Here is a 142,015-nt window from a genome sequence, read left to right on the forward strand (position 1 = left end):
GTGTTTGATTTTTTGGGTGTATTGATAACTTAAACATTCACAAGCAGGTCTTGCTTCAGTGCACATTTCACTGATAGCAACATCCTGGTATTGTGAATATTCAGATACACTTAAAGACTCACACAAACTCAGAGAATTAGGCATATTATATTCAACTAGTAAGCACTGCAGTTTTCCTCTGGGTTAACATTAGGATATACTGGCAAATACATGCTGACTCTTCTTTGCTTCGCACAATCCCTTTTTAACTTGGAGTTGTGGCCAGGTTCTAAAAAAAGGGTGTGCTGAATTCAGCCTGTTCTTTCATTTCATTTCATGAGTGAAAGGTTTTGTACCTTAGCCACAGAGTGTTTTCTTGTTTATTAAGCTTCTCTCCCTTCTCTTTTTGTTCTCAACACACATGCACACCTTACCCTGTATGACTAGGGTGCTAATATTACTTGTCCCATACTCCTCCAAAGGTGAGTGCACATTGCTATCTCCAGAATTAAATTACTTTTCATTTATCTTCTCTACTTTGAAGTCTCACAATGGAGACATTACTGGTACCTGCTCAAGCAAATCGATGAGCAACGGGATAACAATGGCAGTGACAGTAAATTTGTGACCTGAAGTGCTAGTGTGGCATGTAGAACACTTCCTTGGTGTGGATAACAGGAAGTTTTAGAGACTGAGTGCTCTATCTGAATGTGACATATCTGCACTTGCATTGCTTCTCAGCCATTGAAAATTGTTCATCTTTTCTCGTAGGGAGCATCATGGGGTACACCATCTGTGCTTTGTGACAGTGAGTCCTCTGAACAACTTAGGTGGACAACTATATGACAAAGTATACTTTGACAGGCTACTGTCACCATTGGCAGAATTTCAGCATGTGTTGCTTCTGTGCAAGATTTGTGATGGATTTCCACTTTCACATAGATGTGAACTGAGTCCTTCTGCCTAAGTTTCTTTTGGGCCCTGCAGACTAGTGTGCATTCACCTATGGTATGGATTTTCCACACTTGCTTATGCACAGTGGCGTGCTATACTTTGTTTCCAGGTACAGTCCAAGTGCACTTGTCTTACTGTACTCTACTGGGACTTCATTAGCAGTTGCAGCCATGCCAGGGTTTTGGAATATCTGCTACTGCATTCATCCTGAATGATGGTCAAATCTTACTGGACAGCTTCCAGGAGTACGCCTTAATGAGTGACTTTGCAAGTTCTCTCACTTTTCCTGTGCCTTAATAAATGAGCCAGTATGGAAGGCCTAAGGGGAGTGAAGGAGAGGCAAGAAGTGCAGTGAACTGGGGGACATGGGAGGCCCATGTTCTCAGGGCATTAACTGATCCCTAAGGACATGTATTCGTCATGACATTCTGTGAGATAGACATGTCATAAATTATTGCTCCTAATATCCACTGTCAGTAAGAACTGGTGGGATGCCTTTAGTTCTTTTCTCATTTTACCCTGTGTCTTCTCTTGTCAACTTTTAGTGAAACCAGACACTTCGGGTAGATTCCTCTGCAAGTTATGTGTGTATGGTCAAGTCTATGGTCTGTGGCTGGACATTTCAATCCCTGTTGCTCTGGTTGGCATTCCAGTAACTCAGGAACACCACTGGTGAGTCAATGGAGGAGTGTTAGCTGGGTTCCTGTTGTGACCTCAGGACTGCCTGTGGACATTCGCATGTCTCATGATGCTGGCTATTGACTTGTATTCTGGACCTTATTGGAGAAGCTGGACTTTATTCCTGCTTTGTGTGATTGTTTCAACATCTCTCGGTGTGGGGTGCTGTTGTAGTGCCACTTACCACTATCAGATGGTGTCAGGTGTCTTTTCAAGTTTTCTTTACAGGTTGACTGTGGTAGCTCAACTGAGCTGGGACCACCCATTCCCCATTGCCAGGTGTGTTTCAAGAAGGCTAATAAAAGACTACAAAACTTGAAAACCTGTGCCTGTATCTTTTTATTAATTCACTTATTTTCTTTTTGTAGTGTTTGTTTGTGCTATTGCCCCTGTGCTGATCCCACATATTTATGTGATGTGTTTGTTTATGCTTCATGGTGCCGCTTCTTTTGCTGTTATGTTTTACATCATTGCTGAGGTGACCATGATTTAGTGTTTCTGAACATTGGTATGGTTACTTTAGACTAATATTACAGTGGTTACATGGGTATGTTAAGATTGTTGTTACTGCTACTTAAAAAACTCACTAAAACTGGGATCACAGGATATAGGTGAATACAGATGGTCTCAATAACTCATTGCTCACATAATAAGATACATTTTCAGAAGTCACCTTTTATCCAGCCAGCTGTTGAAAACAAGATTCAAGTTAATAGTCATTCTTGAACTTGTTCTTACTTCAGTAAGCTGTTGCTTAACATGTAGTGCTAACCATTTTCTTAAATTCTCTATGTTCCCTATTTCTTTTACCTGTATGTTTCATATATCTTGTTATGCCTGTGTGTTCCACATTTCTTGTATACCTATATTTTCTGTACTTCTTGTCCCATAGTTCTGTGTCACACATGTGATTTACTACCCATGATTTACCACATGCTCACACAACACATACAGACAAGAAGTTTTTTCTTATGCCTTATATGTAGGTATGGGCTGGCAAGTAAGCCTGCATAGCTCACCACCTAGGTACAATTGCCATTGCTTTATTTCCTGATCCTGAGCAGACACAGGAATGCATGTTCATTCATATGCCTATGGAATCCCATCCATGTGTGTGCACATTCACTTAATGTTCTCTTTAATCAGTCATGCTCTCTGGAAGTAACTGGCAGATGCAAAATTCAGTCAGCCAAATCTCTGCCTACTATCTCTCTCTTGCATGGGCACACACACACACATGCACACACACTTACATTCACAAACATGCTCAGATCATGGCTATTTATTCTTTGCTTATGAAACAGAATTTTTTTGCTAAGCTTATCAGGCCTGGACATACTAACATGCACCTGTTTGTGTTACCTTAGTGTTCACTTGAGTGTGCAAATTTGCTTTACCCTTCAGTTCTATGACATGCTTAAATTTGATTCTAAGTACTGTGTTAGATTTTTTAGTGCGCTGACAGCTTAAGCTTTCACGAGCAGCTCTTGCTTCAGTGCACATTGTACCGTTTTCAGGATAGTCTGGTTTACAGCACTTTGCCCTACTTCTCAGGATGCTGCTGCTGTGTGCTTCTGGCACCTCACACTTATGTTTGACATTTGACGGGAATCATATATTCTGTTGTCAAACATCTCTATTTTGAGATTGACATCATTATAATTTCATGGCATGAATATCAAAGCTGTGTTTTATCCCTTGGTCACACATGTCCAGCATTAGTATTAGCCACACAGTCGAAGCATGCACATTTCAACTAGTTTGTCATACCAATTCTAAAATCAAGATCATGTTTTTGTTGGTGCAATCCAATGTATGCACTCTTCTTTGGGAATCCTTTCCTTGACTACTGTGTACACCCTTGTGTGCATTCTTGTAATATTTGTGTGAGCAAAATTACTTCCTCATTGTACAAAACATTGGGTTGCTCCCTTTCTCACATAGTCACATGCGAGCATTTGTTCTATTTTGCCACCCCAGCATGCAATGGCTTATTTTCTTGTTTGCTAAGCAGACACCTGCTGTTGCTGTTGCTTCATTTATTTCATGATATTTGCTGTAGCAGACACACGTCTCTGTGTTTATGTGTGTGCATGTGCGTTTTCATTCCACAATATTTAGGGGTCCACAATATTTTTCCAAGTTTTACATGCAGGCTGACACCAGGACACATAATATCAGTTCATTATTTCCCTCCCTCCCTTTTCCGCACTCTCTGCCAGTCTCAGACGCAGATATGCACACAATTACACACACACAAATACACAGACTTTGACATAACCCATTAAATTTTATTGGAATAAATTTTATTGACTGATTTTATTCATCAGCCAACCATTCATGGGCATACTAACATGCACTTGCTTGTGTTACTTCTCACTTGGATGTGAAATTTGATTTATATTTCAGTTTGTCACAAGCTTGAAATTGATCATTGGTACTGCATTTGATTTGTGGGGTGTGCTGATAGCTTTAACTTTCACAAGTATGTTAAGCTTCAGTGCACATTTTAATGGTTTCACCATAGTCTGGCTTACAGCACTTTACACTGCAGTCAGTGGTAACAAGTAAGCAGTGCACTTTCCCTGAAGGTTAACACCTGAACACTGTCACTGTCATTGTCATCCCGTTGTTCATTGACTTACTCGAGTGGGCACCAGTAATGTCTCCATTTGTTCCAGCCCTGAGATTTTAGCAGCCTCTCCTTACTCATCTTTCCCAATGATTGGAGGCTTCTTTCAGGGTCCCTGTGGCATATTTGATATGCCAAAAAGAGTAACAATATAGCAGGTCTCATTCCCCAACCTTGAAAACACCTGAACATAGGGGGAAATATCTGACTACTCTTCTTGACTTCTCACAATATTTTCCTAAGTGGCATTTATGACTAGATTTGAAAACAGGGTGTGCTTCAGCCAATTATTTCATTGAGAAAAGATCTTGCACTTCAGAACACACCATTTTGTTTTGCTACCTAAGCTACTCTCTTTCTGACTTATCCTGTAACACTGTGGCACTAATACAACTTGTCTCCTACTCATACTAATGATGGTGCTATTTTCAGTATAAAAAACTATATACGTGTATATATATGTGTGTGTATATATATATATATATATATTCCTACTTTGTGGTGTGAAGTGACAGTGCAGAATGTAGAGCAATTCCTTGCACTTGACCAGCTGGGGTTCAACCCATGGGCTCCCATTCTGACTCATCACTGCAAGAAGTTATTACTTAACACAAAGCCATGAGTAAACCCTGAGTATTGCTGCAGATGGCCCCAGTAACATTTAAAAGGCCCTTTTTTTGTTGCCTGGTCTGAGTGGCTGTTCCGAGTACCCTCATTCCTATGGTCACAGTTATGCATGCAGGCACACTCTCATTTCTGTTCATGGCATGCACTAAATGCATTCTTTATGGACATTCAGTTTGAGTCCTATTTCTTCTTTTGCTTCAGTTTATAGTTACATTATGTAATTTGGGTGTCATGCGATGCCAGGTAAGTCTGCCTCGGTGACATAATATAGGTGCCTTTTGATTGCAGGTGCATCACGTACCACCCAGTGGCTGAACAGTAAGTTGCAGGTAGATGACTGGGTGGTTAGGTGTTTGGGTAGATGGTTATGTAGGAGTTCGAGTTAGGGTTAGAGAGTTAGGGTTGGGAATTAAGGTAAGGGTTAGGATTGGGGATGGGGTTAGGGTCAAGGTCAGGGTCAGGATTAGGGGTTAGGGTCAGGGTCAGAGGTTAGGGTCAAGGGTTAGGGCTAGGGTTGGGGGATAGGGTTAGGATTTGGGGGTTAGGGTAAAATTATTTAAAATTCAGAATGTTCGTCTCCTTTTACTTTTTTTTGTTTTTAGAAAAGTAAAGTGCTTTTATTCTAAAGTAAGTCACTGTCACTGTCATCCTGTTGTTCATCAATTTACTCGAGTGGGCACCAGTAATGTCTCCATTTGTTCCAGCCCTGAGATTTTAGCAGCCTCTCCTTACTCATCTTTCCCAATGATTGGAAGCTTCTTTCAAGGTCAGGGGAATGTGACCTGCTATTGTTACTGTTTTTGGCATATCGAATACGCTACGGTGAACTTGTCAGGCTCTGCCATGCGTGTGGGATACTCTAGGTAGCTTGCCGGGTTCTCCGAGAAGCATATATATTTATTTCCCTCTATGATGATGTGTTGTGTGGCGGCGAAATATATTCACTCATGTGTGAGGCTCGGCCTGAGCATGTGGAAAGCAGCCTGGAGCATGGCGACAGTTGGGTAGTGGAAGTCGGCTGCTGGTGCTGGGTCCCTTGGGGCGGGCAGGGCTCTCACCTGCCTCCCCTCTGGGGTGCCCTGAGTGAAAACAGCAGGGCGCAGAGTCCGGTGGCATGGTTATGGGGGCCTCATTTTATGCTCCCTTCCAGGAGAAGCAGCTGTGAGTTCTGGAGGGTGGCTGATGAGGAGATTATCTGGCACCGGCAGGAGGTGGCTTATGGGTGTGACCCCCTGATCACTGGAGACTGGGGGAAGCAGACAGAGGATCTCTGCTCTGGGGTCCTGTTGAGCCCAGAGTCCAAGATCACACAATCCCACATTACCTGGGTTCCATGGGACTTCGCTCATGTGTGAGGCTCGATCCGAGCCTGTGGAAAGCGGCCTGGAGTGTGGCAGTGGTTGGGTAGTGGAGGTCGGCTGTCGGGGCTGGCTCCCTTGTGGGTGGAGTCAGTAGATATCTAAAATTCTAAAATTTACAAGAGCAGACCGAGGTGCAGTACAGTCAGGCCGGGAAGAGGTGATTAAAGGCAGAGAATAATGGGCAACAGGAGTTCTGGGTGCTATAAGCGAGGAATTCTCGAGTATCTGATTCTTCCCTCCTTGTTGTAAGGGCTTTTCTCAAGCTGACATGAAAGGAACCTTCCACTTCTGACACTCTAGCCCACTCCATCACTTTGGCAGGAGGTGGCTTATGGGTGTGACCCCCGGGTAGCCAGAGATTGGGGGAAGCAAGGCAGAGGACCTCTGCTCCCAGGTCCCAAAGAAGCATCCACATCTTGTTCTCCCTAGGCCACAGACCTGGCCTCTGTTCTTCCCAGGGTTAAATGAGGATATGTGCGTCCCCACCTACTCCAAGACCCCATCTTTCCTAGGGCGCAGATGGGCGGGTCTCCCAGGATGGGGTGCCCCCACCCCACCTAGCACTTCCACTAAACCCTCCCCACGGACAAGATGTGATCTGCAGCCAGCCACTAAGGATGAGAGGGCGATGCCGATGACCCACTTTCCCCAGCTCGCACCCCTGACCCTCTCCCTGGAATCTGCACCAGGTGGTCCCTGGAGCCGGTGTTCAGCATCCGTCAGAGACTTCCACAATCTCCATGCTGTGGCCCGTGCTGCCCAGTCCCCTCCCAGGCCCGACTTGCAGGCAGTGGGGATCAGGATGAGGGTGTCACACTGAAGCAGGGGTTGGTGCCCAGGGACAGCGCCCCAGGATGTGTCTGGACTCCCTGCCTGTACCCCCCCCAACACCCCAGGAATGTTGGCATTTTGGACACAGAAGAAACCACACCCTCCAGGGGAAGATCCCCAGAGCCACATGCTGACTCCCTCGGGCTGTCAGCGAGACATTCAGCAGCAGGTCCCAGGGTCCCTCAGGCTGTCCTGCCCAGCCCTGTAGGCCATGGCACGACCTTTCCACAACCCCCAATGCCACCCGATGGACCTGGCTGACGGCTGGGCCGGCTGGGTTGGGAGGATGCCAAGGCTCACCTTGGCCAAAGAGTGGCAGCCCGGAGTCATAAGGCCTCCTTTTACTTTTTTTTTGTTTGCTTTTTTTGGGTCACACCCTGCGATGCACAGGGGTACTCCTGGCTCTGCACTCAGGAATCACTCCTGGCGGTGCTGGGGGCAGGGGAGACCATATGAGATGCTGGGAATCGAATCTGGGTGGGCCGTGTGCAAGGCAAACACCCTACCAACTGTGCTATTGCTCCAGCCCCTCCTTTTAGTCTTAAGAAGTGTTTTGTTGGGCCACAGAAAGTGGTGACTGGAGGCTACTTCTAATATGGTGCTGGGGAAACGTACGGTGCTGGGGCAACACGAAGTACTGGGACGGAACTGCGGCTCCTGTATGCAAAGCCTGTCTGCAGCCTTGCAGTAATCTTTCAGTCCGTGGCTCTCATCATAACGCAAAGATTACATACTAGGCACTTATCTATGGACTACTAATAGCGTGATATTACATCTACCCTAAGTAGCATCTCCATACAGATTTCATCTATACATCATACGTATAATTTGCCATCAGTCTTCTTTAAAAAACTGATGCAAATTCATTGCAACTAAAAGGGAGGGCATTTCTCAAAGTGTGAGATATTAAACAGTATAACATGATTTGAAAAATTGAATTGGGAAATGTACACTAGTAAAGGGACGGGTGTAGGAACATCGTATGACTGAAACCCAATATGAACAACTTTTTAACCATGAATCTCACTGTGATCCAATTAAAAAATAAATACATTTATATTTAAAAAAATTGAATTACAGTAATGACATCTTTCAAACCATCTAGAGAATATAAAATGAAACATAATACTTTCCTAAAGTTAATTTTCTTGATCCTGTAAAGCACAGTAGCAAATGATCAACTTCCAAGTCTTATGTTTATACATATTTTGAGTGAGAACAAGATCTGAACAGTGTTTTTTCTTCTAGGCTCTATTAAAACTCTTTCAACATATATTTATGTCAATATTTAGACTTGATTTTAAATTGTTTCCACAATCTTCATTACCTATAATAGTTTACAGTATTTAAAATGGCATCTCAACTGCAGCAAATTTATTTTGTACAATTTCATAAATTTCATTCATCTTTCATACATTAAGAGGGATTCTCTCTACTGTGTACTGACTTAAGGCTGTAATTCTGGTCAACAGTTTTATAACATTCTCTGTTTTTATTAGGGTCCTCGCTAGAATCAATGATCTCAGTTAACATGTGAATGTCAAATGAAGGTTTTGCCTCCTTCTTTTCAATTGTAAGGTTTTTGATCAGAATGAATTCTCTGATGTCGGTTCAGATCTGAACTTTGACTGAAGGCTTTGCCACATTCTTCACATTTATAAGGCTTCTCGCCTAAATGAATTCTCTGGTGTTGAGTCAGGTGTGAATGCTGATTGAAGGCTTTGCCGCACTCTTCACATTTGTAAGGTTTCTCCCCAGAATGAATTCTCTGATGTCGAGTCAGATCTGAACTTTGATTAAAAGCTTTTCCACATTCTTCACATTTGTATGGTTTCTCCCCTAGATGAATTCTCTGATGTCTAGTAAGAGATGAATGCTGATTAAAGGCCTTGCCACATTCTTCACATTTGTAAAGTTTCTCCCCAGAATGAATTCTCTGATGTTGCATATAATTTGAATACTGATTGAAGGCTTTGCCACATTCCTCACATTTGTAAGGTTTCTCCCCAGAATGAATCCTCTGGTGCTGAGTAACATGGGAGCGTTGATTGAAGGCTTTGCCACATTCCTCACATTTGTAAAGCTTCTCCCCAGAATGAATTCTCTGGTGCTGTGTCAGGTGTGAATGCTGATTGAAGGCTTTTCCACACTCTTCACATTTGTAAGGTTTCTCCCCAGAATGAATTCTCTTATGTCGAGTAATATCTGAATGATTAAAGGCTTTGCCACATTCTTCACACCTGTAAGGTTTCTCCCCAGAGTGAATTCTCTGATGTTGAATAAGTGATGAATGGCGTTTGAAAGCTTTGCCACATTCTTCACATCTGCAAGGTTTCTCCCCAGAATGAATTCTCTGGTGCTGTGTCAGGTGTGAATGCTGATTGAAGGCTTTTCCACACTCTTCACATTTGTAAGGTTTCTCCCCAGAATGAATTCTCTTATGTCGAGTAATACCTGAATGATTAAAGGCTTTGCCACATTCTTCACACCTGTAAGGTTTCTCCCCAGAGTGAATTCTCTGATGTTGAATAAGTGATGAATGGCGTTTAAAAGCTTTGCCACATTCTTCACATTTGTAAGCTTTCTCCCCAGAATGGGTTTTCTGGTGCTGAGTCTGAGTCAGGTGTGAATGCCAATGAAAGGGTTTCCCACATTCTTCAGTTCTGCAACACTTCTCTCCAGTATGTATTCTCTGATGGACAGAAAGTTCAAAGCAGGATATAAAGGCTTTGCTAGCTTTTTTGCATCGGTGACACTTAACTCTGATATGAAATCTTAGATGCTGATTGAGATGTGATCTCTGGTGAAAGGTTTTTCCACAGTGTTTGCATTTATAAGGTTTCTCTCCAGTATAAACTCTTTGATGTAGAATTAATTTTGAAGATTTTCCAATTTGATCATACATAAAAGTTTTTTCTTCATTTCTGGAATTCTGATACTCAGAAACATCATAATTAATGTTTAATGCGATCCCATATTTCTGATAGTTTGAATGCTTATATACAGAATGGACCAGCTGACTTTGCAGACATTCCAATTTCTTTTTTAGAAAACATGAATGTTTAGAAGATTCATGAGGGTTTTTGCTTACAGAAACACATTTCTCTACAGAAACAACTGCACTTACATCAGGTTCTTTCCTAGATGAATTATATACTGAATTATTTTTGGTGGTAATTATCCCAATTTTGTTATGTCCATCATAACGTCCAATTTGCCATTCATTCCCCACTTCACATTTCCAGTCTTTCACTAAGGGTAAGTTTTTAGGACTGCAGCTTCCAAATCTCAATAGTCCTTTGGGGAGTGAACCATCAATGTCTGACGAGCTCTGGGTGTTGTAAGAAATACCTACGGAAACAAACAGAAAAACATATCAGACTGCATCACTCACAACACTATCGCTTCATAAGCTGTGAAATCACATATACAGAAGTAAATACCGGGGCCAGATTGATTATACAGTGGGAGAGCACCTTGCTGTACACAGCCAACCTGGACTCGATCACCAGCACCATATATGATCCCCCAAGCCCCACCAGAAGTGATCCCTGAGTAAGAGACAGCTGTGGCCCAAAACCCAGAAAAAAGAAAAGGAAAAAAAGTAAATACTGAGTGCAGGTGTCATTAATACAACAATGAAATTCCACACTTCTGAGAGATATCAAATTAATAATTATTGAAAAAACATTTGTGAAATGACTAGATGCCAGCTAGGAAAGAAAGGCAACTTCAGGAAGAACTGAATGAAATAGACATGCTGAATGGGAGGGGGGGGTGAGAGGTGGGGGAATGTGCCACATTTGCCCCTTATACCTGCTCACTCTTCCCTTCAACACTACTGAACAATTGTGAGATAATGTCTAACCCAGGGCTGGAGAGTTAGTACAGCAAGCAGGATGCTTGCCTTGCACACAGCTGTACCAGATTTGATCTCCAGCACCCCATATGGTCCCCAGAGCACCACCAGGATAATACCTGAGCACAAAGTCAGGAGTAAGCCCTGACCTTCGCCAGGTGTGACCCAGATCCCTCCCCACCACAAAGAAGAAAATTAAGAGAAAATGCACAATTCAGTTTTCTTTCAGGACAAAAAGTTATAGTGGTTTTTGTGTTCAGTGACCTGAATTTCTGGGCACTTAATTAAGATACTCAGATCTACTTTGCATAAAAAATAAAATATAAAAAAATGAAAGTATATCATAGATGTCTAGCCACTAAGACAATACTGAGCCTTTCTTAGAGACTATGCAGTGCTAAAACAAGCCAACAAGGAGGTAAGATTCTGTGCTCAGAATAAGGAAACTGGTCAGTACCTAAACTGAAATACAGAAACACCAAACAACTCATTCCAAGAACTCGTTGTGAGGACACAGAATATTGACTGCCTCTGCTGTTCTATAAAAGAAGGTTTGGGAATGGAAAACAGGTCTGCTCTTAACATTCTCAAGTGTCCATAAAAGTTCAAAACCAAACACAATACTGGATCTACAGCTGGTAGTAGACCCATGCAGATTCAACCTCTGCCCACCCACTTCACCTCTGGGTAAGAGCAGATTCAACAGTTGGAAATAAATATAAAACTCTTACAAAGAAGCATAGCATCATGGCTAAAAGGAACAAAATAAATTATTATTACAGTTACAACACGCAGAACTATGAACACACAACATAACAAATAACTGAAGATTATTCTGAAGATTCTGAATGATGTGAAAAGATGGCTTGAACAAAAATAAAGGAATTATGCATGTTTAGTATAAAATTATTAGTGAAACAGAAAATATAAAAATTATGAAATAAAAATTGGGAGACGAAGAATAAGTAAATTTTTTAAAAATTTTACAAAGGGTAAATAATAATAGAAAGCAGGAGTAGAAAATGTGAGAATAATACAAACTGTTAGTGGAGTAAAACAACTACTGGGGATATTTGAAAAACACCAAAAGGGATCAAAGACACCATAAGTATGGCAATATATTTGTAATAAATATATTACAAGGAGGAGAGAAAAATAGGAAAGAGAAAACTCAATAAAGAGTAATTTGATTAAACATCTCACATGTTAGGAAATAAATATACATATTCAAAAGTGCAATGGATTGAAAGTGAATGTCAAAAGCAAGCAAAAAAGCAAAAAAGACACAAGCAAAAAGGAGAATAATGAAATAATAGAAATGCAATTAATCTAACAGAAGAGAGTGTCTGTAATACTATCACCAAGGTGTTCAGCAACAACTTTGTATGGTAAAGTGTATATAATTTTAAATATAACAAAAAAAATTTCAACCAAAAATACAATAAAACTATTCTTCAAGAATATTCTTTGAATGATAAAAGAGGCTAAAAAGATTTACGGGGGTTAAGCATGTGCCTGATAGATGGCTGACCCCAGTTGGCCCTGGCACCACCAAGTCACCCAGGAAGGCCCCCAAACACCAGGGGACAGCACTGGCTAATCCCAGAGGGCTCTTGGAGCACCACATCTTGGGACTCTCACATTATACTGCCCCAGAAAAAACCCTTGAAGTCCATCACTTCAGAGTACGTTTTTAGTCAACCAAAAGAGGTGAAGAAATATTTAACTCCTTTACCCTTTAAGAAGTGGCAGCATAAAGTTTAAAATTTTTACTGTTACAGCCGGAGAGACAGTGCAACAAGCAAGGTGCTTGCCTTTCACGTGGCCAGCCAGATTTTGATCCCAAGCAGCCTCTATGGTCCTCAAAGTCCAGCAGGGGTGATCCTGAGCACAGAGCCAGGAGTAAGCCCTGAGCACTGCCAGGTGTGGGCCCCCAAAGCAAATGTACATATATAGCATTAGTACACATAATTATAAGATTTTAAGTCACATAGATTGTATTTTTTCATTTAATGAGATGCTTTATACCATTATGAAACTACTAAATCTGGCACTGTGGAGACTTGTTTAGTCTCTATAGACTAAGGCTGGGAGAATTGTACAGGGGCTAAAGAGCTTCCCTGAACACAGACACCCAGGTTCAGACACCCACCAGCCTGGCACTCACCTCCACCTCAGCACCACACACAGTCCCCAAGCACTGCCAGGAGTGATCCCTGAGGAGAGTCAGAAGGAAGCCCTGAGCATAGCCAGGTTATGATTCACCCCCCTTCCCTGCTATAAATAAATGAATAAAATAAAATCAATTTAAAGTACACATAAAACTAGAAATTCTATGGTGACGAATATGGAAATTCACCTCCAGAGTTTTAGGGATTTCTGCACCAAATCTCTATTTCCACCATTCCCATTCCACATTCTGAGGTTGTGCGAGAACACCTTAATGCATAGTTCACTAGAATGGACACATCTTCTCAGGTCTCAAAGGCAACGGGTGAGCAGACAGGTCATGGAGAACAGGAGTTCAAGAGAGAACTTTGATCCTCACAGGAGCAAGGAGGATCCGGACATGATGGGAGGGGAAGAGAGGGCTGCTCAGGAACTCGACAGTGCCAGCAAGATCAGTAACTGAGGAGAAAAAATTAGGAATTTCACAAAACTCTTCCGCTGAAGTACTTCCAAACTGTACTTTAAAGGTCTGGTTTCCTGTTCCACTTTGGTCTCTCACATGGTGCTTTACTCAGTCCCACCTACCTGGGTGTCTGGCCACCTTCTCTCTCTTAAAGTTCCAGGGCTCCTGATTTTGTTCCAGTAAGGTGATCAGGTATGGCTTAGATACAGTGAGACCTGTTTATTAGAAAAGGGAAAATTGTTTTTATGTGCATTTCTCTATTTTGAGGGTTCCGGGACCATATCCGGCAGTGCTGAGGAACTATACTTGTCGCTGTGTGCGTGTGGGGGGGAATGGAGGGGGGATGGCAGTACTGGAAGTACCAGGGGACCATGTTTTCTGGGGATGGAGCAGAGGTCAGCCAAATGCATGGCAGGCACCTTATTCCCTGGACTATTGCTCTGGCTCCCAGAAAAGGAAATTATTTTACTTTCAGGTTCTTACATTGCAATATAGTGAGTTGCCAGAAAAGAAGAAAGAATATGGTATATTTTAGAAACGTATTTATCAAGATACACTTTTTTCTGAGTGCACCTTTACTATACTTGTGAGTATTTACAATATTGAGTCCTGAGTTTCACTTCTAATACCACTGAATCAAAAAAAAAAAGTTGAAATCTGGATTTGAGTTATGGATATCAATGCTTACACGTCATGGATTTCCTAAAATTGCTACTAAGGGAAAAGTCAAAATTCATGATGGCACTTATAAAACTTTGTCTTCTATACTCACAACCCCCGATTGTTTACTTTAAAGCAAGGACCTATTGTAATATATAAATATTGTAATTTATATAAATATATAAATATTGTAATATTTAAAGAAGCACCCAGAAACTGTCCACAGAGTAGTAGAGGGGTGGAATTAGGAATTCTGGAAGAAAGTTTTCCTCACCCAAGGAAACCAGGTGTCCATAGTTCTCTAACATCACATCCCTGTACAAATCTTGCTGGGACTGGTCCAGGCATTCCCACTCCTCCAGAGAGAACTCTATGGCCACATCCCTGAATGTCAATGGTTTCTAAAATTGAAAAGAAGCATTTATCAGGTCTCTAGCATGGGAGCCTCAGGGGCATGCTCGACACCTGAGGTCACAATCTCTATTCAAGGGGGATATGCTCAACGCCTGAGGTCACAGTCTCCACTACAACCTCTGGGACAGCTTCCCTAGGCACTGCTCAATCTGTGCAGCTGCAGCGACCTTCTGGCTATCAGGCACCTGTGATCCAGCGCTCTACGGGGTATATCTGGACTCGACAAGAGGTAGGCCCTGTGTTCTTGTGAGCACACACTCCTGACTGCTGACCTGGCCTGCTGGAAACTGGGACACACATAGCCCCAGTGCCCACAATATTAAACCTTTGCTTACAGCCCAGGCTGTGTTTGCTGCCCCAAGACGGACCAAGTGCCTGTGACCATGCATCACAGGTCAGTTTCAGTGGGTGTCATCTCAGTGTTGTAGCTGTTGCCACGTGCCCCAGACACTTGTAGGTGCTAGATTTGCTTATGCCCAGAGCCACTGCCAGGTCCCCTAGACAGAGACAACACAGCTGCCTTCAGACTCACTGTGAGTCCCAGCAAGATCCTCCTTCACTTTAGTGATACAGTCACTGCTAGACAACCAGGAGTCCAAGAGAGCACCAGCTGCCACCCTGAACACCAAGTCCCCTCCACAACCTTGCCTCAGATTTCCCCAAAGCACCAAACACAATCAAGGACAGGCTCTCCACTCTGATGGACGAAGATCAGAGCCAGAGAACAATCCCAAGGACATTATCGGAGCCAAGCCAGTTTTATAGGTTTTATAGGCCTGGATTTATAGGCCATAATTTCCTTTACAGGCCACAATACCAATGATGCTTGGTGAGACAAAAAAAATCATGAACAAAAGCTTGAACTTTCCATCAAGAGAAAGAACTGATCCATCAAGAAAGCTTGAACAAGCTAATATGTGGGAAAATCTAACAATACTGAGCTAAGAACACAGCACCAAACCACCAAGTACAACAGACATGGTTAAGAACAGAATAACACGTCAGAAATCAGTGACCTCTAAATAAGGCAGAACCATCAAAAATGGAAAGGGTCTGAGGCACAGTGAGTGCCAGCAATCAGCCCACATAGCTCAAAGCTGCAACTCAGTCTCACACAGCTGGAGTGCACCTGGGTAACCCCATGGTGCTTGGGGATCCCCAAATTACTCCTATTGGTCCTGGTGTAGGAGGCATGAGGGACCAAAACCAGGTTCCTTGGAACCCCTGAACAATCTCCCTGTTCATGACACAAATCTTTTTATTGTGGGATTTTTAAAAATTGAATCACTATGAGATAGTTACAAAGTTTTCATGTTTGTTTCAGTCATACAATGATCAAGCACCCATCCCTCCACCAGTGCACATTCTCCACCACCAATGTGTGGGATTAAAATATTTTAAGGTCACACCTGGCAGTGCTCAGATCATATGCAAGCAAGGCTAGTGCCCTACCCACTACACTATCTCTCCAGCTCTAAATAGTTTTTATTGAAAGAAATCGTTCAGATAAGAGTGATGGGAGAGAAGAGAGAGGAGAGAAAGGAAAGAGAGAAAAGGAAGAGAGAGAGAGAGGGGTGTTCAAGCAAGAACACAGGCTTCTCTAGAGTAGAAAAGTCCATGATAAGTTTTTATTTTATTTTTTGCTTTTTTTGGGGGGGGGGGTCACACCTGGCAATGCTCAGAGGCTACTCCTGGTTCTACACTCAGGAATTACTACTGGAGGTGCTTGGGGGACCATATGGGATGCTAGGGATCAAACTCGGGTCAGCTTCATGCAAGGCAAACACTCTCCCTGCTGTACTATTGCTCTAGCACCCATGACAAGTTTTTAAACCTGAAGATACCCTCAAAGTTGAACAGATCGTCACAGAGAAACATTCACACCAAAGCAGGCACAGAAGAGAAAGGAGACAGAAGCTGCATCAGTGGCTGGAGCAGAGGAGGTAGTGGGGGGTGATGGTGGAAATAGCCGTGGGGTGACAGTGAGGGTGCTTGAGTCCTAAGCAGCTCAAGGGGACAGTGCCACCGACCAGGCAACCAGCATGGAGGTGGTGGCAAGCGGTGAAGGGAGGGAGAGCTACAATGACCTGGACAACTCCCTCCTCACCAGCTGACCACGCCAGGGGCCTGAATGATGGTGTGGTGGAAGCTGACCTGATAGAGGTCTGGAGGAATCTGCAACCATCAGCTCTGTGATAGTGACACCCATAAAGACAAGCTTTGGGGATGTGAAGATGTTGTCTTGGGACATGAAGCATTGTGAGCTGCCTAGTCAACAACCAGACCAACATTGCTGGCTGCTGCCCAGCCAGATCTACGCCCTGGGCACCCAGATGACTCCTTGAGTTCTCCAGTGTGCTTCTCTTTCCCATCTTGAACCCCATCTATTCCATTACTGCAGGTGTTCAATACACTATTGTGCCCCTGTGGCTCAGAGAACTGTCATTCTCAGAAGGAAGGAGTCCGGGCCATGGGACAATCTGAGCCCATGCATAGCCCATGCAGTGCCCTGGAACCAAGGTCTCGTCAATGGGGCAAACACCAATTTTGGCTGTTGGACTCAAACTCAATCAAGTCAGCATACTTCAACTTGTTCAAGAGCGATCAGGGTAGTTGGGGCTACACTGACCCCAACCTCAGTGGACAAGGTGATCCTGGAAGCAACCCTAACAAACACAGAAGATAGCTCCCTCTCCTGGGACAGCCCTTTGAGAATACGGAGGGCCCCACTGCCATTCCCATGAGGGCTAGCAGTTCTCACCACAATATGAAGGGTGGAGCCTGGCACTGCCCGCCCCCCACACCCTCTGAATATAGCCCTAATGTGACAGCCCTGTGCTCATGGTCTACTGCATGATCAGTCTGAGAGGAACTGTGATCAAGTCTTTAAGATCTTCTGTCAGTGCAGCAACGTGGAGGTCAAATTCATGAAAAGCAGAGTGCCACAGCAGCCTGGCAACCACCCACCCCGACAACAATTGCATGTGCAGCCGGAAGTTGAATGTCCGAGTCTCCAAGCAGCCTGCCACAGTGGCTGGCCAGTCATACAGGCTGGAAGATAGTTCCTACCCTCACAAAGGCTTCAGCAAGTCCAGACACCATGGGTTCTTTATTCCGGAGCAGGCAGCCAAGAACTGATCCAGCACCCAGCAATGTGCTGCACTTCTTCAATGTCCCCTTGGGGTGACTGACTCCAAAAGGAGGGTCCTAGCGAGGGACCTGGATGGATCCAGGACAAGCCATAAGCTATGCTGGCATTGAAAAGGGACAGGCAAGTGCCATAAAGCATGTTAAAAGCACAGTCATAGAACTAACTCTGTCATGACGCAAAAAAGAAGTAACTGAATAGGACCTGCTGGGGTTAGGAAAGACTAACTTGTCCTGAGGATTGTAGTCTGGGATATATATAGCAAGATGTCCCCAGGAAGAGCCACCCTTTAAGCTTAATATATCTCTTACTGTATCCATATAAAATGACTAGAAAGGTTATTAGGAAGTAAATTTAAGATGACTCTAAGTGGATACTGGCTAAAGAAAGGAGAAAGCAATATGCCCTCAGATGGAATTCCAGAGCAGATCTCCTAGCAGGAATCTAGAGTGCTGAGCACTTAGATGAGATTCTGTCCTTGGGTGGGCCTCCCAGAAGAACTTTCCCTGAAGGAAGGGCTTTGTATCTGTTCATTGTTTATGATAATGTTCAACCACACCTTTGTGTAATTGCTACCCCTAAACCCTCGTGATTTCTCTATAACTAACACTGTGAAACTTGAATAAATGGCCACTGATTACCAACCAGCCTGGTGGCCTCCGTTCCTTCATTGTTCTGTCACTGTTGGCCTCCTGAGGGGATGGTGATCAGCCCTGAATGGACCCAGGGACCCTGGGGTCACCACAGGCCCGGAACAGTGGAACAGTGACAGAAGATAATTACTATTATTAGAGAAAAGATGATGATGATGATGATTTGGAAGAATATGTGTTGAGAACTTTCACAAACCAAGGAAAGGAGATTCCCAGAATGAGGACACTACAGTTTCATGTGACACCCAAACAAGGAACCAGAACTCCTGCTCTGGATGTGGACCCCCAAGTGAATAAAAAATGAACCAGGCATGCACTTGCTTCCAATATAAAGCTAAAAGACATAGCACTGAAACCACACAGTCATTTTCAAAAAGAGAAGTCGGAAATTAAAATCACCACCAAAAGTGCAGGTATGAATGTAAGGAGAATAGTGGGGGGAAGGAACATAGACTTTACTAAAACCTCAAATAGATATTGAAAATGGTAATATTTAAACCAATATTTAACTGAATGTCAGTGGCCAAAACTTGCTAATCAAAAGGCAGAGTAGGACAGTATATACAAATACATATATAAAAGACTATTAATTCAAATGCAAAGAGATATAACCAGCAGCACATAAATTAAACAGACCTTTCTGGAGTGGTGGGGACCATGTTTGGTGTGCTCAGGGGTTACTCCTGGCTTTGCAATCAGGAATTACTCCTGATAGGGTTTGAGAAACTGTATGAGTTGCTGGAGACTAAACCCAGGCCAGATGCTTGCAAGGCAAGTGCCCTACCTGCTATACTATCTCTCTAGCCCGAGTTGACTTTTAGAAATTTATTCTCACCAGGGATCAGATAAGCAGACAGAAAATAAACAAGGAAATAGTGGCTATATGCATAACTCTATTGCATTTCTGTATGCAAGCTACGCTGCAACTCTATATGCAAAAGAAAACACATAACTAAAAGAGAAAAATCAAAGAGAAAAATCACAGCAACAACTGAGCAAATAAGTCAAAGAGAGAAAAACGCATAAACCAGACGATCTCACTTATGATGGTGTATTAAGACACAGCAAGGAAAGAGAATGTTCACAGAAGACAAACCACTGGATTCTGCCCACAAATCTGCGGTTATAATCCTGTCCTGAAAGCCTGGCACTATGGCTGTGGGCATGCTAGCACTGCATCCTGGAATCATGTAATCATTTGTGGTCTTGTAAACCATTATTACTACATGATTTTTTTCTTTTTTTAACTGACCTGTACATGTGTTGCATGTGGGAAGCCCACTTTGGTCCCCAGCACCAGAATAGCCGAGAATCACTGCCAGGTGTGGCCCCCATGGAACAAAAAGGGCAGACTTTGAGGACAGAATAGGTTGGGCACTTGCCATGCATGCAACCCACCCAGGTTTAATCCCCCGCACTCTAATGGTCCCTGAACCCTGTCGGGAATGATCTCTAAGCAGCAAGTCCTAAGCACCACAGGACTTACTCCTGGACCAACACCACCCACAAAAATAAAAAAGTCTGACTTTATAATCACTGGGAAAGAGGTTCAAATATACTCACTTGGCAGGAACATCAGAAGAAATAAATGTTTGCAAGGTAGAAGTCAATGGCATTTCAAAAGGAAGGTAGAAGGACCAACTGCGGAACGAGCACCTCCAGTCCTTCCTACTCCTCACGTGGCTGATTCCCCACTCAGATATTATCCTGAAGAATTAGCTTTGAGTCCCCAAGAAAGTGTAAACACATCCTCTTTGCCTGCTCTGCCACTTGCACTCAGAGGCAGCCGGGAAAGCTAAAAGGTCCTAGAGTGGTTCAGAAATAAGGTTTTATGTGGAAATAAAACACAGCTATCTCTTCCTACACTCACGTGCTGTGTCCTGCCACATATCTCCAGGAATTCTCTTTTAAAGAATGTGGGCTTCAACCCGTGTTCAATTCCTTCGCCCCTCTTGGAGAGCCCGGCAAGCTACTGAGAGTATGGAGCCCACACGGCAGAGCCTGGCAAGCTACCCATGTGTATTGGATATGCCAAAACCAGTAACAATAAGTCTCTCAATGAGAGACGTTACTGGTGCTGCTTGAACAAATCGATGAGCAATGGGATGACAGGGCTCCAATGACCTCTCTAATAAACTCACACAGAGCAAACTCAGCTAACTCCCACTGGATCAAAAGCTGAATGAACTCAACCAATAAATTACTTAGGAGGCCATGTGCTTCCTGTGTCAGTCTGGCTAAAATCAGCTGGGACACACCCCAGAGGGGGGCCAGTCAGCCCAGGGTTCGCCCAAATAGAGCACAGGCAGCCAACTGCTCCCAAATTCCAAAATCGCCACCATGCCCCCAGACAGATTCCACTGACTCAGGTTAGGACCTCACTCAGAAATTAACCTGCTGAAAAAACTCAGGTATGTGGGGTTTGTGATTACAATCTCCAGGCTTTTCTCGGAGTTGGGATGGGTTCCTCCTACTTCCCAGTACTTCCAAAAGTCCCGGCAATCATACCTACAACCCAGAGCCACCACCCAGTTATAAATTTAACTCCAGGTGTACAACACCCTTAAAAATTCTGGACTTCTCTAGACATATCAAACTCTACAACACTGATAAACCAGGAGTAGCACACCAGATTGGATGTGATGTAATATAGAAGGCAAACAATCTCAACAGAACATCAATACAGAAGAATTAACCTGTAACAACATCTTAATAATCCTTCATACAAGGACTTAATGTCTTCATGGTGAGATACAACAAGTGACACTAATTTTCTTCTAAGTAAACATTTTTTGATCATTCTGTTAGCAAAATTATTGATAAAAAGCAATATAAAATAAATAACTGAGGGCCCGCTATGGGGGCAGACATAAGGGATGTTTGGGAAAGTTGGAGACAGTGGTGGAAGGAAGGTGTAATGCTGATGGAATTGTTGGAATATTGAATGCCTGTAACAAATCATCATGAACAACTTTGTAAACCACTGTGTTTATATATAAAGTGTAGGAGGAAAAGTAGGCTTTACCTATTTCATGTAAATTCCAAAATATCTTAATATAGAATTGCTTTTTAAAAAATCAGCTAGGAGACCGAATGAAAACACTGATACACACAGAATAGACAAAATTTGTGGGGAGGGCACAGGTGATATTATTTTTTAAAACTTGACACCGATCCTAAAGCAAACCAGATGGAATCCACTGCAGTGATGGAAAAAACTCAGTGAGCATCACTGCCCACCTTGGGATATGTGAAGAGCTTGCCTATAAGATAGTAAGAGTATTGATCTTGAAAGCATCTAAGAAATCCTCACATGGCATTCTGGCCATCTGTTCCAAACAGAAGACAAGAGGGGCCTGCCAGTTCGCTCTCTTTCTGGAGTACTCAGTCCTCAGGAACTCTTCCTCCTTCCAGGCCATTCTCTGCTTTTGAGCCACCTTTATTCGATACCTGAAGAAGACATGGGGATTGCTTCCAGGTAGGCTGGCATCTTCCACCAAAGCACCAGAGGACTGGCAGTACCACCTCCTAGGGGGTAGAGCCAGGGCAGAAGTGACTGACCTAGCTGGTAGGGTGCTTACTATCTCTGGGAACTTAAGTATCTCATTTTTATCAATGTTATATGCTGGGGCACTGCACGTGTTCATAGCAGCAGAAGCCTATGTCCAGCTGAACACAACACTGACCTATTAAAAATAGGAATAGAGGCTCGGTTGACAGCACCGAGCTGTACCCCTCCACCATTCTAAAGGACATCAGGACATAAGGTACCAGATGTCAACCCTCACTCACAATGTTCCAATCTCCTTACTTCCCTGAAATACAAGCGATTTGCACTTGAACATTGTGGGGAATGGGGTCTGAGGATTATGTGTGTTAGAGCTTCTAGCTTTGGTTTCCTGATCGAGGGGGGTCACCATCACACCCCAGCCCACAGACCCTTGGCGGGCTGGCAGACTCAGGCTCTCAGAGACTGGCCCCTAGATTTTCCCTGATTGCTGGGCAATGAAAACCTCATCCCAACTTGTCCCTCACCACCTCCTCCATGACAGGACTCTGGTGCACACTCTCCTCAGTGGCCATGGACACAGAGAGTCAGGGTGGCCTTGCCCCCGCTTCTACCCCATCGACGTGTTAGCAATCATTTCTTGGGCCATAAAAGCAGTCACTATTTTCTAACACCAGTAACTGCATGCATACACTTTAAACTATGAGGCTATTATACTCCAGTGACTGAAGCACCACATATATCTTTAATTCAACAGCCTCCCTTAGTCACACAAGAAGCCAGGCCTAATCAACATGATCAGAACATACCCACAGAATTCTAGACCCTAGCATTGCATATGGTTCCCTAACCACTAACAGGAATGATCCCTGAGACCACAGTCAAGAGTAAATCCTGAGCACTGTCAGGAGTGCCCCAAAACAATAAAGAAATAAATGTCTATAACAAAGAAATAAATTGTGGTAGAGGAGCAAGGCATTAAACACAATCCTGGATAATTAATAACACTTTCTTATTATATCTACAGGGTGAGTAACAGCTATTTTAACTCATAACCCTACTATGACAACACAAATCAAATAATTCATATCATTAATATGCATGGACTATATAGTAGATATAATTCATATTCATCTATAACACTGTCAGTCTTGTTCCAGCCTTAAAAAGTAATTCATCCCCAGCCCACAGTAGGCCAGTGAGACAGGACAGGAAGTAAGGCACTTGTCTTGCATGGGGCTACGGAGCCTGTGGCACTGGTATGAATTCCCAGCTCCACATATGCACCAGGAGGGGCAACTGCTTGAACATATAGCCAGGACTAACCCTGAAGTGCTACTGGGTGTGGCCCTAACCGCCACCCACAAAAAAAGCCACCACGTCGACCCTATGAGAATATTTCCTCAAACTATCACTTAAGAACAAAACCAGCAGCAGGATCTTACCAACCTTAATAGCAACCCCAAATTGTTAATTAAATATTTCTTAGTTTACTTTCTATATATGATGTACCTAGGCATTTTAACTAATCACATTCCCATATGTAAACATGCACGTAAAACTAAAGTCTGAAAACATGAAACAAACCACCTTACTACCACCCATAACCCTAACAACCACACCACTTTTCCACTGGCAACCTTACATTCCTGCAGAGATTAGGAATTTAGGAATGTTCCTGACTGAACTTGATCTGAAAGAAGAGCCAGCTTCTCCTTTTACTTGGCACATGCTTCACCAACACTACTGACTCTATTACAAACATAAATCTCCTGCAACAACAACAGTCCCTGACTGACCTGCGCTTCTCACTGATGTCTGCGCTGCAATTCCTGCTAGCAGCAGGCATCACCTGTATCGGACTGCAGGGAAAACCCTCCCTCCCTTGTCGGGAGAAGAAACCCAACAGCACACACAGGGCCCAGTGATGGGGTGCTCAGGGGCCCACAGGCTCTGCACATCTACACTCAGGGACACGCGGTGTTTCTGAAACACAGAAACAGAGTGGGCTGAGTACAGGGGCAGGGAGCCACCGGACAGCTAATGAAAAAGACACAAGTGAATGAGTAACAATGTGGGATCAGGTCAAGGATGAAAGTCTATGACAGGGCAAGTGTGTCATATTGGTACATATCATTCTTGTGGACAGAAGACAAAAGTGACTATGGTTGATAGGGTCAAAATAAATTTTTAAAAACTGCCTCACAGAAAAATCTTACTTGGCGAAGACACTGCAAAAATCAATAACCTATGATGGTCTTAAGCAAACACCATTGTGCTCACAACAGGACTAGTAATGACGGGGACCAGAGACAGTACGGCAGATAGAGCACTTGCCTTGCAGACGGCCACTGTGTTATCTCCAACACCCCAAGTGGTACCCCAAATCTGACAGGCGTAATCCCTGGCCGCAGAGCCAGGAGTCAGCCCTGAGCACTGCCAGGTGTGACCCCCAAACAAAAACCACCAAGTAATAGCAATAATAATAATTATAATGTTGGGGCTGGAGCGACAGCACAGCGGGTAGGGCGTTTGCCTTGCACGCCGCCAATTCGGGTTCGATTCCCAGCATCCCATATGGTCCCCTGAGCACCGCCAGGGGTGGTTCCTGAGTGCAGAGCCAGGAGTGACCCAAAAAGCACTAATAATAGTAATAATGATAATAATAATAATGTCCTTTGTAAACCTCTAGGTGTCTCAGATCATTCTCACGCATCTCTGGAGAATACCGGAAAGCTCAGTTTTCGCACAGGATTTCATGTCACCGCAGATGCTGCAGGCTGACAGGAGCACGGCCAGGCCTGAGGACCTGCGGCTTCGGGACACACTCACTCCCCCCCGCGCCGGACAGCCCAGGGTCGACCGAACGGGACGAGCCCCGGAGGCCAGCGCAGTCCCGGGAGTCGGCAGCCCCAGAGCCGCCCCGTCTCCCGCGCGCCGGCTCCTCAGGGTGCACTCTCGGCTTCGAGACCAGAGCGCTCCTCACACAGCGCCGCCCTCGCCGTGCGAGCGGGCGACTCTCGAATACGCCGTCTCCGGGGCTTTCTGGCCGCCGTCGGACCCTGAGTTCTCCCCCGCGCGGGCTACACGACCCAGCGTCCAGCTGAGGCCGAAGCGAGCCCGCGCAGGCCCGCCCCACAGCACGAGCCCCGGGCCGGCCGGACCCTCACCTGCGGGCGCGGCCCCATGCGACACCGCGGCCCGGCCGCCCGGGAAGCGGCCGCCGCTCCGGGGCCCGGGGCCGGGCGCGGAGAACCGGACACCCGCATAGTACACCGCGTCCCGACGCGCCGCGGCGCCAGCGCCACACGCGCGGCGCCGGAAGCCCGCGCGCGCCAGGATCTCGCGGCACTTCCGCACAGTCGCATCACGGTGCTAAGCGGACAGTGCCCGGATGAGGCGTCCAGGGCGGGACGGGGTAGGATCTGGGTCCTGACTGGGTACAGGGCAGGGTCAGGGGCCGGGCGGGACCTGGGCCCTGATTGAGTACAGAGGCCTGCCGGGGGCGGGGCTCGAGGGCGGGAAGAGGGCGGGGCCTTGGCCCTGACTGGTTACAGGGCAGGGGCGGGGCGGGGGCAGGGTACATGGTGGAGGCGGGGCCTGGGCCCTGACTGGGTACAGGACTTGGGCGGGGCGGGGCTTGAGCCCTGATTGGGTACAGAGCAGGGTCAGGGCGGTACAGAGTGGGGCGGGCAGGAGCCTGGGCCCTGATTTGGTACAGGGCGGGGGCAGGGGCGGGGAGAGGGCGGGGTCTGGGCCCTGATTAGGTACAGCTTACGGGTTTGCTCTACAGCTTGTCTGTGCCATGTGTTGTGAGGGTAGGAAATTCCGGCACCCAGTGCTTGGGGCATCACCGTCCTAAACCAGCGTTTCAGGGAATATCCCGACGGGTCTAATGGTAACTGCATAATTACGCTTCGTCTCTGCGGGTTCTCAGCGTCTTCGCTCTCCCTCTCCGGCTCTGCAGCGGATTTCTCCCGCCTCCGCTGGCACTTAGATGGAGCTGGGATGCACCCGCGTGAATCCAGACCCAGCTGAGCCAACTACAACATGGGCAGCTCCTAGCAGATTGTTTCCTGCCAGAGAACTAAGCTGCGACCCCATGCCCGCCCGGGAGGGGAAAGGTATTTCTCTCTCGCGCCTGTCCCTTCCCGGGGATGAAGGGCGCGGGAACCGCCATATTATAATGACCACAGATGGGGTTTACAAGCTTGCAATGATCGAATATCCGGAAGAAATCTCCCTGGACTTAGTTGTTAAAGTACAGAAATACAAAACCTCATTTCTCTTCACAACAGGTCTGACTCTAGTGGGGTGCTCCTAATAATAATGGTGAGGTTTGTGTTGAAATATTGAATGTAACCAAAGTAAACAGAAAGTAAAGTGAAATTTATCAGTTACAAGGGGGGGTGCGGGGGTGGGCGGGATGGGAGGTGTACTGTGGTATTTTTTTTTTTGTCTTCGGTGGTGGGATATGGGCACTGGTGAAGGGATGGTTTTTTCAGCATTGTATGACTAAGACTTAAGCCTGAAAGCATTGTAATTTTCCACATGGTGATTCAATAAAATAAAATTAAAAAAATTTAAAAAAAATAGATGGAGCTGGGAAAGTCCAATTAGTCCTGTCTCCAGAGCCCCCTGATGTACAGCGGAGTGGAGAGCTTTCCTGGCTGCCAATAGCTGTCACTGTACTTTTAAAGAACGTAACAAAAATCGGTCAATGTGACAAGACAGTGATTACTACCGCTTGTATTTGAGACCGCGTTTCAGAAGTCAGCCCCAAAGTCTGAAGGTTGATGTTTGAGTCATACACACACACACACACACACACACACACACACACACACACACACACACACACACACACCCCTCCTCTTCAACAGATGCTGACAAGGAGCTTGCTTGTCAGGTATAGGGTCAGCAGAGGTCATTTCATATTTACTCAGATCAAGTCTCTGGTGTTGTTTGATCATAATCCAGGATATTTGTCAAGTGAGATTTGTATATTTGTTGGGATCCTGAAATAATAGAGATGTCGGTGGGCCTCATGGGTGGCTTATGTGTAGCAGGGAATAGAAAGACAGTCATTTTCTTCCCATCTGCCTCTGCCACCCGGGACCCAGGGTTACTAGGTTCTTGTCTCACCTCGCAGAAGAGAATTTTAGGACTAGATGAGCAGTGAAGTGAAACAGATTTTATTTGGAGGTTTTGAAGGGAAGGAGGAAGAGAAAATGAGATAGAGTGGAGAGTAACATGCTCAAGAGAGAATTGGGGCTTCTCCAAGGGTGGAGAGAGCCCTATACACATCTCAGCATTAGACATGAAAGCATGAAAGTGATGTCGGTGGGCTCCACGGGTGACTTATATGAAGCGGGGAGGAGAAAGACAGTCACTTTCTCCCCAGCCTGTACCACCCAGGATCCAGGGTTACTGGATTCTTGTCTCGCTCATGGAAAAGAATTTCAGGAGTAGACAAGCAGTGAAGAGTTAACAGATTTTATTTAGAGGCTTTTTGAGGGAAGGAGGAAGGGATAAGTGGGAGAGAGAATAGTAAGAATAACGCACTCAAGAGAGAACGCGGGCTTCTCCAAGGGCGGAGGGAGCACCTACACACATCCTAGCACTAGACACGAAAACATGAAAGTACACATCTCAAGAGGGGAGATGCGGGCGACACATGTGCTCAGGCACCGCATGTGCTCAGCCACGTGGGCACAAGCAGCACATGGGCTCAGGCAGCATATGCGCGCCCTTCCTTTGTTCAAGGTGTCTTTTATAGGGTTTCTTCAACCTGCCCCCACGTGGGGTTTCTTTCCAGGTAAAAGTTCGTTGCTAAGGTTACCAGGGAGGTTGGGAGTGGTGATGGTCTTTTTTTAGGCTGGATCACATTTTAATCAGATTAAGGGAGAGGTTGACAGAATTTGAGGAACTTCATGGGGAGGGGTCCAACCTCCTCAGGGTCTGCTGAAGGTCTTATCAGGTCCGTTTTCTGTATTCACAGGGTAGGTCAGTCTCAGGATTCTCCTTCCCAGAGAATCTAAGTTTCATTGCCAAGGGCCTTTCCCTACCTACCTGCCTACAAAAAAAGTATACATCTCAAGAGGGGAGATGCAGGTGACCCATGCTTGACCACGTGGGTGCAAGCAGCATATGGGCACCCTTCCTTTGTTCAAGATGTCTTTTATAGGGGTTTTGCTGCCTGCCCCCATGTGGAGCATCTACCTAGATAAGAGTCCATTGTTGCTCATCATCATCATCACCCCGTTGATCGTTGAATTTCTCGAATGGTCTCAGTAACATCTCCATTTGTCCTAGTCCTGAGATTTTAGAAGCCTCTCCTTACTCGTCCTTCCCAACAATGCCACAGTGGAAGCTCTTTCAGGGTCAGGGGAATGAGACCCAGCATTATTACTGTTTTTGGCATATGAATACACCATAGGGAGTTTGCGAGGCTCTCCCATACGGGTAGGAAACACTCAGTAGCTTGCCAAGTTCTCCCAGAGGAAGAAGTAGGCTATAAGATGTTGCTCGGCTGCAAAGCAGCTGCGTGGTTCCGGGAGCTTGCTTTTAAGTCTCTGGATGTTGGCCGTTGCTGGGATTACAGGGTACCAGGGGGCAGTCCCTGGATGTGACCACCTAGCTACTAGAAAATGGGAAATCTGGGTGGAAGAGGCCCAGTCCCGATCTGAGCAGGGTTGGAGGTCTCAGCCCCTGGTCCCCCACACCTGGGTTCCTCTGCCAGTTCCTTCGTGCATAAGGCTTGTCTGAACATGTGGAGAGGGGGCTTGAGCATGGTTGTGAGTAAGGCTCTGGAGGTCTTTGGCCGCTTGGGGCAGGGAGGGAAGCTGGAGCTCATCCCCTTAGAGCTGGCGGGCATTGTTGCTAAGTGGGTAGAATTAGGTGTGAGCTTTGAAACTCCTTTTCTTGACCTTTGGTCCTACTGGATCTTTTCTCCAAGGATGGGTCCAGCCTTCTCTGGTCTGGGCTAGCTGAGGGTTAATCAGATTAAAAGAAGGAATTGAGGGTTCTCCAGTAATTTTTCAGGCTCTTTCTGTAGGGGGGGTCCAGTCTCCTCAGGATTTGTTGCTGGAGAAGGTTATTGTATAAATTCAGGGTATTTTTAGTAAATATTAAGCCAATATAATTACAAAGAAATCAAAATAATATTTATTATATTCCGAAAACAAAAAAAAATTGTTGTTTCTAAGTATATCAGGAGGATGGCTTCAAACATTTCACTTCTGATCGGGGGCTGGAGTGATACACAGCGGGTAGGGCATTTGCCTTGCATGCGGCTGACCCAGGTTCGATTCCCAGCATCCCATATGGTCTTCTGAGCACCGCCAGGAGTAATTCCTGAGTGCAGAGCCAGGAGTAACCCCTGTGCATTGCCAGGTGTGACCCAAAAAGCAAAAAAAAAACCAAAACAAACAAAAAAACAAAAACAAACAAAAAACCATTTCATTTCTGAGCAATAGATTGATATAAATAGAAATAACAAATTGAAAGATGTTAAGCTCTGAGCCTATTGTTGCCACATATGCATTGACCTTTATCACGTCTTTTTATTCCCAGAGCCTGTACACTTCTCTCACACATGATTCTTCGGGGTATCCCAAGTTGTCTTGATGTAGGCAGTAGATAGGAAAAGGCCCTTGGCAATGAAACTTAGATTCTCTGGGAAGGAGAATCCTGAGACTGACCTACCCTGTGAATACAGAAAATGGACCTGATAAGACCTTCAGCAGACCCTGAGGAGGTTGGACCCCTCCCCATGAAGTTCCTCAAATTCTGTCAACCTCTCCCTTAATCTGATTAAAATGTGATCCAGCCTAAAAAAAGACCATCACCACTCCCAACCTCCCTGGTAACCTTAGCAACGAACTTTTACCTGGAAAGAAACCCCACGTGGGGGCAGGTTGAAGAAACCCTATAAAAGACACCTTGAACAAAGGAAGGGCGCGCATATGCTGCCTGAGCCCATGTGCTGCTTGTGCCCACGTGGCTGAGCACATGCGGTGCCTGAGCACATGTGTCACCCGCATCTCCCCTCTTGAGATGTGTACTTTCATGTTTTCGTGTCTAGTGCTAGGATGTGTGTAGGTGCTCCCTCCGCCCTTGGAGAAGCCCGCGTTCTCTCTTGAGTGCGTTATTTTTACTACGCTCTCTCCCACTTATCCCTTCCTCCTTCCCTCAAAAAGCCTCTAAATAAAATCTGTTACTTCACTGCTTGCCTACTCCTGTAATTCTTTTCCGTGAGTGAGACAAGAATCCAGTAACCCTGGGTCCCGGGTGGTAGAGGCGGTTGGGGAGAAAGTGACCGTCTTTCTCCTCCCGGCTTCACATAAGTCACCCGTGGGGTCCACCAACATCATTCTGATTTTCTAAAGAGAGATGCTCTATAATAGAAGTAGAATTCTGTTGAGATTGCTGTCCATTCAGTACTCTTTGCTATAAGAATTCATCCCCTGGAGGGCTTGGAGCAATAGTACCACAGGTAAGGAACTTACCTTGCATGCAGCTAGTCCAGGTTTGCTCTTCTGTACCCTTAGGGTCCCCCAAATTCTGGCAGGAGTGATCACTGAGTGCAAAGCCAGGAGTAAAATCCCTGTGCCCTTCTTGGTGTGGCCCAAAACCAAAGAAGAGGGGCAGGGGAAGAAAACAAGCCCCTCCAAGATTTCTCATTTGTTAAATGAAGGAAGGGTTTGGAATAATAGAGAACTCGCTGAAAGATAACTTTAGTAAGTCAAAGTCTGGCATTATTTTGTTATTTGTGTGGCTCAGGGAACTTGTGATGCTTTGGGGCCAGTTTCTTGTCTTTCAGTGCTGGGGTCACTCTGCACCCGGTGGTTCCTAGGGTCCACACACACACTAAACCCAGGGATTGACCACTGCCACCCCCCCCCTCCACACACACACAGGACATGTGCTCTGCCTCTCCATGGCCACATACCCAGCCCCCAGCAGGAGGTTTTTTAAGTTATAGAAAAAAGTTTGTAAGTACATCTAATGAACCTATTATTTGCATATTTCTTTAATCTATTTTAGGGATTTGTTGCCTATTCGTGGTATTTATTGGAATTTGTGGTATTTGTTTTTATTAGGCATTTATTCCTAAATCAGACTGAAACAGACTTTATTCTGGAAGCATAATTATGATGATGGTTTTCTCCTGCTGCATTCTAACCAAATAGCTAAGTTGTGAAGTAGTTATTTGTTTTATGTCAATGTAGTATTTCATTTACTCTGTTTGTTAATAGTTTAGAAAATTTGTAATGTTAGAGCCCGGCAAGCTACTGAGAGTATCCCGCCCGCACAGCAGAGCCTGGCAACCTATCGTGGCATATTTGGTATGTCAAAAACAGTAACAACAAGTCTTACAATGGAGACATGACTGGTGTCCACTCGAGCAAATCGATGAACAATGGTACGACAATGCTACAGTGCTACGGTGGAACAAGTTTAAATTCTATACATTATACAGTTTGATATGTATCGTTCAAAACTGGGTAATAAGAATCAACACAGTTATAATGAAGGTTATGTTTAAAACTTATACTATCCTTGTTCTTCACTGGCATGCAATTAAGCTTTGGGCTTGTAGTTCTTTGACAGAGAGAAAGAATGTTTCTTCTCTTCATTAGTACTACCTCTACGGGCTGGAGAGATAGCACAGTGGGTAGGGCATTTGCCTTGCATTCAGCCAACCCAGGTTCGAGTCCCAGCATCCCACATGGTCCCCTGAGCACCGCCAGGAGTAATTCCTCAGTGCATGAGTCAGGAAAAAAACTTCTGTGCATCGCCGGGTGTGCCCCCCAGCAAAAAAAAAAAAAAGGAAAAAATGAAAAAAAATAGTGCTACCTCTACATGCTGGGATAGTCTCTTGTTATTTGTTCTGTTTTGACCTATTTTAGGGGGTGGGGCACAATTAGCGGTGCTCAGGGCTTACTCCTTGCTCTTGACATGGTTCACTTCTAAGGGTTTTCAGGAGACTGGGTGCTGGGCATAGAATCCAGGTCAGCAAGATAAGTGCCCTTCCATTGTACTAACTCTCCAACCCCTGTTGTTGGATTTTTTTTTGTTACCTGTGATTCTGTGAATGCAGTTGAGTGAAGAGGATCTTATCTTGTTTATTCCAAATATGTGTAACATTACTGTAGTAATGAATATTTACTCAGTACATTTTTACGTGCCTGCTGGTTCTCTGTCTCTCAGGAAGTGTCTGTTCAACAGCTCTCTGGTTTTTTTGTGAATTTATTGTTGAGTGTTGAGTGTTGAGTGATTGTATATCTTGAATATTGGTCATTTTTACACTGAAAGGTTGAGAGGAAGTCTGTTCCCTAAAGGGATGCTATATAAGTGAAGATCTGGAGGTTGGACCCTGAGGGCCATCTCAGGAACAGAAACCAACTTAGAGCTTCTGGGCCTGAGGCTGGGAGGTGAAGGGTAGGTGAGCCTCAAGATTAAAGTATGAAAGGGCAAGGTCGTAAGGGGCCCTGGTAGGACTCATGTTTCTCTCAAAAGAATTGGGACAAACTTGGCCTTGGTGTTCAGTTGCATCTCTAGGTAAGAGAGGAGGCCACTGCAGGCCTCAGGAGTCTAGGGGCCAGTCAGTGAAGCATAGAGGCACTGGGGAGTAGGTAGAGCCTTCGGAAAACAGGATGAAGGCTGGGGACCAGGTTGATAATAGAAAAACAGAAAAACTAAGGGTTTTTTTGAAGATGGAGTCAAAGATGTTACAGTCAAATTCTAGTAACAGAGAGTTATGGTTATTACGGTTCACGGACGGAGTGGTTATTCAAACTGGAACTTAGAATGATTTAAAATAACATCTGTAGAATGTGGGCTAGAGACTGAACACAGTGGCCACTCAACACCTTTATTGCAAACCACAACCCCTAATTAGAGGAGAGAACAGAAGGGAATACCCTGCCACAGTGGCAGGGTGGGGTGGGGGGAGATGGGATTGGGAAGGGTAGGAGGGATGCTGGGTTTACTGGTGGTGGAGAATGGGCACTGGTGAAGGGATGGGTTCTTGAACTTTGTATGAGGGAAACATGAGCACAAAAAATGTATAAATCTGTAACTGTACCCTCACGGTGATTCATTAATTAAAAATAAATAAACTAAAAAAAATAACATCTGTAGGGCCTGGAGTGATAGCACAGCAGGTAGGACATTCGCCTTGCACATAGCTGACCCAGGTTCTATTCCCAGCATCCCATATGGTCCTCTGAGTACCTCCAGGAGTAATTCCTGAGTGCATGAGCCAGGAGTAACCCCTGAGCATCGCCTGGTGTGATCCAAAAAGAAAAAAAAAATCATCTGTAGTGTTGGAATTCACAATTGATTTTTAAAGCTTAAGTGTGAAATGGAATCATGGGAAATAGGTATTTTGGCCAGAATTTCTATTTTGGTGACAGGTATAGAAAACTACTTTTGTTCAAGTTCTTAGGTAATTATTAGAGGAAAGAAGTGTCGTTCAGGTTTGTTTTAATTTGGACTTCTTAGTACAAGCAACAAATATTACAAGTATTATAATACCAAAGATAGCAATAAGGAAATTAAATGCTCTGCCAGTAGATACAAGGGCCAGGGGGATTGCCTCATAGCTGGAAGACTGCTTCATGAGCAGAGGGGAGAAGGCAAATGGAATAGAGAAGGGATCACTAAGAAAATGATGGCTGGAGGAATCAGTCAGGATGGGAGATGCATGCCAAAAGTAGATAATGGACCAAACATGATGACCTCTCAGTGTCTGTGTTGCAAGTGATAATGCCCAAAAGTAGAGAGAGAGTATGGGGAATATTGTCTGCCATAGAGGCAGGGGGAGGGTAGGAAAGAGGGTGTATACCCAGGATATTGGTGGTGGGGAATGTGCACTGGTGGAGGGATGGGTGTTTGTTCATTGTGAGATTGTAACCCAAACATGAAAGCTTGTAACTATCTCACAGTGATTCAATAAAATAAATAAATAAATAAAATGCTCTGCCTGGAATTTTTGTCTCTGGTAATTTAAGGTTAAATGGAATGGACAGAATGATTTTGCTGCAGTTGTTAAGTTAGGTTGTTGGTTAAGATGCATTAAGATCTGAACACTATTCAACATGCCATAAACAGTAACAAACAAGTCTCACAATGGAGACGTTACTGGTGCCCGCTCGAGCAAATCGATGAGCAACAGGATGACAGTGACACTGGAAGAAATAACCCGCATGTTTGATTTGTATCCATCGTTTGGTTATTTTATTATGTCACCTCAGACATGGCCTGTGGCTTTAGTTAAAAAAAAACTTAATCTATCTGGAAGTGAGTTGGAAAACAAAATGATTCTACTTCGCCAGGTAATGCCTTAGGTAATGGAGACTCAGGTTTATTCATTTTTATTTCCAAACTTTAAGTTATGGTTGGGTTAATGTGTACTTTATGAGTACAGTAAAACATGCTCAATTTTTATTATTTTTTTGTATTTGGGGTATAGAGTTGATTTTTATATTTTTCTGCATTACCTTTCTTTTTTAAAAAAAGTTATTTATTTTTAACTAGTGAATCACTGTGAGGGTACAGTTACAGATTTATACACTTTTGTGCTCATGTTTCCCTCATATAAAATTTGGGAACCCATCCCTTCACCAGTGCCCATTCTCCACCACCAGTAAACCCAGTGTCCCTCCCACTTTCCCCAATCCCATCTCCCCCCACCCCACCCTGCCACTGTGGCAGGGCATTCCCTTCTGTTCTCTCTCTCTAATTAGCTGTTGTGGTTTGCAATAAAGGTGTTGAGTGGCCACTGTGTTCAGTCTCTAGCCCTCATTCAGCCCGCAACTCCCTTCCCCCGCATGGCCTCCGACCACATTATAGTTGGTGATCCCTTCTCTGAGTTGCCCTCTCCCCAGAATGTGAGGCCAGCCTCCAAGCCATGGAGTCAACCTCCTGGTACTTATTTCTACAATTCTTGGGTGTTAGTCTCCCACTCTATTATTCTATATTCCACAGATGAGTGCAATCTTTCTATGTATGTCTCTCTCTTTCTGACTCATTTCACTCAGCATGAAACTTTCCATGCCAATCCACTTATATGCAAAATTCATGATCTCCTTTTTTCTAACAGCTGCATAGTATTCCATTGTATAGATGTACCAAAGTTTCTTCAACCAGTCATCCATTCTAGGGCATTCGGGTTTTTTTCCAGATTCTGGCTATTGTAAACAGTGCTGCGATGAACATATAAGTTGCAGATGTCATTTCGACTATACTTTTTTGCTTCTCTGGGATATATTCCCAGCAGTGGTATTGCTGGGTCAAATGGGAGCTCAATATCTAATTTTTTGAGAATCGTCCATATTGTTTTCCAAAAGGGCTGAACCAGTCGGCATTCCCACCAGCAGTGTAGAAGGGTCCCTTTCTCCCCACATCCTCTCCAACAGCGGTTGCTTTTGTTCTTTTGGATGTGTGCCAAGTCTCTGTGGTGTGAGGTGGTATCTCATGGTTATTTTGATCTGCATCTCCCTGATGATTAGTGATGCAGAGCACTTTTTCATGTGCCTTTTGGCCATTCGTATCTCTTCCTTGGTAAAGTTTCTGTTCATTTCTTCGCCCCATTTTCTGATGGGGTTGGATGTTTTCTTCTTGTAGAGTTCAACCAGTGCTTTATATACCATTGATATCAACCCCTTATCTGATGGGTATTGTGTAAATATCCTTTCCCATTCTGTGGATAGTCTTTGTATTCTGGTCACTGTATCTTTTGTAGTGCAGAAGCTTTTTAGTTTAATGTAGTCCCATTTGTTGATCTCTGTTTCTACTAAATTCTGCATTACCTTTCAATCTAAAGTGGGACCAATTTAGGCAAAATCTACCTAAATCCTTTCATAAAGCCAAAGAACTAAAGTTCATTAAAGTAGACTGAATAATAATGATAGAGTAATAATGGAGAAGAGCCACGGCGGAATGAGCCTGTAAGTGAAATGAGTGACAGTGATAGCATGTGGCTTTTGAAAAAGTCTATACTGTCCCCCAAAGTTGTTGGTAAGTATCAAAGGAATTGATCTTATGCACAAACCTGTACAATTACTGTGTTGTTTTCCTGTTCTCATTGGAAAATACACGTTTTTCATAGACTTGAAGGCCTCTCCCAAGCCTGGTGTGCACATCTCAGCAGAGGAACCAGACACCTTCAGACTCAGTCATTCTTCTTCAATTGAGGTTTCTGGAACAAGCTTACCAGGGTAAGTGGTTATCACTCCCTTTAAACATATTAAAATGGGGGAGGAAGAATAGGAGGAAAATGAGGAAAGCCATCTATAGTTTGAGCTCTTCAAGGTATCCAGGATAACTATTTCATAAATTTCAGACCTTATTTTTTGGGCATTTTTATAGATTGCTTGATTATTTTTTTCCCTTTTGAAAGGAACATCAGTAATGTTACAGACTGCATCATGGATATGCCTTGGTGTATTTGGTACAGCTGCTGGAAACTTACTTTTCTGCCATTTTAATCATACTGAGATGGCCCACAAAAATTCTGTTTTGATTGCTTAAGATATTAAAAGTGAAACTATCAGGTCAGGAATAAGAGTATTTTAAGGCTTCCTTTAGCAAAAAGGATTTGTAAATTTTTTCTAAAAGGATATATATATATATGTATATATATATATTTTAATTAATTTATTTTTTAATTAGTGAATCACTGTGAGGGTACAGTTACAGATTTATACATTTTTGTGCTCATGTTTCCCTCATACAATTTTCGAGAACCCATCTCTTCACCAGTGCCCATTCTCCACCACTAATAAACCCAGCATCTCCCCCCACCCCACCCTGCCTCTGTGGCAGGATATTCCCTTTTGTTCTCTCTCTTAAAAGGATATTTTTAAGAATTTTTTTTTCTTTTTTGGGTCACACCGGCGATGCACAGGGGTTACTCCTGGCTCTGCACTCAGGAATCACCCCTGGCGGTGATCAGGGGACCATATGGGATGCTGGGAATCGAACCTGGGTTGGCCACATGCAAGGCAAACATCCTACCTACTGTGCTATTGCTCCAGCCCTCAAAGTATTTTTATTTTTAAAAAATTTTATTAAGGTGCCATGATTTACAAAGTTATTGATAGTTGAGTTTTAGGCACACAATAATTCTACACCAATCCCTCCATCAGTGTCAACTTCCCTCCATCAGTGTTCCCAGGGTCCCTCCCCACCCCAGTCCACTCTGGCTCCACAAACAGGCATATTACAAAGTTTCACTGGCTATTTGTTTAGGGTTTTTTTTTTTTTTGCTTTTTGGGTCACACCCGGCGATGCACAGGGGTTACTTCTGGCTCTTCACTCAGGAATTATTCCTGGCGGTGCTGAAGGGACCATATGGGATGCTGGGAATCGGACTCGGGTTGGCTGCGTGCAAGGCAAACACCTTACCCGCTGTGCTATTGCTCCAGCCCCTTCATTGGCTATTTGGGTCTCATGTTCTCAGTTTTGTTGAATCTGTGTTTTGGGTATATGGCTAGATCTTAAGAGGGTCTTTTTGTTTTGTTGTTGGTATTGTTTGGGGGGCTGGAGCAATAGCATAGCGGGTAGGGCATTTGCCTTGCACGTGGCCAACCCGGGTTCAGTTTCTCTGCCCCTCTCGGAGAGCCCGGCATGCTACCGAGAGTATCCCACCCGCATGGCAGAACCTGGCAAGCTCCCTGTGGAGTATTCAATATGCCAGAAACAGTACCAACACGTCTCACAGTGGAGACATTACTGGTGCCCCCTTGAGCAAATCGATGAGCAACAGGACAACAGTGCAGTGCTATTGTTTGGGGGCCACACCTGACAATGCTCAGGGGTTACTACTGGCTTTGCACTCAGGAATTACTCCTGGTGGTGCTTGGGGGAATGCATAGAGTGCCAGGGATCAAACCTGGGTCAGCCACATGCCAAGCAAGTGTCTTACCTGCTATACTATCTCTCAAGCCCCTGAAGATTATTTTTTGAAGCAAACAGTTTTCTTTAGAGAAACAGGCTGGAGACAGGGTTTTAAGAGACCAGGGGATTCTCAAAGGGGCGAGAGCTGGCACAGGGTTAATCCTTTGTCCCTTTTACTTTGGGAAATCCTCAGAGTCATTGGCTTGCATATCACTGCTCTGTTTCTGTTCCCCGTGGCTGGCTTTGATCTGGGCCTGTGTCAGATTTTCACTGGGACTTAAGTGCAGGAAGTTTCTGATGCTCACTCATTGATTTTTTTTCTTATTGCTTTTTTAAATCAAATGTTGAATAAATTTTTAGTGAATGAACTGTTAACACTGCTATGCTCTCCTATGCAACAAGACACATATCTTACACATAAAAAAAATAGCATCTACTCATGAAAATGTCCCATCTTTTCTTTTATGATTCGCCACCCAGATGCTTCATTCACTAGGAATATAATTTATTATTTTAGATACTAATGGTTAAAATGTGAGCTGGGCTCAGGACTGAGTTGTCGTGTGTGGTAGCGAGGTAGACTGATGTAGATAAGCAGGGTTGGCGTCCAGCAGCAGCGCCGTCTCCTCAGTGCGGATGACGCCAAGGAATGACTCGTTCCATCCCCAGCTGTCCTTTTCCTTTCAGAGTTGCCTTCGGGTCTTATGATTCAGCCACCCCTCAGGTGCCTGACCATTGCCCATCACAGCCTCACACCTGGGCCTTGAGGACCAAAAGGTAGGCACCACTTGGTATTTTTAGCAAAATTGCCAGTTTTCAATGATAACTGTTGGAGTCAGACTGATATGCAGGCCTGAATCATTTCTGTTGCTCTTTACCTTTTGGTGGGGGAGGTGAGGTGAGAGGGGGTTGTTTGGTTTTGGGGGCCACAACTGGCAGTACTCAGGGTTACTTCTGGCTATGCACTCAGAAATCACTCATGGTCATGCTCAGGGAACCATATGAGATGCTGGAGATCGAACCCAGGTCAGCCACATGCAAGGGAAGTGCCCAACCTGCTGTGCTATCTCTCTGGTCTCCATTGATTTTACCTTTTTTTTTTTGTTTTATTTTGTCTTTTTTTTTTTTTTTTTTGCTTTTTAGGTCACACCTGGTGATGCACAGGGGTCACTCCTGGCTTTGCACTCTTGGCAGTGCTCGGGGATCATATGGGATGCTGGGATTCAAACCCAGGTCAGCCGTGTGCAAGGCAAATGTCCTACCCGCTGTGCTGTTGCTCCAACCCTTGGTTTTACCTTTAAAGTGTGAGTACATGTGCGTGTGTGTGTGTGTGTGTGTGTGTGTGTGTGTGTGTGTGTGTGAGTAGGCATAGAGGTACAAACGTTTCATTATCTGCTCTATAGAAACTTTCAGTGTGGTGGATCACAGGTGTGAAACACCATAATGAAGTGCATGGGACTAGGGCTGTGCTGTGCAGACTCAGAAAGAGATAATTCAAAATCACCCGGAGTGGAAATTTAAAAATTGACTGCAATGGTGATGGATCTACAAAGATTTATGAGAGCCATAGTTTGCAGGGTAACTTGGAAACCAATGGGGAAGGCCTGGATCTGTATATCACACACGGCACACGAGGGGTTGCATGAATCGTGTACAGAGGGAAAGGAGGAGCAGCCAAAAGAACAGAATTGTAGCGACATGGTTGGGAGTTGGCAGATTGGGTGGCGACATGACTGACATGCCAGGTCGGCGTTCTTTTTCGTTTGTTTGCTTTTCGGGTCACACCCTGTGGTACTCAGGGCTTACTCCCCAGGAATCACTTCCAGTAGGCCCAGGGGAGCATGCAGCAGATTGAACCCACATCAGTCACATGCAAGGCAAACGCCCTACCTGCTGTGATATCTCTCCGGCCTCTGTGTTGGTGTTCTGAGGTTGGTGTTCTACTGGTACTCCAGTAGCAGTAAGGAGAGGGAACATGCAGTGGGGAGGAAGCAGGTTAGAACAGGAAAATTTGACAGGGCGCTGCTGTCACGGGCTAGGGGAGAGACGTGTGGCGTGGACTGAGAATGGTGGTGGTAGAGATGCCAGAGAAGGAGATCTGAGGGATTTATCGAGGAAGATTTTATCAAGAAAAACCTAGATGCATGTTTTGCCAGAGTGACATTTTTGTTTATAACTTACGAGCTTATGACACCATCATATATATGCCCACGAAGCTCTAAATACAGGATGTTCTATTGAGCAAACCATCACTCCCATTTCACTGCAAACTGTCTTGTGATGCTGTGGTTAGGTATTAGGTCCCTGTGTTACTAGCATAGTGGTGATGACCGCTTCTCCTGACACTTTAGGGACTCCCCCAGCATATTTTATTTCATCTGTAAGTAAGAAGAAAGCATGAGGTGCGTTTGAGGACAGGACTTGCCACCAAGAAGGCACAAGTCACTGCATATATTCTGTTGGTTTTGCTGTCATCGATTCTGATGACTGGCAGGTAATTTGGTCTTTGCTCATCAGTATATTTTGTTGCTAAAACTTTGGTCCAGGAGATCTTTCCAAACCACCAACCACAAATACTCAGTAAGGGTTAACAGTGCTTCTAAATTTGTACATTCTGCCTTCCAGAGATAGCAACCCCTCTAAGGTGAATTATATAAATGATACAACAAAAATTTCTTTGTATCATTTATATATTATTAAAAAGAAATGGATCAATATTGATCAGAGCCTACCTGCTTTATTTTTGTTTTTGCTTTGGGGCCAGACCCAGCGGTGCTTGGGGTTTGCTCCCAGGAGAGCTCAGGGGTTTGATGGTGCTGTGATCAAACCTGACCCTCCTGCACATAAAGCACATGCTTGGTCCACTGAATTCTCTTTAGACTTTGTGATTTGTGGGTTCACGTAGGGGTCATGAGAAATCTTGAAATTTGTTTTCAAATAGATGTCTTTCTTTTTTTAGTTTTGTTCTGTTTAGGGGCCACACCCAGTGGTGCTCAGGGTTGACTCCTGCCTGGTTCTGCACTCAGCGATCACTTCCAAAGAGCTCAGGGGACATTATACGGGATACTGAGAATCGAAGCCAAGTCCCATGAGCCACATGCAAGGCAAGCGCCCTACCTGTTGTACTCACTCTGTTCCTAAAATAGATTTCTTTATGCTGTATAGTGAATATGTTATACCTGTATACAATCTCAGGGCCTCTTGCCGAAGATGACTTGGAAAGATCCAGTGCGAGGTGCCAGGCCTGACATGGCTGTGTCCCCATGCTGTGTGACCCCAGGCCACCCCAGCAGCTGTGTCACCAACACCACTCCCAGGGGTCTGCAGGTGTCACCAACACCACTTCCTGGGGTGGATGAGGGCGGGCTGCAGGCTGGCCCTGGGAGAAGAGATGAGTGCAAAGTGGGAATTCAAAGCACCAGCTTTCAAAAATTAGCAACGGGTGGCTGGGGTGGGGGCAGGGGGAGGTCCTACATAGATAGGACAGTGGGCAGGACACTTGCCTTGTATGTGGCTGACCCTAGTTCGATCCCCGGCATCCCATAGGGTTCCCTGAGCACTGTCAGGAGTGATTCCTGAGCACAGAGCCAGGAGTTATCCCTGAGCACCACTGGATATAGCCCAGAAAACAAACACACACCAAAGAACCAAGAAAACAGCAACCAGCTTGGAGAAGCAATTCTGGAATCAGTACCTAGCCATGAATCTCTTGTATCATCCAGCGTGTGGTTTGGCCTCATTATAGGGAGAGGTCACTGTCCCCTAGCCAGGCGCAGCCATGACTGGCCCTTCTCAATTAGTACTTGGGCAGTCGTCAGGCTGATAGAGGTGTGGGGGGCCCAGGGAGCTCCTATTTCCTGGACCCTCTCTGGGTGCAAGAAACTGTGCGTGCACAGCCCCCTGAATCCTGACCGTCCCCTCCTTTCAGTGGGGATGGTGTGCTGGGCGAGCGGAAGCAGAGAGACCCAGGCAAGTGTCCGGGTCCCCCGCTGACCCTTTCCCCAGCACCTTCACTGCGGTTCCCGGCTGAGAGGCCCCTGGCACTGCCAGCCAGCTTCTCGGGGAGCTGGGGCATGGACTCCCTGCTTCTGACCACGAAAGAGGAGCTGAGATGTCCAGGAGGTCCCCACTCCAGGGAAACAGGTCACTCCAGCCCCCTGATCTCACCCTTCGTCAGAGATGGGTGAGCAGTGACACCCCTTGACAGGTGTGGGCCTCCAGGCATGGCCTGTGAAGAGGGGAGGCTGAGTGGGGGCCCCCAAGGGGGGGAGGCACCGATAACCCTGACAACCAGAGGGCTGAGAAGGGGCCCACAGGAGGGCGGAGGCACCTCCAAGGACAACTGTGGGCCCTGGAAGTTGGGAGCAGAGTCTGGAGCTCCCTGGAGTGCCGCAACTCAGGGCAGGTTCTTGCCCAAAAAAGGGGGGGAGGGAGAGACAGAGAGGACGAGAGAGAGACGGAGAGAGAGGGAGAGAGAGGAAGAGAGAGAGGAAGAGAGAGAGGGAGAGAGAGAGGGAAAGAGAGGGAGATGGAGAGGGAGAGAGAGGTGGAGAGAGAGAGAGGGGGGAGAGAGAGAGGGAGAGAAAGAGAGGGAGAGGGAGACACAGAGTGAGAGAGAGAGAGAGAGAGTATATGTGTCTGAAGGCCCCTGTGCCAGGGTCTGTGCAGGAACCTGTTACCTGGCAGACTCCAGTGGGGTCACATTTTGGAGCCGCCTCCTCCTCCTCCTCCTCCTCCTCCTCCTCCTCCTCCTCCTCCTCCTCCTCCTCTAACTTCGGGGAGGCCAGGCACTGGGATCTGAGACAGGAGCAGCCTGGGGGCTGGTGCAGCTTTTGGTTCTCTGCTGCTCCCTGCAGGTGTATCTGAGCAGAGCCGCCAGGAACCATCTGGGGTCCGAGAGCCAAGAGGTGTCCACGAGAGCCAAGAGGTGTCCACGCGCGTCGCCCTGAGCCTGCCTAGGCTGGTGGTCCAGGCCGACCAGCCTGTTGAATCCACACAGCAAATGAGCGTCCCAGGCGTGACACCCTTTAATGGCCTCAGCGCGCACGCCCTTGCAGCCACTCACCTGAAACTGAACTGGCTTGCGGAAAGATTTGTGTGAGCGTGTGCGTGGGATCCCCATTGTAAGGGGTCTGTTTCCTTCTCAGCTCCTCTGAGCACGGGTTTCACCACCAACAGAATGGGTCCCCCAAAACCGCCAGGGTAGGCCCAGAGCAACATTACAGTGGGAGGGCACTGGCCTTGCACACAGCCAACTTGGGTTCAGTCCCCAGCATCCCCATTGCATTCCCTGAGCCCGCCAGGAGTGATCCCTGAGTGCAGAGCCAGGATCAGCCCCGAGCACCGCTGGGCTGAGAAACAACAGAGCACCAAGGCGGATGTGGGGTGGGAGAATTGGGGACCCAAGGAGCCCTGGGCTGAGCCAGAGAGGGGGGGCCCGGGGAAAAGCATCCAGTTTCTCCATAAGGACACTGCAGCTGGGCCTGTGCCTCGGGGTGGTGGTCTGGGTGCCCCTCGGGAAAGCCTCCTCTGCAAAGGGGGGCCAGGGCCCCACCCGATGCCACCTGGGCTTGTCGCACCACACCAATGCCCCTGGGTGGGTTTGGGAGGATTTGTTGGCCCCACCCCTTAGTGAGGCCATTCACTGGAAGATCCAGATGTGCTGACTTTCGGGGAGATCGATGAGTCCACTTGCTTCCCGGTGGGGGATGCTGGAACTTGAGCAGGATGAAGCATATGGCAAACTTCTTTCTGGAAAACCAGCCCGTGTCTCAGCACGGAGGGGAGGGTTCTGGCACCTTGAGTGGGTAGGTCACTGCCTGCAGAGTCCCTGGCCGTGCCGCTGCCATCCTGGAGCCACAAAGGGCCGGGGGGCCGGTCGAGGACTTGGTCGACTGGGTGGAGGTGAGTGAGTGGACTGGCTGGTTGGTCAGTTGATGATTGATTGGTGGATCCATTGATTTACAGGCAGGTTTGTTGATTAGTTGGTGAGTTGATGATTGGTTGGTTGGTCAGGTCGTTGGTTGGACTAGTCGACTGGCCTCAGGCTCGGGGATAAGAAGCCGAGGAAAGTGGTTCAACCAGGTTGAATCTGGACTGGTTGGACAGATCTGGACTAAGGTGGACACAGGGGAGAGGGGACACCTGGCTGTCGTGTGCTCATGAGTTGGTGGACTCCCTTTGGGAAGTGACCTGTGCTGGACTCACTGTAGTGTGGGAGGATGGCTCTGGCGTCCCCATGCCTTAGTTTGGGGCGGGGGGGGGGGTGACTGGGAAGTGAGGGACAGGAACTGATGTGTGAGATTTGGGCCTGAAGGCACCCTAAGCCAGCCCCTATCCCTGCAGCTGCAGCTCAGGAGAAAGAACCAGCACCCAGTAGGAGGCCTGTGGAGCAAACTGACTGCTGGCAGGCTGGGGAACAGCCCTCGGGGAACAAAAGACTCCATGTTTCCCCCAAGCTGGGACCACAGGGAGATGCTGGGGTGGGCTTAGAGAGAGGCCCGGGTAAGAGGGGGGACCCCCCTGGTGGGCGGGGAGGGAGCTGGGGCGGGTGCTGAGACAGACGCGCAGGGACGGAGCTTCCCAAGTGTGGGCAGGGTGGAGGTGGATAACAGAAGTGCCCGGGGAAGCCTGTGGCGGGGGAGAGGCCAGGATGGCACGGGGTCGCGGGTGCCCAGGCTCCTCCGTGCGTCCTTCTGCCCCAGGACACCAGGCCGATGGACAGTGATGAATGAAAATAGTGTTTTTAATAGAATTCGCAGCCAGCGCTCAGCGCGTACTCGACATGGCAGATTCCTAAACAGCTCACCTGGACAGCAGAAGCGGGGAAGGACAGAGGGGCGCACCCCAGACGGGCTGAGAACGTGCCTGCCCCCCGCTCTAAGGTGGGGGTCCTGTGGTGACCCCCACCACACACACACACATCCAGCGCGGGCATCTTTGGGAAGAGCAGAGAAGCATTCGAGGGTGGGGGGGTTCTAAAGCAACCAGCGAGCGCCCCCCCCTCGCACGCAAGGAGCATCAGGAGAAGGGGGGCTGCAGCCTCTGGTCAGTGTCACTCTTGCCCCGCCCCCAAGCCCGGAGTCGCCTGTTCTGTGGGCAGTGGGGACTCCGGGGCCATCTCCATCCTCCTGGCCCCAGGCCTGCGCTGACGCGGCGAGCTGGGGTTCTGGGACTCCTAGGCGGGGCGGGGTGCGCTGTCCGGCCCGGGGTCTGGGTGCTGGTGGCGTCCTCTGTGAGGAACTAACCGTCAGCTGCTCACGAAGGAGTCTTCGGAAGGAGAGTGGGGCTCAGGGCACGCTTTCTCGGGCTCAATGTCCTGATACTCGGAGCCTAGGGGGGAGAGAGGCCGAGAGGAGAGAGAGAGATCGGTCTGTGCTGCTTCCTGTTCCTCAGGCTTCTCCCACAGTGCCGGGGCAGCAGGGCCCGCAGGCGCCAGCTTCGCTCCCCAGAACCCCAAGGAAGTCGCTTCCGTGCCCCGAGCCCTGCTGGGTGCAGGAAACGCAACACCTGCTTCCTGTCCCAGGGCTCCTGGGTGGCCCCGTGTCAGCTAGAGGGGCCCGAGGCTGGGGCGGCCCTGATGTCACGGCCAGGGGCTTGGTTGGGGCCGTCAGCTTCACGCCGCCTGCCGATGCCACACCACACACGGGTGAGTCTCCTGGCGGCTGCGCCCCAGGCAGAGGCTGTGGAGACCGACCGGTCCAGTGGAGGCCTCAGGTCATGGGGGGAGCATCACTCAAAGCATCTTTCCGCGGCTTCCTCAGGCTTGGGTTCGAGGGTGGGGTCCATGGGGAGCGCTGGGGTGCAGGGGAGGTGGGGTGCTGGGACGGAGAGAGGCCGGGGGTGGGTTCACGGATGCAGGAGCAAGCAGAGCGGGGGCGGGAGAGGGGAGGCTGGCAGGGGGGCGGCTGGCGGGGGACAGCGAGGGGGGGGTCTCGCCTTCTTGTGTCCGTCCTGTGCCCACCTGAGCTCCTCTTAAATGAACTTTTGGGGTAATGTCTTTGTCAGTTCTCCTGCAGCCCTTCCCAAGCGGTGGCCCCTGGGCAACTTGGGAGGGCCGGGGTGGGGAGGGGCACAGGGACTTCCGGTCTATCCAGCAAGGACACAAACTGCCCCTCCTGTGGGTGCAGATGGGGGGAGCGTGTCCTGTCCTGACAGCAGCCGTGGCTCAGCTGGACCCCCCCAGGTCCTTTCCAGGCCCGTCTGCTTCCTGGACGGCCCATGGCCAGCCTCTGCCCTCTGGCCCCTTGACCACATGTCAATAGCCGGGTGGGCGGCCCCACTCAGGGCTTCCCGAAAGCCGACCCTCGGTTTCACGTCCACGGCAGCTGTGGGCTGGTGGGATCCCACCGCCACATTGGAATCTCCCAGGGTGGGGGCGGGACAGGCAGACAACGGCCCTTGGCACCAGGACCAGCTCTTCCTGCCTCCCGGGGCTCACCGCCCCCTCCCCCATAGTCGCCTCCATCAGAGCAGAAACAGAAAACGTTCTGGGGCCCCAGCAGGGCATGCTGGCTGTCTGGGGGTCAGCAGGCAAGGCCGACGCCCTGGGTGAGCACTGCCCTGGCACCCTGGGGTGGGGGCGGGAAAACACAGGCAGAGCAGTCAGGTCTTCAGGATCCCTTTGCCCAATCTGCCGAGTGGACAGAACAGCTGGAGGCTGTGTCCACTCGGACAGGCTGACCCGGGCTCCAGGCTGTGACCTTTCCCAGCTGTGGTTCTGCCTCCTGGAACGAAGGCTGCCAAGGCCACTAGGGGTCATGGCTGGGCCTGCCCTGGGCTTCCTGCCCACTGGGAGGTCTGACCCGAGCTGGGCCCCAGGTGGGCGCGTGGAGCCTGTGGGTCGGGCCTCCCCCCTGCAAGACAAAGCTACATGCCCCAGCAGGGCAGGCACTCATGTCCCTCTACCCAGGGGGTGCCGGGCTCTCACTGGCCCTCGGGAAAGGCAGGGGGGCTGGGCAGTCGGCAGGCGGGCCCCCTGTGAGTCCCCTTGCCGGTCACAGGGAGTAAAGGCAGGGTGTGGCCTCTCCCCACACAACAGGCCCTCTTCCTGCTCAGGGATAGGGGGGACCCATCCCCGGTGTTCAGGAAGGCCTGTGTTTCCGACAGAGGTGAGGCGAGCCCCCTCGCGCCCCCAGATGGTCTGGCTCCAGCCCGAGCAGGCAGGCACCCAGAGGACTGGGGCGACATTTTCCATCCCTTTTGTACTCAGCCTGCGGCCAGCATTCAACATGTGGGGAGCACCAGCCGTGACATGGACCCCAGCCCGCCCACGGTGCGTGGCGGCCCTGGTCTGGGGGCAGAGTCTCCGTGCACACATTCGGTCTGCAAGGGGCGCCGTTTGGGGTCTCCGCCCAGCACCAACCGTCACCCACAGCGCCAGCTGCAGGGGACAGGCCAGCCTCGCTCTTTCAGCCCGAGGGCCGAGCTGCAACTGCAGGACTTGGGGGCGCTGGGTGTTCCCACTTCAGGCCTGGTCCCTCCCTGCTGTCCCCCTGACAAACACTCTGGCCATCCTGAGTGGTCTGCACCCACAGACGGGTCTGTCCCTGCCACCCTTGGAGGGCATCCTGGCTCTTTTCTGGCCCCTACCCTGCAGCACGGAAATCAAGCAAGAAGGGCCAGCGACAACCCCCAGCCCCACCGACGCACTCCGCACGGGCAGGTGCTCCGGCAGACCTTCCTCCACACCGCACAGCCCTGCGTTTGCAGACTATTGCGAATGACAGAAAACAAAGGAAAAATTACAATAGATGAATTGCATCCCTTGAATCACATTATATTTTTGGTGCATTAAAAAAAAATCCAAGGAGAAAAGTAAAAGCAAACCAGCATAGTAAACTCAACCTGGAGAACAAAGAGGGCAGGGAAAACACAGATGCAGATGTCGTTAAAAATAGTGTGGGGGTGAGGTGTGTGTGGGGGGCGGTCTACGTACAATTGTTTGAAATGCAGGTGCGTTGCCCTTTTTTGTTTTTGTTTTTGTTTTGTTTTTTCTTAAAAAAAATGGCAAAATGTTTGGCAAATGTAGGCAAATGACTTGGACTAGGTAGGGGTCTTCACCAGCTCTGAGCAGGGTCAGTCATAGCCAGGCGAGACCCACAGCTTCCTGAGGTCACTCTGTGGGGACTGGGGGGGCATTGGGTAGGGGAGAGGGACGGCCCTTCCCCCCCAGATCCGACTGCCCTGGGACCCTCAGTCTGGAGCATGGAAATGGAGCTGGTGAGAGATGCCCGTTGCAGCCTCCAGCCTGGATGCCCCCAGAGGGCACGGCTGGGAGGACTCCAGGGGGCCATGGACCCATGTGTGGATGGCGGGGTCCACTCAGGGAACCTACTGCGATCATCAGAGGTGGTGACCACCGCCCGCCCTGAGGGTCACCAGTGATTGTCCCAGCCAGCTCGACAACTTGCTTTCCTTTCAGGTGACTTTAAAAAAAAAAACCCGCGTGTTGTCTGTGTCTGTCCGTCCAGTCCAGAACCTTCTGTCCTCCGAGCGGGCCCCGTGTGCGCTTGGGATGGTCTCTCTAGCTTGCTTGCAGCAGTCACATGCGGTTCCCGGGACGGTGTCTGGTACCAGACAGCCACGGCCACACGGTGGCAGGCTTGTCTCAGTGTCGGGCCCAGATCTTGCGGCAAAGGGCCGGCGGGGCTGTGCGGCCCCAAGTGGGTTTTGTTTGTTTGCGAGTCTGCTGTTTTTGTTTTTGTTTTTGTTTTTTTTAGGGAAAAAAATGACCCTCTAGTCACTAGGGTGGCGCTGTCCCCCCCACCCCGTGGCCACTATAAAACAGATTCCATGTTCTCGCACCATTCGTGGTCTTCGAGGTTATAGATAAACTTGGTCCTGTGTGTCTGCGGGGCGCTCCCCGCGTCCCTCCCCAGCTTGTCCAGGGTCAGAGTGGAGGCGAACAACTCACTGGTGCTCAGCACGCCCTCGTGGTTCTGGATGTAGCGCTGGTAGTCCCGGCGCAGACACTGCCACGACGTGGTGTAGAGCAGGAAGGCCGTGGCCTTGAGTGCGATGGCGATGCTGACGTACAGGTGGCGGTAGGCCACGTTGTCGTAGAGGACGCAGGCGCCCTGCTCCCCACAGAAGGCGCTCCAGAACAGGCAGGTGGAGTCGATGCCCGCCCCGAAAATGAGTGGCGGAGGGATGAAGCCTGCGGGTGGGCGGGGGGGGGGACATGGGGCTCAGCCACCCTCCCCCCCACCCCCAACACTGATGCTACCCTGGCTCAGTGCACGGACCTGAGTCCCGTGGCCTTTAAGGACCACGTGTGGCCAGCCTGGGTTGGGTCTGTGGCTTAGCGGGGGGGGGGGGGGCAGGGAGGAAAGGGGGGCTGTGGGGGTCCAGGGACTCTGGGGGAAGCTGCACTAGGTTCACCCACAGCGACCTGCTCCCAGGCTTGTGCCTGGTTCTCTGGCAGCTGTGATGGGGCCATGCCGGGAGAATGGGGTACAGCACCCTGCGCCCCTGTTTTGGCTAAGACTTGCTGGGAGAAGTGAGTTGGGCCCCCGCTGACTCCGTGCTAGAGAGCTGGGTTATACTGGGTGCTGCAAGATGACATCTGGGAACCACCCTAGCTCCACCCCTCACATGAGCAGGGCTGCCTTAGGCGGGGGTGGGGGGAGGGACAGGCCTGAGCCAGTTTTTTTTTGGGGGGGGGGAGAAGTGTCAGAAACCAGGAGGGCCAGGTGGTGGCTCAGTACTGAGAGGGTCTCAGGGTGACCCTCCATCCCACCCCCTGCTACCCACACACCATCAACAGCGATGTCGGGTGGGGGGCAGCTGTACCTGCTTTTAATTCACCTCCCCCCAAATTAAAAGCTGCAAAGGCCTGGTCTCTCTAGACTTCTGTCTTAAGAAGGGATCGGACATTTAGTAAGGAGATGAAATTCAGATTCCTGTAAGGGACGAAAGGAAGCTGACGGCTGGCTACTCCCCTGTTCACACCTCCAAAGCTTCCAGATCCCCCCAACCCTGCTCCAGGCTGACCCCTGCTGGCCAGAGGGACATGGTGACCTGGATGCCCTGGGCCTGGGATGATGACCAGGGGGTCGGATGGACACTGGGGACATCGGCTAAGGCCGGCGGTTCAGGGCCGACCCATCCTGTGCCGGCCATCCGGTGGGGTTCAGCAGACGGGACTCAAGCCAGCATGCTCTGGGTGGGATCCCCACGACCCCAACACTCGGAAGAGGGGTGCACTTTCAGAACAAAGTCCCCCTGGCTCGCTACTCGAGAGTAAGGCTCCTTCCCTCACCCCAGCCAGGATAGGACATTGGGACACGAACCATCCACCTTTCCAATGAAGGGGAGGTCACGGCGGGGGTGGGGGCATGAATCCCTCCACTGGTGTCCTTCTAGAAGCTTCCCAGAGGCCCAAAGATGTGCTTATGCGAATTCCCGCTGAGCCACCTTGACCCCACGAGCGTCAGGTTCCTGTGTGTACCAGAGGGCACGGTTGGGGCTTCTTGCCACAGGCCGAGGTGGACACTGCCCTGTGCCTGCCAGATCCCGGGGCCTAGGTCTCTCCGCGCGCGCAGCACGCACCTTCCCCTCCGGGCACCCTGGGACCCTCTGCTCTGGGACTCCACTCCTCACCCCAAGGGCAGATGCTGCCAGACCTTTCCTGGGCACGCCTGTGGGTTGGGTCACGGTCACAGGGCAACAGTGGGGTGGAGGAGGAGGGGGCTGTTCTGCCCAGTTTGGACTAGCCTTGAAGCTGGACACCCCCATTTCTGAGCCTCCCCCGTGCCCCCAGACAGAGGGAATCACCATGTCGCTAAGGACCCACCAGGTACATACCGAGCAGCCGGAGGAGCAGGAACAACACCCCCAGGGCATAGGACTTGAGATCGGGGCTGACGGTCCTGTGGGCAGAGGAGGGGACACTTGGTGACCTCACCCCGCCCCCACGTCCCAGCCCCAGCCCCGTGTCCTGAGGAGTTGAGTGGAGCCTAAAGAGGCCCTTCACGCCCCCCAGGAGACCCCAGGCGCTCTCTCTCTCTCTCTCTCTGAGCCTCAGGCGCCCCGTGGGTGATGGGGAGAGCGGAGCCTCCAGGCGGGGAGGCAGGGAGGGGACCAGCCCGTCATAGTGATTTGGAGAGTTGGGTGGGGTGGGGGCTGCAGGCTGGAGCTCCCCCTGCTCCCCGCAGGTGCCAGCAGGTCAGGCCTCAGCCTGAGTCCTGTCCCAGAGGCGGAGAAAGCCAGCAACTCCCGTGTGCCAGGTCCTGGCTGGCAGGAGGTGGTTACCGAAGGTTGACCTCCCCCACCCCCGTGGCCTTCAGCAGGAGACCCCCAACGGTCAGTGCCAAATTTCCAGACCACAGCCCCCGAGTTTGGCCTCCATCCTCTCCCACCTGCCCCACCCCTGCCCCCCACGGTCATCTGCGGTCCTGGGTCCAAACCCGTTCCTTCTAAAGAACTCTCCCTCTTCAACCACAGTCCACTGTTTAGGGTCCCAGGGGAGGAAGGGTGTGGGGGGGAGAGCCAGATGAGGGTGTTGTGACTGTCTGCAGGGAAGCAGCATTTCCTGAGCATCCCCGGGCTCCGGGCCGCTGGGAAGCTGAGGCTGGCAGGAAGTGTCTCCCCCAGGGCACCGAAGTGGGGGGTGGGGGCCTTTCTTCCTGCTTCGGGGGGCCTGAGTGCCACACGGGCCTGGTGCCACTTTAGGGTGGAAAACTTTAGAGCACACAAGGTGATCTGGAAGGCCTCAGGGAAGGACAGACAGAACCCCCCCAGAGCTGGCTGAAACCCCCAGGCTCCCTCCGTCTGCATTTCCCACACTCTCCAGAAGCCCCATTATCCGCCGAGCGGCGCAGGTGCACCCGTGGCCGGGCAGGACCGCAGGGCCCGCCATTCTGCTCCCCCTGTGCCTCCCTCTGCTCTGCGGAGGTTGTCCCGGGGAGAGGGTGCAGGCTCTGTGCCAGGGGCCAGGCTGGCCCCAGGGGGCAGGCGGTGCGCCGCTTACCGGATGAGGATGATGACGGAGGGCGTCTGGGCCATGGCCCCGATCATGCTACAGAGACACATGACGCAGAGGAAGATGAGGAATGCCTCCTGGCACCCCGGGCTCGGGCACTTCCCAGGCACCACGGTGGCATTCTCGGGTGGGACACCGCTGAGGCACGCACAGCCTGTGAGGTTCTGAAAGTCAGGGGTGGGGGTGAGTAGAGGGGACCCTCGGGTGCACACCCCGAGCCCCACGTTAGCAGAAGTGCATGGGCGAGGCAGAGTCCCGGGAATCCGTGAATGGATGAGCTTTAGGGGTCTTTTATATTTGGTTTCTATTTTGGGGTTTGGGGGCCACACCTGGCTCTGCTCAGGGGTCACTCCTGGCTCTGTGCTTGGGGCCAACTCCTGGCTCTGTGCTCGAGATCAACTCCTGGCTCTGCTCAGGGGTCACTCCTGGCTCTGTGCTTGGCGCCAACTCCTGGCTCTGTGCTCAGGATCAACTCCCGGCTCTGCTCAGGGGTCATTCCTGACTCTGTGCTCTGGGGTCACTTCTGGCTCTGTGCTCAGGGATCACTCATGACTCTTGCTCGGGGTTGACTCCTGGCTCTGTGCTCAGGGCTGACTCCTGGCTGTGTTCAGGGCTCACTCCTGACTGTGTGCTCAGGGTTCACTCCTGGTTGTGTCAGGACCCCAAGAGAGGCAGGAGGGGGGTGACTCCCCCTAGAACCCTGGGGGATGAGTCTGGGTGGATGCTTGGAGTCAGGAAGAGAGTGGGAGAGCCCTGAGTTACCAGGAGCCCCTCAAAGCAGGGAGCTCGGAACCAGAAATTGCCTTTGCGTCTTTCTTGGATCCTGGGCAAGGAACCAAGGCCCACGAAGAGAGAAGCTGTGACCCATAATTCAGTCCCTGGTCAGCCCAGAGACAAAGTAAGCCTCAGCCTTGTAGGAGTGGGAACCTCGAGCTTCACAGAAAGGCTTCGGTCAGAGAATGTTCTGGAACATACTTGGTCTCAGGAAGCTCGTGCTGATCCTGAGTCCGTCTAATTCCTATAATAGGACAATAGCCCAGAGTGATTTATAATAGGAATTTCTTTTGGGGGGGTGCTAAACATTAATGAAAATTGTTGCAAAAAATAGTATCTGGTGTTTTCATTTGAACCATTCTCCAGGTCCTTCTTAAAAATTCATTACTGGTTGCATAAAGAAATTGCTATTTCATCTCATTAGGACTAACAGTTTCTCCACAAAGCACTCCCTGCCCCGGGCCCTCAAGGTGATTTATTTTCTCTCTATAAAAAAATGTTAATAACCAGCCAGGAATGTCAATGTAGGGGAAAAAAGCCAAGAAAAATGAAGTCTTTATAAATGAAAATAAATGATTGATTTTCTTTTTTCAAAACCACTCTTGCTCCCCAAAGACACTGGCTGTGAGGAAGCGGGAGGCAGGACAAAGCACGGTTTCAGCTCCAAGCAGACTCGCCAGCAGCTGCCCTTCCCCTGCCCGCCCCTGAACTCTAGGGAGTCATGTTTGATGGCAGGCAGGCTCCTCAGAGCAGGTGGCAAACACCATGAGTAGATCTCTACGAGTACTCTGAGACGATCACTTCAGGAGAGACCTGTCTGAGACTGAGACAGCAGAGCCAAGAACCCAGGGGTACAGACGGAAAGGGATTTCTCAGGGGCAGGGCAATCTGTGTGGGGTTTTGACGGGTGAGTAGGAGCTGGCTGACTGGCCTGGGGAGGCTGGTGGTGGTGGCATGGAATAAAGACCTAAACAAGTCATGGAAGGCTGTCACAAACTGGAAGGAAGTATGGTCAAGAGAACATCTAGACCCTCCCAAAGTGTTGCAAGAGCGATTTGAGAGGGCAGGGAGCAGAAATCCCAGCAACGTACAATTGATGCAGGGAAAGAGACAGACAATCAGAGGGGCTGCGAAGGGGAGGGGCATGGTGGTGTGGACAAGGCTGGAGACTAGAGCACAGTGGAGATGCAGGGGAGTGCAGCCCGGCTGGAGGTCAGAGGTGAGAGGCGGGAGGTCAGAAGTCAGAGATGAGAGAGGCTCGGGGGCGCAGTGCCTACCGTGCTATTGCAGCCAGCGAAGCAGGCAGACAGGTAGGTGGTGCCGTCCGCGCCGCACACGGGGGTGAAGGAGTCCGTCTGGCATTCACAGTTTTTGTTGCAGGGCGCGTACGGGTCCAGGGCGGAGCTGGACGCTGAGCTGGAACAGGAGACGCAGGGCTGGTGAGTGCTCGGCTCCCCCTAGGGAAGGAGCAGCCCGGCCACCGGTCACCCAGACCCTGGGCAGGCGAGTGAGCGAGTGCTGGGGCATCCCTGGGGGGTCTCCGATGCTACTAGGGATCTAGGCCCCCACCTGCCCCCGGGTGGGGTGTGGCAGGATATGGGGGACCGGAGACCCCAAGTTTCCCCCGATGCATTAAGCCAGCCCTGTGGCCCTGGATGGGGTCAGGCGTGGAGAAGGGGCTCCGGGCTGGGCCGTGGACCCCTCTGCCCTTCACTGCTTACTCTGACTCCCTCCCCGTGTCCCCAGGCCTCTGACCTCTCTTTTTTGGTGGGGTTCCAGGGAGGTGGAGACACTCTGGGAATCTGGATCTACAGGAGTTCCAAGCAGGTGAAAATCACTGCCTTTGACAGTGGACTACATTTTGTGCTTTCTCTCTCTCTCTCTTTTTTTTTTTTTAAATTGTGCTTTCTCGGTTTTTTTTTTCCCTTTCCTCTTGGTTTTTGGGCCACACCCAGCAGTACTCAGGGCTGACTCATGTCTCTGTGCTCAGGAATCACTCTGGATGGAACCTGGGTCGGACGTGTGCCAGGCCAGCGCCCTCCCCGCTGTGCTATTGCTCCCCCCGCCCTCCGCCTCCTTTCATAATCGTCTCATTCCCAGGGTCAAGGGTGCACCTGCCCCACCATGGCCCAACCCCACACTCACGCATTGCTATAGGGGACAGTCACCCCGGCCACAGGCCCCGTGTCGCAGCCCAGGAAGAGGAAGGAGACGTAACAGGCCGTGGACACCAGGTTGACGAGCATGGCCATGCGGATGGCACCCAGGGCGGATAGGCTGAACTTCTTCACCAGGAGGCCACCCAGGAAGATGCCCAGGCAGGCGCACGGGATGGCCGTCATCCCTGCGGGCAGAGCAGGGATGGGGGCATCGCATGAGTGTTCCTGAGCCTCCCGGGACTGCTCCCCGGGGTCTCCCCCCGCCCCAAGCCCCTGTCCCGCTCACCCAGCAGCTGGTTGGCGGACGAGGTGGTGAGGTCGAACTGCTGCTCCAGGTACTTGCCCAGGAAGGCGGCGAAGCCGGCCACCACCGCGATCTCCATGCACGCGGCCAGCGCGATGCACGTGAACACCGGGTTGGACAGCAGGTGGCTGGTGACCTTGGGGATCACTGTGGGGACAGGGGGCACCCCACGCCTGCGTCTCCCTCCTCAGAGAGCACGTCTGGTGATGCTCCAGCTCGACCCCCAAGTCTGGGGGGGTGGGGATGACAGCACGTGCCAGTCCTGAGGACGCAAGTCACGTGGGAGTGTCGCTGGTCCCACCCACAGCAGCTGACGCAGGATTTGGGGGGGTTCTGCTTGGGGTCTCACCTGGCAGTGCTCAGGGCTGACTCCTGGCTCTGTGCTCAGGAATTATTCTGGGGGGGGGCCCTATGAGTTGCCAGGGATTGAACCTGGTCGGCCGTGTGCAAGAAAAGGCCTCCCCCCTGCCCCATCACTCCGGCCCCTCTTGCATCCTGTCTTAAGGCTTTCTGCAGAGGCTGCCAGTGACCAGCCCTGTCCGAAAAACCAAGGGGGCTGGGGTTTGTTTCTGACAAGGGGAAGGGGATATAAGTGTCTGCCAGACACCAGATACAGGCGTCCTGCTGGATCAAACCCCCTGAGTATGCGGTCTGACCCAGCAGGGATGGAATGGATGGACTGAAACCAGGGAAGGGCTTCCGTCCCGCACACTCCAGGGAGGAGAAGTAATTCCCCTCTGAGCCCCGCGCCCCCCTGGCAGAGGAGCCTTCCTGCAAAGACCTCTGCAAAGTTCTCAGCCGGGGGGACGGTGAGGCAGCCCTGAGGTGACCAGATCTGATCACAGTCCCACTCAGGACCCCTCAGAGGTCAAAAGTCACTGGGCCACAGGGCCTGCTCCATCATCCCACCCTCCTCCCTGCCAGCCTGTGTAGGCACAGGTCAGGGGTCAGGCCCTTCTGCATGGTCCCGCTGCCTGCCAGACACTGCCTCCTCCCCAACCCCACCGACCAGAACCCTCAGGCTGGCCAGCCTGGATCGTTGGGGTGCACTCTGGGGCTGGGAGCTGCAGGAGCAGCAGCATCACAGGTAGGAGGCCCCGGAGTCCAGCAAGGTCCCTCCCTGAGTTCTCACCTCGGGAAGAGAGCATTGGCTGGTTCGGGTCTCAGCCTCTGCTAGTCCCACCCAGGACTGTCCCCATCACTTGGGGGCAGGGCGGGTGCAGGGCCATAGAGTCACCCACAGTGGACAACTCCTATCCTCGGGAAGGAGACCCCGGGATACAGGAGCTGCCTCGGCCAAAGGCACCTCAGATGGGATGTGACCTCGGGCTCCTGCAAGAGCCTGACCTGACGGCAGGGCTGGTGTCTGGGCGTACAGGTGCCCACGCACGCACACCACAGGAACGTGGTCTGTGTGTGTCTGTGGGTCTGCCTGTGTCATAGTCTGTGTGTATCCGTTTGTGTGCGTCTATGCATCTGTGTCCCTGCATGTATCTGGATGTGTCTGGATGTGTCTGTCTGCGTGTATCGGTGTATGTGTCTTGTATATATCTATGTGTGTCGATGTACCCGAGTCTGCCTCTGTGCGTGTCTGTGTCTCCGTGTAGTTGCCTAAGTGTCCATGTATGAATCTGTGTAGCTGCGTGTGTCTGTGTGTATCTGGGTCTGTGTGTCTGTGCGTATCTGGGTCTGTGTGTCTGTGTGTATCTGTTATGTGTCTGGGTATCTGTGTGTATCTGTACTTGTCTGTATCTCTGTGTGTCTGTGTATGAATCTGTGTATCTGAGTCTGTTTCTTCTGTCTACCTGTATGTGTCCATGTACTTGTATCTGTGAATCTGTATGTGTGTGTGTGTGTGCGCGCACGCGCGCGTGTGTGTGTGTCTGTATGTATCTGTGTGTCTTTGTTTCGATCTTGTGAAGAGACAAAGCACCCTGGGTCACCTTCTGGCCCACCTGTGGACACCTCTGCACATCCCCACTGTGTCCGTGCGGCAGCTCATGGGGGGTGGGGGTGCGACTGGTGCCACTCCCACGCCGAGGCCCTGCTGTGGGACGCGCCCTCACCTCGCAGCTGCTGGAAGCAGGAGGCGGTGCTGTCGGGCTCTAGGGGGTGCCGCACGACCCCGTTGCTGGGCTTGGCGACCTTGTAGTCCCTCTCGGGCAGCATGGCCTGCTCGCTCTCCAGGGCCGCGTCGGGGTGCAGGGGTAGGGACTGCGGGAAGCCGAACATCAGGAGGGACGAGAAGAAGAGCAAAGCCCCGCAGAGCAGAAAGCCGCCCCACCAGGCTCCGATCCAGCGGGGGTCGTCTGGCGTGATGTCCAGGCTGCCTACCAGGAGAGACATAGATGAGGGGTGCGAGCGGGCGGGGCGGGGGGAGGGCTTTCCCCGCACGCAGGCCTGTCTGCCCTGAGCTAAACTAAAATGGGGGGTGGGGTAGGACAGTGGGGAGGGCGTTCGCCTTGCACCCGGCCAGCCCGGGTTTGATCCCTTGCATTCCACAGGGTCCCCTGAGCCCTGCCAGGAGCGAGTCCTGAGTGCAGAGCCAAGAGCCAGCCAGGAGCATTGCCCGGTGTGGCCCAAACACAAAACAATTGAGCGCGAAAGCAGGTAGTGTCTACACAGCCACTCAAGTGCACCACCCAGAACACCCAGTTTGGGAAAGAAGATTTCAGCACCAGAACTCAGAGGGTCACATGGGACAACCCACGTGCACCCCTCAGGAGCCCAAGACCCAAGAAGGCCCCACCCCCAACTCCCCATCTCTCTGGAGCTCGACTCTGAGAACAAGCATGGCCTTCGGGCGCCATCTCCCAGCTGGGCTGAAAGCCCCTCAGCCTCTTCCTGGAGCCCCCTTGCTCTGGGGGTGGGTGGGTCCCCGCCTTTGATCTTTCTGGAGCAGCAGAAACAGCAGGCTCTGTCCAGGGAAGTGGGTGGCCGACACCTTCTGATGGGGCCATCATCCTGCTCACACCACTCCATGTCAGTGCTCCCCATGAACTCATCAGACTCAGTGTCCCCCAACCCCCTTCCTGTTGCCCCATGAACAGACCCAGCACTGTGAAGGAAGAAAGGTGACACTTGATTCTCCCTCAGCTTGGCCACTGGCTGACACGGTTAATTCTGAGTGAAAGTATCAGCAGGATCAATGCAGAGAAGCACCAATGGCTTGGCTGGGTTTAAAACTGGGTATTTCTTTGGGGGTAACTCAGTCATTCAGCACTGCCAGGAGATGATGGATTCAGAGCCGGAGTTGGGGATGGTGTTTCCTGCTGACCCTTTGTAGGAACTGGGCGGGTATCCTGCTGCTAGCTCAGTTTGGGGGGCGGGGAAAGTGAGGTCAGAGTTCTCTGCTGGGCAGGTGCTGGAGGTGCACCAATGTCGTCGGTCCACCTCTGAGGTTTCAGTGGCCCCTGTCCCAGTCACATCCCTGCAAGGGAGTGCAGTGGGGCAGAGCCTGGCTCTAGGCACTCCCTCATCGGCCTCACTTGGAGATTGTTCACTGGCAGGGGAGGAAGCCCTGTCGAAGACCCTGCCGATGAGGCCGGGGGTGACCAGGTGGAGAGCAAGTATGCTCTTGTCTTCAGTTTCTCCCGCTGCCCACCCCGGGCCAAGAGCCACGGGCACAGCAGCTCCAGACTGGGAGAAGGCCACACATGTGAGCTGTCTGCAGGACCTGGTCATGCCATGCAGTGTCCATGGCCAGTGAATCACAAGGACATCTGATGGCATTTAGGAGCAGAAGCTTCCAAGAGTCAGCAAGTAGTGCCTGGGGCCAAATTCCCACCCGGGAGCCTGAGTGCAGGAGCTGGTGGCAAGCCACTCCTCCCAATCCCGTTAGGCTGCACCCACCTTAAACCCGCCCCAACCCAAGAAGCCACGCCCACCCAGCAAGGCCACGCCCAACAAGCCACACCCACCAGCAAGGCCACGCCCCCCAAAGCCACACCCACCTAGCAAGACCACGCCCCGACAAGCCACACCCATCTAGCAAAGGCCACGCCTCTAGCCAACAAGTCACAGCTTATCTCAGTAACACTATACCCCAATTAGCAAAGACACATCTTGGTCAAACCAAGCCCCGCATCCCGCAAGCCACACCCCGCATCCCGCAAGCCACACCCCGTATCTCCTTCTACAGCGCTTTTGGCATCAGCACTGCCCCATCAGGCCCCGCCACAGCTCATGACCCTCCACCGTGCTAGGAAGGAGCCAGGACAGGGGACAGACTGTGTGGCATTTCCCAGTGGCTCTGCCACAGGGTCCGTGGCAAGAATTCCAGGTCAGGGCCAGAGAGATTGTACAGGGGCTGGGCTCTTGCCTTGCATGCAGCTGACCCGGGCTCAATCTCCTGTACCTGCTGCACCCCGAGTCCCGCTGCACTCAGTGACCCCTGAGTGCAGAGCCCGGAGCCGTCAGCCCCGAGCACCTCCAGGTGTGACTCCAAACCCAAACCAAACAAAGAATTCCAAGTGGGTCTTCCTGAGCCCACTGGGCCCCAACTCGGTACTCCCCAGAGGAGTGTAGTCATTCCTTGCTGGGAGAGGGTCCCAAGCAGTGCTCAGGGGACTCCCAACCGAGCAGGCTAGGGGCCCCACGTTCAGACGGATGTGCGGTGCTACTCTGGTGCACTAGTGTCAGTGGGAGTCCCTCCTTGGGTGGACACGACGGACGTATCTGGACACGTGGAGCAAGCCCCAGCTTTTTGCTGGCCCTGATGGTCATGGCAAGGCCTGCTTGGGGGGCTGGGCCCCTGTGTGAGGGAAGAGAGACTCTGTCCTTACTTGTGTCGATGAAGACGGCGTCCACGTAGATCTTGGTACAGAAGGAGCCCAGGATGAACCCGCAGGCTGGCCCGAACACCAACATTGTGAACAGGATTCCTGCAAGGAGACGAAAAACCCGGGATGGGATTAGGAGGATGGGCCAGCCAGGGACAGGGCAGCTCCACGGGGAGAAGCCGCCACCAAAGCAGGAAGCTCTGCGGGAACATGTTAGGCAGGGGTACTTGGGTCTTTGTGACTGCTGAGAAATCTGGGTCCCCCACTGCCCGGTTTATGGGGATGGGTGCTCCTAATCAGTGCTCACTGGGGCGCTAGGCAGGTTGCATCACAAAGAGGCCTCCTGGCTGATGTGGCTCTTTGCCCACTAGAGGGCAGCACTGGCCCAGAAATAACATGGACCTGGCCTCAGTGCCCAGAGGGTGGGGGTGGGGGGCCCAGCCTCTCACACCCCTCTCACACCAGGGGCAGGAGGCAGGCCGCGTCCAGTGCTGGTGTCCGAGCCCCACTTGCCCCCTCCTCCTCCATGGAGTCTTCCTGGGACTCTCACACCTTTACTTGGCCTGTGGATCCCTGTCCACACTGGGGTACCCCAAGGCCTGTCCTCCCAGCCTGTCAGGGCAGCCTCGACCTCCCTGGCATGAGCCTGAGCAGCCTCACCCTCCCAAAACCGCCCGGACCCCGCAGGGGTGACACAGCTGTCCCCGAGCCAATGCCCTGATGTGGAGACCCCTGCAGTGCTCAGGGTCCTGTGGGGAGGCCACCTGGATCAGCTCCTCGAACAGGGTCTGCCACACCCCGCCCCACCCCCGCGGCCTCGCACCCCAGGGTGCTGGGACATGGCCACCAGCAAGCCCAGGAGATGGCGTTGGGATCACTGGCTACCAGAGGCCGCAGAGGACCCTCCTGTCCACTAAGCAGCTCTGCCGCAGGCCATGTCCTCCCTGCCTGCCCAGGAAGGCCCCTAGGACAAGGCCTGCTCGCAGCCCAGCTCACAACCCTCTCTCCTAGGCCTTCCCAGGGGCCATTTCCCATGGAAACCCCATGTCCCTTGCCCTGAGGTATTTGGAGGAGAACTTGGGCGAGTGTCCCTGGTTTTGAATTTAACTTCTAATGACTGGGGGCTGGAGCGATAGCACAGCGGTTAGGCTTTCGCCTTTCATGCAGCCAACCTGTGTTCGATTCCTCTGCCCCTCTCGGAGAGCCCAGCAAGCTACTGAGAGTATGGAGCCTGCACGGCAGAGCCTGGCAAGCTACCCATGCGTACAGTAACAATAAGTCTCTCAATGAGAGATGTTACTGGTGCCCGCTCGAACAAATCGATGAGGAACGGGATGACAGTGATAGTGACAGTGACTGGGGCAAGGGCTGGGCTGAGTGCTTGTTACCGGAACATCCCAGTGACCCTAGAGGGTGGCTCCACACAGAGGCCTGCTCCCTGCCCTGGCATGCTGTCTGCCCCTACCAAGGTTTTGTACACACACACACACACACACACACACACACACACACACACACACACACACACACACACACACAGAGTTGCCCACTGTAGGACGGTATGGCTGACAACTTGCGCCTCAGGCCAGCGTCCCCTCCCTGGTACCCTCTGAGCACCCATCTAAATGGGAAACATGTAGCTGCACCTGGATTGTTCCCCGCACAATGCCTCAGAGCTCCCCCAAGCTGTCCTCCCAGCACCCCAAGATGAAACTGTTGGAAATCTGCATAATAAATGCACAGAATTCGCTCCTGGCATAAGCCTTTAATTAAAACATGCAAATTCCTTAGGAAAGAGAGGTGGTATCCCCAGGGCCGGCATATACCTGCCAAGGGGGGCACAGGGTCCTGTAGGCAGAGTGAGGGGGGCTGCAGGAAGGGCAGGGGCAGGCAAGGAGGTACCCTGGGAGGCCTTGTCCCAGCTGGGGGCCTGGGGCTGGTCAGTCCCTCCCAGCCCCGGCTCTGAACGGTGCCTCCCGTACTGCATCGGTGCTGGCCCTCCCCCCACCCTTCCTGGCTGCCTTCCAAGGAAGAACAGAGTGAACACAGACAGAACTGGTGCTGAGTGGGGCCCTGCAGGGGTTCTTGCTTCCAGAAACGCCGCAGCAGATCGGGCTGTGGTGGGGTGGCCCGTCACCCCATGGGGGTGCAGCTGGGGGTGGCAGAAGATGAGCCGGAGCAGGTATGGGGGACACGTGCTGGGGACGGGCACGGGGCAGCCAGTGAGGACGGGGAAGGGACCACGAGGGTCTGCCTCCCTGGACCCGATAAGGAGATGATGGAAGGCACCGGGAGAGGGTGGGGATGACAACCAACTGACCTGAGCGGGAGGGCTGGGGAGGCTCGGACACTCCAGCACCAGGCTTGAAATGGGAGGTCGTGAGTTCGATCCCTGCATCTCCTCACGTGCCACCTCCAATCCCCGGGGGATCTCCCAGGACAGACCTCACGAGCACTGTCAGGTGTGTAAGCCAGTGGGTGAGCCCTGCAGCACCCCCACGAGGGGCGCCCCAGCACTGCACATACCTGACGCCCCGCCCCCCGCCCCCCCATCACAACGCGGGCGGGCTGCGGGCAGGGCTGAGGGGCTTAATGGAGGTTCTGGCTCAGTCAGGGTGGGGATGAAGCAGTGCTTGGGAAGCAGAGTTGAGGGGGCATGCCAGCCGGGATGGAGGCATTCGGGAGCCCCCCAACTTTCTGATCCAGAAGGGGCCACAGGCTGGAAGACGACACTGAAACGAAGCTGGGCCCTGAGAATGCACCCCCGGGTCTGCTTAAAAGACACTCACAGGCGGAACAGAAGAGAAACTTCTCAGGGAAGAGCTGCAGAGAAATCTGGGAACAGAGGGGGTGTTCCCAGGCCGCAGGTCCTGGGGCCCACATTCTGCTCCCTGAGCCACACTGGCCCCACCCCGGGGCCCCCCACCCACCCTGGCCTTCAGGGCCCTAGACTGTGAGGCTTCTGGAAACTTTTCTCCCCACCCCCATGCCACACAGGCTCTGCCAGCAGCTCTGAGCTCCGCCCTTCGCAGGGAGGAAGGAAACGGCTGGCCAGGGCAGCCTCCTGCAAGGGCATCTCTGCGGGGGCGTGGGGCGGCTGGCCAGGGCAGCCTCCTGCAAGGGCATCTCTGCGGGGGCGTGGGGCGGGTGGGGGGCAGGCCAGGAGCGCTCTGGCCTGGGGTGGGGGAGCCCGCAGCCTGGTCCCTGCCTCCCAGAGCCTCTGGAGCACATGAAGTTCCCGGCCGCCAGGGAGAGCCGGTGTGTATCTTGGAGCCAGGCAGATCTGGGCTTCTGAGTCCCTCGGGAGCCAGGCGCTTCACCAAACACGGCTGTGGGGAGGGGCTGAGCAGAGGGACCGACGGTGCTCCCTGGGGCAGCCCTCACAAGGCAGCAGCCCTGCACAAAGCAGGTGGAAACCGCTCAGAGCAGAGCCCAGAGCAGCGCCCAGAGCCCAGAGCAGCACCCAGAGCCCAGAGCGGAGAACATTGAGCACAGAGCATGGAGCATGGAGAGCACATTTGCTCAGAAGACAGAGCAAGAAGCATGGGATGGAGCACGAACACACACAGTACACTCATTACAGAGCACTCAGCACAGCACAGCTCCCGTGCACACAGCAGCAAGCACAGCACCCAACATGGAGCACTGATCCCTAAGCATGGAGCACAGGGTACTCATTACCGAGCACTCAACACTCAGCACTGACCACAGCGTGCTGCTCCTCCAAAGCTTCAGTCTGCCTGCTGTGCACAGTCCCAGTCTGAGCACTGAACCCCTGAGGCTGAGCCGGAGGGGGCACCCAACCCCAAAGCACAGTGTGCAGACCTCTGCTGAGCTCTCAGCCTCCTTCTAGATCCTTGAAGCCTCAGGACACTCCAGGGCAGGACACTCCAAGGCCGAAGGCTGATCTGCAAACACGGCCCCCCACCACACCGAAGGTGAAGCTCAGGAAACAGGCAAGGACCAAGGCAGCTTCTGCAAACGCCCAGCGTCCCCTCCTGGGGCTGTGCGGGTGTCTGAGAATCAACAGCAGGACCGGGCCGGGGGCTGGGGCTGGGCACAGCTGGCATCCAGACCAGAGACCCACAGATACCAGAACCGTGGCCAGGGGGACTGGTCCCTGGGGGGAGCCAGCCACGGTGGGGGGGGGCACAGAGGGCAGCTAGAACAGAGAAGGGATAGCCACAACAGTGACAGCTGGAACTGATGGTTCTGGACACGAACTGAGTGTTGAAAGGGTAAAGGACATACGTGACAACCCCTCAGTGACTACTGCAAACCACTATATCTATAAGGCGAAAATGGGGCGAGGGAGAGGGACAGGCAGACAGACAGAGAGACAGAGAGAGAGAAGAAAAGTGTCTGCTGTAGACGGCGTGAGGGAAACTGGGGACACTGGTGGTAGGAAACATGCCCTAGTGGGCACAGGTGCTGAGCACTGGATGACTGAGACCCAGCCATGGACAAGTCCGTAAGTGCACAATTGCAGATCTCACGGTGATTCACTTGGGCTGGAGCAATAGCACAGCAGGTAGGGCATTTGCCTTGCACGCAGCCGACCCGGGTTCGATTCTTCCACCCCTCTCGGGGAGCCCAGCAAACTACCGAGAGTATCTCGCCCGCATGGTAGAGCCTGGCAAGCTCCCCGTGGTGTATTCGATATGCCAAAAACAGTAACAACTAGTCTCACAATGGAGACGTTACTGGTGCCCGCTCGAGCAAATCGATGAGCAACGGGATGACAGTGCTACAGTGATATGGTGCTTCACTTAAAAAAAAAAAATCAATGACGGGCCGGAGCGATAGCACAGTGGGTAGGGCGTTTGCCTTGCACGCGGCTGACCCGGGTTCGAACCCCGGCATCCCATATGGTCCCCCAAGCACTGCCAGGAGCAATTCCTGAGTGCAAAGCCAGGAGTAACCCCTGAGCATTGCTGGGTGTGACCCAAAAAGCAAAAAAAAAAAAAAAACAATGACAATTCTTTGTCACTCACAGTGACAAGACAAGCAGAGAGGATGTGGTCAGCACAGAAGCAGCCATGAGCTGTAGAAGTGTGATGGGCTGACCGTGGTGGGCGGAGCCCCCCTGAGCTAGGAGGGCAGCAACTCGGCTTCTGGCTTATTCATTGGTTGGGCTCTGAGCTGTACCCGTGGGTGCTCAGGGCTGACTCCTGGCAGTGCTCGGGGAACCCTATGGGATGCCAGGGATCAAAGCCGGGGAGTGGTGTGCAAGGCCAAGGCCCTCCCCGCTGTCCTGTCACTTCAGCCCCCCTGGGGAATATATCATGGAAACACCTGCCTGCCTGTAGAGGCAAAGGATAGTGGGACCCATTTTCTTTTTTTTTTTCTTTTTGGGTCACACCTGGCGATGCACAGGGGTTACTCCTGGCTCTGGACTCAGAAATTACTCCTGGCGGTGCTCAGGGGACCATATGGGATGCTGGGATTTGAACCCCGGTCGGCCGCGTGCAAGGCAAACGCCCTACCCGCTGTGCTATCGCTCCAGCCTCCCCATTTTCATCCATCAATGTGGGGATGGATTTGAAGCCCGAGTGATTTGTTTTCAGCCAGAGAAAAAATAGAAACCTCAGTCCCCTAGAAAATCTAGTAGATGTGAACAAACAGGAGCCCCCTCAATTATGTTAGAGTCTCCCACTGCCCCCCCACCATTCTCCTGGAGGGGAGGGCCCATCACTCCGGGAAACACCTGCGCTGGGAGAAAAACTACCGAGTTTTGAAAGCAGGTGCTACGTGGGGCTGGGGGCAGGTGAGGGCCCCCTTGAAGTTGCTATGTGGGCACTGCCCGGCTCCCACCATTACCCACCCATCACCTGCCCACCAGGACCAGGGACAGACCCTGAGCCGGACACCCTCTGGGCTGGAACAGGCCCCTTTCTTGCCCCAGCCAGAGGCACAATAGTCAGTGGGGAGTTTTCAAATAAACATTTTCCTCCTGAAAGCCCCGGGCGCCTGCCCAGAAGAAATGCCATTTACTGCAACAGGCTGGCATTTCACTCAACTCTTGACTTAAGAGCATGCCTGCCCCAGCGGCTTTTTTTTTTTTGTCTCCTAGCAATTGGCACTTTGTTTTTCTATCCTTTTTATTGGTGGGGGAGGGGTGGGTGGCGCAGCTGGGTCAGACTTTGATTTCAAGCCCACCCAAGGTCACAGAGACCCCGGGCTCCCCCAGCAATGCCCAAGTCACTCCCGTTCCAGAGCCGAGGAGAATCCTTGGGGACCAGCCCATGTGCCTGGCAACGCGGCACTGGGCTTTGAAAGGTTCCTGAAAAGGCCACGGTTGTGCCCTCTTCCCCGACAGGGATTTTCCTGAAGCTGTCGTCATTTTGGGGAGACAAAATCTGGTTGGGAAAATGTGAGTGTGGCCAAGGGCACCTCCCCTGGGGGTAGAACTGCCCCCGCCCATCCCGACCCCGAGTGTGACCTTCTCTTCCCTTCTATCTCCATTTCCAAGTCATCAAAAGCAAATCCGGGACAGCAGCAGGGGGTGGGGGGCACCCTTGGGGGCTCTGCGCTCTTACAGGCCAGGAGGTGACTCGGCGGCTGAGCATGGGCTTGCAGGGAGGCTGGGAACGAGCCCTGGCACCACAGGGAGAACCTAGACCCATTCCCACGTGTGTCTGCTTCACAGGGCCTGAGTGGGGCTGGCCAGTGGGGGTCCCCTCCTCCTATGTGGCCGGCCCTGCCAACCCATTTTGCAGAGGAGGAAGTGGAGGTCTGTGAACCATCATGGGCATCCCCCTGGGCATCCCTCTGGGCCATCCCCCCAGCAGAGGAGTGAGCGCCATAGCCCCATGCTCCGTGCCGGTCACCTTCACCCCCAGCACTGTGTGCCTGTGTGTGTGTGTGTGTGTGTGTGTGTGTGTGTGTGTGTGTGTGGCAGGGGCGGGGGGGGGGAGCTGCCCACTTCCTTCCCCACAGTGGCAAACAAGCTGTCGGTGCCAACAAGTAAACAGTTGGTGCCAACCACAGCTCGCCCCAGTCCCGTGAAGCACCTTTATGAGGTGTCACGTCATCCATCGGCCCTGCCCACTGACTGAACACCTCCGCTCCACACCCCATTCTCCACCACCCACCCCCGCGGAAGTCTTAGCTTCTTGGCTGACGAATCGCACGGACACGGCAACTTGACAGGGCTGACAGCCACTCCTGGCTTGGGCAGCCAGGGAAGGCCTCCTGCCTGCCTGGTGTGGCCCGGGACACGGCCACGGGGATGGCTAGCAGACGGAGGGCACAGAGATAGATGCCAGTGGACGGGAAACCACAGGCCTGGATGCTGGCGGGGAGGGGCATGTCCATTAAGGCTGCCCTTGGCGGATGTGCAGGAGTAAACCAGGAAAGATGTGAGCGACCCAGCCCCCCACCTCCGGGACCTGGAGAGGTGATCCCCCTCAGTGGATCCCCTCCCCCGGGCACTAGGGCAGAACCCTCAGCGGCCAAGTGTCCCCCTCCCCTGCCCTGCCCCCCTGTCTGCAGCCCCTTCAGTCTTGCTCCACTCCACCTGCCCAAATCGATGGAGCAGCAGATAGTGGGGTGTGGGTGGGTGGGGGTCGGGGAGTGGGGGGGAAATGCAGGTGTTTATTGCGTCTTGTCTCCTCACCTTGGTAAAAAGGTGGACACCAACTCTGAGCAAACCAACTCTGAGCAAAGCCCTTGGCCCTCCCCTCTGTTCGCTCAGGACTTCTGCTGCCTGAGGGCCAGTGAGCAGAAGCCCCCCTCTGCCAACGGGGTCCCCCACTTTCCTGAGGGTTTTGCTGGTGGCTCTACCCCCACATGCCTATGCCAGCAGGACAGACTGGGTTACTGTTCCATCCAGGCCACATACCGCACCAGGGGGCTAAAAATAATACGGGGTGTGGGGGGAGGGGGAGGAAGAGAGAGAGAGCCGGAGAGAGAGGGCAGATGCCTCTAAATAACCCACTTCCCAGGCTAAAGTCGTGTCCTTTTAAAGGCAAGAATTCCTTGCTGGACTCTTAAGACATTTTTCTTCCCCTGAAGGGCCCACCTGGACTCGGCGCTGGGTGGGTTTCCCACGTGACTGCAGCCCCCTCTTCTGCTGGGGTCCAGACCCAGAGCCACAGCGGGGCTTCTGCCATGGGACAGGGCTCTGGGTGGGGCGCGTGAGGAAGGAGGTGGAGGGGACCCACCTGCTCTCACCCGGAGCCACGCAGACTCCGACAAAGGACACGGGCCCCGTGATGCGGTGCATCAATGCATGCATCACTCCAGCCTGGAGGTGACGCGGGCTTGTAAGAACCCCAACAAGCGGGAAACTGGGAGTCACCCGGAACTCGGGCTCTGTCCACATATCACCTTTCTCTGGGGCAAACCCATCCTGGCATCGGGTCAAACACCCACCTTGGGGCACCGGGCCTCCCTGGTCCCCTCTCCCGCTCGAACCCGAAGACCAGCCATTCTGACGGTCAGGTCAGAGACCCCCATCCTGCCCCACCCCAACACCCGCCCGTGGCCCCACAGACCCCACATCATGCAGATTCTCCATTTGCCTGTAATCAAATTTGTTCTTTGCTCCTGCAGATCTGTCTGGGGTTAATTTGATTGTTCATCCAGCGGAGAAGGAAGGAAATTTCCTCTCCACCCCCCTCACATCCTCCCCACAGATACCAACCTAAGCCTTCACAGAAGCAGAGCCCAGAGGCAGATGCAAAGGCTGCCCACTGTCCCGTCCACTGTCCTGCTGCCCGTCCACTGTCCCGCAGGCTGCCCACTCACCCACAGGCTGCCTTGGGGACCTTGTCACACTGGCTAGCATGGCCCCAGAACCTCAGAGCATGGAGGAACTTACCCAGCCACCTGGCATCTCTGTGCCCTCCGTTAGCTAGTGGGGCTGACTGCGTGTGTGCACGTGTGGGGGTTGCGTTCCTTCCTCCAGGCTGATTCATGGGGGCCCTGCTTGTTGGCCCTGGGAAACATTGAAAGGAGAGGCCAGAAGGGTGACTGCCTTCCTGACCTGGACTTCAGTGGACGGCTCGGTGGGGCCCAAACTTTGAGGCAACAGGCAGCCTTTGCCCCGGACCGGGCTGGCCTGCCTGAAGCAGGCAGAGAAGGAGAGGCGGACAGAGCTGACTGATGTCCTCGGGGACAAATAGGACATGTGCTGCTGCTTCAGTGAAGAGTCTGAAGCAGTTCGGTACAGAGAGTAACTTAATCACATGGTGATCCGGGGCTAGCCGAACAGAGGCCAAGGGCCTGCAGAAGGGACATGAATTCCTCCTTAATTTTCATTTCCCTCTTTTTATTACATTTTAATTAATCACTTTGGGGGGAGGGGCCACACCTGGCAGGGCTCCAGGGCTCCTCCTGGCTCTGTGCTCAGGGATCACTCCTGGCAGTGCTTGGGGGACCTATGGGCTGCTCGGGACCGAACCCTGGTTGGTTGCGTGCAAAGCAAGTGCCCTCCCCGCTGTGCTATAGCTCCGGCCCTGATTTCCGGGCTGACAATTAATTGACAATAGTACCAAACTTACAGACAGAACCCCACCCCATGGCTCACTTTTGGCAAAAAAACCAAACCAATCCTCAACTCCCTTCTCTTGGCCCCCTTCCCCCCCGCCCCCCAGTGTTGCTTGAATCTGGGGAAGGGCCTGATAATTTGTTTTGTTGTGTTTTTTTTTTTGCCAATCTTAGTTAAACATATTTCTCGTGAGTGGAACCATACAGTAACTTTCAGACCCTTCCTCTACTTGATGTGATAACTCCAGATCCTTCTGGTCTCTCCCAGGGGGCAGAGTTTCTCACTCGGACGGGCAGCTCTGAGGGGTAGGGTGGTCTTCTGCTGAGGGTAAGGCCGCAGTTCCTGCATCCGCTGTCTCCCTCTGGGCATTTTGCATGATTCCACGGTTTGGGTAGTGCAAAGGATGCTGCTGGGAGTACGGGGTGCAAATATCTCTCTGGACCGATGTGATGGCACCATTCATATAACTGCCGGGGAGAGGTATTAAGGGATCATATGGAATTTCCGTATTCACTGACATTGGTGTGAGGGCCCTGCCTGACAGTGCTCAGGGCTGAATCCTGAAGCATAAGCCCTGAGCATCGCAGGGTGTAGAACCAGCAGACAGTCAACAGGAGCTCTGGGGCTGAGAATCAATGTTAACAAAGTGCCGCCTTCACCCGAAACAATCTCTATGCTTCTCTGCCAAAAGGCCTCCCCATGGCATTACTCAAGGAAATGGGCAAACTGTTCTAAAGTCTGAACAGGACCACAGAAAACTTGAATGGCCAAAGCTATCTGGAGAGAAGCAATATAAATCACTTCCCCAAATTCAAACGGTATTACAAAGACATGGTAAGGAAACTGCCGGGCACTGCGGCAGCACAGGAACCAACAGAACAGGGTAGAGAGTTCCAGAAAGAAATCCACACCGATAGGACATAGAGTCAGGTCCTACAGAGGGGAGAATGGAATGTCTCTTCAACAAATGGTGCTGGGAAACAAGAGTGAGAGAGATGGGTGGGGAGGGAGACACAGGGACATGGAAGAAGAGAGAAAGAGGGGGAGCGGAGAGGGGGAGAGAGAGCAGTATTTAACTCTAGCTAAACTGCAGAGTCTCTTGCCCCCGCACCTGGCTGTCTTCACCGGGGCCTCTCGGAGCAGGGCGGGTTGAGTTTCCCTCCCCACCCCGAGCAGAGCCCCGGCAGCTGAAGAACTCTGGAACCCAGCTACAGCCATGCTCAAGGCCCCTCTCCACACATTCGGATGAGCCTCACGCATGAAAGAACCAGCGGAGGAACCCAGGTGTGCAGGACCCGGATTTGAGATCTCCAAGCCTGCTTGGATAGGGATTGGGCTGCCTTCACCCAGGCCTCCCATTTTTCCAGTAGCTGGAAGCCACACCCACAAATTGTCCCCAGCGCTGTGTAATCCCATCAACAGACAAGATCCAGAGACTATGAAACAACGCTCCCGGAAGCGCAACCTCTTATAGCCTAGTTCTCCCTCTCTGAGAACCTGGCAAGGGACCGAGAGCATACTGCCCGCGTGGCAGAGCTTTGCTATGCCTCCGCCCCCCCTTCTGCTACTTTGTATCTACTTAGATGTGTCTCATCATCTTCATCTTCAGAGTATGGCTTTTCCCCTCTGCTGGAGTCAGCACACAGCCGGTTACCCCAGATTCCCTCATTGCCAGGAAGCAGTGACACCCAGGGACAGGCCCTCATGGCAGCACCTTCAAAGGGAAAAAGTATTGTCTCTTATAATCTATGGCAAGGGGGCATCTGTTCATTTTAATTTCCTCTGTGTATAAAAACTCAACAGGTACAAATCTGCACGGATTCTGAATCCTGCTATTTTCCCTAAATTCACGGTTTCAGGGGTTATGTTGCTGTCAACAGGTCAGCCTGTACCTGCGGGGCGAATACGTCAGATGCCTTATGGTGCCCTCAGGCTTCCTGTCACCCCAAATTTGCCATTGTGCCTTTGGCTGGGCCCCAACAACTTGGGACCAAATTTACCAAGAAATTAAAGGGCCAAAAGTTAGGAGATACACCCACAAACCACCTCTGGCTCCACTGTACAAGCTTATTTACTGGCCTTATTTCAGAAACCCATAGATAAATCTCGAAAGAGATCCAAAGCCCTTGCTACATGCCAAGGGAAAGTGCATGCATAATCATCAATCCTTGCTTCAAATACAGTATAACCCAACACAGAAATAGACATAAGAATGAATCAATACAATATTACTAGATGTCAATGCTATCAATAGAAGAGGATAATCAAGTTTCCTGGGTTTTAAGAAAAACAAAAATAAATAAATTCACAGACAAAAAAAATCACAATTTCAGATCACTTTTTTTGGGTGGTGGCATCTTTAGGACTGTCCAGTTTTCTTATCGTGCCCTGCACACATGCCGACCAACCAGCCTGCCCCATCTGGCTTCCCTGGGAGGCGAAATCGTGCCCAGTACAAAAAATAGAGATTAGTGGCGGCCCACGTTGTCCTCACAGGGATGCTTGTGCTCATGTGTCCCCCTTACCCTCCCTACCTGAGCGTGACTGAGCTGGGATTCTCCCAGTCACGGCCACAGACACCCAGACTGGCTCCACCATGCCCACTGCCCACGGCAGTGAGCAGAAACCCACTGGCCCAGGTCTTACTTTGGCCTTTCCAACTCCTGTGGTAGTGAGTGGTTGGGGGATGTGCTGTGAACAGTGTCGATTAAGCACAGGAAGTGGTGGTGGATTGTTGTCTGTGAAGGAACAATGAGGGTCAGGGAGGAGAAGGAAGCTGGCTTTCCTATGTGGGGCTGAGGCCAGAGGCCTAAAGAGGGGTCTACCTGGAGAACTGGGACGAGTGGGCTGGGCTGGCTCCCCGCCCCCATCCCCAGAACTACCGGCAGGACCCCAAAAGAAAACAAGTACTTCCTGAGGGCCGGGCCCTGTCAGCAGAAAGGAGCTGAAGTGGTGGGAAGACTCCGGTGTACATCACGCCCCACTCAACCCTGAGGTCACCCCAACTCAGCCAGGTCTGGTGGGAGGCCGAGGGGTCATTCCGAATCAAAACATGGGGCCACAGGGCTGGACTTGGGGGTCCCCAGCCCATTATCCTCATCGGACCACTTTCGACTTCGGTTCCTGACACAGCTGTCCCCTTGCCCCACCTCCACTCCCCACCCCGGGTCTGTTTCCACAAAGACGAGTGGAAGGCAAGGCTGATCCCTGCCTCCCAGTGTGGGCAAGGGAAGGCACACATCAGTGCTGGCAAAGGTGTGGCACAGCCAGGGACAGCAGGGCCACAGCTAAGTGACCATTACCTAACCACGCCCCTGGAGCCATTTCCTGTGCCAGCAAACTCATCATGTGATGTGGGGGCAAGGATAGGCAGGCAGGCATCTAGACTTGAGCTGCAGCCTCCGGAATAGGGCCGGGCTGGTGGCTGGTCTGTGCCCACAGCCGCTGGCAGGTCCCCCGCCCCCAATCTTGTAACTGAAGGTCTCTTGGGGCCCCAGAGTCCCTGTGCCCTGGTGTCACAGCACCAGGCATTTGGCTGGAGAAAGGGTCACCGTGGCATGGCTGGATGGGTCGGTGCATTGTCCAGACGGGAGTAGCCATAGGGACGAGGATAGACAGAGGACACAGGGGCAGGGGGAGTGCAGAACAACAGGATAGCGGAGAGGGTACTGACCTCGCACACGGCTGACCTGGGTTCAACCCCTGCCACCCCATCAGGTCACCCTGGGCACCTCCTGGAGTGATTCCTGAGTGCAGAGCCAGGAGTCAGCATCGAGTATCTCTGGGTGTGGCACCCCCCGAATAAGAGAGGAAAAGGAAGGAGGAAACAGAATGCATCCCCCCCCCCACACACACACCATGAGCCCTGCTTTCCGAGCAGTTTACAGACAAGGAGAGATCTGCTTCCACCTCCCCCTCTCTAGGAAACAGCCCCTGGCGACAGTGCTCTGGGGACGAAGTGACCATTTGATCCCCCACATCCCAGACAGTCCCGAGTCTGACCAGGAGTGAACCCTGAGCTCAGATCAGCCCGGAGCTCTGCTGGCTGTGCCCCAAACCAAATCAAGCCACGGAGCAAACCAAGGCTGCAGACAAGCCCCGTGGAGCGCTCGGGGCCGGGTCCAAGGAGACAATAGTGGGAAAGCCGCTCCCACACAAAGGTCTCTGTTTCCCACCCGTGGAGGTAAGCAGGACAGAAAGAGAGAGGAGAGAGGTTGAGAGAGAGAGAGAGAGAGAGTGAGAGAGAGAGAGGGAGGGAGAGGGAAAGACGGAGGAAAAGAGAGGGAGGGAGGAAGAGAGAGAGAGAAAGGGAGGGAGGGAGAGACTGTATGTGCATTCTGGGAGGAGGGGCAGCTTCCCAGCAGTGAGCGTGGCTTAGGGGTGTCCAGGGCCAGTGACGGGGCACACCCAGATGTAGTGGATACGTATTCTCCTGCCCACCCACCCCTGTCCCAGCATGCACGGCTCTTGGCTCGGCAAGAGGCCCAGTACAAGGCTCCCCAGTGAGGCTGAGCTGCAGGACCGTGAGGAGGGCATTTGCTTGGTCTGCAGCCGACCGGGGTTCAAGCCCTGTCATCCCATCGGGTCCCCCAAGCCCTGTCAGGAGTAAGCCTGAGGTCTGCCTTGAACTCCCCCGAACAAAACAAAATAAAGTACAAGTATGTGATCCCCAAGATGGGCCCTCTGTGGCAGCTGAGTTTTTCTGGGGTCCGTGGGTGCCCTGTGGGTTTGCCAGAGATGCTCGCCCCTTTCTTCACTACGTAAAACACGGGGTCTCTCCAGTAATGAACACCTGGAGAAGCCTGGGATAAAGGCCGAGCGTGGTGGGGGTCCCCGTTCTCCAAGACCCCTCAGGCCCCGCTAATGAGACACCCATTCCATCCCATTGGCTTTCTGTGTACACGACTTCTTTCTTCCTAGGGTTCTGTGATGCCAACTTAGGGCCCGGCCAGCCTGAGGATGGCCCCAAGGAGCCCCCTCCAGGATGCCTGGGCACTGTCCACCTCAACAGGCCTCCTGCCGTCCCCACTGTCCCCACCCTGGAGGCCAAGGGCAGCCCCGTTCCCCACCCTGCTCCCACTGGGGCTCCATGCCTGCACTCCCGCCGTCCCTGCTTCCCGGGGCCTCCGAGGAGGGGGCACCCCTCCAGGCTCAGGCTGAGAGCCGAGGGGAGCAGAGGTCTGAGCTAGGAGGGCATGGGCTGCACTCGGCTTCCTTTCCCTTCAGGCTGGACACCTCGGCGGTGGCCCCGGGCATGTGGCAATCCCTACCTGAATAGAGACAGCAGGAGCCAGAGGTTCAGAACGGGCCTCAGGGACACCCAAGAGGCCTGGGGAAAGAGGAAAGAAAGGACAGTGATGAGGCGGCCGCCTGGGCAGGAGCAGGCCGGGTTGGGGAGGGGCACTGCTAGCAGGGACGCTCAAGCACACACAAACACACACGCGCACACGCACACACATGTGCACACACACATACACACACATGCACACACATGCACACACGCACACGCATGCACACACGTGCACACACGGCCACATACATCCCCCACTACATACAGATGCAAACACATACACAAACACACATATACCACACATGCATGTGCACACACCTACACATTCATATACACATATGTACATACATACACATACATACACAAACATGCATACACACACGATACATGCATCCATGCACACACATGAACACATATGCATGCACATATACATGCATGCAAAAATATACACATATATTACACATGAAACACATACATATACATACATACCACAATATATAAAGACAAACACATACACACACGCGCGCACACACACACACACACACACACACACACACACACACACACACACACACACACACACACACATGAGTGAGCCTCTCAATGGAGACCTCTGAGAGGCAGAACCGAGCCGGGCAAACACAACCCACCCCCGAGCCTGCACCGTGCACGGCCCCATTCCACGTGTGGCTGAAGATCTGCTGGTTCCTCCCTCTCAGTCACCCCCTGCCCCCAGGGCAGCAATACACCGCACAGGGCACACCCACACTGTCTGAGCAGACGCCCCTCCAGCCCCTGCGGACACCCCTCTCAGGCAGTTCCACAGACCGGGCCAATAGCCAGCCCAGCCAGACCCCCAAGAACTGCCTCTCCTCCATTGACAATGGTTCCTGCCATTGCTAAAGTGAGTCCCATCACCACGGGGAGAGAGGCAACTGGCCTTGCATGTGGCCGACACAGGTTCGATCCCCAGCATCCCACAGGGTCCCCCAAGCACTGCCAGGAGTGATCCCTGAGTACAGTGTCAGGAGTCAGCCCTGAGCACCCCAGGTGTGATCGTGCCAGTGGTAACAATGATAATAACACTGCACAGCACTGGGGCGGCCCACACCAGCCCAGGGCAGAAGTCCCAGGAGCGGGAGACCCGGGCCAACCAGTTCCCTTTCTCGGTGCACACATGTGGCCTGACAGAGAAGCCCACCGCAAGGGTGTATGGAGCCTGGAACCTTCCACGTCATTCTGGGCCATACTCTGGCCCTGCCCTTGGAGCCAAACGTTGTCAGAAGCCGCCGGGACTAGCTAGGCGCGGGGGGAAACTCAGGCTGCACCTCCTCCAGGGAACAGGCCCCGGTGCATTCTGCTCTGGGTGAAAAGCACAGAGGACTGGCGAGGCAGGTCAGAGGTTAAGGTGCACGCCTGGGTCACCCGCCCCCCAACACTGACCTCTGCTCCCATACCACTGCATCATGCTTGAGCACTGGTGGGGGGCCGGCGGCACCCAGGCCCCAATCTGCGCCCATCCTTGGGCTCTTGCTTTGAACCGGCAGCACAGTTACCACCTGGCACTCGTATCCCAAAGGAAGGCCGGGAGAAAGGTTCTGTGTGAGTCTGAGGCACTGTGGCAACGTACAGACATCCTGGAGCCCATGGTGGGTGCCCTGGGACCCGTCCACATCTCAGCGCGTGGCCCAGGGTGTCCCATCTTTGTTTGGGAAACAGCTGGGCATAGCGCTCTGGACCAGAACCAGCTCCCTGATGAACAGTCTGGAAGGAGAAGTTCGGCTCCACGTTCCACCACTGGGGACCCCGAGGAAAGCCAAGGGCAGGGCAAGCCAGGCTCGGGGCGAGAGCAGTGCCGGTCACACCTGGCTTCTTCAGGGCCACAGGGGACCCCACAGGCGGGCTATGTAAGCAGGCACGGCCGGGGGAAGGGCAGAGGCGGGCAGCGGAACCAGACACCTCGTCCCCCCCATTCAGAACCACCTTGTCTTCACCTCTGGCTTCACTGGCCCGACACCCACCTCTGTTGTCCCCCGCGGCTGCTCAGGAACATTCTAGGGCCAAGCACCTGGGGACAAGACTCTGAGCCAAAGAGCGGCAGAGGCCCCCGACGCCTTGGCCCTCCCTGCCAGGACCCACGTCCATCTCACGCTAAAGCCCCTCAGTGCTCTTCAGCCACGAACATCAACCCCTGATTTCCACAGTTGCAGGCCCTGGGGCCTCCCTCCATAGGACGCACGCAAACAAGAGCCCCTTTAACTGCCTCCAGGAGCAACGAAATGATTTCCTTTCCCACGTGTGCCAGGTGCTGGGGGTGGGGGTAGGGGGGAAACAGGGCAGAACTGTGGGGAGAACTGGACTTGGGGTAGGAGGGCGGCGGCCCTTAGGAAATCAGGCTGTAGAAAATGGGGTGGCGTGGGGGATACAGACCAAGAGGAAGTCTCCGGAAGCAGACTGGCCCGCATAACTCGGGGATTGTGGGTCCTGCACCGGCGTCCCGCGGTCAAACCTTCCCCGCTGCAGGGATGGGGGCCACTGGGACGGAGCCCGGCCCACCCTGGCTGTCTGTGCTGGGGAAGCCCCGGGCCAGGAGATGATGGACATGCGTCTGGGGACATGCGCTCACACGTGAGGTGACACCAACCCACCAAGTCACAGGGGTTCCACAGACCATCACACCAGCCTGCGGAGACACACACAGGCCTGTCCACACCGGTTCTTTGGCTGGTGCTCACTGTCCACCCGGTTACTCCCCAAACTGAGACAAGCTCGTGAGGGTTGGGGTGGGGAGGATTCCCCCTCCTTCCCCACAGAACAGCCCTAGAATGTCCACGGGGGCAGGGGACGGGGGAGGACGAGGACCACGTTGAGTGGGGTTCGCTGGAGTACCCATGTGCTGGGGAGAGCACCCATGCGTGCCAGACCTGGGGCTCACGGCTGGGCTGCTCTCTGGGGGGCAGTGGGGTGCTCCCAGGCAGGGAGGGGTGGGGAGAAAGTGGGGGCGGGAGGAGGGCGTGGCTGTTGGGTACTCCCCAGTCACTCCCCTTGCTGACCTTTGGGAAAGCGTCCAGTTTCCACGTCCTTGGCCCTTCTGGGCCTCCAAGAGAGGCCCTGCCTGCAGACCAGTGCTCCGCCCTCCCCAGGCTGGTTTTGGGGGGCTTCAAAACCCAGCTAAGCCGCCCCTAAAGTCCTCGTCTCTCTGACACAGCCTCCCCGTGGCAGGGGCCCAGCGGCAGATTCCAGGCCAGGAAGGCGCACCCTGGACGGAGAAGGGTGTACGGGCATGGGGGAGAGGATGGCCTGGCACCCAGAGCCACCTACGAGTCTCTCACGCACCTTCCAGACCCGCTCCCAAGGGATGCGTCCTGACGACTGTCTGGGGTGTCGGGGCCAGGACAGCAGTGGGGGGCTTCTCCCCGCCCTGAGGGACCCCACCTCAGCTCTGGACATGCAGAGCCACCAAGTGCCCAGGTTGAGAAGTTGCAAAGTTCCTTCTGGCTCTTCTGGGTGGAACAGCAAGAGTTGGAGCAGGGATGAAGTCACATTACCTCCAAGCGCCCTGCATTGGCTCTCACCGTGCCCTGAGCCCTTTCAGGTCGCATGGGGCACGAGGCTCTCAGGCCTTGTTTGTTTGATTGGTCTTGGGCCACATCTGGCAGTACTCAGGGCTGACTCCTGGCTCGGTGCTCAGGGCTAACTCCTAGCTCAGTGCTCAGGGCTCAGGGATCACTCCTAGCTCTGTGCTCCGGGCTCACTCCTAGCTCTGTCTTGGGTCTGACTCCTGACTCAGTACTCGTGGCTGACTCTTGGCTCTGTGCTTGGGGTTCACTCCTGGTTCTGTGCTCAGAGATAACTCCCAGTTCTGTGCTCAGGGATGACTCCTGGCTCAGTACTTGGGGTTCACTCCTGGCTCAGTACTTGGGAATCACTCCTGGCTCCGAGCTCAAGACTGACTCCCGGCTCTGTGCTTGGGGCAGACTCCTGGGTCTGGGGCTGACTCCTGTCTCTGTGTTCGGGGCTGACTCCTGGGTCTGTGCTTGGGCTGACTCCTGGGTCTGTGCTCAGGGCTGACTCCTGCCTCTGTGCTCAGGGCTCACTCCTGGCTCTCTCTTGCAGGGTTCAGGCACCATATGGGGCGCTGACTTCCGGAAGTTGGGTAGGATTTTCCCCTCCCAGAACATGCCATTTCTCTGGACTCCCGGAAGTCTGGGCCTTTTGGCATTTAGCAGAGGGGATTATGGTTCCCGCTAGTTGTGCAAATGTCATTCCGGAGGATCGGGGTATGGGAAGGACGCGCTGGGAGGTGGGAGGCTGGGAATGTGATCGCAGCGATGAGTCCGGTCCTCCACTGGCCCCAGTGACCCCACAGAGTTCAATAGCCAAACCACCCTTAAGTCTCATGGACAAATAAGATCAAATAAGGGAAGGGAAAGAACAGGAGGTTTCAAAGCCCCCCGTGTCCCTGCAGGAAGAGGCAGGAGGACCAGGGGTGGGGGGCTGGTGGAGGGAAGGAGCTGCAGGAAGCCGGTACTTGCAGGTTTGGGGCCAAGATGCTTGAAAGCCTGGCCTTAGACTCGCTGCCTGCTCCCACCCATGTGGCCGGCACAAAGTCACGCGGGCCCTGGAGCTAGATGGCGGGGACAGCGGGGAGGGCAGCCGTGGGGTGCTCTGAGCACCGCCAGGAGTGATTCCTGTGTGCAGTGCCGGAAGTAAGTCCTGAGCACCACCAGGCGTGGTTAAAAAATTTGTTTTTGAATAAACCAAAAAGGAAAGTCACGGGACCCCATATGGCACTTCTGACATGCCCACGAGACCCAAGACTCGGCACCCGTGAGCCGGCAATAACTGGGACCCCACAGCGGCAGTGGAGGTGGACGGGAGTCACTGCACCAGCGTGGCTGACCTCGAAGGCCTCCTCCCCGATGTTCCCAGGATGCATCACTGTGGTATGTGCTCTATTTTGAGCCAAGGTCAGTCGAGGCCCCTGAGAAACTTTCCACTTGCTGGACTTCCTGAAAAATGGGAGCGGGGGCCTTAATCCCCCCCACTCCCTCACTCCCCCAGTCCCCTGAACAAGAGCTTCCCTGGCGTATAATCCTGCGTGGGAGAAAAGCGTCTGCCCTAACCTGCCCTGACTGTGACTTCTGAGGTGTCTCTTGCTGGACCTCAGTTGCAGGCCCTTGGACCATGACCCCCCCAGTACCCACAATCTGCTCTGAAACCAGCGTCCACACGCTAGTCACCCTCTGCCCGTCACGGCACTGTCCGCTGTCCATCATCTGATGTTCATCTGACTGTTGGAATAGCCTTGGGTCGGGGGGGCGGGCGAGGTGGGGTGGGGGCCTGGAACTTCCCCTCTGCCTTTCAGCTTCATAAGAGGGTCCCCAGTGGTGCAGCCCAGTTTCATGGCATGAACACAGTGGTTTCCGGGGGGCGTCGCCGTGGTTTGGGGCTAGGGGATGCAAACAGTACCATCGAGGGGTGTGTTCTGTGGGGCAGGTGGGGTACGCGGCACTTACTTAGTGATCAGGCCCCTCGGCCCGCACCCCCACCCCTCGCCAGCACATTCCCAGGATGAAGCAGCGCTTGATACTTGCTCTCAAGCCGAGCACTGTTCGTGCTTCGTCAGACGGATTCATATCACACGAGGGGGGAGAAGAAATGAAAATCAAAGCCCCCCGCCCCGGCCCACAGCAGATGCAGAGGTTCCTCCTGTCTTGGACCGTCCACGCCCAGTCCCTTTCCCCAACAGCACTCAGCCTGAAATCTGACCCCACACTGACCCCACACCGGGCCCCTAGTTCATGTTGTGGGGGGACATGGGGCTCGGGGAGCACACGCCTTGTGAAGGGCAACAGGAGTTGGGGAGCTCTCCGTGGGGGCCCCGACTCTGCTCATTAGCGCCCCTCCCCCAGCATTCAGGGGACTGGGTGAACAGGGACCCCACTGCCCACCTCCAGCTGCCACCTCAGGCCTCCCTGGGGGCCCCTCCCTCTGGGGGTGCCGCAGCAACACGTCTGCCCTGGGACAACACCCCGTGCCCGAGCTTTGAAGGGCGGTTTCTTCCCTCCCCACCCCCAACTCTAGGGGGTCTTTCAATAAATCATTCTCCCCCAAGGTTGGGTGTGGCAATGCCCAAGGGCCCCCGCTGGACCCCTATTATCACGGGCAGGGGAGGGGGGCATTCAGGAAGGGGCTGTTCTACTTCTCACACATTCCCGAGGCCAAAGTCTAGGCTGCAGAGCAAGAGAGTGACCATTCAAATATGCCGGGAACCCGGGAACCAGGGCTGGGCACAGGCCTTAATCTCAGCGGCCAGAGGGGGCGCCGCTTGCACAATCCACACCACTCCACTCCGGAGAGCAACTGAATTCCCACATCTCTGACTCGGCCTGACAGCCCGCCCTGCCAAGCCTTGTTTTGAGGCCACACGGGGCTTACGCCTGACTCTGTGCTCAGGGATCACTCTGGGACCATATGGGATGCCGGAGATGGAACCCGGGTCAGTGATGTGCAAGGCCAGTGTCCTCACTACTGTTCTCTGGCCTAGTCTTGCCAAGTCTCTGTTCTGCCACTGCCCAGCGGTGGGACTCTGGGCAGGTCCCAGCATGGACCACCTGGCACCTTTGCTTCTCCATCTGTATAATGGGCACACAGCACAGAAGTCAGTGAGTGCAAGAGAATGAGAGAGCTATCCAGGCAGCTTAGAACAAACCCAGGTGGACGCAAATATCACATCCCTCCTGTTAGCATCATCCCACCAGCTGCCCTATTCCTTGAAATTGCTTACTCCTGTAATGGGTGCACTGTTAAGAAATCAGGCCCCATGCCACCAGACCCTGTGCCAGGCTGTTTCATTAGAGGCACCTTGGAGGGGGTCGGGTAAGGCCCCTCCCTGCCCCAAGGGACCAAAAACCTTCAGAACTCAACCACCGCCAAGGTCACGGCCATTCCTCACATGCTCAGGCCGAGCCTCACCCATGAGTAAACCTATCCCTGAGCATCTCATACCTCACACCCCTCATACTCCAAGCATAGTGTACCACATTCGATGGGGTTTAAAGTAGAAGGCAACCAATATTGGAGGGAAATATATTTTGAAATATATATACATATATATGTGTGTGTATATATATATATATATATATATATATATATATATATATACACTCTTGGTAGCTTGCTGGGCTCTCCGAGAGGGGCGGAGGAATCAAACCCGGGTCGGCCACGTGCAATGCAAATGCCCTACACGCTGTGCCATCGCTCCAGCCCATATATATATATATATATATATACGTATATATATATGTATATATATATATCTGCACACAACCCTTAGTATCCTATTAGTAATCTCTTATAGAAAGGTCTAAAGGCCTCTTGGTGTAATACAACAATCTTCACACAGTCTCCTCTAAGGAAAGTGTTTTGGAGCATTTTCAGTGGTTTATTCATAACAAACAATACAAAACAAAAATTATTTCGGCTCTGCTTTGGGGCAGGGGTTGGGGTTCGGGATGGAAGCACCCAAAATATGGTGGTGGGAAGGTGTAATGGTGGTGAGATTGGTGTTTGAATATTAAATGTAATCAAATAGTGTGAACTACTTTATAGTAAAAACCAGGGTCCGGGACCGGATAGGACAGCGGGAAGGGTGCTTGCCTTGCGCGAGGCAAACCTAGATCCAATCCCCAGCATCCCACAGGATCCCCCGAGCACCGCCAGGAGTAATTCCTGAGCGCAGAGTCAGGAGTAACCCCTGAGCATTGCTGGGTTGGCCCCAAAACAAACTGACAAAAAAAATCAGGGCCAGAGTGAGTACAGGGGGTAAAGTGTCCCCCAAGACAGTGCCTTGGTACAGAGCCAGGAGCAGCCCCTGATCACGGCCAGGTATGGCCCCAAGCAAAAGAAGAGTGTGGAGAAAGATGTTCCCAGTAGGAAGAGATGAATAGACAGAGATTAAAAACAAACAAAAGAGGGGCTGAAGTGATAGGACAGAGGGGAGGGCACTTGCCTGGCACGCAGTTGACCAAGTTTGATCCCCGGCATCCTGTGGAGGTCCCCCAAGCCCTGCCAGGAGAAATTTCTGAGCACAGAGCCAGGAGTAACCCCTGAGCATCACCAGGTGTGACCCAAAAGTCAAAACAAAACAAAAATCAAACCAAGACAAAATCTCAAATACAAAGAATTACCTTAAAGGGCAGGGGGGCAGGGGTGGCAGGGGAAGATGAGGAGGCAGAGAGAAAGTTCTGGGAGCTGCAGGAGGGAGCCTTGGGCTGTGGCCCCCTGAGCACTGCTGGGTGTAACTCCCAAGCCAAGAGAGCATAACTAAGCAAGGCAGGGCAGGAACAGGAGCCAGGGAGGCCCAGGTCTGGAAGGCAGAACTATCGGAGCATGGGCTGACGAGGCTGACTAGGGTCCGGGGCCACAGAGACCGTCTGAAACAGAATTACCCATGGATGCACAATCTCCTGAAACCGACTGACAAACACACATGGGAGAAAGGGATTTTTAAAAAACACGTGCAAGTCTGCTCTTGGACTGACTTGGTCCACTGACTTGGACTGCTCTTGGTCCAAGCCTGGCTCTCGGCTGGCGTCCTCTGGACTCAGTAAATCTCAACCTCTCTGGATCCAGCCACGGAGTTAGAAGCAAAGCAGGTCGGGAGAGGGAAGGAAGTCCCGGAGAGCTCATGACTCAATTTCTTCGTTACTGGGTGTCTCTCCTCTGGGCCGAGACCATGTGAGGAACCTCAATATTCTTCTCCTTCTTTTATGGTTTTGGAACTACCCCCCTTGGGGTGCTGGAGCTGTGGAACCCGGGATTCCTGCATGCAAGGCTTTGACCCAGGGCCGTCCCCTGGCCCTGAAGGTTTAATCTTAATTTAATGCTTGAGGCAAGAGACCCAGGTGACAGCCCTGTTCTGTCTCTCACAGGTAGGTGGTGTCCACAGACGGCAGGTCTGAGCCTTAGGGCAAGAGAGGGCATGCAGGGGACGCACTGCCCATCACAGGCTAACAGATGGCAGAGACGCACCCCCAAAACTCTCCCTCTGACTCTGGGCCATGCTTCCAAAGAAAAGGTTGGGCTGGAGAGCCAGAGCCAAGGGCTGAAGCTTCGTGCGTGAGGTCCTGAGGGGGGATGCCTGAAACTGCAGGTGAAGCCCCCCGCCCAGTGTAGGCACGAGCACCATATGGCTGGGCCTGACCACTGAGCTCGCTGCCTTGCTGGGTCAAGAATCTCTGGAAATGTCCTCCTGGGGCACACCTCCACAGACCTGACTCCCCACCTGCAGGGCACGAGCCCCTCCTTCACAGATGTAAGCTACCCCATCAGTGGTGAGCACCCCCCCAACGTTGCCCCCACATTCAGCACTGCAGTTCCCACATTCTGTGGCATGGCTCATGCCACCAACTGAAGACACTGTGTCCCAGCAACGGGGCCCTGGCCCACGTGGTGTCTGACACTTGGGAAATGAAGCCCACGGGAAATGTGATGCTTTGGGTTTTCTGCCTGGCACCAATATTTCATTTTTCCTTAGCAGCAGCCACCATGGCGGGGCTCAGGGGAGCAAGGAGGTCGGGGATGGGACTTGGGGTCACCCTTGCGGGGGCTGTTTCCCAGCACTCGGGCCCCCCTCCCCAGCTACTTCCGTTCTGAAAGGTTCTGGAGTTGCCAAAGCCATGTGGCATGGACTGGTTCCCGTCTCTGCCCCTTCAGCCGCCAGCTCTGGGTGGGTCAGGGTCGAAGGCCCACAAGCTCTCAGGAGACAGACCTGGGTGGCCTCGGGGACAGCTGCAGGCATCACAAAGCTTCTGCTGACACTGGCCATCCCTGGGCATTTTATTCCAACAGCTCAGAACCATTGGCAACACGGACACCTCGGGAAGCCTGTTAACAACGCTGACCTCCACTTGTCCCCCATCTCTTCCCCAGCAGCCTAGGCCATGGCTGTCTGCCTGCTGGTTCCAAGTAGCCCTGCCCCAGTTACGGTTAGGAAGTTGGTTCTGATGAGCACAGGAGACTAAGCCAGCTAGACCAATATGGTCTGGGCCAGCTGTCCCAGTTGTTATAGGCCAGTTCCTGACTGCTGAAACCTGTGGCCTGTGGGAGACTGTGAAACCCGTTTCTTGAGAGTGGGTTTTGGTGCTCTGGACTTACTCCGGGCTTGACGCTCAGGAATCATGCGTGGGGTGCCGAGGGATTGAACTCAGGTTGGTCACATGAAAGATAAGGCTCCCAACCCTCTGCGCTCTCTCAGGCCCCCGGGGTGGCGGGGAAACAAAGCTTCTTCAGATGGATGTTTGGAAGATTCCCAGGGAGAACCCAGGCCCTGGAGTCTGAGCTGCAGCACAGCTCCCGTGGCCGGGAAGCACGGCCAGCAGGTGCCAGCTGCAGAGGGAAGGGTGCCCAGAAGAGCAAGACGGGTCACGTCCCTCCCACCCTGAGTATCGCGCCCTTGCGGTGCTCTCCTGCCAAGAATGGCCGGAGCCCAGAGTAGAAAGATGTGGAAACCAGGTGAGTGGGACAGGCCTGGTTAACTCACCAGCACCAGGACCCCAGCCCAGCTTCTCGTGTGTACCAGAGCAGCGAGGAGCAAGAGAAGAGACATTTGCCAGGCCAGTGTGCCCGGCGGGGCAGGGGCAGGACTCAAAGCTCCACAGGCCCGCTGGTGCCTCCCCGGTGCCTCCTTCCTTTGTGACGGGGGATGGATCCTCAAAACTCGAGTCAGTGAGTAACAAGACCTTGTCAAAGCAGAACTACGAGCACAGATGCGGGCATGCAGGCGACATCTGGGCCCGGAACTGCAGGTCTGACCATGAATCCAACTGGCTCAGGAGGGCCGGTCTGGGGCAGCAGGGACACAGGCCGGGAAAGTGACAGGACTCGGGTCTAATAACAGCCACCAGACCACCACGGGCTTCCAAGGGCTCCCAGTGACTGTCCACACACAACCTGAGAACCTATTAGGTTCCTGCTGGGTTAATGAGGCCCCGTGCTGGGGAGCCCGAATTCCCTCTACAGATGCCATTAACCAACCCCTGGCTGGGGCTGGGCTAGGGAGAAGTTCTGCAGGGAACCTGCACCTGGCTTGGGCAGGGCAGGGAGATTTGCCTCAGGAGCTGCCAAGGGTGCCTAGAGGTGTGGGTCCCTAGCACGCCCCCATTAACGTTCTGCCCGCCAGAAGCTGGCCAAGTGCACGGGCGTCCTGAGATGGTTTCCTTGGCTGGGTAGTCAGCCGCAACTCTAACTGCCCCCAACCCAGACATTTTTTTTTTGGTCCCACATGCATTTTTTCCCCCTTTTTTCCAATGAGGATGTGTGGAAAATTTTGTCTCTGAGAGTTCAGATTCCACTCCTGATTCAAGGACGTTTTAAAAATTGTTTTGCTTTTAGAGCAAAACCGATACAGAATGAGGGTAAAAAAGTCCCAAAAAGTTTGGATTCTCCTATTTGTGCCAGCCCAGAAAAATCTGCTGAGTACGGTCCAGGGCCCTGTGGTCAGCCAGAAGGAAGGGATGGAAAATTCCAGCCCCAGAGGGAGCAGGGAGGGCAGGAAGAGGAGAGGAAAGATGGGAGGGGGAGCAGAAGGGGGGTCCTGCTCAGAAGGGTCTGATCTTTCACCCCCAAAGTTTCCGGCTGGGCATGCAAAGCCCCTCCCCCCAAACACAGGGAGTGGCAACATTCCAGTCCCTAAACGTCTGAGCCACCCTGCCGCAGCCAGGTGGATGCTGGACAGTCCTTCCCCCAATCTGCCTGTCCCCAGCCTAAGCCTCTCAGCCCTCAGGGCTATGGAGCATCTGGGGTAGGAGGCCCCGGAGTCAGGGTGAGGCCAAAGGCATGGGAGGAACAGTTCTTCTGGTGGTGGTAGGAGGGGGGCGGGGGGTCCAGGGCTGACCCAGAGGCTTGGCTTTACGGCGACTTGATGTTAGACCTCAGGCTGTTCCCCAAACCCCCATTCTCACATCCTTGTTCCCTCTACCCAGGCATAAGCTCCTGGTAGGCCGTGGACACCTGCCTGACACGCAGCACCCAGGGGCTGGGGTTAAGTCCCAACCACCTGGGGGGCGTTACACAGGGCCCTGACAGACACACCGGGCCCGCACGCGTGTTTATGTGTACTCGTGTGTTCAGTGCATGTGTATACATGTGTACACATGTGCATGTTGCATTCATGTATGTGCATGCATGTTCATGTGTGCATGTGTAGGGACAGCATATTGCTGTGGATGCCACTTGCTTCTCCTCCATGAGGGACACATGCCAGCCCTCGGGTGGCCAGAACAGGCAGCCTAAGCGGTGTCGGCCTCAGGGGTGGCACAGCTCCGTGAGCCCCGACCTATAGGGACCCCCGGGAGTCCCACCAGCGTCTGCCAACACACGTGGACCCCCAGGGCTGAAACAGTGCAAAGCCATGTCCGAAACTCCACATGCATCCCGTTCCTTGCCCTGGCCCCAAACACCCAGGGTGCAGTCTCCCAAGGAAGCTCAGGGCCCAGAACCCCCAGGAGCCCCAGAACCCCCAGCATCTTTCTCTCTCGGCAGGAAGACACCTGCCAACAGCGCCACCGTCAGAAACAGGATTTCCAAGAATTGTCCCCCTGCCCCGGACAGCCCCAGGAGAACCTGCCTGCCCTCAGAGAGCCCAGGGCCTACACAACACAGACAAGGGGGACCCAGACACAGCCGGAACCCGCTGGAAAGTGGACCCCACTCCCACCTCTGGGGCCGGGGGACCCGCTAGCCAGGGTTGCGCGAGGCCCGGTGCCAGGGGGACTGCCTGCGAGCGGCCCTCACCGATGTAGAGCGAGGAGTCCTTCCGGTGCACGTGGTCGTCGATGTAGGAGACGCCCAGGGGCTGCACGGGCGTTGCGCCGATGCCCAGGAGCACCTGGGCCCCGATCAGCAGCAGGTACATCATGTTGGTAGCTGTGCGGCTGCGGCAGATGAGGTCCGGGTCGGGCCCGGGGTCGCCGCCGGAGCCGTTGGCAGCACACACATCGCGGCCCTCAGCGCCCCAGCGGATCTCGCCGGCCTCGTACTTGTACTGGTGAGTCAGGAACTCGGGCAGCGCAGACAGCAGTGCGCCCAGGGCCATGACGATGCCGCCGCAGCCGATGAGGCGCGGCCGGTGCCCCCGCGCCCCAAAGTAGCTGACGAACAGGATGAGCGCCAGGTTGCCAATCTCAAAGCTGCTGGCGATCACGCCCACATCGGTGCTCTGCAGGTTGAACCTTCGCTCCAGCGTGGTCAGGACACTCACCTGCAGAAGGGGAGGGACACAAAGGACAGCTCAGTGCCTGCCCGGGGGGGGCGAAGCGGTGCCGAGTCATGCCCAGAGCCGCGTCCGTCAGGTGCCAAAAACCAAGTAAGACTTTGCATACTGGGGAAGCATGCTTGACAGTGCTCGGGGATGACTCCTGGCTCGGTGCTCAGGGGGCCCTAAGGGATGCCAGGGATCGAACCCAGGTTGACTGCATGAAAGGCAGATGCCCTCCCCGCTCTCCTATTGCTCTGGCCACATTGGTGAGGCATCTTAGGATTGCAGTGGGCAGGCAGGAGGACACATGTCCATGCCTGGGGCTCCTGAGAGCTGGGTTCATCCCTGTCAATGGACGTGCTCAGTGTTGAGAAGCTCTCCATCACTACACACACACACACACACACACACACACACAAAACACACACACACACACACACAACACACACACACACAGAAGCTGAATATTGGACATCGGGTGAGCCATCTTCAAGATAGAGGCCCTACTCACTGAACCATCTCTCTGGCCCTCTCATTCTCATCTTTAAAAACAAAAAAGAGGAACCAGACTGTGGAGAGGATGCTTGCCTTGCATGCAGCCAACCTGGTTTGATCCCCGGCATCCTGTATAGTTCCCAAGCACTGCCAGGAGTGATCCCTGAGTGCAGAGCCAGGAGTAAACCCTGAGCATCACCCAAAAGTCACAAAGCCAAAAAAAATGCAAAAAGGAATCTCTAGATGGAATCATTTCCTCCTTAGAAATCTCCTCATTGATTCCCCCATTGCCCCTCCCCCACAAGGCTCATCAGCCCATCACGGAAAACTGATTCTCCAGCCCTGCTGGATACAACTAATAGAATTTCTTTCCACTTGGTTCCTGAGCCTGAAAGTCATTACTTGGAAGGTACGTCAGCTCCAGCTGACGGTCATGAATTGTCAGAGACAGGCACCTTCTCACACCACCACACACATTCTTCCCGTCAACAGTTTATGTGGGGCTGAGTCTTATCAAGGAAACTTTAAGAGCAATGGGAATCTAGTGGTTTCCTCACATTCTGCTAAAATGGAGAACATCAAAACAGACACTGCTCAGTGTGACACTGAACAATCCACGCGCTCACAAGGCAACGACGGCACTGAGCAGAGTGGCTCTGCATGTGGCCACAGAGCTGGCATAGGTTCACAGGGTCAAACGATGACATGATGAGGGTTCAACCCAGAGAATCAGGATGAAGAGGAAGAGGATGAAGACAAAGCCATGGCAGCAAATGGAGTCTGCAGTTGGCAGGTGCAATGGTCACAAAAAGACCATTTAAGGGCTTAGAGCTGTGATCTTAGAAGGAGAGTGTGTGAGTGTGGGTCTAGGAAGGAGAGTGGACGCCCCCGAGGGACAGAGCACTGTCCACCACACCAAGAGATATGGGAAGAGGGTCACAGAGGGAAAGAAAAGTGAAAAGGCAGAGAAAAGAAAGAAGGAAGGAAAAAAAGAAAGAAAGAAAGAAAGAAAGAAAGAAAGAAAGAAAGAAAGAAAGAAAGAAAGAAAGAAAGAAAGAAAGAAGGAAAGAAAGAGAAAGAAAGAAAGAAAGAAAAAGAAAGAAAGAAAGAAAGAAAGAAAGAAAGAAAGAGAAGAAAGGAAGGAAGGAATAAAGAAGAAAGAAAGAAAGAAAAAGAAAGAAAGAAAGAAAGAAAAAGAAAGAAAGAAAGAAAGAAAGAAAGAAAGAAAGAAAGAAAGGAAAAGAAGAAAGAGAAAGAGGAAGGAAGGAAGGATGGAAGGAAGGAAGGAAGAAAGAAAAAGAAAAAGAGGAAGGGAAGAAAAGGAAGAAAGATAGGAAGGAAGGAAGAAAGATGGAAAGAAAGGAAGAAAGGAAGGAAGGAAGAAAGAAAGAAAGAAAGAAAGAAAGAAAGGAAGGAAGGAAGGAAGGAAGAAAGAAAGAAAGAAAGAAAGAAAGAAAGAAAGAAAGAAAGAAAGAAAGAAAGAAAGAAAGAAAGAAAGAAAGAAGAGCTCCCAAGAAGAGCTCCCAAGCCCACAGTGTATTGCAAACCATGAGTGTAGTAGTCAAGAAGCTTAAGAGACGACAATGGAACAGAGGCTTGCAAAGGACCGTCCACTCACTGGCAGGCAAAAAGGCCACAACCTGCGTCGGGGTCTGACCTAAGGCAAACAGCTTGTGAGAAAACTTCTATCAGAAACCACAAAGGCCTGAAAGCCCTACAGTCTTCTGGTGAAAGAATGAAAGGGGGCTTGGGGGGAAGAGTCAACTGAAAATTTCATGCCAGCAAAACTATCCTTTGAGGAGGAAGGTGGGGCTGTGATGCGCCTTGAAAGACTAACAGGAAGAATTCCTGGTGGACAGGAAGGGTGTTTGCCAAAAGGAGTTCCCTCTGGGGGGTGATGAACGCAGCAACCCAAACACACAAATGTCCTGAGGGGTGAAGAGGACCTGAAAAAGTCAAGCCCCGGCCTGGAGAGGGGTCTCAAGGGGCTGCAGTGCCCACCACTTCCATGCCTGGTCCCACGAGGTCACCTCCAGGTGTAGCCCTGGTGACCCCCGGCACCGCTGAGCACTGACCATCTAGCCACACACGGCAAAGCCAGGCCCCACCGGGGCTGGTCGAGCCCCTTGAGTGTCACTGGTAAGGCCTCCCACTCCAAAACAAGCAAGTAACTAAATCAAGACCCCAACAACTAAATACATAGGTTAAGTATAAAGTTCTTTTTCTTTGTATAGGAAGGAAAAGTATAAATATCCTTTCCCCTTTTCCTTGAAAGGCTAAGATCGCATACAACAATAGTACCTTAGTGTTGTACTGAGTGCTGAAAGTAGGTACAGGGACAAACATGAGAACCTTTTAGGACATGCAGTGAAAACCATAATGCCAAAAGGACACTGAGTGAAGGAGAGGGAGAGAGACAGAGAGAGACAGAGACAGAGAGACAGAGAGAGACAGAGACAGAGAGACAGAGAGGGAGGGAGAGTGAGAGAAAGACAGAGATGGACAGAGACAGAGAGAGATAGAGAGAAACAGAGACAGAGAGAGACAGAGACAGAGATGAGAGAGAGGGAGAGAGAGACAGAGATAGAAAGAGAGAGAGAGGGAGAGAAGAAAAGTGTTAGGTTGGTAGGAGGGAAACTCCTTGGACATTGGTGGTGGGAAATGTGCACTGGGCTGGGTGTTAGAGCACTGAAACCCAATCACGGACAACTATGTAACTATTATCTCAAGGTGATCCAATTTAATAAAAATTAATTGATTAAAAACAGAAAAAGAATACCTTAGTCTTGATTCAAAACATGGACAGACAACAGGTGTAAGGTAGCAGGTGGGCGAGGGGGGGCTCAGGTGAGTTGAAGCAATGCCCCCACATTTCACAGGAAGTTAACACTGATAACTTAAAATTATCTATTGGAGACACAATCACCAAAAAAAAAGTAATTGGAAACACTGTGGGACATGTGATTACAATGAGACATGAAAAATGAAGCAGCCCTATGTTTAACAGCCAACACCAAGAGAGACAGGAGATATAAAACAAGTTAGGAGAGAATAAGATACAGCGGCAGGAGAGAGAGGGCACCCAAAGGCAGGCGCTTGCCTTGCAAGTGACTGACCCAAGTCGAATCCCCGGCATCCCTAGAGTCCCCTGAGTCTTCCAGAAGTGATCCTTGGGCTTAGAGCCAAGAGTAAGTGCTCAGAAACCAACTGCATGGATCAACGGAACACAGGGCACCGAGAGAGAAAGCAAGAATAAACCAGACGGGTAAGGACAGGAAGGGAACGAAGCGAATTCCTGCCAGGAGCTGGGGTGTCCGTGTCCTCCTGGCCTCCAGCAGAACAACTGGGTTGGAATTCCCTACAGGGAAAGGCGACTTGAGCGCCCTCCCTCCCAGTCTCACAGACCAACACCAAAATGAGGAACTGCCCAATGTTCACAAGGGGCCACTAACTCATCTCAAGGCCTCTGGCCGAAGAAGGCAGGCAGACGTCTCCTGACCTCTTGGAAGGCGGTGTGGCTTCGTTGTCTTCGGGTGAAGGCACCTGAAAGCTACAGGGTACCTCCCACTCTCTGCCTGACAGACAATTGGGAAACACCTGCCCCAGAGCCCCACAAAGATTGGGAGGAAGACAAGAGATGAAGGCCACAGCGGAAAAACAACTGGGAGGTCTTCAGAAAGAGAGAAATATAAGCTGCCCCCACCCCCACTCCCATGACCCTCCACTGAACGGCCCCCAGCTACTCAAGAGCACTGGAAATCTGTGTCCTCATGGAGCTGCATGTCACAGCCTAACCCGTGATGACCCCGAACGCAGAGGCTGCAGACGGAGCTTGGTGCCCCGACTTCCAGCCCTGCAGATACGTCGGCACATAGTCCCCTACCCCACATAGCCCAGAGGGCCACCAACGGTTGGTTAACGGGGAAACAAATGTGCATTTTCATAATTATCCAATTATCGAGGATAGCGTTGGACTGTGACACAGACGAGGTGAACAATACAAGCTGCAGTGCCACAGTTCAAAGGTGGGCGCTGAGCTAAAACGGGGGTCCCAGAGAGACGCACAGAGAGACAGGTGAGAGAACAGGTGAGATGGAAGAGGGGGGGAGGGGAGGGAAGAGGGGAGGGGAAAGGAATGGAGAGAAGGCCCAGGGGGAAGGGAAAAGGAGGGAGGGGGAGGCGGGAGGGGGGACGGAGAGGATGGGAGGGGAGCCCCAACCCTACCTCAGCAGGGGTGGCCCCAGTTGCCTGCGTCCCCCTCCTCATGTGTCCCTTGGCAAACTCTGGGGAGGGATGCAAGTGTTCCCGGCCGCTCGGGCCAACCCCACGGCAGCCAGGGGAAGGCAAGGTTGACTCATTCAATTACAAGTTAAAAAAAAAAAGCATTTGCGGGGGTGGGGGCGGTTTGTTTTTTAGGACCATCTCCGTGGTGCTCAGTGCTTATTCCTGGCTTGGGGTGGGTGGGTGCGGGGAGGCACGTATGGGGTGCTGGAGATCAAACCCAGGCCAGCAGTTTGAAAAGCTGGCTCTCCCATAGATGGGCTCTCTGGCCTACTAGGAAATTTTCAAGAGGAATAACAGGAAGCCCCTGACCTTTTTCTTCCCTCAGGACTTTTCTTTTCTGTTCTTTTTTTTTTTTTTTTCTGGGGCATCTCTGTGTACACACTAAGAACAACGCTGTAAATGCCAACTTTTGTTACATGCACATGCATCCCACAGGAGGCCCTGGGACTGGGATCCCGGTGCTGCGGGCACCAGGCCTGTCCTTCCCCAAGGAGGGGGCCGGAGGTCACAGCCTGAAGGCATGAGCCTTGAGGCTGTCCCTGTGGCTATTACTAACCCTCAGTCCGACAATGACATCACTGTCTCCATAGTAACTAATGCACTTCCAAGTGGAAAATGCAGATAGTGCAGAGAGAGAGAGAGAGAGAGAGAGAGAGAGAGAGAGAGAGAGAGAGAGAGAGAGAGAGGGAGGGAGGGAGGGAGGGGGAGAGGGAGAGTGAGAGAGAGAGAGAGAGAACAAAAGGTTAACAAAGCAAGTGTCTGAAGCGAAGCAGACCCCAGGACCTGGGACACAGCAAGCAGCCCTGTGTGCCAGGGCAGGCCAAGCAAGGACCACTAGAGAAGGGACCTTCTGCTAAGAGACCAGATAAGGAGGCTCCTGGCATTAGTTACCCCACGGCCACCCCACCCCATGCAGGGGTGTGTGCGCCCCCCAGCCCAGACTTCAAGTGCATGCCGAGCTCCTCCTTCCTTCTCCTTCATCAGGAATGGGAGGGGGTGCCCCTGGCCAGGGGCTCCCCTGCCTAGGCCAGCGCCCCCTTTCCCCAGAGCAGGACCCCAACTCTGCAGGGTCCACCCCATGTTAACCCGGGGCACACACACACACCGTCAGGAACCTCGGCCATTGCTGACCAGACCCGTGACGTTTCTACAACGGTTCTCAGTCCCAAGCATGGGCCAGCACCTGCTGGGGGCCCTGGCCAGCTGTGAGCAGTGAGAACGGGGTCTGGATAGGAAAATAAAAGTAAAACATCTCCAGGCATCGGCTGCCTGCCTTTCCAGAGGCTTTGCGCCACGTGGGTTAAAATACTGAATGGGTCCTGATGCAGTCAGCAGACAAATGGAAGGCGGAAACATTCCTCCACCTCGGAATTAAACGCGATGCCTCCGATCAATAAAGCTGTCTCAAAGGCCAGGGCATAAATCGGGTCACAGAAGCCCACAGGGACAGGAGATGACCTGGGCCAAGGCAGAAGGAGCAGAAGGAAATGAGATTCTCATTCAGTGTAGCTGAAGCGGGAAGGGTTCCCCGGGGTCGGGGGGGGGGGGGGAGACGGGGGAGGGGGAGGAGAGGTTGAGCTAGTGATGGGGGGCTCCAGAGCTTGGGGCACCAGCTTGGGGCTTGGGGCTCACCACTCTGCAGGGCTCAGGGCCCCATGCATGACCCTGAGTCAGGACCACTCTCCATGGAGGGGATAGGAATGCCACTGTGGGTCTCTGGTGACCCCGTGAAGAGCCAACAGGGATGGGTGCTCCCTTCTTCTGCATGAATTTTGCATCAGTGCTTGGGGGCAACGTCCCTGTGCTCTGGGGCCTGTGCGGGGCTGGAGGGACGCCGGGCTCCTGCCTGCACACTCTCTTGGACTCTCTGGAGCCCACTTTCCAACTGTCAGTGCGCGTGGGCAGGGGCTCAGGGACAGAAGCAAATGCAACAGTGGCCCCGTCCACTGTCCCCGCTTATTCAGTCAGATGACGATGCTTAAAAATCAAGAGGCACAGTCAGAAACCCTGAGCCGGCAGACACACTGCCCGGCCGAATCCCTGGACGGTGGTCGAAGGCCACTGAGGCCTCGTGAGAGGCATCTGGACAGGGCGCCTGCCCACCCGAGCCTGCAACAATGACCATTTGTTGAAGATGTGAGCTGGGCAGCGAGTGTCTCCGCACGGGCCCTCGTGTCCCAGAGCTGGCAGGACCAGGGGCCCTCGACAGCTCTGGAGGCCAGCAAGGGGCACTGGGCACTCAGAGTGAGGGACGGGGCGCTGCCCAGTGTCTCCAGGCCCAGCGAGACTGGCCTCAGCTTCCACTTCCTTCCCTCTGCTAATAAAAGCAAAACCCCCGGCCAGTGTTCTGGCAGGATTGGAATCCTGACCTCCAGCTCCGTGGCACTCCCCAGGGCTGAGCAGAAAGCCAAGATGCCCAGCTAGCTGGGGTGTAGGGGCCGCTCTGTGTGTTCACCCCCTACCCCACTCCCACGCACCCGGGACAAGGTGCCAACACTCAGGCCTGGCTCCTCCTGGGAAAATGGCAGCAACGGCGCCTCATGCGTGCCTAGTCCCTTGGTTCCTGTGTCCCCGTCCATGACGCACCAGAGACCCTCACAGACCTTCACTCCCTTTCCTCTCATCGCCCCTTGCGACTGGAGAGAATCAGGATGGTCTGCTTCACAGGGAGATAAACAGCCCCCAGCCAGGACGCTCGGGCCGGATGGCGCCAAGTGTGGTGCTCACGGGGGCAGGTGGGGTGAGGTCACCTCGGCTGACCCCATCATACACCCTTCTCCTCTGGCTTTGGAACCAAGAGCCTGCACAGAGGTCGGCTGTGGAGGGGGCCCCAGCAATCACCCCTGCAGCCCCCCAAATCTTTCTCCAAACAGGAGGGGCCCTGCTTCCAGCCTCCGCCCCAGCTCCACACACTCTTCTGTTTGGACACATTTCCCCGTGTGTGGGCACAGCTCACTCTGCCACCAGCCTCTATGGGAACCAGACAGATACACCCAAGGCCACACTATAGGGTTAAAATTTAAAAAAAAATCTGGCATGATAAGCCCCTTTCTGACCTCAGCTCAGGGGAGGAGGCCGGGGGCAGCCGATGTCTCAAGCCCCAGCGGACCCCACTGTGCAGGGCCAGCTACGGTGTCCTGCTGGGGCCTCAAAGGTCGGGGCGGAGAGACGGAGCCTAACCCAGACAAGTGCCATGCCCTGCACTACTGCGCTGCTGCCTGGGGCAGGAGCCCAGTGCCAGGCCCGAGGTGCCCGTCACCACCACTCCCGCCCAGGCTCCCTCCAGCGGGATCTTCCCTGGGATCTGCCCTGGCCAAGGTGCAACTTCAGCACCTTCCACCTCATGAGCCGGCTCAACACCACCCCTCATTGGCTCTGAGGGTCCAAGAAGCCCCCCAGATCCATGTGAACCTGCTGGACTGGCTGTGGGGGCGGCCCAGAGGCTGAGCCACTGCTGACCCCAGGCCTGACTCGGTCATTCGGGCAAAGCCCAGGTGGGTCTCAGAGAGTCCAGCAGGGTCCACACTCAAGACCTTCCTGATGGGGAGCTGTGAGCCTCCCTGACGGCTGAAGACCAGCTCCTGGGAGGACCCAGGACGAGCCGGGGCCCAGGAAGGGGCAGCATGAATGGGCGTGTGCATATACGTGTACACACATGTACGCACACACACAATTCTCAAGTGTGCACTCTCGCACACACCCCTCGGCACACACTGAAAGGTGCAGGGATCTGGGACTGGCCCCAGTGGGAGGGTCGGACTTCTCAGGGGTGGACAGGTGGGGGACACAGGGGACAGGCCACTGCAACACAAGGAAAGGAAGGGGTGCAGGGAAGCAGTGGCCCTCAGAGGGGCTGGGGCTTCTGGTCCACCCTGCCCGTGGCCTCCCCTCTGCAGTCTGGGGCTCCCCAGGAAGTAATGGCAGTGGCTCTGGGGGCCCGGGCCACTCTCTGGCCGCCCCCATCCCTGAGCCAGTGGAGACAAACGAAAGGCTCCTCTCGCGAAGCACCCAGCACTGCGCCATACGTGACTCGGGGAAGAGGGGCCCAGGGGAGAAGCAGGCCAGAGGGCAGGGGACAGAGGTGGCCAGGGTCCCACGGGGAAGGGGGCCCCACTCCACACAGCCAGTGGAGGGCCCCGTGGCTTTAGGGTGCCCAAGAAGGGGTGTCAAGAGCGACCTAGGGGGGGCAGCTTCGTGACCTGGGGGCCGGTCCCAAAGGGCCATGTGCCAGGGCAGTTAGAACCGCTTCCACAGGGCAGCAATGTGGGCTGTGGGCTAGGAGGGAGGGGGGACAGGCCCCCAGCACTGCCCAGGTGCGCTGAGACCTCGACCTGCACACGGTGGCCTGGGGGCAGCATCTGTGGCCGACATATGTCCATGGGTCCCCTCCTCCTGCCCTCCAGCCTTGCCATCCGGAAAGGCAGGGCCAGCCGGGGGCCAGGAAGGAGTGGGCTGGCCTCACCTTCCCCAGCCCTGGGGTGGGGGGAAACAGGAGACTCAACTCGCTACGGGCATCCTGGGCCCCGTCCGCCCCTGGCAGAGACATGCGGGGGCGACCGGCAGCAGGCTCGGCAGAACCAGGCACTCCTAGGGGACTGTGGGGGGGACCATCCTGCCCCTCCACACAGCCCCTCCCCTCTCCCATGTGGGGGTTGCCGGGTCACGGGTCCCTTAAGGACTAGGAACAATTACCTCCAGAGTGGCAAAACCGACGTCCCAGAAGCATCCCACCCCGCCGCCGCACAGCCAGGCCAGGAGCGAGGTGCTCGGGTGAACCGGGTTAATGAAAAACCGAGACTTAGAGATGACACAGGGAGGCAGATGGAGGGTCCTGAACGGAGGGTCCCGCAGCATAGGGGGTTTATGGGCAGCAATCCATAATCAATATGTTGCTATAACCACACTGTCTAATTAAAATCGCAGAGGCAACTGGGAACTAAGTTAAAAATTAACACGAAGATAACCGTGTCACCTGAACCGTAATTTTGAAAATCAAGTCACCTGGGGTCTGAGTGACAGTGCGGTGGGGAGGATGCTCGCCTAGCACGTGGCTGGCCTGGGTTCAGTTAGTCCCCAAGCTCTGTGTGGGCTGGGGTTGCCTGGGCTCCACCGGGGGTGACCCCAGAGCGCAAAGCCAGGAGGAAGCCCAGAGCGCCACGGGGGGTGTCCTCCCCCTAACAAAGTCACTTAATTAAACAAGATGAAAAACAGAGGTGAACTGAGGTAAAGCCACAGCACGGACATAGGGATGAATGGGGCACGGGGGGCGGGGGGGATCAGCTCCAAAAATGTTTGGAGTTTTTAAGTTGATGTAATTAAAAAATTTTTTTTTCTTTTGGTTGTGAGCCATGCCCAGTGGTGCTCAGGAATGACTCCTGGCAGGTCTCAGGGGATTGAACCTGGGTCAGCTGAATGCAAAGCAAGTGCCTTCCCTGCGACACTCTCTGCCTGTCCAGCCCCAAGGGGTTGGGGCTTGGGGGCAGTACAACAGAAGGGGGACTTGCCTTACCTGTGTAGAGGCAGGTTTGATCCCCAGTACCCTACAGGGTCCCCGATCCCGACAGGTAGGAGCCCTGAGCATAGAGCCAGGAAAGTCCTGAGCCCTGCGTGGGTGTGGTCTAAGGAACAAAACCGAACACGACCAAGGAGTTGGAGCATTAACCGTGGATGCAGGGCCAGGAGTCTAACACAGGGCCTCGCACATGAGATACGTACAAACTCCCGGGGGCTGTCCCCTGACCCCCACATCTTGTTTGGTTAGTTCTGGAGCCACACCTGGTTCTCGGGGCTTCCTCCCGGCTCTATGCTCCGGGATCACTCCCGTGGGTGCTGAGGCTCAAACCCAGGTCAACAGCACTCTAGGCAAGAGCCCTACCCACTGTGCTTTCTCTCTGGCCTCTGAACTCAGTGGCAGATTACACAGACTACACAGGAGCCCTCAGATTCCCGGGAGGAATCCATAGTGATGGAGAAGCCCGTCCCCCTGTTCAACCTCAGTTGGGGTGGTCAGCGCCCCTCCCCGCCGCCACTGTCACTCAGCTACAAAGAAGCACAGCTCAGTTTCAGGGCTGGGGTGCTGAGAACCAGAGGCCTCTTGGGCCCAGGGCCCAAGGGAAGACTGAGTGCTAAGCCCATGGCTGAGTGAGCTCACCATCAAAGCTTCGGGATGGTTGGGGGGGGGTGTGGAGCGAGAGCATAGTGAGGAGGGTGCTGGCCTTACACACGGTCAACCTGGGTTCCATCCCCAGCAGCCTACATGGTCCCCAAGCATCACCAGGTGTGACCCCTGAGCACAGAGCCAGGAGTAAGTCCAGTATTCACAGGTGTGTCCCAAAAACCAAAATTGTTTTTTTTTTCAAGAAATTTTTTTTCTCTGGGGACAGAGCAATAATCCAGCAGGGAAGGCTCTTTCCTTGTACACGGCCAGTTGGTTCAATCCTCTGAGCCCTGCCAGGATTGATCCCGGAGCGCAAAGCCAGGGGTCAGCCCTGAGCATCGCTGGGTGACTCATAACACAAAACAAAATTTATTTTTTCCTCCAAAATAATCACTAGCCAAACTTTCTCTCCGTTCCCGCCTTCCCTCCTCCCTCCTTCCTTTGCTATATTTAGGTTGGGGGACTCGCACTCTCAGAGGGTCCAGGGGAATCACATCCTGGCAGTTCTCAGCCAACTGGCCCAGAGGGTTGAATGGTCCATTTCCCAGTGACAGGGACCCCTGTCAGTGCTGTGCCCAGTGCCCCACTCTAAGTCAGCTCCCTGTGACCCTGCCCACACCCCAGGCCACTCTCATCTGATGACTCCTGGAGTCCCAGTGCCTGTCCCTGGGGCCCACGGGCATCTGAGTGTGGGGCTGGCACTCCTGTCCTGAGGTCAGTGGGGCCTCCAGGGGTGCCACAGCACTGGTGGCGGTGACATCCTGCCCCTGCACTTTCTCCCCAGCCCGACGAGCAGTCCTCAGAAGGGCCCCACCACGCTGAGTTTCTGCCCACTCCCTGGGCCCTACAGCCGTGAGTCTGTCACCTTGAGTAACCAGAAGTGTGTAAAATGATTTGATTAAGTAAAATACAGTTGCCTGAGTCATCAGACCAATTTGACAGGGGCTTAAAAAAAAAAAACCACCTCTCTGGGCTGTCATCATGCTTCTGGGTTAAGTGCAAAAATCCAGCTTTTAAATGACAGTAACGTGGCTTTGAAAGGCACAAACCTGCAGCTGGCCTGGGCCGCTCCCTCTAGCTCCTCGCAGGCCTGGAAGAGGGAAAACGTGGGCCGTGACCTCACCCGACCCTTGAGCCTGCCTCCCACGGCCGACTCAGCTTTTGCATGAACCCTAGAGAGTAAAACGCCCATCCTGGTCCAGGGGTCGGGGGTCGGGGACGACCTGCCCTGAGTGCCAAACTGCCTTTTGAAGCTGGCTTGCAGGGGAAAGTCAAACACACGCTTGGCTGCCTCGCGCCGCGTCGGAGCCGGGGACAGAGCTTTCATTGGCTGTCCACAACCTTATCTGCTCGGCTTGCCACTTCCTGGGGAAGGGGGTGCCCAGAGGGCTCCAGAAGGCGCAAGCGCGAGGCCTTTGCATGCACATCCTCTGGCCCGTGCCTTCTCCAAACAGTCTGGGGCGTGAGCAGATGCTACATCCTTGAAGTAGGTCAGCCCGTCAGAGCCACCCCCCCAAAGCACAGACCTGAGAAGGGGGAAAGGAAATCACATCCTGGGCTGGGCACCCAATGCCGATCAAACGCGAGGGTCTGTCTCCTTGCCCCGGAACACCAGATTCCTGAGTCAGCCAGGCAGGCTGAGCTGTTAGTGCCAACATTTGCTGGGGTGGCCGGCTCCAGACCCCTCAGTGGCTCACAGGGCAACAGTCCACTTTGTGGGCCGGGATCAGCCCCCAATTCATTGGCGAGAACACCCCAGGCCCAAACTGGCTGGTCCCCCCCCATGAGGAGAATAACTGGGGACATCCCCTGAGAGTTGCTCTTGGGACACACGCCACGTGAGCACGCACTCCACACACATGTGCACACACACAAAGCCCCCTCACCCCCCCAACCCAATCACCCTGTACTGCTTTGCAAAGTCTTGCCTCCAGAAGCTGGCAACTCCCCATGTGGCACATTTGCATCCGGGCAAGGCACCTGTCTGCAGTGTCCTAAGCGCCCTGTTCCGTGCTGTCCCACACCATCTCCCCCGGACCCTACGCTTCCTTCTGCCATTGTCCCCACAAATGCTCTGGAAAGAGCACCAGTATCCGCAGGAGAGAGAAATGCGGTCCTGGCGCCAGGGCCCGGTACAGCCCAGAGTCAGGGTCGAGCCATGCTCTCCCTGCTTTGGGCATCTTACAGGGCACTGGAAACGAAAGCATCAGAGCCCCCTCGCCTTCTCTGGGAACACCTGGGGGCGGCTGTGTCCCGAGGGCACCGAGAGCCCCAGGAAGAATGGCCCGTCTCCCCACACCCCTACACGGGCGCCCTTCTCATTCCCATAGGGCAGCTGCACAAGGCCACTGCACCCCCTCACCCCCAAGGTCCCAGAGTGCAGCAGTGCCTATGAACACTGGTGACGGCTCGCGTGGGACAGGGGAGCTGAGGTGGCCAGGCAGGGCCCTGGACCCGGGATGCCTCACTATGGGGGAATTCCATCTGCCCACCTGTCCTCACGCTCACCAGCTCCTGCCACCCCACCCCTCAGGGTTTTCCTTTTGCCCAGGCTGGACACACCAGGACCACCCAATCAGAGGCCGCTCCCTCCTCTACACGTCCAGTTCTGAATCAAGTCCACTTCTGGACACCTGGTGCCGCCCCTGTCCAGCCCTGCACCTCTTCCCTGACCACAGGAGTCCTGCCTGCTCCGCTGGACCTGGGGGTCACTGCAGGGACTATTATGCCCGCACAAACAATGTGCTCTATGGGGTCAGACTGGCCGGTGCTGGGCAACGGGGCTGGCCAGGGCCCCTTTCTGTAGACGCGGGGCAAGGCACCTGTCTGAGGTGATAACGTCCAAGGCGTCCTAAGTGCTTCCTGTCCCTCTCACACACCCCATCCTCCTGGATCCTACGTCTTTCTTCTACCACTGAACAGTATCAGCAGGAGAGAAAAATGTGGTGCTGGCGCCAGGGCTAGGCAGAGCCCAGTCAGGGGTGAAGGGCTGGGACTCACGCCCCGTCCTCTCTCCAAAGGAGCCAGCTAAACATTCCATTCTCAGGTGCCCTATAAGCCTGTCACTCCGGACCCCACGCTGAGTTTGACCTGCGTGCCTCTCACCACCAGATCACTGAGTGTATCACCTCGTGCCCCAGTGCCAAGGAGTCTGGCAGGGGTGATGAAGGATGGTCAGAGCCGGCACCACTGCCCCTCGCCACCCGTCCACTGAACCCGGGGCTGGGAAGGAGGCAGATAGTGGCTCACCCAGAGGCCGGAACCCAGCCGGCAGGGCTGCATCAAGCTTGCTCACTGACCCCCACCCGAGCCTGTGGCTTGCCCAGCACACTGTCCCGGCCAGCGCCCAGTCTGCAGAGGCCGCTCCGGGCGTTTCTGGGACGGGGTGGGGGCGGGCTGCGGCTCAAACGGGGACCCCTGCACTGGTGCCTGGTAAGGCAAGAGAAAAAACCCAAATATTCAGTCTGGCGGTGCTGAGTCATTACGGCAGCTCCGTGACAGGCCCCTGGGGGGGCCCCAGCGGGGGCGCAGGGGGCTCGGACCCCGGCCGGGGCACGAACTCGGCTGTCCAGGCGCGCGACTTTTTCCCCGCCCGCCCGGCCGCCCACCCCGCGCGTAGGATGGGGCGGGCGACGCGGCCACTCACCAGGTAGGCGCCCACCGTGCCCTGCGCCAGCATCAGCGCGCACTCGGACACCAGGAAGACCTTGATGCTGGCGAAGCAGGTCGCGCCGGGCCGCGGGGGCCGCCGCGCCCCGGCCCCGGCCCCGGACCCCGGCTCGGCGCCCGCGCCCGGCGGCTTCCCCGGCATGCTGGCCCCCGGCCTGCCCGCAGCCGCTCCCTCCTCCCCTCCCCTCCTCCCAACCTCCCGCCGCCGCTCCTCCTCCTCCTCCTCCTCCTCCTCCTCCTCCTCCTCCTCCTCCTCCTCCTCCTCCCCCTCCTCCTCCTCCTCCTCCTCCTCCTCCTCCTCCCCCTCCTCCTCCTCCCCCTCCTCCTCCTCCCCCTCCTCCTCCTCCTCCTCCTCCTCCTCCTCCTCCTCCTTCTACCCCCTCGGCCTGTGCCAATCACCGGCGCCTCGGCCGCGCTCCCGCCTCCCGGGCCTGGGCGCCGCCGCCGCGCGGGGAACCGAGGTCGGGCGGTGCGGAGGGCGGAGCCGCGGGCCGGGTCCCGGGGGGCCGGGGCAGGGCCTGGGCGGGTCCTGGGGGGGCCGGGGCAGGGCCTGGGCGGGTCCCGGGGGTCCCGGGGCAGAACCTTGGGCGGGTCCCGGGGGTCCCGGGGCAAATCCTTGGGCAGGTTCCGGGGGTCCCGGGGCAGGTCCCGGGGAGGGGGTTCCCGGGAAATCCGGGGGGGGTCCCGGGGCAGGTCCCGGGCGCAGGGAGCCGCGGAAGGGACCCACTGGCCCGGCAGGAGCATCTGCGGGGATGCGTGCGCGCCGGGGCCCGAGTCCAGGGGACCCTTCCATGGGCAGGCGGGGACACATGAGAACCGAAACCCAGGGCAGGGAAGTTGTGGTCCAGGCGGCTGCCGGGCGGCCGCGACCCCAGCAGGGAGCCTTGTCCAGTCCCGGCCAGCCCCCGCCCTGCGGTCCCTGGCTCTACCATCCTGACGGGGCGCCTGGGCCGCCGCTCGCTGCCGCGAGGCGGAGCCGTTTCAGCCACAGCGGGAGAGTGAAGCGGACAAGGGCTGGACAAGTAGCGGCAAGCACCCAGAAACTTCTGCCCGCCCGGCGCAGGGTGGAGGCGACCCACTCTCGGCCATCTCTCCAGCAGGCACTCGGCCACTCTTCCTCAGTGCCCGAGGATCTGAAGGGTAGCGAGGGCAGGGCCTGGCCCCCAAACACCTTCCGAGGGACTCTCCTTCCTCCCAAAGGAGAAGCATCCCTTTTTCCCAGCCCCAGTGAAGGTCTTCTCTGAGTCGAACCCAGTCCCTGGGAACCCACAGGTCTTGCTGTATACCACTCCTCCCTCAGGGCCAGCTTTGCAGAGGGCTGCTCTCTCCCTGGTGTGGGTCCTCTTAGAGCTTAAGGATGGGTTGGGGGTTTCCCAGTGCTGGCGAGCGTTGTATGTGGGGGACGGGTGAAGCAACTCGAATGGCACCCATACTGCACTCTTATTTTTGTTGGGGGGCTCGGGGGGCAGTTTTAGGGCTGCACCCAGTGATGCTCAGGGCTTACTCCTGGCTCAGGGATCAGTCCTGGTGTGCTGGGAGGCAGGAGCCCTCACCCACGGTCCTGGGCTCCGCCCCCTCATTCTTATCTTATTTACACTCCTGAACATCTTCTAAGCTGATGGGACCAGCCAGGAGGCCGCTTCTCACCAGCATTCGCAACCTAACCCTGAGCCTGATGCCATCCTTAGCCTTGATTGACGGAGAAGGCCCCCGAGGATGAGCTGACTGCCCAGGGGACCCGCAGTCCTGGTTCTCACCGATCCCCCCAAACATGTGCTGTTGTCACTCAGCAGCGGTCAGGCTCTGGCGCACCATGTTCCTGTCTTAGGGATGTGACTCCTGTTGTTGGCCCGGGGCACCTGGCTGCAAATCAGCATTTGGTGCCAAGTCCCGCTCTCAGGGAAGCAGCTCGGGGACTGTTTCCTGCAGCCCACCGACTTTCCCACTTGGTGACGGAGTCATTGGGAAAGTGAGGACTCTGGGAATGCTGAGAAAAAAAATTTTTTCCATAAAAAAATGGCAACAGCAATCTCAACCTCCCAAATAACGAAATGAATCAAATAAGCTACTTGTATGGGGGTTGAGGGGTGGGGGGCTCCATCCTGGCAATACTCACAGAGCCTGAGCCACCCCAGTGGTACTTGGCCAGTGGAGCTGGATGGCTCAGTGCTCAGGCCCAGCAGGGCCACCTGGGCAGTGCTAGGCAGTGCCAGGGATCAAACTTGGGGCCTCATGTGTGCTCTAGCCCTGGGCACTGTCTCCAGGCCTAGAGTGACCTGCCTGGCCAGAACAGCTCGGGCCCTGCCCAGTCCCCACTATTGCACATCACAACGGAATGCTCTTGGAACCAGAGAGCACAGAGGGGAGGGTGCTTGCCTGACACGCAGCTGACCCAGGTTCACTCCCCGGCAGCCCAGAGGGTCCCTCGAGGCCCATCACAAGTGATTCCTGAGCACAGAGCTAGGAGTCAGCCCTGAGTAATGCTGGGTGTGGCCCCCAAACCAACAAAGCAAAGCAGCTTAACCATCTTTAGCAAGATCAAGCGGAGAGAGAGGATTCCAGATTCAAGACAAAGTCTTCCCCCAGCTTGCTGGGTAAGACGCCCTGAAAATACTATGCACCCAACACTGTAAGACTAACCAAAGTTGGGGCTGGGGAGAGACCGGCCATAAAGCACTCACGTAGGTGACTAACCCTTGTTCAAGACCCCCAGCCCTGCCAGGAGTATATTTACTCTTACTCTGTGCTTACTCTGAGCACAGAAGTCATGAGTAAGCTCTGGCTCAACACTCCCCCTTGCGGCCCCAAAGGAATAACCAAAGTCTGCCACAAGAACTCAGACCTGAGTGCCTTGCAGCGCCCCTCCCTCCCCACCCAGGGGCTGCCCGCCCATCAGGGTCCCAGGATGAGGCAGTGGTTTGGGGCAACAGGAAGGTCTGCCCGACTTCTCTCTCTCCAGGAAAGAAGCAAGCAGGCCGCGGGGAGTAGCCCTTGCTCTGAGGACAGTGCTGGGTCCTCACCCAGATCCCATTCACACCTCAGAGCCAAGCACTGGGCCCCTGGGCCCTGCTGACTCAGGCAAGGGCTGTCCAGAGGCCACCCCCCGAGGGTGAGGAAGGGGGGAGTTCAGCCCTCTGTAATTGGCCGCTTGCTCCTTGCATTTTTATCTGTCAGATTGTACCCATGAAGTAACCATTCTTATAGTTTGCCCTTCAAACCCTCTGAAGCCCACCTTTGGCAGGCAGCCGGCCAATAAGGGGCCGCCGGGCTGAACTTCATCTGGGGCTTCCTACTGGCCTCTCCTGCCTTGGGGGGAGGGGGGGAGGTGCTGGGGCTGTTCTAGGGGCAGGTGGTGGATTTCAGGCCTCGAGTAAGGAAACGGATGCTTCTGTGAGCAAAATGAAACCACTAGAATAGACGCTTGGGAGCCCCTGCAAGAGTTAAGGCCCTAAGCTAAGTTTCTAGCCACAAAACCATCACCGCCCACTTACAGATGCAGACCGGAAACAGTCCCCAGGCATGCCCCCGTCCACTCCCTCTCTGCCTGCTTGTTGCATGCTTCCATTCAGCGCTTCAGGGGGCTGGAACCTCTTCCAGAAGCCAAGAGTCCCCGCCAGAGGCCAACCCTGGAGGGGGCACAGTGCCAGGCCACCTTCACTCCAGCTGAACGCCAGGGAGACTCTGGAGCCAGAGCACAGCGATGGGGATGGCACTTGCCTTGTGTGGCAGGCCTGGGTTTGACCCCTGGCACCCCAGAGGGTCCCCTGAGCCCCGCTAGGAGTGATTTCTGAGTGCAGAGCTGGGAGTCAGCTCTGAGCATGGTGATGGCGCTTGTCTTGCATGTGGCTGATTCTGTTCAAGCCTCGACAATGCACAGGGTGACGGGAGAACTACGAGGAACCCCTGAGCGTTGCTGGGTGTGGTCCCAAATTCACCTGCTCAAAAAGAAAAATCTCAATAATAAAGTTTTGTTTTTTTTTTAAAGGCCAGCCAAAGAACCAGCTCCTACAGGAAGCACTGAAAGGGCCTATCTGGCCACTGTGTTCCCAGGTCCCCCTGGGCCTCTATTCTGGCCCTGGCCTCTGCCAGGAGCCTCTTGCCGCTGTCCCCAGAGCCTCCTGTATGCCTCCAGGGGCTTGGTTTGCCTGCCAGAATGGGGACAGGGAGGGGGGCGGTGCAGCCACACCCAGCCCACAGGAAGTGAGCAGCCAGCTGGGCGGCCTGCAGGAAGTGAGAGCCTCAGCGGCCAATGAGTCAGTGTGGTCAGGGCAGGCCTTGCCTCAACCGATCAGCCGTGCCCGCACTCAGAGCCAGGCCCAGTGGACTATTGCCAAAACTCCCCATGTTCATCAAGGACCTCGGGTTTGTGAGCACTTCAAGAGGAGCTTTTGTAGACATCAGGATTCTCCTCCTTGTCCAGGAGAGAACAAAGGTACAGACAACTTTCATCCCCCAAGTCCTGCTCTAGCCTGTCAGACAGGTACGGGGGGGGGGCTGGTCCCAATGCTGCTATGGGCTGTGTGTGACACCCCACCTGAGCACTGTAGAGGATAAAAGTCAGAGGCTGCCCAAATGCTCCTGCCGTGTCCCCCAAAAATGCCCACCCAGAGCCCTGGGTCACGAATACGGGCCTCAGATTCCCGGGAAATGTCTTACTGAGGAAGTGTGTGTCTTCCCTCCTGGGAGAGGACGGGTGCCCACTGGGCCGGACTCCCTCGCGCCTGCACCCCGGCTCTTCGTGCTGCCTCTAATTCTGCAGGTGAGGCCCTCCAGGAGAAGCCCAGTGGGGCAGTGAGTGGTCGTGGGGTGCCCTGGGCAGGGGAATTTGAGGTCAGAATGATTCATGGTGTTGCTGTTAGCAGAAAGGAGATAAGGGAAAAAAATGTTTCCATGGTGAAAAGAAAGTTTTGAATGTAGAATTTAAAATAGCATACTATGTCCAGAAAAAAAACCAAAAAAAAAAATCAACACAATGAAATGTAATCTAGCAAATCTGCTTGTATATAAACGATGTTTAAAATGTTGGGGCCAGAGAGAGGACACAGTGGAGAGGGTGCTTGCATTGTAGGCAGCTGACTTGGGTTTGATCCCCGGCACCCCACAAAGTCCCCAGAGCACCGTCAGAAATGATTCCTCAGTGCAAAAGTGGAAGTAGCCACTGAGTGTAGGATAACATTGATTTGTCCTTTCTCCCTTGCTACAGAGAGCTTAGGTTTTTCAAGTGATACCCATCACAGTGCTCCTGAAGCACCTCTATTCCTCTGTGTTTATTGGAATGTAGCTCTAAACATTTTAGGACAACGTTGGTTATGTCCCGTTCCCCTTGCCACAGGAAGCTTAGGTTTATCACAGTGCTCCTGAGGCACTTCCATTCCTCTGTGTTTATCTGTAAACTCTTCTCTGTGCTCTCTTCTCCCACCTTTTTTATCACCTTTTCCCCCTAATCAGACTCTGTAAACTTATCATCATCATCATCATCATCATCATCATCATCATCATCATCATCATCATCATCATCCTGTTGATCATCGACTTTCTCGAACGGTCTCAGTAACGTCTCCATTCATCCTAGCCCTGAGATTTTAGAAGCCTCTCTTTACTTGTCCTTCCCAACGGTGCTGCATTGGAGGCTCTTTCAGGGTCAGGGGAAGGAGACCCATTGTTGTTACTGATTTTGGCACATGAGTACACCATGGGGAGCTTACCAGGCTCTCCCATGCGGGCAGGAAACTCTCTATAGCTTGCCAGGTTCTCTGAGAGAGAGAACTAGGCTATAAGACAGCCAGGCTCGGGGGCAAAAGACTCTGCGTTGCCCTCTTCCAGGAGCTTGGTTTTATAGTCTCTAGATGTTGGCTGTTGATGGGATTACACAGTGCCAGGGGCAGTTTGTGGGTGTAAGCGCCTAGCTACTAGAAAATGGGGGATCTGGGCGGAAGAGGCCCAGTTCCAATCTGAGCAGGCAAGAGATCTCAGCTCTGGGTCCCGTATACCTGGGTTCCTCTGCAGGTTCCTTCATGCGTGAGGCTTGTCTGAACATGTGGAGAGGGGCCTTGAGCATGGCTGTGGCTGGGCTCTGGAGATCTTTGGCTGCTGGGGCTCTGCTTGGGGCATGGAGGGAAACTCAACCCACCCCCTCCGAGGGGCCTCAGTGAAGACAGCCAGGCGCGGGGCAAGAGACTCTGCCTGTTAACTTATGAGTTTAGATTCCTCAGAAATCTATGGTTCTATATGTATGAGTGAAATACTGCCTTTCTCCTCTCCTTATGTCTTTTGAATAGTTTACTTTAAAGCAATGTCCTTTTTGTATGGACATAGGAAGACAGTTAATATTATGCTTTTGTAACTTGGGATTTAATTGGCTTAGAATATTATTCCCTCCCAGGCAGCTACTTCCTCAACTTAAGCCTTAGTTGCCCTTAGTTCATAGCACCCCAAAAGCAGGGTCCCGATGAGGAACTGAGTGGACCCAGGGTAAGCTGTGAGCTACCCTGGCATCGAAATGGGCCAGGCCAAAGTGCCACAATACTCAACTATGAGTTGAGAGCTTGGTCATTGACAAATGCTGTCATGATCCAAAAGTAATGACGAGATAAGGAACCTGCTAGGGATAGGAAAGACTAATCTGGCCTGAGCACTGTAGTCTGAGATCGAGATGGCCCCAGGAGAGCAATTCTATAAGCTTAATTTATTTCTTACTGTGTCCATACAAAATGATTAATATTATGTATGTTTAAATGATTGTTGGACTAAAGAAAGGAGAAACGCACCCCTAGATGGTATTTTGCCCTTAGGCGGGTCATCTTGCTGTATGAGAATCTGTCCTAGAAGCAGCATCCCTGAGGGAAGAATTTTAACCCTATTGATTGTATGTGTAAGTGCCAACCACTCATGGTTGGGGATTTAACTAGGCTGTAAAAGTGGGCTGGGGAGATCTAGATCCAGGGCCAGAGGAGAAGGAGAATGAGAGAGGCAGAAGGAGATTGATGAGAGATCAAGAAGGAGAATGAAGTAGCACGGGGGAGGGAGAAGCAGGAGGAGAATCAGAGGAGAATGGAGATGGGAATGGAATAAACTGCAACTGACATCAACCAGCCTGGCTCTCCTTCCTTCACCTGCCCATCGCCATCGACCTCCCTGGGGTGGGGGAAGCCGAGTGAGACTACCGAACGTGGGCTGCGGGAGAGATAGAGTGCTGCTGCCCTTTTGTGATTACACACCTGAGCATCGCCAGTTATGACCCCAAAACAAACAAACAAAAAAGTCTATAGACATCTAGAGAAAACATGGAAGTTTCTAATCCAATGAAGATGGGATTTGTGGAAGTTTTATCACAAGACTCACTGGTGAGACATAGTAAGTGGTCCTGGGAGGTAATGACTGAAATGGTGTTAATTTACAAAGGAAACAAAGAAATACATCCTTATATATTCTATTCGGGCTCAAAAAAAAAGAAAGAAAGAAAGAAAGAAAGAAAGAAAGAAAGAAAGAAAGAAGGAAAGAAAGAAAGAAAGAAAGAGAGAGAGAGAAAGAAAGAAAGAAAGAGAGAGAGAGAGAGAAAGAAAGAAAGGGAGAAAGAAAGGGAGAAAGAAAGAAAAGAAAGAAAGAAAAACACACACACAGGCCGCCACTTTTTGGGAAAAATTTAAAGAGATGTTCGTATGGAACAATGCATTAATTGAAGAGAAATACTCAAGAATAGAAAATGTAGGTCTGAAAACAGTGTGACAATCTCAGCTAACCACACAGAATTCAGTTACACACACACACACACACACACACCGTAAATATAGTATCTTTCCAGATGGAAAATTTTGGGGTGGTTGTTTCTTGAAATAACAAACTAAAAATAGAACCATAATAAATAGTCCATAATTCCAAGTGATACAGGCAAGGAATGGAGGCAGGAGAGGGCATGGGGCAGAAGATGAGGAATAAATTTCTCATCTAAAGAAGGAGGAATCATTTGTTGCCGTCTGCGTGAGCAGGGAATCATATTCCAGTGTGATTTTGGTAAGTCAAACCAGAGCTGTAAAATGGGAAAACTAGAAAGCAAGAAAAAAACAAACAAACAAAACAAAACAAAAAACCAAAAAAACAGTGTATCACCTGGAACTTCACTCTGGGCTTCTGAGCCCAGGACTGCAGGGAAAGTGGTTCTGGAACTTACTGACTTTGGTCTGAAAGATTTATTCACGTCCTTCAGTTCTGTTTCTCCACAGAAAGCAGTAGTAAAGGGTACTGAGGGCACTTCTTAGGGATTCAAGGAAACACTCGAGTCAACAATAGTTGATGGACACGTGCTGTTATCAATGGGCTTTGTGACAATTTTCCCTGGTTGGTTGAAAATGTCCACCTGGGTGCTTTTATCCACGCTATTCTAGAACTCTCTGTTTGACGGTGTCTTTGATTTCTGATCATGTTGGGCCTAGATTTCTGATCATGCCCAAAGAACTGACATTTGGACAGTCCCTTTCTTTGCCAGATGGACCCTGGTGAAAAGCAGGATTCTATATAACAAGGACTATTCTCCTTGTTATATAGAATCCTAACAAACAGTTTCCATGTCAGCGTTCAAACTGGTTTCAGCCTGCCTGAATACAAACAAACAAACAAAAAAACCCTGGACAGCCCAAATGACCCACAATGAGAGATGGAATGTAGGACACTAAGTCTAAATGGTCTAACCTTCCTGACCAAAATACTGAAGCTTCAGGATAGGGCAATGAAAATATATCCATAATGTCTTCAGAAAAACACAAATAGATTTAATATGAAAGAATAAAGAAAATTTATCAGGGGGGGGAAAAGAAAATTTATCAGAAAAATATGTACAAAAACATTAGTATTAACATCAAATTCATATGAGTCTGAATAGGAGACGCATAAAATGAAATGGATTGATGTGCACTAAAATGTAAAATTTCAATGAAGATGTAAAATGCATAAATGCCTTATATTACACATATAAACAAAGCTATACAAGAAGAACTGGACAGAAATGCATTTGTTTCGTGTTATCCTTTTATGGAAAGACTAGGCTTTGAAAAAAGAAATAAAAAAGAAATTTTCTTACATGTAGTCTATTTATTTCAATCTGGGGGCTTGTGGGCAATGTTGGAGATTGAAGGATTAAACACATAGTCTCACACATAGTAGGTAAATGCACATCCATGACCCACCCTTTTTTTAAAAAAAAGAAAAATAGTAAAGTATTTTCTAAATATAAGCACAGGAAATAAATTATTAGAATATAAACGGTAAAGTTGATCCAAAAAATTCAAGAGCACTTATTAAAAGCAAAACTCTACAGTACGTAACGATGAAGAGCAAACAAGGTTTGAAACCTAAGGAGTTCACATATGAATAAAAATGAAAGTTTTAACAACCAAGACAACATTTTTCCAGAGGTTACAAAATGAGAAATGAATTAATTTCAAACACTAAACCATGTGGAGAGTTCATGACAAATTTTACCTGACTCTAATATAATCACCATTAAAAATGCACAGATGTCTGCAAAGTTCACTCACCAATGATGATTTTTCTGTGTTTCAAAATAATTTCATCTTAAAGAAGTTTTCTAGGTATAAAACCAAAAGCTACAGGGGCCAGGGAGATGCAGAGCACATGCCAAGGCCCAGGGGCCAGAGAGATGTAGAGCACATGCCAAGGCCCAGATTTCAATTCCAGACCCACCCAGCACCTCTGGAAAGAAGCCCCTATAATAAACATATGAAATGAATAAAGGTGAAAATACAAACAAATACAAACATCCACATTACAAAAAGTCAGCAAAACACAGCTAGAAGCCTTCACAGCACCCGAGGAATCAGCGCTAGCATGATTCTGCAATGGCGTGTTGAATTATTTCCAGGATTGATGAAAAGTACAAGTTAAGCTCATCTTTAGAGGGGGCATGGGTTTTCCGAAACTTTCTTGGATAAAGAATAAGTGCAAACAACAATGAAGAGAAAGTTCAATCCATGGGACGGGAAGGGTGGAACAAGAAGATGAGGAAATCTGTCCTATCAGTCCTGAAACACACTCGGATCCCTTCCCACGGGACTGATGGAAGCACAACATTTGGGAGAGGCCAATTCACGTGGGGGCTGAGAAATGGACGGACGGCAATGGGAAGGTCAGCCAGCAGCCAGCCCAAACAGCAAGAAAGACGGACGGATTCCAGAACCACACACAGATAAGAAAGAGAGGCCAGAAGAGCAAAGGGAAAGTGAGACAGATCTGACTCCCCCGATCGTCACACAAGAAACCGTACTGGCCCCAAGGAGCTGCAAAGAGGGATGGACAAGCATCTGGAGGGCGACATTGAGGCCGCAAGAAGGGCTCTGAGAAATCAATAAGGGAAACGTGAATTATCCAGGAGACGTGGGAAGAGGCTCAAACGGAAAATGGTCAGAAATATGATGAAGAGTCAAGCAAATTCACGTGCTCCCGATGAATCAATATTGATCCTAACCCCCATCGAAAACGAATCCAGACAAAGAGGAGAGAAGGGGAATTTATTCACTGGGAAACGTTCTTCTGGTATCTGTGGTGCTTGGGGCAGGAGAGAGGAAGGGAGCCGTGGGTTTCCTGGTTTGTGTTTGTGTTTTTGTTATAGTTATTGTGGGGCTGACAGTCTCTTGCCCGCACGCCTGGCTGTCTTCTCTGGGGCCCCTCGGAGGGGATGGGCTCCAGCTTCCCTCCCCACCCCGAGCAGAGCTCCCGGCGGCTGAAGACCTCCGGAACCTAGCCACAGCCATGCTCAAGGCCCCTCTCCACACATTCGGAAGAGTCTCACACATGAAGATACTGGCAGAGGAACCCAGGTGTGTGGGGTCCCATCAACGGCCAACATCCAGAGACTTAAAAGCAAGCTCCCAGAAGTGATATCTTATAACCTACTTCTCCCTCTGGGAGAACCCAGCAAGCTACTGAGAGTTTCCTGCCCACATGGGAGAGCCTTGCAAGCTTCCCATGGTGTATTCATATGCTAAAGCTAGTAACAAGCTGGGTCTCATTCCCCTGACCCTGAAAGAGCCTCCAATGGATCATTTGGAAGGCCGAGTGGAGAGAGGCTTCTAAAATCTCAGGGATAGGACGAATGGAGAAGTTACTGAGCTTGCTCGAGAAATCGACGAATGAGATTTTGTGATTCGTGATCGTGATTGTGGGGCTGAGGAATCTGGCTTCACACATGCATGCTTGAACTCTCTGCCACTGGCTATATCCCCAGCCCTGCAAACCGTTTTTTTTTTTTTTAAGGAAAATTTTCCACAACAATCAGCAGCCGCTTAGTAAACCCTCAGACAAGGACTTAATGTTCCCATGATGAGATACAAAAGTTCTCACAAGCTTTCTTTTACTGAAGTTTTTTTTTTTTTCCAAATCATCCCATTAGGCATTTAGTGGTGACAAGCCATATAAAATAAATTATTCTGGGCCAGATCCAGGGGGCGGCTTCAGGTGTGTTGGGAAAATGGGGATAAAGGAGGGAAGGTGACAGTGGTGGTGGGACTGGGTTGGAATACTGAATGCCTATAACAGATGCATCATGAACAATTTTGTAAACCACATAGTTTAGATAAAGTGGGAGGGGGAAAAAGAGAGAGAGAGAGAGACATTTTCCATGCTTATGGAAGTTTCATGGAGCAGTTCCCTAATATACTGGTGGCAAAGGAATAAGTCTGCATCAACTGTGGAAAGGGACTTGGAAATAGTTCTCTAGCTGCTCGAACTGAATTCACTTCCATCGGCCCAGAAATTCCCCTTCCAGTTTGTTCCCAGCGAACATGTTAGAAAAGTGTGCCTTGTTAGTGAGAGTCCTGAAAGTTGGGGCGAAGGTATGTGTTTGTGAATAAGGACTGGCACTTTTTATTTTTTAAATCACATTTTCAAGAAAAGGTGGTTTTCAACCATTTCTAAATAATCTCTCATAGAACATTCTCGGGGAAAGGCCCTTAAAAAGTCACAAGAAAAAAAGATTTTCAATTGTCCCCAGGGTCTCGAAGTCATGAAATGAGACTGGGGCACGTGTGTGTGTGTGGTGGGGAGGTGCTAAGGGCTGAGGATTGTCACAACATGAAATCGGGGTGATGAGTGATGGGACCAAAGCAGCTTGTGGCAGGGGGCAGCAGGATGGGGCCCTTGACCTCAGGCCACCAGAGACGAGTGCAGAGATTTAATTATACTAATAACATTAGAAAAAAGAAACCAACAGAGGTCTGGATGCTCCAAAGCACTGTTTATTCTTCCAGCTAGATGTGTCTCGCTGCCCGAGCTCACCCCAGCTACTAAAGGCTGGGTTTGGGTGTGTAGTGTCTCACCAAAAGGCGCAAGCGCATGCGCGCGCTCACACACACACACACACACACACACACACACACACACACACACACACACACTGCTCCACACCCACTCACACCTCCTCCCAAACACTCACCTGGGGTTGTAGAAAGATCGACCGTTGCCAGAAAGCAGAGACTTTCCATGCCCCACGGGCAGCGCTGAGAGGCAGTGAGAACCAAGTGCCCCCAAAGGGCCCTCATTCATAGCTGCGGCCCGCTGAGATGCACAAGAGTTCCTGAAATCAAGGAAAGACATTCACACGGAGAATCCTGAAGGTGATTAAGATGAACACACGCATTTAGTGATAAAGTGCCTGTTTGATTTCTAGACTTAATAGTGATTCTATTTCTTCCATGAACCATTTGCAGGCCAGAAACTAAGGTCTGGAGGATGAGGAGGAGATAGACAGGTCCTGATGCAGCCCCAGCACCCTGAGGAATCAGGAACTGAGGGTCTCAGCAACACGAGTGATGCCCCCCCACCCCAAACCCTCAGTCTCAGCCAGAAGGCTCCAAACTGGGTTCGGAGATGGTCAGCCGGAAAGACACCTCAGGGATCACTCCTGACACAGCCTCGCTTTTCCCCTCCTGGAAGGCAAGCATCTGGAGGGCACTAGAAATGACCAGCAGCCCACCCACTGAAATAAGGTGGCCAGACATGGTCACTCCCGCCTGCCGGTGCCACCGTGGGGCAATGGGCAAGGTCACACTGGCCAAAGGAAATGGCCATGGAAGTGGCTATCAAGTCCCTGAATACAGTCTTCCCCTGCCAAACTGGAACCCAGCCCGCATCCCGGACACCGAAAGGGAAGATTCTCTTGGACGTTTCAGCCTGACGGTCAGCCTGAAGCCTGGTCAGCCTTCTAGGCGTCTAAGCAATGACCCGTGCTTAATCACAGGAATTGGGGGAACTAGACACCCCTAAGGAGAGAGAGAGGAGGAGGAAGGTGCAGAGGAGGATGCGGGAGAGGGTGGCTGGAAGAGGCCAAAGCTCCTTCCCGAGACACTCTGGTCGGGCCTACCCAGACCCCCACCTGCCCCTGTGAGAAGGTCTTGGTCACTCATCCTGGGAGCACAGGTCTCTGTCCCTGGTGTTCTCTGTGGCTAGTGTCCTGTCTTTGTGATGCTTTCTTGTGCATGTTTGCTGCTGAGAACAGATGGGGGGGGGGGTGAGGAGGAAGGGGCCATAGCATGGAGAGACACCAGGAGGGGAGCGAGCCCTGGGATCCACCCGGGCTCACTGTAGAGGACCGAAACCTGCCTTACAGGACCCCCTGACCCCAGAGGTCTCTCCTCGGGTAAATCACAGTGTGCCCACACTTGGGGACATGCAGGCGTGCCTGCTGAGGCAGGGGGCTGTACTCAGAGGCTGAATTACCACATGCAAACAGGGCGGATGTTCTCCACGGGCCTTATCTATCTGCCAGGGTCAGAACCACACACACACACACACACACACACACACACACTCACACACACACACACGCACACAGACATGTGTGCACACACATATGCGCCACATGTGATTCCCGGAGAATCAGGACCTAATCGAATTCACTTAACACTGAGCTACACTGAATATAAAGTTGATCTTTCTTGGATGATTCACCAGCTATTTCGGGCTCCTTCTGCCTCTGGGTTATTACTATGAGCATAAATGATTATCACGGGATGCTTCGCCCTCTCAGTTGCTCACATGCTTCCCCCCGATTATTTCACTGTGAATGAATGGGTGTCTGCTGGTGTTTTAATTAATTACTCCGCAGATCGAGTCATGAAACTGGGCCAGTTTAAGGTATGGGGTGGGTGGGGTTTGGCAGGGGGGTGAGCCAAAGGGGAAAATGACAAGTCCGTGGACACATGAGTGAAGGTTCATGATGCCTTGTGGTGGGGCTGGTCCCAAATCAGAAACCAAGGCACCCAAGGGCGAGGAGGTCATACTCCGCCCAGGAGAGGGAGCTGGGTGTGGATGCTGCGCCTGCACGAGATTCAGGGAGATTCGTCAGCTGATAAGTGGAGGCCGGAGGACACTCGGCGGGGGCTGGGGAGGAGAGGGGGGTGTCACAAGAAGAGCGCAGGGGGAGGTGGTGAGACCGTCCTTCGGCTGCCCTCAAAGGGGGACCTGCAAAGCAGATGCCCTCCACCCTGGTCCTTCCCTGCACTCATCAGTGCCTGAGTGCTGCCCCGTGAGCCAAGGCCCACGCCAGACCTCCTGATGCCTGGAGGGCCCCGGGCTCCCGGCAGCCATGTCAGTGTGACACGAGAGCTGCCCACTGGCACACACTGCCAGGTTGCCGTGAGGAAAGGACCCGGACCACAGGGCCAAGGCCGTGCTCATTTTTCCTCAAGGGCCAACTTCTCTGTCTGTGAGCATGCTGGGCGGCCCGTCGTCTTCTCTCCTAGCTATATTGCTCCTGTTTCTGAATGTCGGGGATCTATGGCCCGGCTCTGTTATTTTAATTAACTTTCCAGTGGAGGAGCTCCCCCACCTCCCTTCCAGCACTATGAGACTGTTTCTCTGGAGCATCATCTTTGAAGACAAGGCACAAAAGTGACTCTCAGGCTGGGAGAATGAGGCCTAAGTAGAGGCCAGATTTGCAGTTCTTTGAAAACACCAAAAGTGTTTTTCCAATGCATAGACTCTTTGTGTCCTTATCAAAAATTTCTGGACCATACCTGGCACACGTCAGGGGTTACTCCTGGCTGGGCTCGGGAGAATGCAGGGATGGAACCTGGGTCTGCCGTGTGCAAGGTTAAGTCCCCTACCCGCTGTCTTATCGCACTGGCCCTGAAAAATGCTTCCTAGACCAGCAGCTGTGACAACTCAATGAGTCAGGAAGTGGTAAGGGCTGGTCCCAGAACCAGAGTCCCATTTCATTGAACTCTGTACTGGCCACTGACACCTGGCACAGAGGTGCCAGCAGTGGCACAAATAGGGGCCCTTTTTTTAAAGGGATTTAATTCTACGGGACAGTCGTGAAGCTGAACTGGAAACTTTCTCACCTGCAGAAACACTTCCTCACAGTCCAAACACTAAAACCACATCCCACTCCAAAATCCAAGTCATCTTCTTCACTGGCCACCGTGGGTCCCTCTCAGCGGGGGCCACTTCAATAAAAGCAGCAAAACTGAGCCCCAGCTTGCCTCCGGGGGTTTATTTACTGATTGTGGCAGAGCCCTGGGAGCCTTCAACGGCAAGAGGCTGCTCCATGTCCGTCCGACAGAAAGGACACAGAGGGTCCGAGTATGGCCAGGCCTGGGCATGCTTCAGCCCTTCTGTTTCATCATGCCAACTGCCATGCTGGGTAGAGCAGGGACCTCGGAGCTGTCGCATAGACAAAACCAAGAAAATGCACCTGGCTTCCCTGAAAGTGAGTCCCCAAAGAGCCGGGACAGATGCAGCCTCCCTGGCAGAGCCTTCCCACGACCACACGGGGACAAACTGCTGCTGATTTGGCCCTGGGCTGGGTCTGTGGTGAGGGCCAGGCCCAGCAAGGCGGCACCTAGATCCCGGCCCCCTGCCTTCCCGTTGCTTCTCTCCATCAGGGGTCCCGACTTGGCGTGGTTCCCGCTGGACAACGCAGCTCGGAACTCTTCAGGGCTCATTTTCACATCCCTGTTCCCTTGAGGCAACATTGCCCTCTGCTTCTCCTTCTCAGGGGCCAGCTCCAAGGTAGCACCCCACTTCTTCCCCATGAACGAGAGTCTTCGATACTGCCGGGCGAGAGAGACTGTACTCTGAGAAGGCGAAGCTGCCAATCAAACCAGCGACGGAGTCTGGGGTGTGGGCAAGAGTGTTTGGGGAGCGGTGGTGGAGGATGGTAGGGTCTGGGCCAGCATCGAGATGCCAAATGGCCTCGTGACCCATTCCACGGCGGGCTCCTTTATCACGGAACCTCACGCAAGGGTACATGGATTTCACTGCTGTCCCTGATCCTTTCCCCCAACTCCTCAGGCCCCACTGGGCCTTCCCAGTCCAGGAACATCCACTGGTTACACAGTGGCCTTCTCCGAGGCCTAAGAGGAGGAGACAGGCCAGCGCCCTGGAGGAAGAATTCAGATGCAAGAGTGTGTCTGCCTGGGGCAGACTCCATGGCCTTGCCTGGGGCACCTTCTGGAATGGCCCTGAGTGCACGAGACCAGGCTCGTCTCTGAGGGCTGTAGCCAGTGTGGTGTCCCCAGACACAGCCTCAGGACAGCTGTTGCCACCTAATGACCCCCCTCCCCAGCCCCATGAACACAAAATCCACATCTGTTGAACCCACGTATTTGCCCAAACCTCACCAATGGCCACCAGCCACTGCGGTCACAGAGACAAGACCAAGAGGAGCGGTGGCCTCTTCGTCTGGCGACCTGGCAGTCTAACAGAGCAAGGTGAGTGAGCCACAGGCCCCTGGGCAGCCACAATGGGCCTTGTTCCAGCAATCATGCATGCCAAATGCCCTTGACCTGACCTCCAAGGACGCCAAATGCCCTGGGCCTGACTCTCAAACACCCGATGTGTCATTGTTCTCACCACTCTGGAGTCACGATACTCCCCCAGATCTCTGTGCTCCACTCCTGGAAACGTGGTGCCGTATCTAAAAATAGCCCCGGCTCCTTAGTGGAGGCCTCCCTCGAGAGATGTGCGTAGGGGAGGAATCGCCGAGGAGCTCTTGACTGTGAATTTAATGCCGCAGGCCTGTGCTCTCAGGTTGACAAATTAGTCTGTTCTGTTATTTATATGAAACATATCTTCGTGTTTTTTTTTTTCTGGGGGTGGGGACAGCCCTGGCGATGCTAAGGGTTAGTCCCGGCTCTGTGCTCAGGGATCACTCCTGGCGGTGCTGGGGATTGAGCCGGGCTGGCCGCATGCAAGACCAGCGCACACCTCCAGGAGGAACACCTCCAGGCAGCTCGGCACCTGCGTGCCCCACATGCTCACTGGCGCCCTGGGCGTGTCCTTTGGCTCTTCACTCTCCCCTACCACTTTCCCCAAGCCATGACCCTGGATAATTTCCTTAACTGTCCTCTTCTGACTCCCTGCATAGGCTATGCCATGAGGTAGGTCCCTAAAAGGTCTTTCCAACCTCATGAAGGGCAGGTTTCAACACGGTGGAAAACTCTCAGCTCACTTCATTGTGCCAGCTAAGAGCTTAGGAAATGTGTGTGGACTTAAAAAAGTTTAATTTAGATACTTTTTTTTTTTGTGGGCTGTGTGTGTTGGAGGGCTGCTTGGGGGCCACATCTGGTGGTGCTCAGGGCTTACTCCTGGCTCTGTGCTCGGGGATCACCCCTGAGGGTGCAGGGGGCCCTCTAGGGGGGTGGGGAGCAAGGATGGAACCGGGTTAAGTCTCAGCTCCAAGCCCACTCATGCTTCTAACACACACCACAGTGCAGAGCACAGAAATATACCCGAGGGGTCAGAGACATCGTCTAGTGGTCGATCCAGGTTTGATCCCCAGCACCACAGACTGCTCCTGAGCCCAGAGTCGGGTGAGAGCCCTGAGCACTGTTGGGGGAGCCTCTGTGATACATAAATCCCGGTGAAGAAACACATGTATGCAAGAGACTGCAGCCCACTCTGACATACTTCTACAGCCTGCGCTGCACCCAGGGTGCTGGAGGGACAACTGCACCCCCCCTCGCTCAGTGACCGGCACCTTCCCAGGGACCACTCAGGGGAGATTCTTCCAATGTCCACAAAAAATGTAGTAAATGCAACGAAAGAAATAGAAACCAAATCCTCGGCAACCCGGCTGCTTCCTGCACTGCCCAGTCCCGACAGACCCCAGAGAACCATGAAAAGTTGAGGAAGAGCTTAGGGGAATTTCTTCTGAGAAGGCAGAGATGTGTGTGTGTGTGTGTGTGTGTGTGTGTGTGTGTGTGTGTGTGTGTGTGATGCTGGGAGTGTGGACACAAAAATCACGCATTTTTGTTTTGAATTTTGGCCGCCACTGGCAGTGTCAGAGCTTGACTCCCAGCTCTGAGCTGAGGGGTCGCCCCAGAGGGCTGGGAGACCCTGTGGTCGGCAGTACACAGGGCAAGTGCGCTATCCACGGCACTCTCTCTCCAGCCCTTCAACCATGGTATTCTTAAACGTCAAAACGCTGGTTCACTCTCCTCGACTCATGTGCCAGGCAGGTCCCGCTAAGTGTGAGCATTTGTCTCTAGGTCCTGAGCCTCAAATCAGCCAGGAAGAGGAAGGTGAGGGGTGTTCTTTTTCTGCTACCAGGTCTTTACTAACCAATGGAAATGTGGACATCGGTCAGACCCTCGGATCATTAGATTGTCCCTGTCACTCAGAGGAAGGACAATCAGAGACAGTCTCATTCCATCTCTCTGGGGCCTATATTTGGTCCCCTCCAACCTGCACCCAGCACAGGCTGCGTTCTGGAAACGGAATCAACTCAGGCATTTTTTTTTTTTTTTACTTCTTCTTTTCCTTTCAGAGTTGAGATGTGCACTCGAGTCAAGCAAATTCATCATTGCCGTTTTCATAATGCCTAGCAAGGAACCCCGGTAGCTCTTTCAATTCTACTTACATTCTTCTTCTTCTTTTTTAAGCGACAGTTCCCTACACATTGTTTGTTTCTGTATGTGGGGTTTCACTCACTTTTTTTTTTCTTCTGTGGGCTCCCAAGTGGTACTCAGGGAGCCTACAGTGACAGGGATAAACCTGGACTCTCCTGTAGGTTCCAGGGGGGGGCGGGGGGCCCTCAGGACCCGAATCCAGCAATGTGCAGGGTACCATGTAATATCAGGGATCCAACTGGAGTCAACCGTGTGCAAGAGATGTAAGCCCCAGTCTCACTGTCCATCCTTTGGAAAGAAACATCGTTGGGACAAAAACGTCATTCCCATTTGTGTTTTGGATACTCAGTGGTAGCATGAGGAGGCTGGGGGGTCCAGGCAGTGGGTGAGGGGCTTAGCCTGAACATGAATGCTGGGTTAGATCCCAGGTCAGAAGCTTTTGAAGTCCAGGCGAGAGACAAAGGTCAGGGAAGAAGACCAATGAACAGCAAAGGGAGCTGGCCTCGGAGAACGTTGGCCGGGCCAGGCAGAGTCACAAGGAATGAGAGATGAGCAACACTGGGCCACGTCCAAGCCCGGCACTGTCTGACACTGGACACTGTCCCTGGACACTGGCCAAGGGAGGAGTGGCGGCCGGAACTTGATCAGAGCTGCCAGAGTGAAGGTCAAGGGCAGGGAGGGGAGGGGGTTGCTCTCCACTGAGATGGGTGGGAGGTGCTGAGATCCAGCACCCCTGCATGCTTTCTCGAGAACTTAACCTCCCAAAACAGGACCAGAGAGAGACAGCACAGCAGGCGGCCCACCTGGATTCAACCCCTGGCATTATGTATGGTCCCCTGAGCACAGAGCCAGGAGAAAGTAAGTCCTGAGCACCGCTGGGTGAGGCTGCCCCAAAAGACAGGCTGAAAGAGCTCCAGATGTTAGCTGGCCGATGGCTCCATTGCCTAGGTCCCTGTGCAGTTGGGCAGGGCTGTGGCAACAGAGATGGGAGCAAGTGGGACCCTCCCTGAGCACAAGCTATTTGGCCTGTCACCAGTGCGGCTGCCATGAGTACCTTCTTCAAGCCCACCACCCACTGTCATCAGGACAGTTCGGGCAAATGATGTGGTCTGGGCTGCCCACGCCTGGGCAGGGGGGAGGGTACTTCTTTGTTCCTCAGGCCTCAGCTCTCCAGGGTTTCACTGTCTGTGTGGGGAGAGAGGAAGGGACGTGGGGGGTGGGTACACAGCTGTTTTCAGGCCTGCGGCAGCTTGCCTATTCCTGTCTCAAGGGTGAGGAACCGAAAACAGGAGGGAGGGTGGGGTGACCTGGAGGGAAGAGGTTGAGAGGGTTCCCCAAAATCTTCAGACAGGCAGGGCGCTGGCAGTGCCTGAGTTTGCAAAGTCTCAGTCCAAGAGGGGAGCTGGAATGTCACGCTGCTACAAGTGGCACTTTTCTGGGTACTCCAGAGCCACCTCACTTCCTGCCTGAGCACAAAGGGACACGGACACTTGTCCCCAGCTGCGTTCCCCCTGCCCAGAACTTCCTCCCAGGCACTCAGCTCCTTCCTCATAGCGTGAGTGCGTGTGAGTATGTGTATGTGTGAGTGTATGAGTATCTGTGTGTATGTGTGTGTATATGAGTGTGTGAGTGGCTGTTTGCATATGGTGTGTATATGTGAGTATGAGTGTGTGTATGTGAGTATGTGAGTGTGTATGTGTGTATGAACGTATGTGTGAGTGTATGAAGCGTATGCATATGGGTGTATGGGTATGTCTGTGAGTATGAGTGTGTCTATATGGGCATATGAGTGTGTATGTGTGTATGAGTGTATGTGTATGTGTATGAATGTGTGTATATGAATGTATGAGTGTGTGTATATAAGTATGAGTGTGTGTGTGTGTCTGTCTGTATGTGTGAGTCAGCACACTACATTTGAAGCCAAATTTACCGCCTGTTTTTGCAAAAATTTGCAGCTAAAATGGTTTTACGTTCTCGGTGGCTGGGAAGAAAATTTCCCTACAACGCTGACTACCTTGTGCTTCAGAGGAAGGTCGGCCAAGTCGAGCAGTGGGGAAGCGCAGCGCATTTCGCTCCGCACCAGGGCTGGCCGCGCCGACCTTGGCCAAGGCCTTTCACCTCCCTTATCTTCATACGTAAAGCCTGGATAGTAAAGAGGGTCTAAAAGAGGAAAAGGAGATAAACACCGAGGAGACTGCCTGGCACCCGGGCAGGGCCGGCTGCATGTTCTCACATGCCCTACCCCAGAGAGGCTCAAATCTTCTTCTAAGAGAACTTCATTCACCAAGAACAAAAGTTGTTTCTTGCCTGTTACCAGCCAGACTGGTTATTCGCAACTCCAAGATGCAAATGGCACTTGAGTGTAGCTCAGAGCAAGAGAGCTCTGAGATTTCCACAAGAACTTGAACCCCTTGGTTGGGTGCCCTGGCGTCAGGGGGCTGAGCTGTGGGTTCTCTCATGACCCTCCACTGGGCCTCAGTCACTCAGGTGGGATTTTCCTGATTCCCATAGAAAGCCCGGGAGCACCTCTTAGTCACTCATGATTACTGGACTTCTCTCCTGTGGATGATTCTGGGGGTACACTCTCAAAGTGTTTGCTCTCCCGGGGAAGTCACAGGCAGTTACTTGTAGGTAATGTGACAGGGACCTTGACAGGGCTCCAGACTGCCCAGTAAGCTGAGCTGACCTGGGTGAAATCTTGTTAACTAGTGACTGAAAGAGAAGGGAAGAATTCCTGCTCAGTACTTTTGTAGCCTTCTGTTATTTCTCCTGAAATAACATTGAAATCATAACAATCTTTATTAAAAATTATTAAGTTATTGCTAAGTATTATATTAGAAACATTATTAATATTGAATTATTTAATAAATTGCTGTTTCTCCTGAAATAACCACGGTTAGATCCTAGGAGGTGAGCAATCTGACTCAATAGATTTCTCTAAAAGATGTTCTAAGTGAAGTTACAAGAATGTTTTCATTGTGCACAGATGAACAAATGATTTTCTAAAAGCAGTGAGAGAACGCTTTGCATAATCACAGGGGAAAGCGCTGGAGAAGAAATTCTTTCATGGAGCATGGCCACTGCCTCCCCACTGAACCAAATCTGCTTTTGCCCTAGTGGAATTTGGATTCCTCACCTCCCCAAATGTCATCTGTTTATGCAACAATTCCAAGACTGTTTTTTTTTAATCTTACAAGATTAAGAAAAATTAAATGCATCTTACAGATTTAACTAGAATTTCCAGGAGTTCAGAGATGAGACCATTTTGGGGAAATGTGCCCACCTTTCTGGATAGAGGTTTTGATGGTAAAAAAAAATTAAAAAATCAAAACAGTCTCACCAATTTGAGAGGGGAAAAAAGGGGGTGGGCAGAGTAACAGTATGGCAGGTAGGGTGCTTGCTTTTCATGGGATTCAATCCCCGGCATCCCATATTCAATTCCCTGAGCCCCGCAAGGAATAATTCCTGAGTGCATGAGTGCAGAGCCAGGAGTAACCTCTGAGCACTGCCGTGTGTGTGTGTGTGTGTGTGTGTGTGTGTGTGTGTGTGTGTCTGTGCGTCTGTGTCTGTGTGTCTGTGTGTGCGTGGAGGGGTGGTGGTGGTGGTGGTGTGCAGAAGTCTGTCTATAGCCTGTCACAGTAGCAGGAAGTCTGTCTGTAGGGGTGGAGGCACTGGCAGTGTGGGGGTGCTGTCTGCTGACTCTGCACAGCCCGACCCCTTGGTCCCCAGAGGGCATAACGGTTCCCAGGGCAAAGGGGGAATGGGATGGGGCTTCATCCTGAAAATCTGCTCTCTGCAAGAAGGGACTCTGAGACAGACAGACAGATGGACACACGGATAAGAAGCTCACAGCAGGCTCTGGCCACCCAGGACTTCAGCCCCCCACCCATCCTACCCACCCCTCATGAAAGCAGCTGGGGGACCCTGTGCTGGCCCCCAACCATCCAACAGGGAGATGCAGCTTCTCCCTTGGAGACTGGGGCTCCAAGATGGGGGGCTGCTTGTATTCCCCGCTTCTCTTAACAGGGGTCACCCGCATCCTTGGGAAAGGAGTCAGGGCTGTGCGTCTGCCCAGACACAGAAGGCGGGGGCTGATGTGGAGGAGAGGGCGCAGCATCAGCACCCGACCTCGGCCGCATTCCCTGGCGAGGTGCGAAGACGAAAATACCCGGCAAGCAGCTCTTTTGCGCACAAGGCTGACGAGCTTTGCTAATTCTGCCTCCGCCTTCTCTCCTGGTCAAGAGCTGTGACATTTTCACCTCCTGCCATCTCACCCTCCCGAATCTGGGGCGGCTTGCAACACGATCCGTGCCCAGGCTGAGGCCAAGGGCACATCCGGGCTCGCGCTTCAGAACCGTCTCCGGTAGTTGTTTAATTTTTCAAACCCCCACTTGACCGTTGTGCCCCAGGCCTGCCCTGGTTCAAGGCAAGGACACAGATGGGGATGAGTGGCAAATTGGAGCTGGAGGAGTTGCAGGAATTTCAGGAGGATCAGATAGACAGATGGCATCGTCAGCCCACTTATCTGTGGGCACTGCCCTTGGGTTGGAGCCGGAAGCAGCCGTTTTGGGCAGAAACCCAGGGTGAGGGTGCTTGGACTCGCAGCCTTTCTGGAGAGTCCCCTCTCCCCCCAGGTCCACAGCCAGTGTCGCCTTTCGGATGCCCTTCTCTGACCTGCTGTTGGCATGGGACGTGGTGACAGTTCTGACTGGGGCAGTGCGTCCGCCCTACCGCACGGGGATGTCCGAAAGCCCCAGTTACTCAAACCACAGGCAACTGGTGAACAAATGAATGAGGATTTGGTTCCGGGATGGAGAGAGAGCTCAGAAAAGGACAGGGTGATCCAGGAGAGGTGCTGCAAATGTTCCTTGCTGCAGACACACAGCGTGTGGGCCCAGCAGTGGGGCCCCTGCTGGGCAGGACAGATGGAGTTTATTCATTCATTTATTTTGGGGTTGTTTTTTTGGGGGGGCACACCTGGCTGTGCATCGAAGCTGACTCCTGGATCTGTGCTCAGGGTTCACTCTTGGCGGGGCTCAGGGGATTGAACACATATGGTAGGTTGTGTGCAAGGCCAGTGCCTTAGTCCCAGACGGTCTCAAGGGTCCTGGCTCCTGTTCACAGGTATCTGATGGCACAGGGGCCAGGCTGAGGGGCTCCTTAGAGGAACTCAGCTCTCCCACCCCACCCCCCCGCCTTCCCCAAATACAGCGAGGACCGAGGACCCTTCCCTTGCTTCTTCCAAGTCTCTGCTGAGTGCCACCTTCCCGGGACTGCCTCCTCAGACCCCCTTTTCCCAAAGCCAGCCCTGCTCCCTCCCCCCCTGCCCTTTGCCCTCCCACTGTCCCTCCAGATGGGAGGGCCTGGGGTCCAGTGTCCATGCCGGGTTCCGAGGTGCTCTGATGCCTGGAAGCACGTTCCTCTCATCTCAGACCGTGAGGGGATGATAAAGGAGCACGTGCCTTCTAAGACTGGGAGACAGGAAGCCGTCTCCCTGCACCCAGCTGCTCTTCCTCACCCACCAACAAATGCTAGGGAGGTGGGCCTGCCGGGGAAGCAAGGGGACCGAATCTGAGGTATGTTCCCAGAACTAGCTCCTGGGTGGGACCGAGCCTGGTGCTGGTGAGCCCCACTCTCTGCCTTCTAGGGGTTAGTTCCATCTGCATGCTTTAACTTTAACGCTTTAACTCCAGGCAAATTTATTGGACCGCTGGCCTACTTCCAACTCTATCACCCTATTCCCCTCCCTTATTTATTTATTTGTGTTTCTTATTTATTTCTTATTCCAGCAATGCTCAGGGATTACTCCAGGCTCTGTACTCAGAAATCACTCCTGGCAGTGCTTGGGCACCCTCTGGGGTGCCAGGGACTGAATCCAGGTTGTCTGAGTACAAGACAAGCACCCACCATTCCCTCTGTACTATCTCTCTGGGCCCAGTATTTGTTTGAGAAATCTTTACTAAACTAAATGGTTCTTCCAGACACTTGTACCCTCTATTTAAAATTGAGCTCTATCTGTGGACTGAGGTGGAACACGTTGCTTTATTTTTATTTTTCATGCAAATAACCAGCTGACTCAGCTACACTCAAGATCCCCCTTTCCACTCTTCCACAAATTAAGTATTTCTGTGAATATGTCTCTCTCCGGACACACATTTGGTTTCATTGACCTACTTGTCTCTTCTTAGACAAATTAATATCTTAATTACAATGCCTTCCTTAATAAAAGTCTTATCTGATGGTAGGAGGATTTCCAGCTTATACCAGCAACTCTTTGGTCACCACATTCCAAGACAACATTGCAAAGTTCCATATAAACACAGAAAACAGGTTGGAATTTAGTTGAATTTGGGAAAATCAATGATTGTGTATAGTATTGATTTTTCTAGGAAACATGATATTTCATTCCCATTTATTTGGGTCTGACTGTTCTTTTAATATTGTTCTTTTCATATTGTAGAAAACTTGTACATTTTTCTCAGGTATTTAAAATTGGTGTGTGTTTATTCTACAGGGAATTAATTTGTTCTTAATGGTTTATTGCTGTGTATGCAGAAATAAAATTTACTTATTTACAGCGCTGGAGACCGGACCCAGCATCTTAGACATCCCACACAGGTGCCTTACTTCTGAGAGACCTTGCCAGGTCTGAGATCTCCTTATTTTTCCAGGATGCCTCATTTTTAGAATTCTGGACCTTTGGCCTGCAGCACCGCTCAACTCATTTATAAGTCCTAACAATTTGGATGTAAAAAAATCTTTTCCTGGCATACAAGTATGAAGTAAGGGAATGACAACTTTGTTAGATCATTTTAAAAGTTCTTGCACGCTCATATGAAGAATGCAAGTTTGTCTGTCTGTGTAGATTTTAGGGAATAACATACCGCAGTGGTTACAGCCTGAAATGCAAAGTTCTGAGAGGCATCAAGGAGTGTGGTCCTGTCTTGCCCTCTGGGAAGCTGTGTCAGCTGGCCACTAAGGAGCATGTTTTCAGGTGACACCTTTGATCAGACCGGGAAGGTCCCCTTTTATGACTGCTTTGCTAAGAGAATGACTTTTAAAACCAAGGCTTATGATTAAGTTCTGTCCAGGGCTTTTGCTTTTTGCATTTATTCACCAAGGAAGGTGATTATTGGGGTTTTTGTCCTCAATGGGATGGGACTTTACAGTATTTGCTTCCTGAGTTTTAAATAAACCTTGAATTACTAAACAAACCTGAACAACTAGGCCGTCTATTTGAATATATTGATATTGATTTGAATATATTGATTGCAGTTAATTGGAGATTTTTTTAAGTCAGTGTTTATGGGAAAATCTTACCTGTCTCTCTCTCTCTTTTCTTTTTGGCTTGTATGTTTGTTTTTGGGTGCTCAGGACTGACTCTTGGCTCTGCACTCAGAAGTCGCTCCTGGTGGTGCTCAGAGGACCTGTATGGGATGCTGAGGATAGAACCTGAGTCAGCCTCCTGCAAGGCAAGTGTTCTCCTCGCTGTTTGATCTCTCCAGCTCCAAATACCTGTCATTTTTTTTTTTATTTCTCAGAACACCCTCTCAATCTTAGGAATCAAGATTCTGTGGAACCTCATGGGGCTGGTAAGAGAGAGGGGACGGCTTTTTGTGGCTGCCTGCCTTGCAGATCATGAGGCTTCGGGGTCCATCCCTGGCTGCCCCTGGTGCCGAGGGTCCCTGGAGCACTGCAATTTGAGACTCCCAGTATGATCCCACTTTGAGTGCTCCACAGGGTTCCAGGATTGCGCATGAGCATGGGAGCAAGAGTGGGTCCAATCGCCGCCACCAGCTGGCCACAGTGGCCATCACAGTGGCCATCACCGCGGGCAAACACAGGGAGGGAGGGCAGGAAGGGAGACGTCTCCCTTGGCAGCCCCAGCATCAAGGCCCCTCTGGATCTGGGATACTTCTCCCAGGCTTCTCAGCATCTGGCTCTGGCAGTTCTGTGGGTCTAACACCACCCTGTTTTATTTCCCAAGTTTTGTGGATAAAGATGTGGGGCCCAGGGCCATGCCTGGACATTGCTGGACACAGCCAGGTCTTTCTTCCTAGTTAGGGGTCCAGTACTGGGGGTGGCTGGAATCATCTAGAAAGATGCTTCTCAGCATTTCTCTGATTGGGGCCCTTCCAGATTTGTTCCCTGACGGTGGGGTCCTGTCCTACACCCTAGATTCATCCCTTGGGCTCTCATGTATGTGATTTCCACCTCAGGTGCCCTGGAATGTCCCGGGACCCCACATGGGGGTTGGAGGCACATAGCCCTCTGCTAAGGAAGGCGGCCCAATTACCTGCAGGCCTTCTGACTGCAGGCCCTGCCCTGCCTTGCCTCCCCTCTCCCTTTTCTCTTTCTCCTCCCCTCCCCTCCTTTCCTAGGCTGTGCTTTTCAACTCTCTTGGAATCTTTGATTGGGTGCCTTTATAACATTATTCTGTTCTTTTTTCCCTCAGTATTGCTTCTGGCCCATACTTTTTCTTCTTGTGCACCAGTTATACAAATAATGCATTTTTAAAAATTGACCAATCTTTTTAGTGTACTCCTGTGTGTAATATTATTTTTCATGTACTTTCATCTTTCATTATTTAGTCTGAATATTTTTTTGTTAGTATTTTAGGCCACCCCCGGTGATGTTCTGGGGTTACTCCTGGTTCTGAATTTCTGAATTCTAGAATCACTCCTGGCAATGCTCAGGGAAATATATGAGGTGCTGGGGATCGAACATGGGTTAGTTATGTGCAGAAGCTGTACTATTGCTTTAGTCTGTAGTCTGAATTTTTTATTGACCTATTTTCCAGTTCACTAATTCTCTGCTCTGCTAAATTTAGTAGGGTCTAAAATACTCATTTAATAAGTCATTAGTTTTCTTATTTTCACCCATCTCTTAAGAATGAAATTCTGGAGTGAAAATCTCTATCCTGCCATTTCCCACCCCTCTCCTCCATTTCTTCTTTTGCTTTTTAGGCCCAGTCCAGAACTCTTCACCTACCCAGGAATGTTTATTTCCCGGGCAACATTCTAGAACTTCTCCCATACCCAGGAATGTAATACTTGATTCCCAGTAAATATTAATATTTAACAAATTAAATATTTAATTAGGAATAAAATATTTTACAGGCAATGTCATTGAGATCATCTAAGCTCTGACAGGTATCTCCCTCCACAGAGAGAATATTCTGTCTGACACTCTGCTAAGCCCCAAGCACTGAGTGGCCGGCACCCAGTTTTCGCTGTTGAGTTCAAGTGAGTCCACGCTGCCTTTCCTCAAGGGCATTTCCTGGAATAGAGGTGCATGCTAGTGCATCCCTGCATCTGGCCAGGCCTGGACTTTAACTCTTGTCCTCCCAGCTCTCTGAGATTACGGAAATCCCTTAGCCTTCCCGCCTCTTAAACGCTCTGTCTCCAGACACAGCCTCTGGGTTCTTGGCTGTAAGCTGCTTTAGAATTGTCCAGCGCCTCGAAGGGAAAATCCCGATAATGTCAAGTTCTCATTAATGCGTTACCCTTTAAAAAAATACTTTAAAATTCTTACTGCAATCTAGTTGGCACACATTTTATCAACTGTAGGGAGGAATGACTGACTTGGTGTCTGTGCATATTGCAGAATGATCACTGCAGTGAGTGGTTGGTGTCGCTTGACAGAGAGGGCTGCCATCTTCTAAACATGTTGAGATTCATGTTCTCAGAAACTCTCAAGTTTGCCATATTGTTTTGTGGTTTTTTTTGTTTGTTTTTGGGTCACACCTGGCGATGCACAGGGGTTACTCCTGGCTCTGCACTCAGGAATTACTCCTGGCGGTGCTCAGGGGACCATATGGGATGCTGGGATTTGAACCTGGGTCGGCCGTGTGCAAGGCAAACGCCCTACCCGCTGTGCTATCACTCCAGCCCCCATATTGTTTTATTTACCGGTCTGCATGCCAGCCATTGCACGCTCAGGACTCACCCAGTGTGCAAATGTTAAGTTTTCTATCTTTTGGCCACTCTTACTATGTTGTCCACCTCAGAATTCTGACAATTGCCAATTTGTTTTTGTTTGTTCTTTATTTATGGGGGAGGGGGTGGCATTAAACCACACCCAGTGGTTCTCAGAGCTTACTCCTGGCTCTGTGCTCAAGAGTTACTTTTGGTGAGGCTGAAGGACCACACGTGGTGTCAGGGATTGAACCTGGGTCAGCCACGTGCAAGGCAAGCGCCCTCCCTGCTGCAATATCTCTGTGGGCCACAGCCGCCAATTTGTTCTTCTGTGTTGCTTTGATGGTTCTCCAATTCCTTCCAATGGACTTAGTGGAGCCGGAGTGACAGCACAGGTAGGGGAAGGCACTTGCTTTGCACGTGGCCTATCTGGGTTCAATCCCTGCTCCCCCACGGGGTTCCCCGAGCACCGTCAGGAGTGATCCCTGAATGCAGAGCCAGAAGTAAGTCCTGAGCACCTCTGAGGGTGACCCCAAAACAAAACAAAAAATAGTGACCATCTGGGTTTCATGATTACATCATCTGCAGACTTTATCCTCCTGAGGTCTTATGCCTGTGTGCGCACACATGTGCGTGTGTTTGTGTGTATCTCTGTGAATATGTATGTGTGTGTGCGTGTGTGTATGCATGTGTTAATGTGTGTGCACATGCGTGTGTGCGCATGTGTGTGCACGTGTGCCTGTGTGCATGTGTGTGCGTTCACGAGTGTGTGTGCATGAGCATGTGTGTGTGCATCTGTGTGTGTGTGTGTGTGTGTGTGCTGCGTGGGCTTCTGCTCATTCTCCTCCTGGAGCCTCATCCCACCACTCAGCCCCGACACGTCTATTTCCAAGCCAAGAGCGCGCTTCTCTCTCTGCTGTTGCTCTCAGCTGATTCTCCTGGTTGCTTCCCACCCCGGGTTACCCAGCCATGGTGAGGGAGAGAACAGATGGGATGGCGTGGAGGAGCGGGGACAGATGGTTTGGCACCAATGACCCCACGTGCAGGGTCCACGCACGTGTGCTCATTCACCAGACGCAGCTTCTTCCGGGTGTTTTTCTCGCCAAGCCCTTCATTATGTGAAACAGTGCCCCCCTCCCACCCCTGCTACTACTGTTAAGTGGTGCCACGGGCTGGGGGGGCAGGGGCGGCAAGGAGGAGGGGCGTGCTGACTGCTGCAAGTGAGCAGGGAGAGGAGCGCAGGAGGGAGGCGAGTCTTCCCTGGGAGCCTCCTGAGTGCCACAGCGCCTGGGGAAGCATCCGCTCAGCGGATACTCAGGGGGGAATGTTTCAGCGCCTTCTTAGTGCCAGGGGCCCCAAACCAGGGGTGAAATCTGGAAGGACAGGAAGGGGACAAGCTCCCCCCCGTTCCCACCTCCTCTCTTGGGGGGTGTCTGTGGGGATCTGGGCAGAGAGAGATGAAACATGGCAGTTCCACTGACGACCTCACGACGCAAGACAGATCCAACTGCCACGGGAAGGGCAGGCGCATGCTTTGGCTGGAGTGAACTTTCAGGGCAGGTGGAAGTATGGTCATGGGGGCGGGGAGGCACAGAGACAGCTGGCCAGGGACCCCGAGGGCAGCGTCAGAGGTGGTCAGGGTGCCCTGAGGGCAGCACAGCAACACTGCAGGTAGAAAGGCAGCTCAGGGAAGCTCGGCACACTTCTGGCTCCATCTCTCCTGGGGGACACCCCAATGGGAGATGGCAGTCTCTGATGGACAGGCAGGAGGCAGTCCTGACCTGCAAGGGGTGTGTTCTAACCCTTCGGTGGGGGTCCCTGGGGGTGCTGTGGAGATTGGGGGCCAGAGATGAGGAGGCAGAGCCGTGAAGGAGATGCTGACGCAGCGAAGGATGCAGTTGGGGTCGTTTAAGTGACTGTTCAGCGAGTCTCAGCAGGAAGGAGGAGAGCCTGGGGATAATGCCATAAGCAGGGTCGCTGTTTAGGGGGCATTATTATTAAATTACTGTTTTTAAGTAGAGTTTTATTACGATTAAGTAGGGTCACAAATAATAATAATAATAATTTTAAATAATAATAATAAAATATTTTGGTTTGGGGACCATTCCTGGCGGTGCTCAGGGGACCACAGGGGATGCCAGGAATCGAACCTGGTCAGCCGCGTGCAAAGCAAGCGCCTCCCTGTTCCAGCCCAGGGTCACCAATAATTTCTGAGGCCTGGGGTAAATGCTGGGCTGGAATTCCCCGGTTCCTTTCTCCTGGCAACCAGGCAGTGCGGGGCTAGGGACTGGGGACTGGGGAGCCCATGGGGAGCCTCACGCAGCAGGCGTGTTCACAATAACTAGACCTGCAGCTTTCATTCATGTCCCACGATGGCCAGGCACCAGAGGCCAAAGGCGCATGGTGTGAGCTGGAGTCTGAGGTGTCCGTCAGTGCACATGTGTTCCCTGGCAGCATCCGTGCACACTGCACGGACAAAAGGCAGAGTTGAAATCAGCTCTGGCAAACCAAATACAATTGCCTGTGCACATTTGAAGCAGACGATTCTTTCCTTGGTTCTGTTCAGTTCCGGGCTCCACCCGGCAGTGCTCAGGGCTTCCTCCTGGCTCTGTGCTCAGGGATCACTCCTGGTAGTGCTCAGAGGACGCTACGTAGGTGTGAGGTGGGTGTGCATGCGCCAAGACATCACAAGAATCCAGCTGCCGGGGCTTGAAGCTGTGTCAGCCATGTGCAATCGCTCTGTGGCGAGTTTACGTTTTCTCCCGTCATCCCATCAGAGACAGCTGCTGTCCAGGAGGCTCTGGGCTTCCCACATCTGTCCCAGGCATGCGCTGTTTCAGGCATCTGTCAAAATAACTGCCGTGCATTTACCCCCAGGCCGACAGCACCGCCGTGCACTGCCCAAGCCCTGGCACTCCTGAGCAGCCTTATCTGCACACAGACCCAAGTACACCGCAGGGGAATCTCCTCCCAAGTCATCCATTATTTACTCCTGGTAGTTTCACACCAGCCACTCTGAGGCTTTCCAACGGCCTTCACTGACAAGCACTGGAAAGAAAGGCCTTTCAAGAGAGCTGAATTATGATTTACTGCGGCTGCTCCACTCCTGTCTTCGTCAACTCGGAAAGTCCTGGCGGGTGGGGAGTGGGGGGTTCTCTTAAGGAGAGAACTGCTTTTCTAAAAACAGAGACTGGCGAGACAGAATTTCCTGACCCCGTTCCCCACCATCTCAGAATCGAGGCTGAAAGCGACCTGCGGGCTCAGCCTGTGCCAGCCTCCCCCTCGCAGTGTGCCCCGAGGAACGGAGGGCCCAGGAGCCAAGTTGATGGCAACAGAGGAGCCCATGCCAGCCAATGCCAAGGCCACAGTGTGCCAACTGGAGGGTGAACAGCTGCTTCCTGCACGGACCACAAAGCCAACGAGATGGAGCCACAGAGAAAATGCAAAATAGGGGCGAGCACACGCGAAGTGGGGCGGGTGTGCGCCAAGTGGAGTGTGCACACACCGTGGGTGCGAAGCAGGGTGTGTGCGTGTGTAAAGCATAGGGTGTGCATACCCAGAAGTAGGGTGCACACACAAAGCGTGGTGTGAGGTGGGTGTGCATGAGCCAAGACATCACAAGAATCCAGCAAGAATGTGGCCGCCACCGGCCTGGGACAGGGGCCTCACGCCAGCCCACTTTGAGGGCACCCTGCGTGGGTGCTGTCCTCATAGCAGCCCCTTCCTAAGCCCCTCTGTGTGTGCGGTCAGGTTCAGTGGGGTAAGCGGCAAGGGCTGGGGGGAATCACCCCTCCTGCCCTACCCAGGAACAAAGAGACAGTGGAGAGTTGAGAGCATCTACCTCCCATCCTCTTCCTTCCTGCCAGGCCACCCTGTTCTCTTAGCATCTCGCGCCATCAGGCCTCTGTTCCCAGATCACAGGACGTGCAGAGAGGCCTGAATCCCCTCCTTCCCCCGTGTATTTCCTCGAGGGCAGCCTCTGATGCTGACGAGCTGAGCCGGGCACTCGGTGGCACAGCAGACTGGTGCGTGGGTCTGGCTCCAACTGTGTCATCGGGGGCAAGCAGGGCATGTGCCCCATTACCGGGCTCACGGAGGGAGCACAGTCCCGGAGCCATCAGCTCTCTTGTTGGAAAGTCACAGTGAATCTGGGGATGTGGCTATCAGGATTACATGCCCCAAATGTAACTCTAGCCTCAGAGGTAGGTGCCGGCAGCCTGAAGGCGCTGGGTTTGGCGAGTTGCGTTACTACCTTTTGTAATCTCATCCTGACAGGCTTAACCTCTTTCTCCATGAAACAGTATTTTTATCCGCAGTATGGCTGGCCGGAAGTGCACATCTGGGAAAGAGCTTTTGAGGGAGTTTGGACATACGGGGGTGGGGAGCACGAAACACCCCCAGTGCTGTTCCTTCCTTATCTAACACCTGCACGGCTTTTGCCCTCTCTGCAGTGGATGCTGTGTTTCACTCACTTTTGAAACCTGCCATTTCAGAGCTTCTGCTGGGTTCTCCACCCCACAACCATGTGTCACAGTGCACCTGCTCTCACAAGGGCCTGAATAGTGGTATCTGCCTAGCCGTGGAGGGTGCCCGTGGACTGGCACAGACACCCTCCTGCCTGGGGACCATGGGCCCATCAGGACACATCATCAGAGGAAGTCACTGGAAAACTGAGAGCACAGCCAGCCTCCCTCCCTTTCACACATGTATCTCTGATAGAAAGAAATTTTACGTAGGAGGGATGGGCACTCGACCATTGTATGACTGAAACGCAAGCACAAAAGTTTGTAAGTATGTAACTGTACCTCACGGTGATTCACTAATAAAAATTTTTTAAATTCCAGGTAAATAAAAATAAGGCATTAACCAAGCTATATTCTAAGCAAAGGTTATGTGTGTGTGTGTGTGTGTGTGTGTGTGTTTCGCGAAAATGGAAGGCAAAACTCGTGGACATATTTTTTGTGTGTCAACAAATATGTTTCTTCGTGTAACCTTAATTTTGGGGTAATTTTAGTGTTGGTATAATTTTTAATTGTTTAAGTGGTGGGCTGCCTGCATCTATCTTTGAGGATAGTATTACAGTTGTTAGTATTACATTGTCAGTATGCAGTGAAATGATTTATTCAGTTCTCTGCTGTTGGGCATCTAAGACATTTCAAGCCTAAAATGCATAAAGCTCAATGAACAACTTTATAGTCATAACTTGAGCTTATCCTAAGGAACAAGTTTCTAAAATGAAAGTGCTATATCAAGGAGTTATTCACCATTAAAATCTTTTATAGGTACTCCCTACTTCCTCAGAAATGCCTACAAAGTTCGAGTAAATCTGTTCTCACATGTGGTGCATGAGAATTTGGGATGAGGGAAAGCAATGAGTGTGATTGGAAAAACTGTGCCACTTCATTTTGGTTGAGTTTGCTATTCCTGCATTTGGACAGGGAAGATCCCGACCCTTCTCTCCTAAACACACACACACATCCCCTGTCACACACACTCATACACTCACATACTCATGCCTGGGAGAGGGGCCTCACGCCAACCCACTTCGAGGGCACCCCGCATGGGTGCTGTCCTCATAGCAGCCCCTTCCTCACACTCACACACACTCACACACTCAAATACACACACACCCTACACTCACACACATACACACGCACAAAGACATGCCCACACACACCTCACATACACACACATTCCCTATGACACACTCACATACATACACACTCACACACTCACACAGATATCCCCTCATACACACTCACACACTCAAACATGCACACACCCTACACTCACACAGTCACACTTACACACATACTCACACCCTCACAAACACACATGCACACACACACCTCACATATACACATTCATACACTCTCTCTCTCCCCCTCCCCAACAGAATAAGACTAATGTCGTCAGTGAGTAATAGTTACAACATACACAACTCCATTGGCACAAAACATGAGTTGAGTACTTATGAGCTGTTTCCCCACACGTGCCAGAACATAGTGGCGGGGCACGATTCAGATGAACCACTGTAGCAAGTTCAAGGCTACCTGAGAACTTCGCCGGCCACTGATGCTTACCCTCCTAGAAGCAAAAGAGCTCGGCCGGTGAATCTCCCACCTGCCCATGGGATCGGGCTGGCGGATCCAAATGGAGAGAGATGCTCAGAGCAAAGACTCGGAGAGGAAGGCTGGGAGGAAACAGGATGGGCTCTGGGGATAAAGGCAGATGTGGGGGGTGCTCCTCAGAGCAAGAGTCTGGAGGCTGAGATGGCCCAGGGTTTCCCATGCCCACCTCCCAGCAGGGATGGGCCCCCCTGGTTTCTGGCCACGTAGCACGGCTCACACCCAGCTGTCGACTCTGAGCAGCCATAAGAGGACATCAGCCTCTCTCATTCCTGCCAGCCAGCGCTGGCCCCGGACACCAGTGTGAATGAGCAGCGGGCCAGACTGGGGGAAGCCATGGAGACTCTGGACTCACTCTGTCCTCACAGCTGAGCTCGCTGAGTTAGTGGGATACAACAGATAGGCCACCGATGATGCTCAGCTTCCTAAACAACCTGGCAGGGAGGGAGAACTCTGCCGGTGAGCTTGTCCGGTTCAGGTCCGTGGGACTGACTCACTGTCTGGGTCCTCAGGCCACGTCCTGCCTTCTGGCGGCGACCGAAGGAATCTGATAATAAATCTTCCCACCCAGACGCTGAGTGCTGCTCTGGATGTGGACACCGACAGGGCTCTCCCTTCACCTATCGGTGCATTCATCTCCCTGGAGAACCCCCACAGCCCCGTGTCTCATTGAGGGTCACCATCCCCAGGCAAACAGAAGACTCCTCAATGGGAAGTTTCCCACTTTGCCAATGTTTGGAATACTGAGACGGACCCAATCCATGGTATTCCCTCCAGCTGGACAGCAGGGATGCTACTTGAATATGATGCAAAGTGACCAGACTTACAACACTCAGTACTAGCCATCGTGAGGGTCACAGCTGGTTCCATGAGGCAACGCTTCTCTAGATTCATAACTTTGTTGGATCAATGCAGTATAATTAACGGTGCTGCCCCGGGCTTCCCCTCGATCCCCAAGGATCATTTTGTTAGCACCTTTGGGCACCCTTTGCTCCTTTGATCTAGCCCGACTGAGCCCCAAGAATCAGCCCCATCACTCTGCACCACAAGCCACATGCTGTCAGCCCCAGACTGGATGTGGTGACGTTGCCAGGGACTGCCTCGAGACTGGTTTCAATCAAGTTTGTTGTTAACTGAATTAGGATGATTTTTCGAGAATGTATTCAGTGCTAATCTCTTTGCTCTGAAACTAAATTCTAGCTAAGGAGAAAAAAAACATCTGATGCTTTCCCTTAAACAAGAAGGTTGATGTTATCAGCTCTTCTTTATAGTTAAGAAGTGTGAATTGGTTGGAGTTATTTCCCAGCCCCCCACTAAGCCTTCAAATTTCTGGCAATTAGAAAGATGGGGGTGCTGATGCTTTCCATGTGGGACACACAATGAGCTCCCCTGAGTGGGCAGTCTGGTGACTGGTACCCCAAATCCACCACTCTCTTGGGGGCCCTTTGGGGAAGGGGCCTGTGTTCTGGTCTGGGGGAAGAGGAATCCTCACCAGAAATATTTTCTCTACATCTTTACCAGGACTGGAGCGATAGCACAGCAGGTAGGGCATTTGCCTTGCACGGAGCCGACCCGGGTTTGATTCCTCTGTCCCTCTCACAGAGCCCGGCAAGCTATCAAGAGTATCCCGCCCACATGGCAGAGCCTGGCAAGCTACCCGTGGCATATTCAATATGCCAAAATCAGCAACAACAAGTCTTACAATGGAGACGTTACTGGTACCCACTCGAGAAAATTGATGAACAACGGGGACGACAGTGCTCCGAGAGTGCTACAGTGCTACATCTTCACCAATTCCACTGCTTCTACTGTATCTTCAAAGAATACTCTCCACTTCCTATTCTTGGGGGGGACGGGGGGTGGAAGGAGGGCAAACTGGGTGATTCTCTGACCTAACACTTGTCTCTGTGCTCAGGGATCACTTCTGGCAGTGCTCGTGGGACCTTATGGGATGCCAGAGAACCTGGGTCAGCAGCATGCAAGGCAAGCACCCTCCCCGCTGTGCTATCTCTCTGGCTTGGAACATTCTTCACTTCTTTCAATTTTTCTTTTACACACACACACACACACACACACACACACACACACACACACACACACACACACACACACACTCCAGGTTTCCTTGTGGTAGCCTTGGTGAGGGAACAGAAGAGACTGGCAACTGTGAGGTTGACCCTTTCCCTCAAACACACATGTTCACTGGTGCTCCCTGTGCTACCTCCTGTCCTGCTTCTCACAGTCTCTGTCCTTGCTGACCCCTGAACACTGCCCCAGAATAGTCTCAGAGGAATCCTGGATGCCCAGGTGACTCGTGAGGCCCGACCCGGTGAGGAGGCTAGACGGCTGGTGCTCTTCAGGCCCTGGTGGTGTCTGGGCCACTCAGGGTGAAGACAGGCAGGAAGGGGAGAGGCGAGGAGAAGCCGTGTGGGGGCTCCATCACCGCTCTCTCTCCCTGAGAGCCGGGCTGACAACAGACATGAGCAGCGGGGGGTCTGCCCCTGGCTTCCTCCCCAGAAGGTGCCATCCTGGCCAGGCTTCAGCCCGTGTCTGGGCACCAGACATGCCCCGTGAGGGCACAAAAAAAGGCCTATAAGTCAGTGGTCAGGCTCCAGAGCTGGGCACAGCCGCCAGGGAGGGCGGCGCAAAGGAGGGGGCTCCGGGAGTGTGGGGACTGGGGAACAAAGGAGGGGCAGAGTCCCCCAGGTGAGGTGACGGGGTGGACACAGACCCCAGGGGTGATGTTTCCTATTTCCTGGAGACAGCAGAAGTGAAGGCAGAACCCCGACCAGGACTGGGCATGGCACCTTTCTGTCACCATACACATGTAGCCACACACCAAGGCCTCCCTGGCTATTTACTTCCTGGCAAGGTGGATTCTGGTGCTCCAGGAGAAAGTTCTAGAACATTCTAGGGGAAGCAGGGTGTCCGTGAGTCTATCCTAACGGTTTCCATTGGTTCACACCCTGGTTTGGGTGTTTCCCCGTTTTAGACCAGGTGCCTGCAGTCCTGCCTGGAGCTTCCCAGACGTTCTCCCCGCCTCTGGGTGCCCTGCAGCTTCCTGGTCTTCCCACACTCCAGGCAGTGGCATGGCCAGTGCAGGATCAGAAATGCGAAGCATGTGGCACTCAGCAGGCCATGAAAAGGCCACTTGTTTCCCATCAGAGAGCCGAGAGCCACCTTGTCTGCCCTCGCTCAGGAATGTGCCCAGTGGGCAGGCCCGGCTTCCTGCCATCCTGTGCCCGTGACTGCAGATGGTGAGATGGTGAGGAATGGTACCGGCAGGAAGCAGTGGCTGGCAGGACGTCCCCGAGCTGTCCCCCTGCATGGAGGAAGCAGTATGAGCTCTCAAGAAAGCTGTGTGTGCCAGCAACACTCCACGCTGTCCTGCCCAATCACCCCACGGCCACCTGTGTTCGGCCTGGACACCAAGCAGTGGGAGGTGAAGGGCAAAGATAACGACACCCCTTGTCAGCCTCACTGTGATCTCCTATGCCACCACCACCACCAGCAGAACTTGCAGGGGGCCAGGGAGATGGTGCACAGGGTGGGCACTTAGGAGCCGGGTTCAATCCTGGCTCCTGTACTTTCTCTCTGCAGCCCGAGTGTCCACTGCACAGCACTGTTTTCGGCAGCGAGTCAGATCAGGTGGGTTCGGATTGGGCCAGAGCCCGCTATGCTCAGGGCTTGCTCCTAGCTCTGCCGGAGCTCAGGGACCCTCTGGGATGCTGGGGACCAAACCCGAGTTGGCCATGTGCAAGGCAGGCACCCTCCCTGCAGTCCTGTCGCTCTGGCCCTGTGTCACCTGGCATCACCAACTTGGGTGGCCTCCGCTGACCCCTCTTCTTCCTCTTTTGATGAGATCAACAGCACGAGGCTGGCACATGTCTCTGCAGACTCCAAGGAGCCGATCTCTGAGAAAGCTCTGTAAATTCCACTGCACCCTCCAGATGCCAGCTTAATGCCCTGACCTCGGGATCCGCTTCCAAGGCTCCATTCCCAGCATCCCCCCACCCATGCTATCACGACGCATCGCCCAGCTCGGCTGCACACCCCCTTGCACACTTTCTCGTGCTAGCGCTTCCGAGAACAAGCGTGTCTGTCTCGGGTACCCTCTGCTCTCCCGGAAGGAAACGGGAAAATGTTGCTCACCTGAGTACAGGACCACAGTGCGGTGGGAGGCTCTCTGGGCTGAGCCCCATGTGCCGGGAGTGGGGGTCTACCTGTCCAGAGCAGAAAGGCTGAGCAGGCTCCACCTTCAGTCCCTGGAGGTGGAGGAAACTTACTTTGGGGGCCTTCAAGGAATGCACAGGGGTCCAGGGACCATACCTGGGGGTGCTGGGAATGGAACCTGGGCTGTCTGGAAAATCTGCACCCCTAAGCTTCGAGTGACCTCCCAGCCCCTGGTCCTCACTGTAAGTCAGGGGAGGGCATTACCAGGGCTCCCCAGATAGCAGGCGCCCACGGGCATGTGGAACATCAAGAAGCAGGTTCCCACCTCTGCACCTGGCAGTCCCTGGTGGAGCGAGCACGTGCCAGGCTCAGGGCTGAGATGCAGGCGTGGAAGCTTGAACTGACCCCTCCCAGTAGCCAGGGGAGAAAGAGAGGCAGGAG

At 52.7% G+C, this 142,015-nt stretch overlaps 3 protein-coding genes and 1 long non-coding RNA gene across 5 annotated transcripts; 1 reads left to right on the forward strand and 3 right to left on the reverse strand.

Annotated features, from left to right (window-relative positions):
- Positions 1-8,094: 8,094 nt before the first annotated feature.
- On the reverse strand, positions 8,095-25,269 carry LOC129404288 (zinc finger protein 429-like). The gene is given in 3 exon segments (XM_055136317.1): positions 8,095-10,413; positions 13,676-13,768; positions 25,107-25,269. A coding segment is annotated over 1 exon segment (1,365 nt). The 5' UTR covers positions 9,968-10,413; positions 13,676-13,768; positions 25,107-25,269; the 3' UTR covers positions 8,095-8,602.
- LOC101559359 (zinc finger protein 679-like) lies at positions 13,662-22,511 on the reverse strand. The gene is made up of 3 exons (XM_012935458.2): positions 22,464-22,511; positions 14,488-14,614; positions 13,662-13,768 (listed from the first exon to the last, which is right to left on the reverse strand). Exons 1-3 carry the CDS (start codon positions 22,509-22,511, stop codon positions 13,662-13,664), a joined length of 282 nt encoding a protein of 93 aa, XP_012790912.2.
- Positions 25,270-25,688: 419 nt separating the features above from the next.
- On the forward strand, positions 25,689-43,926 carry LOC129400800 (uncharacterized). The gene is made up of 6 exons (XR_008627913.1): positions 25,689-26,268; positions 31,202-31,363; positions 36,056-36,164; positions 38,533-38,622; positions 38,989-39,149; positions 42,702-43,926. It is a non-coding gene; the product is annotated as an uncharacterized LOC129400800 (long non-coding RNA).
- A 646-nt stretch (positions 43,927-44,572) lies between these two features.
- SLCO3A1 (solute carrier organic anion transporter family member 3A1) lies at positions 44,573-102,677 on the reverse strand. 2 transcript variants are annotated; one of them, XM_055134063.1, is made up of 11 exons: positions 102,474-102,676; positions 87,429-87,894; positions 59,851-59,949; positions 57,133-57,396; positions 55,049-55,213; positions 54,749-54,947; positions 53,881-54,019; positions 51,818-51,993; positions 50,653-50,717; positions 48,761-49,003; positions 44,573-45,177 (listed from the first exon to the last, which is right to left on the reverse strand). In XM_055134063.1, the coding sequence occupies exons 1-11, from the start codon at positions 102,636-102,638 to the stop codon at positions 45,095-45,097; spliced, it is 2,064 nt and encodes a 687-aa protein (XP_054990038.1). In that variant the 5' UTR covers positions 102,639-102,676; the 3' UTR covers positions 44,573-45,094. The 2 variants fall into 2 exon arrangements, with proteins under 2 accessions (XP_054990038.1, XP_054990037.1); XM_055134062.1 differs by lacking the exon at positions 44,573-45,177 and having other exon boundaries at positions 47,608-49,003; positions 102,474-102,677.
- Between the last annotated feature and the right edge of the window lie 39,338 nt (positions 102,678-142,015).

The sequence above is a fragment of the Sorex araneus genome, chromosome 1 (assembly GCF_027595985.1).
Source record: "Sorex araneus isolate mSorAra2 chromosome 1, mSorAra2.pri, whole genome shotgun sequence".
In the NCBI taxonomy this organism is placed as follows: domain Eukaryota; kingdom Metazoa; phylum Chordata; class Mammalia; order Eulipotyphla; family Soricidae; genus Sorex; species Sorex araneus.

Bases quoted from the DNA above. Each gene is read 5' to 3' on its own strand.
- LOC101559359 (XM_012935458.2), bottom strand. From the start codon at position 22,511: ATGGCCACTGAGGAGAGTGTGCACCAGAGTCCTGTCATGGAGGAGGTG. The intron at 14,615-22,463 runs GTGAGGGACAAG...TTTCAATTTTAG, and splicing joins GTCCTGTCATGGAGGAGGTG to AAACCATTGACATTCAGGGA. The intron at 13,769-14,487 runs GTGAGGAAAACT...TCTAATAAACAG, and splicing joins TGGACACCTGGTTTCCTTGG to GTCTCACTGTATCTAAGCCA.
- SLCO3A1 (XM_055134062.1), bottom strand. From the start codon at position 102,638: ATGCCGGGGAAGCCGCCGGGCGCGGGCGCCGAGCCGGGGTCCGGGGCC. The intron at 87,895-102,473 runs GTGAGTGGCCGC...CCCCTTCTGCAG, and splicing joins GCACGGTGGGCGCCTACCTG to GTGAGTGTCCTGACCACGCT. The intron at 49,004-50,652 runs GTATGTACCTGG...GCCCACCCGCAG, and splicing joins CCTGCTCCTCCGGCTGCTCG to GCTTCATCCCTCCGCCACTC.